Genomic DNA, 144,179 nt, shown 5'->3' with positions numbered 1-144,179 from the left:
GAAAAATAAATTGGATCACTCTAAGTATGGAAAGATCATTTATTTATCATTTCATCATAGTTTTGATTAATTTTGATTAATTAGACTAATTTATATTGATTTAAGTTATATTGGGTTAATTTAAGGGCAAGGGTATTTTCTATTATTTGCTTGATCTCATTTTAAGTACCTTGCCCCCAAAATTTTCTCTCCAAGTATTGTCCCAGTCCACCATAAATTGGATAAAACTGGATACCCTGATCTTGCAACAACCCGAGTGAGCCTCTGAGTGGTAGGTGTGGGAACCTGCGTGACACAATCAACCATGCTGCTCATGTAAAAATATAGAAAAGTACATATAAACATGAAGATAAATGACCAAAAAAACTTAAGACGTAATATATATGTAAATACCTCCACATCTGTCGTCGGTATAGATCGTGAGAATAGGCACACCATGTGCTGGATGCTCTCCGTGGTGGTACTCCGTACGTCAATGCCGACCTGCGTGCCAAGAGCCTCTACTGTCGACAATGGCACAAATGAAGGATCTGTGGTAGGTGCTACACGAAGGGCTGGTGGAGGCCGCCTACCCTGGTCCTGGAGACGGCCTCGGCCAGCACCACCACCCGGATGATGGCTGGTGTAATCGACCTCCTCCCCTAAGACAAACTCTGCATATAACTGCTTTGCGAAGTATATGGGAATCTGGCGGTTGTTCGGCATCCTCCCATATGCGGCAACATATCGACTATAGATATGTGCCGCCATACGAGGATGCGAACACCGCGAAATAGTGAGGGGCTTGCCCGCCCCAGGCCTCATCCCACGATTATCGAGGAAAAGATCTAGGTAAGCCCCATCCCTAATAGGAGCAAGATCACAGACCTGACGATATGTCAGGCCATGTGACACAGGAGCAGCGCGATGGTGGGCTATCCACTCATCTACATAAACAATATCGTGAAGGCTACGAAGGGACGCAAGCATCGCCTCCAAGTCTGCCACGATATGTAATGTAGATGGAGTGTCTCTAGCACTCCTACGGATAGCCGCTAACTCGCGGTCTATCTCCGCGATGAGATCCGCAATAGATGAGCGGCCCTCCTCGTGGCCCTCCTCGTGGCCCTCCATGCTAAAACCTAAGCCAAATGTGAAGGGTCCAATGTGAAGGGTCTAATGTGAAGGGTCTAATGCTTAGTGCTAAGTAGCACTAATGAAGCTAAAAACAAAGCTAATGGGCTCACTAATACTAATCCAAATCAAGAGAGCAAGGAGAGTGAAAACGACTTGTGAAAATGAGGCAAAAAAAAAGTTTTCCAGTTTTATAACCTCGATCGAGGTTCGGTAACATCATGCAATTTAGGGTTTGCAAGATTAACGCTCTGGATATTAGGGTTAGTGCAACATACGGCCAAGATACACACCTAATTCTAGGGTTGGGGAAGGATCGACGGCTGAGATTTGATATTACTATCTCGTTCGAGGTAAATGGACGGCCACGATTTAAAGGCATTACCACGACAAGGTATCTCGACGGTCAAGATTCATTATATACCTCGATCGAGATATTTAAACGACCGAGATCGCATCTTCCAACGTACGTGAATGGACGGTATAGATTGCGTTTCCGTATCTCGATCGAGATAATTGGACGGTGGATATTGCATCTACGTATCTCGATCGAGATATTTGGACGGTGCAGATTGAATCTCTGTATCTCGATCGAGATATTTGGACGGTTGAGATTTGAACTCAGTATCTCGATCGAGATATGGGAACGGTGGAGATTGTATCCGATTACCTCGAACAATGAATGGTCGCAATTGGATGTAAATTTCTCGTTCGAGATACGTGGACGATGGAGATGTGCTAGTCAAATATGCCTACAGGGATACAGCGTGGCCCTGATGTGGATCCGAGTGGCATAGATATCTCGATCGAGATATTGTGGTGGCGGTGACATGTATTGGTGACATGGATGACGCTTGGAAACCCGGACCTGCTAGCGTGGCATTAGTTGGCATCTCGATCGAGATATGTCGATTTAGGCTCGGGAGGCACGTGTCGTCTTTTAATTCGCGGCACTATCACGATCGAGGTACTCCGCCCGAGATGCATGGATGTCCCAATTTTAGAGAGAGTGAACGAAAGTGAGTACCCTCATCTTGCAACCACCCTTCGACCATGAGGCAAGGAACCTGAAACATCTAGAAACGCAACTGATAGTATGTGGAACGGAGTGATACCAACTCTGGAATCCATCAATGAGGAACCAAGGGTTGACAAGAGCCTTGAGACAAAAGAAGAGAAGGAAAACCTACTTAGGGCACCTGCAGAGCAGCAACAGCAGAGCAGGTGGTGAGGATCGTCTCTATACAAGAGAGGATATACAAGAAATGATCAATGATCCCACGTTGTTGCACAAAGCATGGAAATCCTGATCAAACAAAGAGGGGCCGAGGCTGCTAACAATGAGCCACGCAATGAGGAGTTATATGGACCTAGCCATATACCCGACCTGAATAGAAGAACCTATCTAGGAAGAGGACGTGGTCTAGGTAGGGGGTAGCTCCTTGGAGGCCAATTGTAGATCCTAACGTTGACTTAAATGCAGTCACAAGGACAGATCTGCTAATTATGGCCGTGAAAATGGGAATGGTTAGGGAACGAGGCACTTCCCTAGAATCCAAACCATCCTAGATGAAGCCACATATTATTTCAAAGCTTGTGCAAAATTCTCAGGAGATGGGGACCCAATCTAACATGTAGAAATCTCTGAGTCTACTTGTGAAACATGGGGGCCAATGAGTGACATAACCATGATACATGCTTTTTCCTTGACCCTATAAGGGAAGGCTCACCAATGGTATCGAATACTAAAACCTGAGAATAAAGTCAATTTCACTCCACTTAAAAATGTGTTCATATGGAGCTTTGCTCGAAGTGGTGATGAACAGATAGAGTCCTGCGGGGCTCAGGTCCACAATACCAAGCAAAAGAAAAATGAGTCCATGTGGGATTATGTTTTCTCGGCTCAAGCACTTAAATTCAAGATGCAAGTTGAGGAAAAGGCGAACTAATGATCAGTCACCTTGCAGAGGAGTCCGAGATCATAAGATGCATGATTATCTAGTGTTAGCGTGACCAGCTACTCTAGATACTTGCTGTAAGCTGGCAATTGAATATGAGGACAGAGGAACCAAGAACAAGCAAGTTGGGAATATAATAGTGGAAGAACTTAGTAATGCCATCTTGGAGAAGTTAAAAGTTAGGGATGGGAGAGCAAGAAATGCTCATCTCTAGCCCCAGAGAGAATTGATTTGGTGCTCTATTTTATTAACCACATATTGGTTAACACATTCCTATGACAACTATGTCCGCACACTTATGTAATGGGTTCCCTTGCTATATTGTAAATCTTGTCATTTGATGAGGGAAACGCCCTAAAGACGCTCCCAATTATTGAGCTTCAAAAAGGACAGACAAGAGGATCTTGGTTAGTTGGCCAAACCATAGAGAAAAGCCTTGTAACTATGTTTTAGGCGCCCCAGGTCACTTATTCCTGGGCGGCCTAGTGGAAAAAGGCTTAGAACTATAAAAGCCAATTTCTCTTGTTTGTAACTCATTCTCCCATTTGTGCAATAGAAGTGGAGTGTTCTCTCTCTCTCCCCCTCTCTCTTGCAACTCTAATCTAGCATGTGTTGTGTGCTTAGGGTTAGAGTTTGGAAATGATTAGTGCTTCCCTCTCTCTCTCTCTCTCTCTCTCTCTCTCTCTCTCTCTCTCTCTCTCTCTCTCTCTCTCTCTCTCTCTCTCTCTCTGTGATTAGGCTAGCCAACGCGATCCTGTTCCCGTGGAGAGCCCACACGATCTTCGCCAGAGAGCTTGCATCACCCGTTGGATTAGAGCAGCCTCCTCGGTGTGAGAATGAGTGTGGGAGGACGGCGATGACGAGCGGCTACGGTGGATCTCTTGAACCATGCTCGAGCTCGACAAACAGCCAACTTCCCACAACATGTTAGGGTAGGGTTTCCTTAACATCTTTAGTACCGCTGTTGGGGAGCGTCATTCGCTACTTGTCTATGCCATCTTTGATTCGAATCCAACGGAGCCCCCATAGCCCGCTGGTGCCAGGTAGGCTCTTTGGCATGTGATTTTTTTATTTTTTGTTATATTTTAATGTTTAGATTGGTTGTTTTTTATGTTTTTGTTAAGATTCATGTATAGCTTTGTGTTTAGAGTAGAATTACTACTTGTTTAAGTAAAAAAAACTTGTGATTTGGGTGACTAGAGAGCCTAATCACAAGAGGGTTTTTGCTTAAACCTAGACTCTTTTTATTAATTTTTAGCTTAATCTTATTTTTTTACTTAATTCCTTTGCACATATAAGGTAGGTTAGCATTACCAGATAGAACACTAATCAAACAAAAAAACCATAAACTATCTCTTAATTTTCACCAATTATCACTAACCTACTCGGTTAGTGTGATTAGTGGACTTAAAGAGAGCAAAAAACTAAAAACTTGAGCCCAATTGCTTGCAATTAGCGTAATTGGAGTGGCATTAGTGTTCTAAACACTTGCCTTGACTCAAATCTATGCTTAGTTCACTCCAATTCTGCCTTAATCAGCAAGAATTATGACTAATTTGGTCTCTTTTTGTCTAATTTTTTCTATTTTAAGTGGATTAATTAGTGACCTAATTAGTGAAATTATTTTGGAGTAATCACATCTTTGGATTAGTATAAACATTGCCAATCCACCTATCAAATCCCCATGCTTAAACTCCTCACCAATTAGGAGTAATTCGAGAGCAAAGAAGAGGGTTAAGGAGTGATTAATAGTGAGATTAAGAGATTTAAACTCAATTAAGCTAGAGTGCCTCTAAATTAGTAAAAATCCACTAATTTAGAGGTAGCCTCTAGCTTTAGCCCTCTAGCTTTAGCCCTTTCCCACCTTCTAGCATTAATGAGGGGGCCTAATTTGAGAGCAAAGAAGAGGGTTAAGGAGTGATTTAATAGTGGGATTAAGAGATTTAAACTCAATTAGAGTGCCTCTAAATTAGTAAAAATCCACTAATTTAGAGGTAGCCTCTAGCTTTAGCCCTCTAGCTTTAGCCCTTTCCCACCTTCTAGCATTAATGAGGGGGCCTTAGTTGTCTCCCACTCACTTCCCTACAATTTGAAATTCAAATTCAAATTGCAAATTTCAAATTCAAACTCAAATTCCAACTTGCCACGGTCGTTCTACATTTGCCACAGTCGTTTCATCCTAAAGCCACAGGCATTCACTTGTAAGCACATGACTGTGCCAAAAAAAATTATTATTATTTTTTTGAACGGCCGTTCCACACTTGCCGCGCAGCCATTCCACACTAAAGCCATGGGCATTCACTTGTAAGCGTACGACTGTACCCAAAAAAACACTCTTTTTTTTTAATTTTTTAAAAAAATCATATAACGGCTATTCCACACTTGCCACGGCCATTCCACACTAAAGCCACGGGCCTTCGCTTGTAAGCGTATGGTTGCACAAAAAAAACACTTTAAAAAACAAAAATCCGAATGGTCGTTCCACACTAAAGCCACGGGCGTTCACTTTTGTAAGTGCACGGCTATTTCCAAAAAAAAACTTTTTTTCAAAAAAAAAATCTGAGCGATTTTCCATACTAAATCCAGGGGGCGTTCCCTTGTAAGTGTATGGCCATATCGAAAAAAAACTTTGTTTTCCAAAAAAATCCGAACGGCCGTTCCACGTTGTCGCCCCGACCGTTCCAGAGTAAAGCCACGGGTGTTCACTTATAAGCATACGGCCGTACTCCAAATTTTTTTCCCCTTTTTTCAAAAAAAAAATAATCAAATTTTTTTAAACAAAATCTGAATGAAAATTCCACAGTTGTCGTGGCCGTTTGACACGGGTGTTTGCTTGTAAGCGTACGATTGTACAAAAAAAACTTTTTTTCCCTTTTAAAAAAACTGAACGACCGTTCCATACTTGCCGCAGCCGTTCCACACTAAAGCCAAGGGCGTTCGCTTGTAAGCGTACCGCCGTTCCAAAAAAAAAATCTAAAAAATTTTATTAAAAAAATCTGAATGGTCGTTCCACACTAAAGCCATGGACATTCGCTTGTAAGCCTACAACCATTCCTTTAAAAAAACCTTTTTTTAAAAAAATCCGAACGACCATTCCACACTAAAGCCACGGGCGTATGCTTGTAGACGACCGTAAACCCAAAAAAAAACTTTTTTTTAATCAAAATTTTTAAAGTTTCCAAATCTTTATAGGTGCTTTTGGTCTACCTCCCTCACTCACTAGGGTTGTTTTTACACGCATAAAACGCCTCAAAAGACCGCTTTTAACCTTAAGGGTACGTTTACGTGCAAGGTAAAAGTGAGCTAAAACTCCTATTTCAGGCTTGCGCATGCACCGTTGAAGCTTTTTTAAGCTTCCCCGCACACCATAGACACTTTTTGGTCATGGTTGCATGCCCCCAATGCCTCCATTCCATTCAGCGGCACCCCGGTCTCAATTCCTCAACATATGTGGTCGCCATGCCACACATGCTTGGCTGGGAGGGCAAAATGATCTTTGAAGAGGCCTCATCTAGTGGGGCCCCTTCGTACATGCACCCCTGCGTGGATAGACGCCCCGAGCACACTCACATACTTTCTTCTCTATCCACCACGGATCTATTCCAACCCCCCACCCTTGCACCACCTCCCCTTGTGCCACAACTTGCCATTCCGAGCTTAGCACAAGCTCTAGGGGAGTGTCACAACACTTACACCCAAACACATCCCATACAAAACCTTTGTGGGTAAAAATTTTCAAACTTCTGCCAAAATTCCACAGAGTTGAAGACCCCGTATTCCATATCAAGGTCTTTAACCGAATCTATCAGGCATTTGAAATTTTTGACGATGCAACCAAAGTCCATCTCCTTGGAGTCAACCTTGAAGGCAAGGCCATGCAATGGTTCCAATCCTTGGAACCTCCGCATAAAAGTGCTTTCAATGCAGTGAGGGAGGCCTTCATTCTCAGATTTGCACACTACATGCCCAAATGGAGCCCCATCATCCAACTGTTCAATTGTAACAAAAACCTGAGGAAACATTACGCAACTTCATCGCTCACATCAAGTACCTTGATTCACATTGCAAAGAGAGGTAAAAAATGAGAGATAAGCAATTAATGGACCGTTTCCTCTTGGGCTTGCACAATCCAAGGCTTTTCACACAACCACCTGTTGGTCAAGGACCCTTCCACCTTTGATCAGGCCTGCAAATGGGCATTCTTTCTCGATGACAACATGAGAGAAAGTTATTCCATGCAATTGGCCACCACGCAAATAACAACCCAAAGCTCGTTTGTAACGTTACCTTCCTCTCCTCCCAGACCCCAAGCCTTACTAATGAAACCACCCCAAACTAACTACTCATACAGCACGCCACCACGACCTTCTCCAGTACCAATCTTTCCATCCCAACCATTGTCTCTCTAGGCACACCCTATTGGTCATGCAAAGATTCCAACCACGTCCATTGCTAAACTTGTGGAGCGCTCCACCAAGCCCAAGGCACCCCTAACATCTCATCTCCCTTTGTTTGCTGGTGCCCCATATGGATGCTAAACCACTTGTGCACACTATAGGTACCCCCGCAAAGGAAACCACCTCTTATGTGTTTCCTCTGCCATTGAGACCATTACTATAAGGATTTCCCTTTGCAATCAGTTTCTCATTCCATAGTCAAAGGCATGCCATCCCTCAACATGTTGAGCGTTTAACATGGGAAGATATCCACTGTCCCCATTGAATGTCGTCACACAGTTTGCAGGCCAAGAGTTGCAGGCCAAGCTAAAGAAGGCCACGTCCCAAAAGAAACAATTCTCTAAGCACGTTGGCCGCCCGCGGGGGTTAGCATTTGCCACCCACAAGCTCAACAAAGACCACATCCTCCTCCTCCGAGAGCGATGATTATGCCGAACTGCCCCTCTCCCATGCAACCCAGCAAAAACTCACCAAACGGGAATGGCTGGTCACATATCCCAATGCCATCCTTGAGAAGCAACGTCTTCAGGATCCCAAGCACTGGTAGAGCAATACCAGGCTCAACTCGAACCACCACTCGCTTTTGTAATATAAGATTCCTCCCTCCAACTTTTGAGGTGTAAAGGTGTAAGAACCTCCCCTTCTGTTCTTGTAATTATTCCCCTCTCTGAAATAGAAGAAAGATCTTGTTTTACCTTGTTTCGGCCTAGAGAGAGAAAAAAGTTATAGAGAGAGATAATCCAAAATTGAGATATCTTTGGATATAAAAATCCTCCTAGTATCTAAAATGGATTCCCTTGAAAGAGAAGTTCAAAATGAACTCTCCAATGTGCATTAGGAATTAATTGAAAATAGTATAAGAGACCTTGGCCGCCTAAGAGTCTACATTTTCAGAAATTTTTGGATTATGGTCCAATTAAGGTTCCAATGGGCCAATTGGATTAATCCAAGTTTTGGGATGAGATAAATCCAAAAGAATATAAGAAAATACCCAAAAATTAGTAAATGCTCACATAAGATGAAGAGTTGACTGAGTACAAGGTTTATCAGTTAAAAATTATGAGATATTACTAAAAAAATGAGATATTTTGGTATAATGATGCATTTTTGACACCTTGGTAAGGAAAGGGGACTCTTGAGGTAGGCACCTTTTTCACATGTGTGGAAGGGTTTTTAATTCAAAAAAATTATGATATTTTTTTCTCTCTTCTCTCCTGGATCAAGCCAAATCAAAAAGGGAGCCAAACTGGTCCAAAATGAATCAAACTGAACCTGGAAAATTCTAGAACCCAGTTGGACTTGGTTAGTGGCCTCCCTCACCTATAAATAGACCCTCAGTATTTTGTAAAAAAATATTAGAGCTATACTATGCCAGTATTTTATTAAAATAATCATATTTTCTATTATCCCTTAAATTTTCCTCTCTTGGGAGCATGGAGCTCTCTCTCTCTCTCTCTCTCTCTACAACAACTCTTGGAGTTTCTCTTCTCCTCTTGGTGGACCAATTGATTGGTCGAGGGCTTCACTGCTAATAGAGAATCAAGCCAAACTTGGAGGTAAAATCAAATTTTATGGTTTTTTCTAATTTATCTCAATAACTTTCTTCTTCTCAACCCCTCTCAAGCTTGAGAATCTTTCTAAATAATTATTTTAATTCAAATCAAGCTTTCCCTAAGTTTCTTAATGTTTAATTAGCATTAAGTTAATCTTTATGCTTAATTATAATGCTTTCTTTAAGTAAATCTCTCTCTCTCTAAAAGAATAGCCATCTTTATGGCTAAATCCCTTGAAAAAGGATGCTTCTCAATGATAGTCTCTTAATTCAAAGCTAAACTCTAGGCTTGATAAGCTAGAGATTAAGAAAATTATATTTTTATGATTTTGTGTTAACAAAATAATGGTTAATTCTTTTAGATTATTTATAAGTAGTTAAAAAATACTTTGATTGATTCTAAATGAGAAATAGATTATCCTATCAATTTGGAAAAAGAGAAATAATGGAATTAGTTTACTCTAGTGGGATAATCATAATTAAGTTTATGATTATGATTAAAATTATGATTTAAATTCATAGTTTCATTTTAAGCATAAAAGAGAAACTACTATCATATCTTCATTACAAGCTTTTATTCTTTAGAAAAAATTGAGAATTATCAGTAATAGCAGCGAAGCTACCGGGTAAAAATTTTAGAAAATAATACATATCTTATTTTTATGCATAATACTAAAAGAGGACTTCCTACCATATTCTAGGATTGGACATCCTATGCAAAAAGAGTGATTTTCATCATATTCATGAGAAATAATTTTTTTATAATTATGCATAATTAATTGATTATGAGAAAAGAGTAAATTTTGATAAATTTATTTTTATACAAAAAGAGGAATTCCCATGATATTTGAGATCCAAGTAATTAAATGTTAAAAGAGAAATTTTTTGTAAATTTATTGTTATGCAAAAAAGAGGGATTCCCATGATATTTGAGATCCAAGTAATTAAATGGTAAAAGAGGAATTTTTGGTAAATTTATTTTTATGCAAAAAGAGGAATTCCCATGATATTTGAGATCCAAGTAATTAAATGGTAAAAGAGAAATTTTTGGCATAATTCAAATTATGAGTATTTATCAAAAGTGGAATTTTGAGCATTATTAATTTTATTGGGAAATATGGGTAGAATTGATTTTTGTAAATCCCATGAATCTTTTACTCAAAAAGAAGAATATTGAATATATTTCACTTGAGAAATTTGAGAAAGAATATGAAAATATCCATCGAGAAAAAGTACCTTTAACTAGGCCAACCAATTGGCAAAAACTTAGAAAAGTCCCATCAGTATATCGAAAGTAGAAAACAGTACTAAATGTGAATGCGATGTGAATGCGATGTGATAAGATGTGAATGTGATGTGATAAGATGTGAGTGGATGTGATAAGATGTGGATGAGATACGATGTGATGTAAATAGATGTGGATGTGGATGTGATGAGATGTGGATGGGATGTGATATAATGTAAATGGATGTGGGTGTGAATGTGATGAGATGTAAACAAGATGTGATGATATGTGAAAGGATGTGATGTGATGTAAATGGATGAGAATGAGATGTGATGATATGTGAAAGGATGTGATGTGATGTAAATGGATGAGAATGAGATGTGATGTGATAGATATGCATGTGAATGAATGAATGGATGTGGATAGATGTGAATGTAAATGAACGAATGGATGTGGATGAATGTGAGCTATGAATGGATGTGGTGTGATATGGATAGATGTGGATGTGATATAATGTGGATGGAATGAATGAGATGTGATGTGGATAGATGCGAATGAGATGTGATAAGATGAGGATGGATGTGACGAGATGTGAATGAATGTGGGATGTGAATGAGTGTCATGGATGTGAATGGATGTGATGAGATGTGAGTGGATGTGGTGAGATGTGAATGTGATGTGAATGGATGTGATGTGATGTGGATCTGCTTAGATATGAATGGACGAGATATGATGTGGATAGATGAGATGTGATGCGATGTGGACTTGGGTAAATGTGAATGGATGTGAAGTGATGTAAATAGATGTGAACGTGATGTGATGATATGTGGATGTGATGTGGATCTGAACGAATGTAGATGGATGTGATGTGATATAAATGGATGAGATGTGATATGGATATGTTGTGATGTGATGTGATGAGAATAGATGTGGATAGATGTGATGAGATGTAATATGATGTCATTGGATGAGAATGGATGAAGGAAGATGGGAATACATATGACTGGATGTGGAATAAGCAATGTGAATTGATGTAGAAGAATGTGGAATAACGAGAAATGATGTGGAACAATGTGGAAAGATGAGAGTTCGTTAGAAACTATATTTATGAAACCTATTTTTAAATGAATGTTTTATTTCAAGAATGCTGGGGAAGCATTTTGACCATCTTGTGAATGAGATCGTGGTGGAGACCTAAGTGATAAAGTTGCAAAACAGCTGACAGAGAGTCAATGGAGGACGTCTCGCGTACCAAGGTCGATCGAGGTCTTGACCAGTTCGATTTAAATGGTGAGCTTCCGGTACGGTGGATGAGGGACCAAGGAAGCGGCCTATGAGTGAAGTGCTAGGTGACCTGTGATGAAAAGGAGCCTAGAGGGTGCTGACCATATGGTGCTCGGGCTCTGGGTCACTGAAAGATACCCACGCATGCGTCGGGGAAGAAAATGGAACAAGGTGTTAGAGTTGTTTTCTGAACTCGGGCATGGATCTGGTTGATTGGCCTTGCTGGTCCTCAACGGATGAGTCCATGGCTCTTTTATATGGATCTGTTGGTTGATCTTGCTGATCTTCAACGAAGAGTCCATATGGATTTTCTTAAGTGAATATATTTTCGGGTACTATGAGCTAGGAACTATTGAAAAGGCCCCTGAGAGGACAGGTGGTGAGCGTTCTGGTTACCAATGATGCCATAGGTACACCGATGAAGGAATGATTGCAAATTGGAACTCAAGCTAGATATTTTGGAGGATTATGATCAGTGATACTATGGTTTCATTAAAGGATTGTTTTAAAGACAGCTGAATCTGTGAAACATGCAACTTCATATTGGGTGTGCAAGTGGTGTGACTATCTTGAAGTTTGCTTAAAGCGCCGGCTAGGGGGCCAAGGAACTCTTTTCCCTGGTACCCGGGGCAAAACATAACCGAATTCCTAAATGGATCCTATCACTACAGTGGTTGGCTAGGCGGTTGGCTAACCCATGGGATTGGATGGGGTTAGTTTGGACCGATGGATCCCTAAAATGAGACTTAATTCTGTTATGTTACGATAGATGAAGTAAATCCCGAATAGTCCTTGTTCTATGGAAAAGAATCAACGGTTGTGCCTCTTGACAAGGAAAAAAGTGTTGGTCTCTATGATCCAAGTGCAAGTCTCTTCCTTGATCAGACCATGAGATTTACGGGTTCGGTAAGGATCAGTTTGGTTAGTGAAGACCTTGACTACGTTAGAATAATATCCTGGAGGAATCGCCCATGCTTTTTGGGGGGCAAGGGAAGTTTTTTCGGGCTCGGTTTTGGAAGAACTGAGGGATTAGTCTCTTGTCCGGATATTCTTGGGCGAGGCCCCGAGTGAGAGGCTTTGCCCTGCACAAGAAGTGCTACTTCCGCTACTAGCACCCTCGAATTCGTTGCACGAAGGGGGTAGGGATCTTTCATGTAACCTTTGACCCCGTACCTGAGTGCGCATCGTCCCCCATTGAACCTCAACTTCTACATTAGGTCAAGCAGGAGCCCCCGCAACAACTACTCTAAGCTGAGGAAGATCCGTTCGCCAACATGATGTTAACAAGTGACGATTTTGTCCCTCATGCGCCTCCTCATCCTCCTATGCCTACTCCACAAATACCCAAGCCCATATGAGAATATTATGCTCGCAAAATCACCAAATGAGCATCTCATTAGCTAAATTTCCAAAATAGCTAATTAGACTTGCATCCAAAAGGATTTCGGTAGAGATAAAATTAAAACATTACAATTTTAAAAATATTTATGCATTATTCCTCATTTTTTCATTTATCAAGAAGCCAATGGGAAATGTTGTTGGAAATAGGTTGCAAGAATGCGTGCACACGCACGCACACAAACACACAAACACACAAACACACACTGGAGAAGCTCAAGTGAGCACACAATGATATGGTAGATAGATAATGAATGTGTGTTGTACAAAGCAGCTAAGTATACCCCAAGATGCGTGTATACTAGCATGGGGGGAAAACCTCCTAAAGAGGGAAAAAGTGCCCCGGCCGGTCCTAGTGTATCCACACACATCAATACCAAATATGGCTACAAATCCCCCTGGGAGTGATGATGTGAACAAGGAGTAAGCTGGCACTAGAAGTACAAAGATGTGCCAGGCTCTTTGGACTATGATAAGGAGCCCAAACTAGTCCCCAAAGGGAACTAAGTTTAAAGCTTTGCGAAAAGCTTCAAACTTTTCTCGCGGCAGAGCCTTCATGAACAAATCTACCAAGTTTTCATGTGTTGGCACATAAGCAAAGCTGATTTTCTCTTGCAAAGCATCTCTCCTTGACATAATAATAGTGCACCTCAATGTGCTTTCTGCGAGCATGAAAAATTAGATTTCTCATAACTTCTATAGTGCTCTGACTATCAATGAACATGGTAGTGGCTAAGGACTCACCAATACCTAAATCGGCAACAATAAGGTGCCTGAGCTAAATACACTCAACTGTAGGCATTAACGCTTCCCTGTACTCAGATTTATAGCTAGAAGTGGCCATAGTGGGTTACTTCTTGCTGAGCCATAATATACATGAATCACCAAGGTGAAAGAAAAAACCACTCGTGCAAACTCGCGTGTTATAACATACAACTCAATTTGAGTCTATAAATGCATGCATTTGTGATTTACCCCCCTTGGAATAAAATAAACCAAAGTGCATAGTGCCCTTTAGGTAATAGTACACCCGTTTGATAGATTGCCAATGCTTTGTACATTGGCTATGCATAAATCTGCTCAATATTGATACCACATACTAAATGTCAAGCCTGGTGTTACACAAAAAGATAAGACATCCAACAACTTCTTGATACAAACCACATCAAAAGAGTCACCTGCATCTTCAAGACTTAGTCGTAAACCTAGATCCATAGGTGTAGCCACAAGTTTATAGTCTTCAAGATTGAACCTCTTCAATGTAACATACCCATCTTCACTAATAAAGAAATGTCCATGTAATTATGAGTTTTTTATGGTATAAAAATTAATGATTTTATTATTTGAGTCATTTCTACTTAGAATCTTCAAATTCTGAGCCCAAATTTGGAATCTATGCACGATTTTACCCTAATATAGGATTTTACAGCATCCAAAACGGACACCGGATCAAGCCTATACGCAAATTTCAGTCATTTTAGTTAAAAAACAGCAACCTTTAAACCTTAATAAATGCACGACCGGGCGTCCGATTGACGAACGGTCTGAACCCCAACGACCAAGAGAACCTCTCGGACAAAAAAAAAATCACCCCCGGCACGCAAATCGAGGCGGGCGTCCCAAATTTAGGTACCTCGTCCCAAAATTTGGACCGTACACACTTTCTAGGATGCCCGTACAATGGCCGCCCAAGAACCAAAGGACAACCGCCCACTGTGTGGTCCACACGTACCGCTACGTGGACACCCATGCTGCCCCAGACCAAATAAGATACATGCGTACCACTCTTTTCCCTGACAACCGACACCGTACCTTTCCCCTAGACCCATGCAGGCCACTGATCCATAGCCTTTGAAGGTACACCCCGTCCTTTCGTCCTTGCTTTGTGCAGCACCCGTACCCATACCCCTCAGCTATATAAACCCCCGGGGTGCTCCATAGGCAGCACGCATTTCTGTGCAGCATATGCCCTATTGTACCGTCGTCCGTACCGCCGTCTGTCCCTATGCAGTGTACTTGCTGTGGTACAGCCGTCCCTTGCAGCCCCCCCCCTCTCACACCCCCTCATTTGCCCCTTTTCAGATAAGCCAATTTTCCTCCATCCCCCTCTTGTTAGGAGGCAGTGTCCTTAACTCTTCTCCCCCCTGGTGTGAAGAGACTTACAGTAGCCCCTCACAGCCCTCTCCACGTTTTTGCTCTTAAGGACATCTCACAATCCCCCCCCCCCAATTTGCGTAGACTTTAATAAGGGTTTTTTGCCTTAAGAGAGGGTTCGTGCGTCATACTCTTTTGCTCATACGGTGAGCAAACGAACTCCGAATTCAGATCCGACTGAAGCGTTTCGATCGCAGCAGTGAGCTCTACAAGGCAACGCCTAAGATGGCCTCTTCTCCGAGACGTCAAAATATTGCCTCAAGAGGAGCGCGCAATAATGAGATTAGGGAAGATGCTCCCAATGCGGCTCCAGCCCTCCCTTTTCAAGCTCCTCAAGGAAATGGTGGCCAGGTTAGCTTGGTTAATTTTTAAAAGAAGAGATTTTTCTTAAATTAGTGTTAATGAATGGTATCTTTTCCTTTTAAAATAACGACATAAAAATTGTATGAAGTTACGAATTATGTGATGCTGTATTCGATAAATTGCGTTGAAATTGATATCTTCACGAATTGTGAATGCTATATTTAATAAATTGCATTGAAGTTGTTATCTTTAGAATTTAAGATTTTTTTTAGCTTCAACGCTAACTCCGTTCCATGCTTGTATAGCCGGGCGGCGTCGTTAGCAAAGCCCGGGAATGGCCCAAGGTATCCCTCATACCATTGGGAGAATAAGGATCGCCGATTGAGGTGAGAGATTATGAGGTTGCCTAGTTCTGAGGGCCCAGGCTAGTGCGGTAAATAAGCCCACCCTAGTGTGCAGACATCCCTCTGAGGGGCGGGAGGATCAAGCGATGGAGCCTGAGAGGGCGACAGGCCGGCTTGAGTCCTCGCCAGCGGCCGACGATGAGGTGTATGGTCCCGTAGGGTTTTGCCCAGCATGTAGAGGTTGGAAGGCAAAATTCTAGATCATCGGCAGTATAAGAATAAGAGAGTCGGTTTGGCTTGTATGGAATTGATTCATGTATAAACTTTTTATATAAATATATCTTGTCTTTGGCATGATTGTATTGTGTAAAAAGGCTGTTTTAACAAACCTTGTGAAAAAGGGTCTTAATTAAGGAATATGTTTATTTATGTCAAACAGTGTGGTAGGATTAATTAGAAAACAAATTGATGCGTGAGTAGGGTGGAAAGTGGGAGGATGGAATGCCCCGACGGCACTATCCTATGGACGGGTGGACCCGATTAGTTGGGTAGCTTTCCAACAGATTAAGTGAAAGCCCTACGCTAGATAAATAGATTTTTGGGCAACTCTATTCTAGAAGACTAGGCCAGCGGGTTGTGCCTTGCATAAGATGAGGAAAAAAGCGTTGTCTCTAGAAATCAAGTCTAGTAGTTGCCCAATTTATGATCAATTGCCCTATGGGTGATTTGATGTTTAGAAAATCACGCTCCCCCTGCGGGATAGAGCTAGGTCATACCTATGAATCGTATCCTTGAATCTCTACAGGGTCAAGGTGTTGATGAATAGGAAATTTTTCCCAAGATAAGACTTAGTGGACTATCTTAAGTGTTTCCCCCATTTTAGAAGGGAGGAACCTTACAATTGGTATCAGAGCCGATCTTAGCTCCTAGGAATTGCCATTTTAAGGATTGTTTTGCAAATGAATGTTTTACCTAACATAATGCTAATTAATAAAAACATCCTACTAAAACAAACAAATTGAATCGATGTTTGAATGATTGTAGGAAGAGAAAGATGCCTACTCGAAATTTCTAGTTTTCCAATGCATCTTCGAGACTGCTTAGTCACTCCTCAAATTTCGAGTTTCGAGACACCATGGTGCAGATACTAGAGAAGATGTCCCTCCCTCATTTCTCTCGTATTCAAAGATGATGGAGTAGAGATTTCTGGAGTCGTGGGCCGAGATACTTCTTCATCCGAGCATATCAAATTGGGAACCTTACCACCGACCTAAAGCGGATTCGTTGGATTGAGAAGTTGAAGATGATCCGTTTATTTTGGTTCGTCGGTACCCCCAGGGCCGACACCTCGGTGACTATAGATGGGGTTCGCATACCTCAGGATCGTTGGGTGTATGACCAAGTGATGCAGATCTTACCTGCTGATAGAGTAGCTGTGTTGGGATCTACCCCAATCCAGAGTCTACCACCCTTACCATCAGTTTTTAGAGTCTTAGAAACTATAGCGGAACCCCCATATTTCACCTATGTGGACCGCTCTACCCTTATGTCATAGTCAAGCCTAGGAATTTCCCTTGATGTCAAATAAGACTAATTATATTAGTCTCAGATCTTTGTAATAGAACTCGTTCTTGTAAATATTTGAAAATAAAGTGATTTCAATGTTTTACTCTCCAAAAATAAGCATTGTACAAATAAGAATCTTGTAATCTTAAAAATTGTTTTTACAATGGTGGCCAGGACGACCACCCTCCACTTCCCAATGTGCTTTATGTCGATACCCAGGAGAAGAAGCTCCTGCTCAAGCAAATGCAACCTCCTTCCTTTAAAGGAGAAGGTTCAAAGGTTGAGAAGGATGCTGAAGTCTGGATTGAGGCGATGGACAATTATTTCTCTACCGCCGGTACTGGAGTAGCAAATCAGTCTATGCTTGCACGGTTTCGCCTCATCGAAGATGCTAAAATCTGGTGGAAACAGTGGTGTCATGACAAGGAAGTCACCGAGCATTCTCAAACGTGGGAAGACATCAAGCAGGCAGTGAAGGAAAGATATCTTCCCCCATCCCATGAATCCATAAAGATGAATGAGTTTTTTAGTCTCAGACAGTGCAGTTTAACTCTTGAGGACTACTATTCAAAATTTATCACTCTTCGGAAGTATGCCCCAGCTATGACTACTTCCCAGCAAGTGGCCCGTTTCTGTCAACAAGGGCTAAATGAACCCTTAGATTCCCGCCTTGAAGCAATGAGGCCAAGCACATTACAGGATGCTCTCATACGAGCAAAGCCCCTTGTGAAGGAAATGAAGGCTAACAAACCGAAGCATCAAAAGAGATCTTACCCTGAGGCAAATCTTAAAGATCAACCCTACAAGAAACTCCAACAGAATTTCCCCTACTACAACAGAGGGCGACAAGGCAACTCTTTTGTCCCCCGCTTGTATGCTGCTTCTTCCAGAGAAGGCCCTCTGTGTTTTGAGTGCAATGAGTCGGGACATTTTAGAGCCAACTGTCCCAAGATGGCAACATCATTTCCCCAAGGTAGCAGAGGAAATCAAGGCCGTGGAACCCACCAAGGTGCAAGAGGCGGTGGCCATGGCAGAGGTCGGAGAGGAGTAGTTGCTAGGACTGCCTGTGTTATAAGTGAAGAACCGACCTTGGAAATGGCTGAAGATGAGCGCGCCACCGTCCATGCAGCAGTAGAACGTCCGAATAAACAATTTGGTGTAATCCAAACCCCCGCCACTCATCACGGTAAGCCATTTCAGCTTTTGATTGATTGTGGCAGTACCCATTCATTCCTTTCTCCTAGGTGTTTGCAAAAATTAAACTTGGGTCAAAAAATAGCTAGAAGAATGATTGTAGAGTTAGCCAGTGGGAAAGAAGTAGTATCTCGCCACTCTATAGAAAAACTTGATTTTGAGCTGGGTAATGAGTAAACTCATGGCCACTTTAGAGTCTTGCCATTAGGAATTTATGATGGAATCCTTGGGATGGATTGGTTAATTGCAAACAAAGGTAGCATTCATTGTAACCAGGGGAGTATCACTTTTGAAAATGATCATGGCCAAGTAATATCTATTCAGGGGATCACAGGAAAACCTAAATCTAGGGTAGTCAAGGCAAAACATCTTCTCAAGGGAACACGTAAGGGTCAGCAAGTTTTCCTAGTCAAGTCAACAAAGTCATTGAACCTAGTATGGAGATAGAACCCTCTTGGCTCCAAGAATTCTCAGACATCTTCCCTGATGAGCTTACAGGGTTACCGCCTCCTCGAGAAGTCGATCATGAAATCGAGGTGATCCCTGGAGCTCAACCCGTCTCAAAAACTCCCTATAAAATGTCCCTTCCTGAAGCCATTGAACTTAAGGAGAAACTTTCCCAACTCATTGAACAAGGATTTGTACGCCCCAGTAGCTCTCCTTGGGGAGCACCTGTTCTTTTCCAAAAAAAGAAGGACGGAACTCTCCGCCTCTGCATAGATTATCGAGGGCTAAATCAAGTCACTGTCAAGAATAAGTATCCTATCCCTCGCATCGATGAACTTCTTGACAGGCTTCATGGGGCCAAAGTCTTCTCAAAAATAGATTTGAGGTCTGGTTACTATCAGATCAAAGTCAAGGAAGCAGATATACCCAAGACAGCCTTCAATACCCGTTATGGCCACTATGAGTTTACTGTAATGTCATTCGGGTTAACCAATGCTCCTGCAACCTTCAACTGCCTAATGCAAGATATATTCCGTCCTTACTTGGATGAATTTGTGCTTGTTTTCTTTGATGACATCTTAATCTACTCCAAATCAATGGAAGAGCATGAGGAGCATGTGCGTAGAGTTCTGCAATTGCTACGCAGACACAAACTCTATGCTAAGAAGAGCAAATGTACCTTCTTTACTCATCAAATTGAGTATCTTGGATTCATCGCCTCCAAAGATGGCATCTCAGTAGACCTCGCCAAGGTCAAGGATATTCTAGAATGGCCACCCCCTAAATCAGTTCGTGAAGTTCGTGGGTTTTTGGGAATCACGGGTTGGTATAGGATTTTTATGAAAGATTATGCCTTGGTAGCTGCACCTCTGACGGATCTTCTTAAGAAGGATTACAAAATAGTGTGGCTGCTAATCCATCAAAACAGTTTTGATCAGCTCAAGGTCATTATTACTTCTGTCCCAGTCCTGAAACTTCCTGATTTTGCCAAGGAATTTGAAGTAGTTACTGATGCTAGTAGTCTAGCACTTGGTGGTGTCTTAGGCCAAGAAGGAAGACCAGTTGCTTATACTTCCCGCAAGCTGAAGCAATATGAGGCAAATTATGCCACCCATGATTTGGAGCTCTTGGCAGTTGTTCATTGCCTCAAATTATGGAGACATTTTCTCTTGGAGGCATATTCCAGCTCGTAACTGATCACAAAAGTCTAAAGTGGATCTTCACCCAGCCTAACCTCAACATGCGGCAAAGGAGATGGATTGAAATTCTACAAGAATATGATTTTGACATCAAATTCCGCCCTGGGAAAGATAATGTGGTAGCAGATGCACTTAGCCGCAAATCTTTCTTGAGTGCTATTTCAATGCCAAATAATCCCATTCTGGTCAAGGTGGAAGAAGTCTCATCTCATGATCCAGATTATCAGAGAATGATGAAGTTAGTAGAAGAAGGGGAAAATTCAGAGAAAGAGAAGAATCTAATCAAGGGATACTCCACTCATGAAGGAAGCCTCTACTTCAATCACAGGCTATGTATCCCTAAGGATCCTACTTTAAAGAAACTAATCCTCCATGAAGCTCATGATAGCCTTGCTCTGCAGGACACCCAAGCTATGCAAAAACATTAAATGCCGTAAGAAGGAGCTTTCATTGGGCAGGCTTAAAAAATGATGTCCTTCGATACTTGAAGCAATGTCTCTCATGCCAAAGGATCAAAGCTGAAAGAGTCAAGATGCCTGGAAAACTTCAACCCTTAGATATTCCCCAAATGAAGTGGGAGTGCATTAGTATGGATTTTGTCACAAGTCTCCCCACTATTCAAGGAGGATATGACTCCTTTCTGGTAGTAGTGGACTTACTTACCAAAGTAGCTCACCTTATATCAGCGAAGAAGACCTTCAAAGCTTCTGATGTTGCTCGAGTATTCATCAAGGAAGTCCTCAAACTTCATGGTCTCCCAAAAAGGATAGTAAGTGACCGAGATTCTAACCTCACTTCAAAATTATGGCAGTCCTTATTTCAAGCCCTGGGAACTCAACTTTGTTTTAGCACAGCTTATCATCCAGAGACCGATGGCCAGACTGAGAGAGTTAATCAAGTAATTGAAGACATTCTCAGAGCATACTGTGGACGGGAACCAAGAAGGTGGATTCAATACCTTCCTCTGGTAGAATTTGCCTACAATGCGTCTTATCATCAAAGCATAGGAATGTCACCATTCAAGGCACTCTATGGGCAAGAATGCATGTCTCCTCTAAATTTCTCTGATCCAGCCATAAGAGTTGAGGCATCCAGGAAAATGCTCGAAGAAATGGAGGAACAAACCAAGGCAATCCAAAAGGATATTAAAGCTGCCCAAGATCGACAAAAGCATTATGCTGACAACAAGAGGTCTGAAAGGATTTTCAAGGAAGGAGACAGAGTTCTTCTACGAGTGCGACCCAAACGAAGTTCTCTATCACTTGGGAAATATAAGAAGCTTAGCCCTAGGTATTGTGGTCCTTATACAGTTATCAAGTGTCTAGGTAAAAGTGCCTATAAACTCCAACTCCCAGCCCATATCAAAGTCCGTAATGTATTTCATGTAAGTTTGTTAAAACCATATGTCCCCAGTCTCGATCATATTCTTGATGATGAACAAGTTGTAATCCCTACTCAAGGAGTCCTTGAATTATAGCCCAGTAGCATCATAGATTCTAGGGAAAGGCAACTCCTAAATAGAACTCTTGTAGAACATCTAGTACAATGGAAAGATTACCCTGAAGAGGATGCAACTTGGGAAGATGAAGCTACACTCTTAAAGGATTATCCCCAATTCATGACGAGATGAGGACATCTCGATTTCTTTAAGGGGGGAAGGATGTAACATACCCATCTTCACTAATAAAGAAATGTCCATGTAATTATGAGTTTTTATGGTATAAAAATCAATGATTTTATTATTTGAGTCATTTTTACTTAGAATCTTCAAATTATGAGCCCAAATTTGGAATCTACGTGCGATTTTACCCTAATATAAGATTTTATAGCATCCAAAACGGACACCGGATCAAGCCTATATGCAAATTTCAGTCATTTTAGTTAAAAAACGGCGATCTTTAGACCTTAATAAATGCACGACCGGGCGTCCGATTGACGAACGGTCTGAACCCCAACGACCAAGAGAACCTCCCGGACAAAAAAAAAATTTTTCACCCCTCGGGGCGGTCCGACACGCAAATCGAGGCAGACGTCCCAAATTTGGGTATCCTGCCCCAAAATTTAGGCCGTACACACTTACTAGGGTGCCTGTACAATGGCCGCCCAAGAACCAAAGGAGGCTGCCCACTGTGTGGTCCACACGTACTGCTACGTGGACACCCATGCTGCCCCAGACCAGATAAGGTACATGCGTACCACTCTTTTCCCTGACAACCGACACCGTACCTTTCCCCTAGACCCATGCAGGCCACTGATCCATAGCCTTTGAAGGTACACCATCCTTTCGTCCTTGCTTTGTGCAGCACCCGTACCCATACCCCTCAGCTATATAAATCCCTGGGGTGCTCCACAAGCAGCACGCATTTCTGTGCAGTGTATGCCCTATTGTACCGTCGTCCGTACCACCGTCTGTCCCTGTGCAGTGTACTTGCTGTGGTACAGTCGTCCCTTGCAGCCCCCCCCCTCTCACACCCCCTCATTTGCCCCTTTTCAGATAAGCCAATTTTCTTCCATCCCCCTCTTGCTAGGAGGCAGTGTCCTTAACTCTTCTCCCCCCGTGTGAAGAGACTTACAGCAGCCCCTCACAGCCCTCTCCACGTTTTTGCTCTTAAGGACATCTCACAATTCCCCCCCTCCCCCCCCCCATTTGCGTAGACTTTAATAAGGGTTTTTTGCCTTAAGAAAGGGTTCGTGCGTCATACTCTTTTGCTCATACGGTGAGCAAACAAACTCAGAATTCAGATCTGACTGAAGCGTTTCGATCGCAGCACAGCGAGCTCTACAAGGCGATGCCTAAGATGGCCTCTTCTCGAAGACGGCCCCGAACACACTCACATACCTTCTTCTCTATCCACCACGAATCTATTCCCACCCCCCACACTTGCACCACCTCCCCTTGTGTTATATGCACATTATGTGTGCATATACTAGGAGGCTAACCCACATTAGGCTTGTGAGCGTGGGAGCATGGGAACAAGCTCTAGTGGAGCATGGGTTAAGACTAACCTTAAGGGTTAAGGTTAGGGTCAGGCATCCAAGAGTCACACATGGGAGATGGAGAGTCAAGAGTCACTTGAGGGCCCTCCTATATAATAGGGGCATAGGGCACACTCAAGGGTGGCTTAGGCTATGGTCTCTTGATGTTATCTTAAGGCTAGGTTAGGTTATGTTCTTTTGTGTAGAGGATCATAACTACTCACCCACCATTTCACACTATAGCTACATGCTATTGGATTGGAGTTATACCTCTTGATGGTATTGGACATCAACGTAAAGGTATGATGTACTTCATTATAATTCATGTGTGCATCCCTTGGCCTCAGGGGTGGTTGGGTGAATGAGTTTATGCCTAATTTATGCATGTTTATGCATAACAATTATCTAGAGAGATCTTAGGGTTTTAACAGTGGTATCAGAGCAATCTCTAGTTAATTGTTGTTGATTTTTTTTATTTTAATTTTTGAAGTAAAATTTAATATTTACTAATAAAAATGTTATTTTATTGATTTGTGTTGATGATTTGCACGTGGATCGTCGATATGGCGATTGGAACGCGTGTTACTACTATTCAATGGGACAAATCGACGTTGCGGGGGAATTCCGTGAGTTTAATGCTATTTTCTCTATTTTTTGTGGTTTAAAATAAGCATTAATGGAAATTTTTACAAAACTACCACATATTTTATTGTGGATATTTTTGGTAGAATGGATTCCCTAAATTTTTGGACATTTTAGAAATTTTTTTCTAATTTTTATGGTTTAAATGTATTTTTTATACATTTTTACAGGTTTTTCTGCGGGTATGCGATCAAATTTCTGCCAATTTTCTGCTAAAATGCAATAGGGGCAGCATGTTGATGCATGAAATGCTCTTCTGTATGCGTGGGACCCTCTCTGCCTCTCAATATTCCGAATTTTCCTACTATTTTTCTCTCACGTGTATAAACACCTCTTAAAAAAACATATTTTTTATTAATGTTAATCATAATTAAGATTAACAAGGTTAATTAAAAATTAACCTCTCTGATTAACAGAGAGAGAAGAGATGGGGTGGAGAGTGAAGGATAGATTGGAGTAGAAGGAGAGAGGAGTGTGGAGAGGGAGACCCTTCTCTCCCTCTCCCTCATCATCAACAGCAGCAGCAGGCGCACGACGCCGCGAGGGGGGGGCGCTGCGCTACAGCCCGCCGGGCGAAAATCGTCCCCCCCCCCAAAAAAAAAATTACATAAGCTTTTAACTAAAGCTTATTAAAGTTGGTTTTTTTTATAATTTTTTTAAAAATGAGTTTTTTATTTACAAAAAAAAAGAGCTTTTGGAATTTTTTCAAAAAAGGTTGAAAAAAAAATAGAGGAAATTTGACATTTGAGAAAAAAAATCTTTGAAAATTTCCAAAATTTTTTCTCTTAAAGTCTTTTGGCTTCTTCCGAGAAACCTTTTGGCTTTTCGCATTTCCGGGAAACCTTTTGGCTTTCCGCATTCCGGAAAATCTTTCGACCTTTTAGATTCCAGAAACTTTTGACCTTTCACACTCCGATTTTTTTTTATCTTTTCATTTTCCCGAAACTGTTGGCTTTCCATATTCTTGGAAAACCATTGGGATTCCAAAATTTTTTGACCGTTCGTATTCTAAATGCGTTCGAGGTAAATTAAAAATTTTTAAAAAATCTTGAAAATTAGTGGAAAATTAGACAAAGGTTATTTTAAATTTCTAAAAAATGTGGGGTTGGTGTTTGGCATGTGGTGTGTCCATTTGGGCACCCATGACTATTCAAATTCCTTTAAAAATATATTTTTTGATCCAAAAATTTAGAAAATCCATTAAAATTATAAATGTTCATTGGAACTACTTTGAGTATGAATTCCTATGATCATCCCGCAGTCTGATGGGCAAACAGAGTGTATGAATCAGATTGTAGAGGATATGCTTCGTGCATATGTCTCTGGAAAAGCATCAAATTGGGGAAATATCTTCCAATGATGGAATTTGCCTATAACAGTTTTAAACATACGGCTATTGGTTTTAGTCCGTTCATGCTTATGTATCGGTATCAACCCAGGGCACCTATTGATGTCGATCTTAAGGACATCGAGCTTGATGCATCGATAGATTTCTTGCGTGATATGCAAGAAATGCTAACCGAATATCGGGATTCTATCACGAGTGCTCAAGCATTAGGAAATTTTTGAGGTCATTTTGGGGCCTTGTAAGGAAGTTTGACCGGAATATTCCCTCCAAAAAGGGGCACCGGATAAATTTTTTGCAAACGAACTCCAAATTTGTCGGACCTCACATATTTAGATTCTACTCTTCAAAAGCTATCCATTGATATATAACACGATAGGGTTCGGAGAAGGGACAAGATAGATACCTAGAAGATTCCTTTTTGCCTGGGGAAGATTCACGTTACGATTGAAGTGCATCGTGTTTTAAAATATATACCTTATACGGCTTTCATGCCTAAATAAATACCCAGACAGAAAGGGTGTTCATGCCTAAAAATAGCCCCGGACAGATCGGGATGTCATGCCTAAATAGAAACCCTGGCAGATAGGGCTGTCATGCGGAAAGATAGATAGGGACAAAGTGGCACCCGGTAGGCTGCCGGATCTTATGCACCATCCATTAGCACGCGAACCACCACGTGAATCTTCCCCAGGCAAAAAGGAATCTTCTAGGTATCTATCTTGTCCCTTCTCCGAACCCTATCGTGTTATATATCAATGGATAGCTTTTGAAGAGTAGAATCTAAATATGTGAGGTCCGACAAATTTGGAGTTCGTTTGCAAAAAATTTATCCGGTGCCCCTTTTTGGAGGGAATATTCCGGTCAAACTTCCTTACAAGGCCCCAAAATGACCTCAAAAATTTCCTAATGATAGGGCACGGTTCTATGCTGATAGAGGACGCTCAACTTGGTCTTTTGAACCAGGAGCATTGGTTTATTTAAAAGTTCCTAAAGATTTTCAGACTTTGTCAAAAGAAAAATGCTCGAATTTATCTCCTAGATATTGTGGTCCCCTTGCGTATGAACTTAAAACTACCTCCACATGTTAGAGTTCATCCAGTCTTTCATATCAATAGATTGAAAGGGAAACTCGGAGGTGAGGATAACATAGTTACTCCTCAAGAACTCGTTGAAGTCAAAGAATTATCCTATGTTCCACATGAGCCTGATAAGGTACCAGGAAAGAAAACTTTGTAGTTGACTAATCCCTGAGGTTAAAATTAGGTGAAAAGATAGGGAAATAGAGGATTTGACTTGGGAGTCCGTTGAGATTGTTCAGTGCAATTCTCGTTCTTTTCATCGCAAGAGTGCAATGTTTTGAGAGAGGGAAAGTATGTTATATGCACATTATGTGTGCATATACTAGGAGGATAACCCACATTAGGCTTGTGAGCATGGGAGCATGGGAACAAGCTCTAGTGGAGCATGGGTTAGGACTAACCTTAAGGGTTAAGGTTAGGGTCAGGCATCCAAGGGTCACACATGGGAGATGGAGAGTCAAGAGTCACTTGAGGGCCCTCCTATATAATAGGGGCATGGGGCACACTCAAGGGGGGCTTAGGCTATGGTCTCTTGATGTTATCTTGAAGCTAGGTTAGGTTATGTTCTTTTGTGTAGAGGATCATAACTACTCACCTACCATTTCACACTATAGCTACATGCTATTGGATTGGAGTTATACCTCTTGATGGTATGGGACAGCAAGGTAAAGGTATGATGTACTTTATTATAATTCATATGTGCATCCCTTGGGCTCGGGGGTGGTCGGGTGGATGAGTTTATGTCTGATTTATGCATGTTTATGCATAACAATTATCTAGAGAGATCTTAGGGTTTTAACACCTTGCACCACAACTTGCCATTCCAAGCTTAGCACAAGCTCTAGGAAGGAGAGTGTCACAACACTTACACCCACAAACATCTCATACAAAACCTATGTGGGCGAAAATTTTCATACTTCTGCTAAAATTCCACGGAGTTAGAGACCCCGTATTCCATATCAAGGTCTTTAACCAAATCTATCATGCATTTGAAATTTTCGACGATGATGCAACCAAAGTCCATCTCCTTGGACTGAGCCTTGAAGGCAAGGCCGTACAATGGTTCCAATCCTTGGAATCTCGGCACAAAAGTGCTTTCAACGCAATGAGGGAGGCCTTCATTCTCGGATTTGCACCCTACAGGCCCAAATGGAGCATCGTCATCCAACTATTTCAATTGGAACAAAAACCCGAGGAAACATTACGCGACTACATCACTCACATCAAGTACCTTGATTCACATTGCAAAAAGAGGTGAAAAATGAGAGATAAGAAATTAATGGACCATTTCCTCTTGGGCTTGCACAATCCAAGGCTTCATAACCACCTGTTGGTCAAGGACCCTTCCACCTTTAATCAGGCTTGCAAATGGGAAATCTTTCTTGATGACAACATGAGAGAAAGCTATTCCACACAATTGGCCACCACGCCAATAACAACTCAAAGCTCATTTTGTAACGTTACCTTCCTCTCCTCCTAGACCCCAAGCCTTACTAATGGCACCACCCCAAACTAACTACTCATACAACACGCCACCATGACCTTCTCCAGTACCAATCTTTCCATCCCAACCGTTGCCTCTCTAGGCACACCCTATTGGTCATGCAAAGATTCCAGCCAGATCCATTGCTAAACATGTGGAGCCCCTCCGCTCCACCATCCCCGAGGCACCCCTAACATCTCATCTCCCTTTGTCGGTGCCCCACATGGACGCTAAACCACTTGTGCACACTATAGGTACCCCCACAAGGAAACCACCTCTTATGTGTTTCCTATGCCATTGACCATTACTGTAAGGATTTCCCCTTACAATCAGTTTCTCATTCCACAGTCGAAGGAATGTCATCCCTCAACGTGTTGAGTATTTAACATGGGAGGATATCCACTGTCCCATTGAATGTCGTCACACGGTTGCAGGCCAAGCTAAAGAAGGCCACATCCCAAAAGAAACAATGCTCTAAGCACGTTGGCCGCCGCGGAGATGATCGGGTTAGCATCCACACAAGCTCAACAAAGACCACATCATCCTCCTCTGGGAGCGATGATTATGCCGAACTACCCCTCCCCCATCATGCAGCCCAGCAAAAACTCACCAAACGGGAAAAATGGCTGGCCACATATCCCAATGCTATCCTTGAGAAGCAACGTCTTCAGGATCCCAAGCACTGGTAAAGTAATACCAGGCTCAACTTGAGCTTTTGTAACCTTTGACCCCATCCTGAGTGCGCGTTGTCCCCCAGTGAACCACAACTTCTACACTAGATCAGGCAAGAGCCCCCGCAAACTGCTATAAGCTGAGGAAGATCCATTCGCCAACATGATGTTGACAAGTGACGATTTTGCCCCTCATGCGCCTCATCCTCCTATGCCTATTCCACAAACAGCCAAGCCCGAATCCCCCATTCACATCAAACAACTCAATGCAAACACCGACAGAGACTCACGAGGTCCGCACATCAAATTTGCTAAGGTATTTTATCCTCCTATTGCAACCACCTCTCGACCTCCACACCTGTCAAATAAGGACCAAATTGAACTTCCATATACTATTGCTAGTCCACCCTATGATCAAGGCCATGCCCCTCAAGAAGCCCCTACTTTTCAACGACTTGGCCAGCCTCTCTGCCTTCCTTTCCTCTCAAATCCAAATGCCCATTGGAACCTTGTTAAAAGGTAGTCCAAATTTATGAAATAACCTTCGAGATCGGATGGAACACAAACTGTAGGCTTATGTGGAGGAGGAAGCTCTAGATTCCTTAGATGAATCTGAGCCCCATCATCCAAACTTACTTCATCCCCACCACCCACAACCCAATATCGAGGGTATAACTGTAGCTCTTTACTCTGGCAGTATATACGAGTAAATCTAAGACCTTGAAATTATAAGCAAAAGTGCTATCCATATGATGAATTTGAATGCTGGTTGATATGATTTTAGAATTCTGGTTGAGAATTGATGAGGTTATTTGGATTCTGATTGAAAGATAATGATTCTTGAATTCTTGTTGAAAGAAGATAAGTTGAACAAAGCCACAATGAGGATGAATGGGGCGAGTCCCTGTGATGATGTTAGTAACTGGAATGGAAATAATGACTTCAGTGAATCACTACGAGATTAGTGGCTTGTGCTGACAGATTGCTGCTATTTGACCTTTGACCCAATGGCTCAAATTAAAGGATGACAAATTGAGAACCTGTATAACTGAAATTCCCTTGAAGGAATGTTTAGATGGAATTTTCGGTCTGATGAACCATCATTGGGGAACCTAGAAATAACATTTCTACACCTTGTTTCAACCATAGGTCGGTTAAAAGTCAAAAAATAAAGGGGATTTTTCATGATGTCAAAACACAAGCTATATTAGAAATTTGACAAAAAACTCTAACTTGAAATTTTCATTGAAATTTGAAGCTGTTTTGTCAAAAATCCCATAAAATGCCTATAACTTCTTGAATAAATCATGTTTTTCATGTTTGTAAAAGTCAATTGGTAGAACTTGGGGTTTCAAAACAACACAATCTCCTTTAGGTCCTAGTTCCTAAGCTACTTGTGAACTATAACAAAAATCTCATAATTACCAAGATGCTGAAAAAGAGGAAAATTTTGGCCTTCCAAAGGTACTTCCATAAAACTAGGGTTATGTTAGTGCAAATTGGCAATCGAAAATGATTATATAGTTCAAAACCAAGTTAATACATATTTTTTGGGGTCCCAAGCTCAAGTAAATCTTGCTACTTGAGCGCTATCTTAGTTTTTCAATCGTGCTACATTTTTCAAAATTTCTAAATTCTTTCTCTTCAACCATGAAACAAAGGTTTTAGGTGCCCAAATTATGTTTGTACAATGTACCTTAGCGGAATTATTCTATACAGACAAAATCTTGCAAGTTTACTAAGGAATGTACTGCGTATGACTCAAGAATCTAAATCCAGAATTTTTGTTGTGGTGCAGTTTTGACATTTTGAAACAATTAATATTTGTAGCTTACTAAGGGGCTTTTACATATAACTTTAAGATCTCAATGGATAGAGTAAGCATTGTATCACCTTAAAAAACTTGCAAACACATTAAAAACAATGTATTGGTTTGGATACAAATGGATGCTAAAAAGTGGTGTATCAAACACACACAACTTCCTACTATTTTAGACACTCTCAATTGAATTTTATTTCATGTGAAACTTGGCAAAATCTTTGACACAAATATGAAATAATTACTTGGAATTTTTCACGGGGCTTAGTGATTTTTTTCTCTAAGCTTATAAGGCGGTTTTCTCAAACCTAAGTTGCAGTCTCATGCAAGTCCTATTTATGGGTGTAATTCCTTATCGTGCCAGCATCCAAATTGCAAGGTTACATTTTTTAAAGGCACACTAGGTCACATATTCAAACTCCTCAAGAGGGATTTTGAATGTCTTTCCTAGCGCAAGTAGCATTTTATTTGCATCGTCCGAAAAAGGACACTTAAGTGTCCTTTTTAAGTACCAAACTAGTGTTAAGGATATGAGTGATATATTTTGAATGAATTGTTATCTGATAATGAGTTCTATATGTTCTTCTTGTAGAAGGGATCTTTATCCCCCAGGACTCTGTTGGGGTATCCAGACTATAGGGAACCCCAGAATCAAATGGATCTTAAGGGAAAGAGTTGTCCTCCAGCTGCGAGATGAGGACATCTCGCATTTTTTTAAGTGGGGTTGGATGTAAGATTCCTCCCTCCAGCTGCGAGATAAGGACATCTCGCGTTTTTTAAGTGGGGTTGGATGTAAGATTCCTCCCTCCAGGTTTTGAGGTGTACAGGTGTAAGAACCTCCCCTTCTGATCTTGTAATTATTCCCCTCTCTGAAATAGAACAAAGATCCTGTTTTAGCCTGGAGAGAGAAAATGTCTAGAGGGAGGTAATCCAAAATTGAGATATTTGGATATAAAAATACTCCTAGTGTCTAAAATGGTTTCCCCTGAAATAGAAATTCAAAAATAACTTTCCAATGTACAATTGGAATTAATTGAAAATGTGTATAAAGGACAGCCTAAGGGTCTAGATTTTCAGAAATTTTTGGATTATGCTCCAATTAAGGTTCCTATGGGCCAATAGGATCAATCCAAGTGTGGGGAGGAGATAAATCCAATGAATAAAAGAAAATACCCAAAAATGAGTAAATTCCCACATAAGATGAAGAGTTGACTGAGTACAAGGTTTATTAGTTAAAAACTATCAGATATTACTTTAAAAAATGAGATAGATGTGAGTGGATGAGATGTGGATATGGGTAGATGCGAGCGGATGTGATGTGATGAGTATAAATGTGGAATGAAAAATGATGTGATTGGATGAGATGGACAATGATGTGATTGGATGAGAATGGAAAATGATGTGATTGGATGAGAATGGATGAAGGACGATGGGAATACATATGATTGGACTTGGATAAAGTAATGTGGATTGATGTGGAACAATGTGGAAAGAAGAGAGTTCATTATAGAAACTGTATTTATGACTTGTTTTTAAGGTCATGGAGACCTAACTGATAAAGTTGCAACAGCTGATGGAGAGTCAACGGAGGACATCTCGCATAGCAAGGTCGGTCGAGGTCTTGACCAACCTCGGTTTGATTTAAATGGTAAGCTTTCAGTACGGTGGATGAGGAACCAAGGAAGTGGCCTATGAGTGAAGCGCTAGGTGACCTATGAAGGATCCTAGAGGGTACTGACTATACGGTGCTCGGGCTCTGGGTTGCCGAAGATACCCACGCGTGCGTCGAGGAAGATATTGGAACAAGGAGTAAGAGTTATTTTCTAAATTCGGCCATGGATCTGGTTAATTGACCTTGCTAGTCCTCAACGGATGAGTCCATGGCTCTTTTATATGGATCTGTTGGTTGATCTTGCTGATCTTCAACGGAGATTCCATCTGCATTTTCATAAGTGAATATATTTTGGGGTACTATGAGCTAGGAACTATCAAAAAGGCCCCTGAGTGAATGGTGAGCATTCTGGTTGCCAATGATGCCATAGGCACACCGATGAAGGAATGACTGGAAATTAGAATTCAACAGGAAATTTTGGAGGATTTTGATCAGTGATACTATGGTTTCGTTAAAAGATTGTTTTAAAGTCAACTGAATCTATGAAACATGCAATTTCATATTGGGTGTGTAAGTGGTGTGACTATCTTGAAGTTTGCATGAAGCGTCGGCTGGGAGGCCTGGGAACTCTTTTCCCTGATACCCGGGACAAAACCTAACCAAAATCCTAATTGGATCCCATCACTACAGTGGTTGGGCAGTTGGCTAACCCATGGGACTGGGGACTGGGGTTAGGCAACTGATGGATCCCTAAAATGAGACTCAATTCTGTTATGGTAGGATAGATGAAGTAAATCTCGGATAGTAATTTTTCTATGGAAAAGAATCAACGGCTGTACCTCTTGATGAGGAAAAAAGCGTTGGTCTCTATGATCCAAGTGCAAGTTTCTTCCTTGATCTGACCAAGTGACTTACAGGTTCGGTCGGATTAGTTTGGTCAGTATGATGACCTTGACTACGCGTTAGAATAAAAATATCCTGAACCGGCCGTGCTTTCTGGGCGAGCGAAGTTTTTTTGGGTTCGATTTTGGAAGAACCCAATAATTAGTCTCTTGTCTGGATATACGTGGACGAGGCCCCGAGTGAGAGGCTCTGCCTCGCGCAAGACGTGCTTCTTCCGCTGCTAGCAGCCCCGAATCCGTTGCGAGGAGGAGGCAGGGATCTTTTAGTTGGTATCAGAGCGAATTGGCTAAAGTGGATCAACCGAGAAGCCAGAAATGTCAAAAATTTATGAAGTAGCAATAAAAGGTTGTAATTGTGTGATGAAATTCATACAAATTGATATTCACAATGAAGATTCATAAATTTGTAATTGGGTCTCCAGATGGAAGTACCGCAATTGTATGGAATCCCTGACTTTCTTGAGGCCTAGACATGATGGTATTTGTCTTATAATTCCAAGGACCGTGACTACCCGTATATACCGAGGGTATAACTGCAGCTCTTTATTGGCAGTATATACGAGAAAATCTAAGACTTGAAATTATAAGCAAAAGTGCTATCTAGATGATGAATTCGAATGCTGGTTGATATGATTTTAGAATTCTGGTTGAGAATTGATTAGTTGATTTGGATTCTGATTGAAAGATAATGATTCCTAAATTCTTGTTGAAAGAAGATAAGTTGAACAAAGCCACAATGAGGATGAATGGGACGAGTCCCTGTGATGATGTTAGTAACTGGAATGGCAATAATCACTCCAGCGAATCACTACGAGATTAGTGGATTATGCTGGCAGATTGCTGCTGTTTGACATTTGACCCAGTAGCTCAAATTAAAGGATGACAAATTGAGAACCTCTATAACTGAAATTCCCATGAAGGAATGTTCAGATGGAATTTTCGGTATGATGAACCATCATTGTGTTAAGGATACATGAATGATATATTCTGAATGAATTGTTATCTGATAACGAGTTCTATATGTTCTTCTTGTAGAAGGGATCTTTATCCCAGGATTCTGTTGGGTTGACCAGACTATAAGGAACCCCAGAATCAGTTGGATCTTAAGGGAAAGAGTTGTCCCCCAGCTGTGCGAGATGAGGACATCTCACGTTTTTTAAGTGGGGTTGGATGTAAGATTCCTCTCTCCAGCTTTTGAGGTGTACAGGTGTAAGAACCTCCCCTTCTGATCTTGTAATTACTCCCCTCTCTGAAATAGAACAAAGATCCTGTTTTGGCCCTAGAGAGAGAAAATTTCTAGAGGGAGGTAATCCAAAATTGAGATATTTTTGGATATAAAAATCCTCCTAGTGTCTAAAATGGTTTCCCCTGAAACAGAAATTCAAATATAACTTTCCAATGTGCAGTTAGAATTAATTGAAAAATGTGTATAAAGGACCTTAACCTACCTTAGCCTAAGGATCTAGATTTTCAAAAAAAATTAGATTATGGTCCAATTAAGGTTCCTATGGGCCAATAGGATCAGTCCAAGTGTGGGGAGGAGATAAATCCAATGAATAAAAGAAAATACCCAAAAATGAGTAAATTCCCACATAAGATGAAGAGTTAACTGAGTACAAGGTTTATTAGTTAAAAACTATGAGATATTACTTAAAAAAAATGAGATATTTTGGTATAATGATACATTTTTTACACCTTGGTAAGGAGAAGGGGGGACTTCAAGGAGGCGCCTATTTCACACATGTGGTGAAATTGTGATATTTTTATCTCTCCTCTCTCTTGGATCAAACCAAATCAAAAGGGAGCCAAACTAGGTCCAAATCTTGTCCAAATTTAGCCAAAGTGAACCTCAAAAATTCTAGAACCTAGTTGGACTTGGTTAGAGGCCTCCCTCACCTATAAATAGACCCTCATTCTTTTGTATTCTCATCTGTGAACTATACTATCCTAGTATTATACTAAAATAATGATATTTTTTATTATACCTTAAAAATCCTCTACTTTTGGAGGAAGTGGAGCCTCTCTCTCTCTTCAACCATCCTTGGATCTTTCCTTTCAACACACAAACCAATTAATTGTTTGGGGGCTTCTTTTATGATAGAGAAGCAAGCAAAAACAAGAGGTAAAGTGTGATTTTATTATTTTTTCTATTCTATTCTCAATGTTTTCACTTCTCAACCCCTCTCAAGCTTGAAAAGTTTCTTAATTAAGTGTTTATAATGCAAATCAAATTTTCTTAAGTGTTGTAATGAATAATTAAGAAAAGTTTACATTTATGCTTAAACTAGAATGCTTTTATGTTTATCTCTCTCTCCCCCAAAGAATGGTCATTCCTATGACCAATTCTCTATTCAATTGATGCTTCTCATGGGGAAATTCTTAATTCACAAATCAAACTCTAGGCTTGTGAAGCTAGAGGTTAAGAAAATGGGTTTTTATACTTATATGCTTGAAAATTATGGTAATATTATGAGATAAATCCATAAATTGGATTTAAGGTTAAAAGATAGTTATACTATCATAATTACATTACTATAATTTATTCTTTTCAAGAATATTAAAATTTGCCAGTAATAGCAGCAGAGCTATGGTAAAATTTTAAAGAAATTGATACATAATTCATTCTTATGTATAACATGAAAAGAGGACTTCCTACCATATTCTAGGATTGAATATCCTAGGCTAAAAGAATGATTTTTGTCACATTCAATGGAAAACTAATTTTTAAGGTTTATGTATAATTAAATAATTAAGAAAAGAAAAATTATGGTAATTATAATTAAATGATAAAAGAGAAATTCTTATGACATTTTGTATTCAATCGTTTAAATAAAAAAAGTAAAATTCCTAGCATATTGGATTTAATGGATATTTTATTTAAATTCAAAGATGAATTTTAGATAAATTTATTTTATGCATGAGAAATATTTAAATGACAAAAGAGAAATTCCTATGACATTTGGAATTCAATCATTTAAATAGGAAAAGTGAAATTCCTAGCTTATTGGAATTAATGGATATTTTATTTAAATTCAAAGATGAATTTTAGATAAATTTATTTTATGCATGAGAAATATTTAAACGATGAAAGAGGAATTCCTATGACATTTGGAATTCAATCTTTTAAATGGAAAAAGTGAAATTCTTGGCATATTGAATTAATATATATTTTATTTAAAAAAGAGAAATTTTAGATAGATTTATTTTATGAGAAAAGAGGAATTCCCATGACATTGGAATGCAAATAATTAAATGCAATTAGAGGAATTTCCATGATATTTAAGGTCGAAGAAATGAAATGGAAAAAAGAGAAATTTTTAGTATAATTGAATTTATGATTATTTATCAAAAGTGAAAATATGGGTAGAATTGACTTTTGTAAATCCCATGAATTCTTTTATTCAAAAGGGGAATATTGAATATAATTCATTTGAGAAATTGAGAAAGAATATGGAAATAGTCGTCGAGAAAAAGATCTTTTATCTAGACTAAGCAATTGGCAAAAATTTAGAAAAAGACCCATTATCAGTATCGAAGTACAAAAAGCTACTAAATGGAAATAGGATGTGAAATGGATGTGATAAGAGGTAAATGGGGTGTGATAGGATGTGAATGGATGTGATAAGATGTAATGGGATGTTAGAGGATGTGAATGGATGTGATAGGATGTGAATGGATGTGATAAAATGTAAATGGGATGCGATAGGATGTGAATGGATGTGATAAGATGTAAATGGGATGTGATAAGATGATGTAAATGAGATGTGATAGGATGTGGTGTAACGAAAATGAATGTGGATGAGATGTGAAGTAAATGGATGTGGATGTGAATGATGAGATGAGAATGAGATGAGAGGATATGTGAAAGGGTGAGATGGGAAGTAAATGGATGCGGATGTGTATGTGAAAGAATGGATGTGAATGCATGTGGATGTGTATGTGAAAGAATGTGATGTGAATGGATGTGGATGTGTATGTGAAAGAATGTGATACAAATGGATGTGGATGTGTATGTGAAAGTATGTGATGTAAATGGATAAGGATGTGTATGTGAAAGAATGTGATGTAAATGGATAAGGATGTATATGTGAAAAAATGGATGTGGATGTGTATGTGAAAGAATGGATGTGAATGTGTATGTGAAAGAATGTGACGTGATGTAAAGCGATTTGGTGGATGTGAATGTGATGTAGATGTGGATGAGATGTGGTGTAATGTAAAGAGATGTGGATCTGAATGTGATGAATGTGGATGTGATGTGATGTGATGTGAGTCGGATAAGTATGAATGGGTGAGATGTGATCTGGAATGGATGTGATGTGATATGATGTAAATTGGGATAGATGTGAATGGATGATATGTGATGTGAATGGATGAGATGTGATGTCATGTGAATCAGGATGTGAATGAATGATATGGGATGTGAATGGATGAGATGTGATGTCATGTGAATCGGGATGTGAATGAATGATATGGGATGTGAATTGATGAGATGTGATGTCATGTGAATCGGGATGTGAATGAATGAGATGTGATGTGAAATGGATGTGATGAGATGTGATGTAAATTGGGATAGATGTGAATGGATGATATGTGATGTGCATGAATGTGATGTGATGTGATGTGAATCGGGATAGATGTGGATGAATGAGGTGTGATGTGAATAAATGAGATGTGATGGGATGTGGATGAATGAGGTGTGATGTGAATAGATGAGATGTGATGGGATGTGCATCAAGATAGATGTGAATGAATGAGATGTTAGGTAAAAAGGATGTGATGTGATGTGGATCGGGGTAGATATGAATGGATGAGATGTCAATGAATATGATGTGATGAGATGTGGATATGGGTAGATGCGAGTGGATGAGATGTGAGGAGTATAAATGTGGAAAGATGTAATGAGATGGAAAATGATGTGATTGGATGAGAATGGATGAAGGACGATGGGAATACATATGATTGGACTTGGATTAAGTAATGTGGATTGATGTGGAACAATGTGAAAAGACGAGAGTTCGTTTATAGAAACTGTATTTATGACTTGTTTTTAAATGACTGTTTTATGTCAAGAATGCTAGGGAAGCATTTTGACCGTCTTGTAGATGAGGTCGTGTGGCTAACTGATAAAGTTCCAACACCTGACGGAGAGTCAATGGAGGACATCTCGTGTAGCAAGGTCGGCCGACCAGCCTCCGTTCAATTTAATGGTGAGCTTCCGGTACGGTGGATGAGGGACCAAGGAAGGGGCCTATGAGTGAAGCACTAGGTGACCTGCGAAGGATCCTAGAGGGTGCTGACCATACGGTGCTCGGGCTCTGGGTCGTCGAGATACCCACGCGTGCGTCGAGGAAGATATTGGAACAAGGAGTAAGAGTTGTTTTCTGAATTTGGACATGGATCTGGTTGATTGACCTTGCTGGTCCGGATAAGTCCATGGCACTTTTATATGGATCTGTTGGTTGATCTTGCTGATCTTCAATGGAGATTCCATCTGGATTCTTATAAGTGAATATATTGCCAGGTACTATGAACTAGGAACTATCAAAAAGGCCCCTGAGTGAACATGTGGTGAGCATTCTGGTTGCCAATGATGCCATAGGTACACCAATGAAGGAATGATTGGAAATTAGAATTCAACCAGATATTTTGAAGGATTATGTCAGTGATACTATGGTTTCGTTAAAAGATTGTTTCAAAGTCAGCTCTGAATCTGTGAAATAGGCAATTTCATATTGGGTGTGTAAGTGGTGTGACTATCTTGAAGTTTGCATGAAGCGCCAGCTAGGGGGCCTGGGAACTCTTTTCCCTGGTACCAGGGACAAAACCTAACCAAATTCCTAATTGGATCCCATCACTACAGTGGTTGCGCAGTTGGCTAACCCATGGGACTGGATTGCTGGACTGATGTATCCCTTAAATGAGACTCAACGCTATAATGGTACGATAGATGAAGTAAATCCCAGATAGTAATTGTTCTATGGAAAAGAATCAACGGTTATACCTCTTGATGAGAAAAAAAGTGTTGGTCTCTATGATCCAAGTGCAAGTTTCTTCCTTGATCTGACCAAGTGACTTATAGGTTCGGTTGGATCAATTTTGCCAGTGATGACCTTGACTACATTAGAATAAAAATATCCTGGAGGAAGCGCCCGTGCTTTCCGGGCAAGGGAAGTTTTTCTGGGTTCGGTTTTGGAGGAGGAACCGAGGGATAGTCTCTTGTCCGGATATCCATGGGCGAGGCCCCGAGTGAGAGGCTCTGCCCCGCGCAAGAAGTGCTACTTCCGCTTCTAGCACCCTCGAATCCGTTGCATGGAGGGGGCAGGGATCTTTCAACTGGTATCAGAGCAAATTGGCTAAAGTGGATCAACCGAGAAGCCAAAAACGTCAAAAATTTATAAAGTAGCAGTAAAAGGTTGTAATTGTGTGATGAAATTCATACAAATTGATATTGAGAATGAAGATTCATAAATTTGTAATTGGTCTTCAGATGGAAGTACCGCAATTGTATGGAACCCCTGACTTGCTTAAGGCCTAGACATGATGGTATTTGCCTTATAATTCCAAGGACCGTGACTACCCGTATATACCGAGGGTATAACTGTAGCTCTTTACTGGCAGTATATACGAGTAAATCTAAGACCTTGAAATTATAAGCAAAAGTGCTATCCAGATGATGAATTCGAATGCTGGTTGATATGATTTTAGAATTCTGGTTGAGAATTGATGAGTTGATTTGGATTCTGATTGAAAGATAATGATTCCTGAATTGTTGTTGAAAGAGATAAGTTGAACAAAGCCACAATGAGGATGAATGGGACGAGTCCCTATGATGATGTCTGGAATGGCAATAATGACTTCAGCGAATCACTCTACAAGATTTGTAAGATTCCTCCCCAGTCTCTTAAAATGTCCAGCATCTTCCCCTGTAATCAATCCCTCTTCAGAAATATAAAAGACTTGTTTCTAACTGTTTTAACCTAGAGAGAGAAAATATTCTAGAGAGAGAATATTCAGATTTTTAATATTTTTAGATAGAAAATTATCTCATCTTATTAAAATAAGTTCTCCTGAAACAGAAATTCAAAAAGAACTTTCCAATGTGCAATTGGAATTAATTGGAAATGGGTATAAAGGACCTTAGCCTAAGGGTCTAGATTTTTAGAAATTTTTGGATTATGGTCCAATTAAGGTTCCTATGGGCCAATAGCATCAATCCATGTGTAGGGAGGAGATAAATCCAATTTGTAAAAGAAGATACCCAAAAATGAGTAAATGCTCACATAAGATGAAGAGTTGAAAATGTACAAGGCTTATTAGTAAAAAACTATGAGCAATATTAAAAATATGAGATATTTTGGGTATCCAAAAATGAGTAAATGCTCACATAAGATGAAGAGTTGAAAATGTACAAGGTTTATTAGTAAAAAACTATGAGCAATATTAAAAATATGAGATATTTTGGGTATAATGATTCCATTTTGACACATATGTAAGGAAGGGGAGTTCTTTAAAGAAGGTGCATATTTCACATAAGATGAAGAGTTGAAAATGTACAAGGTTTATTAGTAAAAACCCTATGAGCAATATTAAAAATATGAGATATTTTGGGTATAATGATTTGATTTTGACACATATGTAAGGAAGGGGAGTTCTTTAAAGGAGGTGCATATTTCACATGCTTGAATGAGTTTTAAACTCATAAAAATTGAGATATTTCATCTCTCCTCTCTCCTCATTCAAGTCTAGTTCCAAAAAGTTAGCTTAACAGACCTAAAAATGGTCAAATATTGACCAAACTGATTTAGAAAATTCTAGAATCAGTTTGTTTGGTTAGGAGCTCAATTTTTCCTATAAATAGAAGCCTCCCCCTTGTTGAAAAATATATAGTGTTTATGCATCGTTACTCTACTCCACCTAAGCCAAGAACTATGAATTCATTAATAATTCACTAGTTTTTGGAGCTTCCCTCTTTCTTCAATCCCCATTGGTGGCTCCATCAACATACTTAACCAATTGATTGGTTGGGAGCCTCTACCGTGAACAAAGAATCAAGCAATTTGTAAGGTAATTACTGAATATTGATCTTTTCTATAATTTCTCAATGTTTCTCTCTTCTCAACCCCTCTCAAGTTTGAGAAGCTTAATTGGTATGGTTTTTAAATGCTATTGAAGTTAATTGAGGAATAGTAGTGAAGAGTTACATAATTTAATGAATGCTATTGAAGTTAAATGATTAATGATAGTAAAAAATTACATAAATTTTCATTTATGTTTAAATTCTAATGGTTTTTATGTAATTTCTCTCTCTCACTCAAGAAATGGTCATACTCATGACCCATTCTCAATCCAAATGAAGCTTTTCATAAAGCTTTTCCTTAATCCAAGATTAATCTATGCTTGAGACCAAATTAATGGTTTTTTTTCTATGCTTTTAGTTTATGTATTTCATGAATATTGATGATTCAATCCATTATGGAATATTGATCCAATTAGGGATCATTCTAATTATTTCTTAGTGTTAAGCTTTATCCCTTAGAAAAATTGAGATTTATCAGTCATAGCAGCGGAGCTATGGCAAAATTTTTATAAAAATTACGCATAAAATAATTTCATTCAAAGCATGAAAAGAGGACTTCCTACCATATTCTAGGAATTATCATCCTAGATTAATTGAAGATATTCATTGTAATCATAGAGAAATTGATTTTTATATTATGCATAATTGATTTTCATGCATAGAGGTATGCATAAAAGATTATTGTTTTAACATAAAAGTGTTACTTTTATCATAATTAGATTTCATGCATAGAGGTATGCATAAAAGATTATTATTTTAATGTAAAAGTGTTACTTTTATCATATTTGAATTTCATGCATAGAGGTATGCATAAAAGATTATTATTTTAATGTAAAAGTGTTACTTTTATCATATTTGAATTTCATGCATAGAGGTATGCATAAAAGATGATTATTTTATTACAAAAGTGTTACTTTTAGCATAATTGAATTTCATGCATAGAGGTATTCATAAAAGATGATTATTTTATTACAAAAGTGTTACTTTTAGCATAATTGAATTTCATGCATAGAGGTATGCATAAAAGATGATTATTTTATTATAAAAGTGTTACTTTTAGCATATTTGGATTTCATGCATAGAGGTATGCATAAAAGATTATTATTTTATTACAAAAGTGTTACTTTTAGCATAATTGAATTTCATGCATAGATGTATGCATAAAAGATGATTATTTTATTACAAAAGTGTTACTTTTAGCATAATTGAATTTCATGCATAGAGGTATGCATAAAAGATGATTATTTTATTACAAAAGTGTTACTTTTAGCATAATTGAATTTCATGCATAGATGTATGCATAAAAGATGATTATTTTATTATAAAAGTGTTACTTTTATCATATTTGGATTTCATGCATAGAGGTATGCATAAAAGTTGATTATTTTATTATAAAAGTGTTACTTTTATCATATTTGGATTTCATGCATAGAGGTATGCATAAAAGTTGATTATTTTATTATAAGAGTGTCACTTTTATCATATTGGATTTCATGCATAGAGGTATGCATAAAAGATATTCTTTTTATACTAAAAGTGTGATTTTCATCATAAATGGATTTTATGCATAACTTAGATGCATAAGAGAAATTCTTTTATTCTAAAAGTGTAATTCCTACCAAATTGAATTTATGCATAAGAAGATGCATAAAAGATTGATTTTTATTTCGAAAGTGTTAGTCTCCTTAAATGGAATTTATGCATAAATAAATGTGTAGAGAAATCTTATATCAAATATAAGAATGTATGAGATGTGATAGAATGTGTTAAGATGAGTTAGGATGTGTTAAGATGTATATGGGATGTGTTAGGACGAGAATGGATGTAATATGGTTGTATGAATGTGATGTGGATGTATACATGTAGATGTATATGTATGAATGTGGATGTGGATGTGGATGTAGATACGGATGTGTATGTATGTATGTGGATGTGTATGTTGGAATTAGGGTTGCAGGAATGCACACACAACTTCAAGAAGATGAGGAAGCTTGAGCACAACACTGTAGTGTATTATGAGTGCCAAAAATGAAAGATAACCAGCCCTAGAAGATAATGGGCGTATATACAATGCACGGGGGAAAAAACCTCCTAGTGAGGGAAAAAGTGCCCCGGCGGTCCTAAGTGTGTTCACACACATCACTACTATAATATGGTAACAAAACCCCCTTGGAGTGATGCGGTGAACAAGAGCTAGCACTCATGTATAGGGAAGTGTCTAGCTATGTGGACGAATCCACAAAAGGGAGTAAGCCCAAAGCTTTGCGAAAAGCTTCGAACTTCTCACGAGGCAGAGCCTTTGTGAAAAGGTCTGCAAGGTTATCCTGTGTTGGCACATAAGCCAAACTGATCTCTCCTGCAGAGAGTCTCTCCCTGACATAATGGTAGTGCACCTCAATGTGCTTCGTACGAGCATGGAACACTGGGTTCCGCGCAACTGCCAATGCGCTCTGACTGTCAGTGAAGATGGTGGTGGCAGATGGCTGCCCAACACCCAAATCAGCCATAAGGCGTCTGAGCCACACACACTCAACCGTAGCTGTGAAAGCTGCCCTGTACTCAGCTTCACAACTAGAAGTGGCCACAGTAGGCTGCTTCTTGCTCAACCATGATATGCATGAGCTTCCAAGCATGAAGCAAAAACCACTCGTGGACACGCGTGTGTCATAACAACCAGCCCAGTCAGAATCTGAAAAAGCATGTAAATCTGGCGGCAATGATCCCCCCTTGGGATAAAACAACCCAAGATGCCGAGTACCACTCAAATAGCGAAAGATACGCTTCACTGCCTGCCAATGCTTAATGCCTGGGCTATGCATAAATCTGCTCACCTGTGAGACTGCAAACTGAATGTCTGGCCTCGTAATGCATACATAAATGAGGCAACCAACAGCTGTCTGATAGAGTGTGACATCAAAGTGATCTCCAGCATCATGAAGACTCAACTTCAAACCTGTCTCCATTGGAGTAGCAATAGGCTTGCAGTCTTCAAGGCCAAATCTCCGCAACAATGTTTCAATATACTTTGTCTGACACAAAGCAATACCTCCATCACACTGCTTAAATTGTATCCCCAAATAATGATGCAAATGCCCCAAATCTGACATCTCAAAAGAGGCATTCAAATCAGCCTTAAAATCAGCAATATGACTCTCATTTGGTCCTGTGAGCAGCATGTCATCGACATAGAGAGCAATGATTAGATGTACACCATCCACACGTTTAACATACAAAGTGCTTTCTGTTGGACTATTCTGAAACCCATGTGCAGTCAAATATGCATGTATTTTTTCATACCAAGCTCGTGGAGCTTGCTTTAAACCATATAAAGCCTTTTTTAACCTGCACACTTTGTTTTCCTGCCCTCTTTGAACAAAACCACGAGGCTGCGATACATACGCCTCCTCATGCAAATCTCCATTTAAGAACGCAGTCTTTATGTCCAGCTGATGTACATTCCAACCATTATGAGCTGCTAATGCACAGATGCTACGAACAGTGGTAATACGACATGTGGGAGCAAAAGTCTCATCAAAATCAATGCCCTTCTCTTGAGCATAACCTTTTGCAACAAGCCTAGCCTTATGGCGATCCACTGTGCCATCAGGCTTACGCTTCAATTTGTATACCCACTTAGTGCCAATGGCCTTCTTGCCAGGGGGCAAGTCACATAAAGACCATGTACCATTCTTCATAATAGCATCGTATTCTGCTTGCATAGCAGCCATCCAATTTTCTGAACTTTGTGCCTCATCAAATGAAACAGGCTCACTTTCATCGCACATACTAGAAACAGCCAATGCATAACAATCTGACGCATAAGAGGCACCATGAGAGCCAGAACGAGTGCGACTAGACAAAGGGGCATCCAACTTGCTGTCACGCAAAGTCTGCACCAGCCATCTAGGCATATTCCTAGAGCCCTCAATCTCTTGTCTCTCATCCTCAAGTGCATCATGCACATCTGCATCAGATATAGGCTGATCTGTGCCATCATTTAAAACCTGCATAGGCTGAAAAACTGCCTCATGAGATATTGCACTTGACTGTGCACCACTGAAAAGAGGCAACAATGTATCATAGACATCACGTGAGCTGATATCTGTCTCCTTAGTACATGAAACCAAGGGCTGAACTGCATCTTCCACAAATACAACATCACGGCTAACCAAAATGCGCTTTGTCTGTGGATGATACAAACGATAGCCTTTGCTCTCAGCACTATATCCAACAAAAATACATTTGACAGCTTTGTCATCCAATTTTCTGCGATGTTGCACAGGCACTAATGCATATGCCAGGCAACCAAAAACACGTAAATGGCCAACAGATGGCTTGCGTCTATGCCAAGCCTCATATGGAGTGACAACCTGTAATGCTTTGGTGGGACACCTGTTTAGTACATAAGTGGCACACATGACAGCCTCAAGCCAAAAACCATGTGGTAGACTTTGACTCTTAACCATACATCTTGCCATTTCCATGAGAGACCTGTTTTTTCTCTCAGCCACACCATTTTGCTGTGGTGTATACGGCACTGTACATTGGTGTTTTATCCCACGCTCAGCCAGAAATGCATTAAATTCTGAAGACATATACCCCCCCCCTCGATCTGAACGGAGGGTGCCCATCTTACTTTCTGACACATTTTCAGCCATAACCAAAAACTGTTTGAAGCACAAAAACACTTCGGACTTTGCCTTCAAAGGATATACCCATGCATGCCTGGTAAAATCATCAATGAAAGTCACGAAGTAAAGGTAGTTTCCAAATGATGGAGTTTGCATGGGACCACAAACATCACTGTGAACAAGCTGCAATCTGCGTTCAGCTCTCACTGATCCATCTTTGGGAAAGGAAGCACGCTGCATTTTACCCAATATGCAGCCCTCACAAACATGCTTGACAGGTGCCTCAAGCTTAGGCAAAGAAGACACCATTTCAGATTTCTGCAGGCGCAACAAACTTGCAAAATTCAGATGACCAAAACGTGCATGCCACAGTTTTGCATCTGAAATAGCCTGCGTATCCATAATAGCACATGCTGAATCCTCTACACATTTGCCATCCATATTGAGCTTATACAGCCCTCGACATAGTGAACCAGATGCTACAATGATGTCACCACAAGAGAGATCATGAACAGTACATCTGTCATCCACAAATTTTACAACCAAACCTGTTTTGGCAAATGCGGAGACTGACAGCAGATTCTTTTTGATCCCTGGCACATACAATGCATCAAAAAGTGTAAAGGTGTTGCCATTTGCAACATTCAGCACAATCTGTCCAACTCCTTCAACGGGATAAGAGGAGTTATTGGCACAAGTGACAGTATTCCCTGTGGGAGCAGACTCAAGGAAAGTGAATAAACTGCGCTGCGAGGTGATATGCTTAGTGGCACCACTGTCAAAGTACCATACATCTGAATCTACTGCAGACATACATGTGTCATGCAAAGATGGGTCATAACTGCACTGCGCATTGAATGCCCTTTCTGTATCTAGCACAACATTAGCAGATTCATTGTTAGAAGGAGAGGCATCTGCAACAGCCATACCAGCCTCTTTCTTCTTAGCCTCTTTCGCAGCCAGCTTAGGACACGCTTTGATGACATGATCATTTCCCTTACAGTACTTGCAAAATGTCTTCTGTTTGTCACCCTTCTTCTCATCTTTGTCTTCCTTCTTTGGTTGCGCAGCATTTGCAGATTTCTGCTTACTAGAAGAAAAGCCAGCTTTACCTTTCCCGCTTCTCTGACTAGCAACGAAAGCTTGATCTGCGACACGCATAATATTCCTGTTTTGCCTTGACTGGTCTTCTTGCAGCAAAACAGAAACTAACTCCTCAAATGATAAGGCATTGGGATTGCCTTTCATCATCAAGCGAAGAGTGGAAGCAAAACCCTGATAAGAATCTGGTAGACCATTCAAAACAGTCTGCACAAGTGAACTGTCTGACAGGATTTCATCTGCAGAAATGAGCTGCTCTTTGAAATCCTTGATCTTTGTCAAAAAGCTATCCATAGAATCACCTTCGTTCATATGCTCACTCTCCAACTGTTTTCGGAGATAAGCAACACGAGCCTCATTTCTTGCCTGATACAATGTGGCAAGTACATCCCAAGCATCCTTAGAAGTCCTGCAGGAGCGAATATGTGGGATAATGGTACGTTTGACAGACAGCGCAATCAAGGCATGAGCCTGCGCATCTCTACCATCCCAACGAATCTGCTCTGCTGAAAGTGGTGGTTCTCGAACAGCTGCTACAGCACTTGTGCCTGCACCATCATCAACAGTACCTGTTTCTGATGTGTTTGCAGCATTCCCAGCCACAATAGGACGTGCATCAATACCCTGCACAATGTTCCATAACCCCTTTGCTACCAATACATGTCGCATCATATATGCCCACAATGGATAGTTGGTGCCATCCAACTTATCCTCAGCAGCCAACATGCGGAATACATCATTGTTGTCAGCCATGGCCAATGACTGTACTACTAGATGTAAATGCTGTCTGTAAGAGATAAACCTGTATAAAATCGACCTGTGCTATGTAGCACAGCCCAAAACAGACGAATGGGCACCTATCCTGCAGATTTTAATCTTGACAGAAAATCTGCACAGTAGGACGATTTTGCCTGCGCAGTACTTGGAATGCAAAAACGGAGGGCGTAATGACTTCCCACGGCATATACTAACCTGCAGACGCTCGTGAAACCTCGTTGCAATCGGAGGAGATGAAGCGGCAGGTGCCGGTGATGCTGCCCGGGAGGAGGAAGCCTGCTCTGATACCAATTGTTGGAATTAGGGTTGCAGGAATGCACACACAACTTCAAGAAGATGAGGAAGCTTGAGCACAACACTGTAGTGTATTATGAGTGCCAAAAATGAAAGATAACCAGCCCTAGAAGATAATGGGCGTATATACAATGCACGGGGGAAAAAACCTCCTAGTGAGGGAAAAAGTGCCCCGGCGGTCCTAAGTGTGTTCACACACATCACTACTATAATATGATAACAGTGTATGTATGAATGAGGATGTGAAAATGGATGTATGTATGTAGATGTGGATGTATGGATGTGAATGTGAATGAAGAGGTGGATGTGGATGTATGGATGTAGATACGGATGTGGATGTATGTATGTAAATGTGGATGTATGAATGAGGATGTGAAAATGAATGTATGCATGTGAATGTGGATGTATGCATGTGAATGTGGATGTATGAATATGAATGTGGATGTGTGGATGTGGAAATGGAGGTATGGATGTATGTATATGGATGTGGATGTGGATGTATGCATGTAGATGCGTATGTATGAATGTGGATGTGGATGTATGCATGTAGATGCGTATGTATGAATGTGAAATTGGATGTATGATGTGGACGTACGAACATGGATATGTATGTAGAATAATGAATATGAAGGTGTATGTGAGATAATGTGTAGTCTATATGAGTGAATGGATGAGAACGAGTACACATTGAATGGAATGTGGAATAAGTAATGTGGTCCGAGAGTGGATAATATGGAAAGACAAGAGTTCGTTATAGAAACGTATTTTGTGACTGTTTGTAAATGACTGTTTTATGTCAAGAATGCTGGAGAAGCATTTTGACCGTCTTGAGGATTAAGGTCGTGAAGACCGAACTGATAAGGTTGCAACTGCTGACGGAGAGTCAATGGAGGACGTCTCGTGTAGCAAGGTCGATCCCAGCCTCGGTTCGATTTAAATGGTGAGCTTCCGGTACGGTGGATGAGGGACCAAGGAAGCGGCCTATGAGTGAAGCGCTAGGTCACCTGCGCGAAGGATCCTAGAGGGTGCTGACCATACGGTGCTCGGGCTCTGGGTCGTCGAAGATACCCACACGTGCGTCGTGGAAGATATTGGAACAAGGAGTAAGAGTTGTTTTCTAAAACCGGGCATGGATCTGGTTGATTGACCTTGCTGGTCCTCAACGGATGAGTCCATGGCTCTTTTATATGGATCTGTGGGTTGATCTTTCTGATCTTCCACGGAGATTCCATTCTATTATATGAATATATTGCCGGTTACTATGAGCTATGAACTATGGAAAAGGCCCCTGAGAGAACAAGTGGTGAGCGTTCTGGTTGCCAATGATGCCATAAGCACACGGATGAAAGAATGACTGGAAATAAGGATTCAACCAGAGACTTTGAGGATTGTCATCAGTGACATAATGGTTTTATTAAAGGATTGTTTTAAAGCTAGTTGATGCTAAGAAAAAGGCAATTTCATATTGGGTGTGTAAGTGGTGTGACTAGTTTTATGTTTGCATGAACTTCCGGCTAGGGGGCCTTGGAACTCTTTTCCTTGGTACCCGGGACAAAACCTAACCAAATTCTTAATTGGATCCCATCACTACAGTGGTTGGGCGGTTGGCTCTAACCCATGGGACTGGATGGGGTTAGGCTGGACTGATGGATCCGTAAATCGAGATTTAATTTCTATTATTACGATAGATGAAGTAAATCCCGGATAGAAATTGTTCTATGGATAGGAATCAACGGTTGTGCCTCTTGATGGGGAAAAAAGCGTTGATCCCAATGATCCAAGTGTAAGTTTCTTCCTTGATTTGACCAAGTACCGTTAAAGGTGCAGTCAGATCAGTTTGATCAGTAATGATCTTGACTACGTTAGAGTAAAGAGTTATCCTGGTGGAATTGCCCGTGCTTTCCGGGTAAAGGAAGTTTTTTCGGTTTTGGTTTTGGACAAACCGACGGATTAGTCTCTTGTCCGGATATCCGTGGGCGAGGCCCCGAGTGTGAGACCCCTACCCGCGCACGATGTGCTACTTCCGCTGCTAGTACCCCGAATCCGTTGCGTGGTGGAGACCGGGATCTTACAGTTGGTATCAGAGCGAAATTGAAAGCTAATAAAGAAAATTAAATTCTTATCTGAAATTGGTAATAAGAATTCAGAAACATCATTTTCATAATGTATTTTCATTCCATGAGCTTCTTTAATGAAGAAATTTTAATCAAAGAAATTATTTTTATAGATGGAAGTTCCCCATTTATCTGGTATTCCCGACCTCACCCAGTCTCAAGATATGATTGCATTTGCCTTCGAGCATCTCATCTCTTCCGCTTCAACTCAAACAAGCCGAGCAAGACTCGCACGCCATTTCGCAGATTTATATTTTCCTACCCCAGCGGAGAGAATACAACATAAGTGGTTTGCAGGGCAATATGTCCACGCCCCTTGCGACCGCCGTACAATGCTGTGGCAGAATCTCTCATTGACTATGATCCTGTTAAAGCTGAAAATGGTGCGTGGTGTCATTCTATATCATTCGACGCCTCGAAATTTCAGACTTTCATGTTGAATTTATAGACTCCTTAGTCGATTTATCCCTAAGGAGAAAATAATAGCCCCCTTCGCAGTTAGAGAACTTATGTAACAGGGCATGACTATGGCCCAGTAGTACGGTCCTCTTATATGTCTTCCGAGGAGATTTTGAACTCAGAGCCGAGTTGCTCTATGTATATATTACAACTTTTATATAAATAAAGAAACGTTTTCCGGTGACAAAATTCCTGTTGGATAAATGATTGTTTATGGCGGACGATCTGCTCTGCTGATTTTTATAAAAAAAATCTGTTATCGGACATATGTCATAGATCTCCATTAAGATCTTGTCTTGTATAAGAAATTGTTTTCCGAACTCTTAAGTCTTAGGATCTCGTGAATAATATCAAAATAAAATTTTAATAATATATAAATTTTGGCAGAATCATGAGACGAGGAAACCGTAGTCGTCAGCCAGACCCTGTCTCTCAAGATGACGAGCTTGACCTTGATGTTCGCAAGGCTTTTCATAGGACTCAACCAGGACCCTTCAAAGGAGAAGGGGAGAACCTGGGCGAGGCTGTGGAGAAATGGGTGGAAGCCTTGGAAGAGTATTTTGACATCACAGGATACAATCATCAGAGCAATTGGCTAATAAAGATCAACTGAGAAGCCAAATATGTCAAAAATTTATCAAGAAACACAAAAAGGTTGTAATTGTGTGATATAATTCATACAATTTGATATTCAAACTAAAAAATTCGTAATTTAGTAATTGAGTTTTCAGATGGAAGTACCGCAATTGTATGGAACCCTGACTTGCTTGAGGCCTAGACATGATGGTATCTATCTTATAGTTCCAAGTATCATGACTACCCGTATATACCGAGAGTATAACTGCAGCTCTTTACTGACAGTATATACGAGTAAATCTAAGACTTGAAATTATAAGCGTTAATGCTATCCAGATGATGATTTCGAATGTGGTTGATATGATTTTTAATTCTGTTTGGGAACTGATGAATTGATTTGGATTCTGATTGAAAAATGATGATCCCTGAAAATGGGTTGAAATGTAATAAGCTGAGCGAAACCACAATGTGGATGATTGGGACGAGTCCCTGTAATGATAAATGATGAAAATGATTCAACAAATCACTATGAGATTAGTGGATTGTGCTATCAAATTGCTACTGTTAATACTTGAGACGGTAGATCAAGTTAAGGGATGACAAATTGAGAACTTGCTTAACTAAAATTCCCGTGGGAGGAATGTTCAGAAGGAAATTTTTCGGTCTAATGGACCATTATCGTGTTAAAGATATGAATGATATGATCTGAATGAATTGTTATTTAATGATGAGTTCTATATAAGGGATATTTATCCCCATATTCTGTTGGGTTGACCGGAATATAAGGAACCCCAGAATAAATTGGATCTTAAGCAAAAGAGTTGTCCTCTACTTGCGAGACGAGGACATCTTGCACCTTTTAAGTGGGGTAAAATGTAAGATTCCTCCCCTAGCCGCCTTAGAGGTATACAGGAGTAAGAATCTCCCTTTCTGATCTTATAATTATTCCCTCTCTAAAATAAAAGAAAGATTCTGTTTAAAAAGGGAAGACACTTTCCCCAGAATACCTTCTCAGGAGCCCACCTATTTTAAGGATTCAGAACGATGAGTTTAGAAGTGAGAACCGATGTTTTGGATACCAAGGTTTTGGTCATCAGTTAAAAAGACTGCCCGACTCCTACCATGGAAAGGACACAGGGAAGTCTAGAACCCAAATTCAGAGACCAATTCCTTCATACCAATCTAATCAGGGTCCATCTCGGACAAGATTGCTTAACTCCATTAACTAGGTCCGACCCATTGATTAGGGTCGAGATGACCAGTCAAATGCTTGGCGACTTAGAACAATAGATGCAGGCAATTCATAAAGATATAAACGCTGCCCAGGATTGACAGAGACAATATACGGATAAGAAGAGGACAGTCAGAGAAATCAAAGAAGCAGTTATAGTCTTCAATTGAATACGGACCAAAAGAATTTCTTTATCTCTAGGGGAGTATAAGTAGTTATCCCCCAGATATTGTGGACCAAAGGAAGTAAGTGACTTAACCTACGAACTTCTTTTATCTCCTCATCTCAAAGTTCTTAACGCCTTCTATAGAAATATGTGCCAAACCCAAATCATGGAAAGACGGTAAAACTTCAATGGCAAGATACCGTTGGCTTCTAGGTTATGCTAACTCCTTCCTTTATATAAGTCGTAACTTTTACTTATCGCTCACAGTAATCTTACTTCCATCGATCTCCTTCTTCTTAATCTCCTTCATGGCTTGGCAACAGGAATTAGTTTTATCCATGATGATTTCTCACCTTCAAGACGCAAGCGAGTCTGTGAAGAAGGATTTTATAGAACTGTTTGAGCGCTCACTTTTTCCTCACCTAGGAACTTCTGTAGCTCAAACCAAATGGCGGACCTATCAAGACATAACTAGGGTAACACCGTGGGGTCAGCAGCACTTTCGTAACAATGTCCGCTTGGCCATGGTTATTGAAGCTTTGGGTTTGGGTCCCCGATATACTGCGTCATGAGATCAAGACATCTTGGGTTTTCTGAGCGGGTCTTCTTACTGGCGTGTTTTCTTCCTCATCAGAAGATATGCCTTTACCCCGTTTTTGGCTTGCCTCTCAGAGGTCCTTTTGTTAGATCACCTCATACCACTGAGATAGGTGCGGCAATAACCAACAGAATCATTCCCATAGATGAGTTACCTTATACGTGCGCAGCTTGTGAGTGCTGCTTTTGTGATCATATGATGGACGGGCTTATGGAAGTGTAAAGAGTTCTTCTATCTTTACTGTATATGTTCCAAGAATGAATAAAGTTTAAATCTTGTTCTTGTCTTGACCCTTACTCTATTTGAGACTTTTCTTAATTGGTGATTAATCTTAATTAAATATTTTCTCTCAGTCTCATACTTGTGCATCTTGCGAAATTATCCCCAGTTTGCGAGATGAGGGCATCTCGCGTTTTTCAAGTGAGAGAGAATGTAAGATTCCTCCCCAGCCTCTCAAAATGTCCAGCATCTTCTCCTGTAATCAATCCCTCTTCAGAAATATAAAAGACTTGTTTCTAACTGTTTTAACCTAGAGAGAGAAAATATTCTAGAGAGAGAATATTCAGATTTTTAATATTTTTGGATAGAAAATTATCTCATCTTATTAAAATAAGTTCCCCTGAAACAGAAATTCAAAAAGAACTTTCCAATGTGCAATTGGAATTAATTGGAAATGGGTATAAAGGACCTTAGCCTAAGGGTCTAGATTTTCAGAAATTTTTGGATTATGGTCCAATTAAGGTTCCTATGGACCAATAGCATCAATCCATGTGTAGGGAGGAGATAAATCCAATTTGTAAAAGAAGATACCCAAAAATGAGTAAATGCTCACATAAGATGAAGAGTTGAAAATGTACAAGGCTTATTAGTAAAAAACTATGAGCAATATTAAAAATATGAGATATTTTGGGTATCCAAAAATGAGTAAATGCTCACATAAGATGAAGAGTTGAAAATGTACAAGGTTTATTAGTAAAAAACTATGAGCAATATTAAAAATATGAGATATTTTGGGTATAATGATTCCATTTTGACACATATGTAAGGAAGGGGAGTTCTTTAAAGGAGGTGCATATTTCACATAAGATGAAGAGTTGAAAATGTACAAGGTTTATTAGTAAAAAACTATGAGCAATATTAAAAATATGAGATATTTTGGGTATAATGATTCCATTTTGACACATATGTAAGGAAGGAGAGTTCTTTAAAGGAGGTGCATATTTCACATGCTTGAATGAGTTTTAAACTCATAAAAATTGAGATATTTCATGTCTCCTCTCTCCTCATTCAAGTCTAGTTCCAAAAAGTTAGCTTAACTGACCTAAAAATGGTCAAATATTAACCAAGTTGATTTAGAAAATTCTAGAATCAGTTTGTTTGGTTAGGAGCTCAATTTTTCCTATAAATAGAAGCCTCCCCCTTGTTGAAAAGTATATAGTGTTTCTGCATCGTTACTCTACTCCACCTAAGCCAAGAACAATTCATTAATAATTCACTAGTTTTTGGAGCTTCCCTCTTTCTTCAATCCCCATCGGTGGCTCCATCAACATACTTAACCAATTGATTGGTTGGGGGCCTCTACCGTGAACAAAGAATCAAGCAATTTGTAAGGTAATTAGTGAATATTGATCTTTTCTATAATTTCTCAATGTTTCTCTCTTCTCAACCCCTCTCAAGTTTGAGAAGCTTAATTGGTATGGTTTTTAAATGCTATTGAAGTTAATTGAGGAATAGTAGTGAAGAGTTACATAATTTGATGAATGCTATTGAAGTTAATTGATTAATGATAGTAAAGAATTACATAAATTTCTATTTATGTTTAAATTCTAATGGTTTTTATGTAATTTCTCTCTCTCACTCAAGAAATGGTCATACTCATGACCCATTCTCAATCCAAATGAAGCTTTTCATAAAGCTTTTTCTTAATCCAAGATTAATCTATGCTTGAGACCAAATTAATGGTTTTTTTCTATGCTTTTAGTTTATGTATTTCATGAATATTGATGATTCAATCCATTATGGAATATTGATCCAATTAGGGATCATTCTAATTATTTCTTAATGTTAAGCTTTATCCCTTAGAAAAATTGAGCATAGCAGCGGAGCTATGGCAAAATTTTTATAAAAATTACGCTTAAAATAATTTTATTCAAAGCATGAAAAGAGGACTTCCTAACCATATTCTAGGAATTATCATCCTAGATTAATTGAAGATATTCATTGTAATCATAGAGAAATTGATTTTTATATTATACATAATTGATTTTCATGCATAGAGGTATGCATAAAAGATTATTATTTTAACATAAAAGTGTTACTTTTATCATAATTAGATTTCATGCATAGAGGTATGCATAAAAGATTATTATTTTAATGTAAAAGTGTTACTTTTATCATATTTGAATTTCATGCATAGAGGTATGCATAAAAGATTATTATTTTAATGTAAAAGTGTTACTTTTATCATATTTGAATTTCATGCATAGAGGTATGCATAAAAGATGATTATTTTATTACAAAAGTGTTACTTTTAGCATAATTGAATTTCATGCATAGAGGTATTCATAAAAGATGATTATTTTATTACAAAAGTGTTACTTTTAGCATAATTGAATTTCATGCATAGAGGTATGCATAAAAGATGATTATTTTATTACAAAAGTGTTACTTTTAGCATAATTGAATTTCATGCATAGATGTATGCATAAAAGATGATTATTTTATTATAAAAGTGTTACTTTTGTTATATTTGGAATTCATGCATAGATGTATGCATAAAAGATGATTATTTTATTATAAAAGTGTTACTTTTAGCATATTTGGATTTCATGCATAGATGTATGCATAAAAGATGATTATTTTATTACAAAAGTGTTACTTTTAGCATATTTGGATTTCATGCATAGAGGTATGCATAAAAGATGATTATTTTATTACAAAAGTGTTACTTTTAGCATAATTGAATTTCATGCATAGATGTATGCATAAAAGATGATTATTTTATTACAAAAGTGTTACTTTTAGCATAATTGGATTTCATGCATAGAGGTATGCATAAAAGTTGATTATTTTATTATAAAAGTGTTACTTTTATCATATTTGGATTTCATGCATAGAGGCATGGATAAAAGTTGATTATTTTATTATAAAAGTATCACTTTTATCATATTGGATTTCATGCATAGAGGTATGCATAAAAGATATTCTTTTTATACTAAAAGTGTGATTTTCATCATAAATAGATTTTATGCATAACTTAGATGCATAAGAGAAATTCTTTTATTCTAAAAGTGTAATTCCTACCAAATTGAATTTATGCATAAGAAGATGCATAAAAGATTGATTTTTATTTCGAAAGTGTTAGTCTCCTTAAATGGAATTTATGCATAAATAAATGTGTAGAGAAATCTTATATCAAATATAAGAATTCTCTTAAAATAGATATGAAATGTGATAAGATGTGATAAGAGGTGTATGAGATGTGATAAGATTTGATAAGATGCGTATGGGAAGTGATAGGATGTGATAAGAGGTATATGAGATGTGAAAAGATGTGATAAGATGTGTATGAGATGTGATAGAATGTGTTAAGATGAGTTAGGATGTGTTAAGATGTATATGGGATGTGTTAGGACGAGAATGGATGTAATATGGTTATTTGAATGTGATGTGGATGTATACATGTAGATGTATATGTATGAATGTGAATGTGGATGTGGATGTGGATGTATGGATGTAGATATGGATGTGTATGTATGTATGTGGATGTGTATGTATGTGGATGTGTATGTATGAATGAGGATGTGAAAATGGATGTATGTATGTAGATGTGGATGTATGGATGTGAATGTGAATGAAGAGGTGGATGTGGATGTATGGATATAGATACGGATGTGATGTATGTATGTAAATGTGGATGTATGAATGAGGATGTGAAAATGGATGTATGCATGTGAATGTGGATGCATGAATATGAATGTGGATGTGTGGATGTGGAAATGGAGGTATGGATGTATGTATGTGGATGTGGATGTATGCATGTAGATGCGTATGTATGAATGTGGATGTGGATGTATGCATGTAGATGCGTATGTATGAATGTGAAATTGGATGTATGATGTGGACGTACGAACATGGATATGTATGTAGAATAATGAATATGAAGGTGTATGTGAGATAATGTGTAGTCTATATGAGTGAATGGATGAGAACGAGTACACATTGAATGGAATGTGGAATAAGTAATGTGGTCCGAGAGTGGATAATATGGAAAGACAAGAGTTCGTTATAGAAACTGTATTTTGTGACTGTTTGTAAATGACTGTTTTATGTCAAAAATGCTGGAGAAGCATTTTGACCGTCTTGAGGATTAAGGTCGTGAAGACCGAACTGATAAAGTTGCAACTGCTGACGGAGAGTCAATGGAGGACGTCTCGCGTAGCAAGGTCGATCGAGGTCTTGACCAGCCTCGGTTCGATTTAAATGGTGAGCTTCCGGTACGGTGGATGAGGGACCAAGGAAGTGGCCTATGAGTGAAGCGCTAGGTCACCTGCGAAGGATCCTAGAGGGTGCTGACCATACGGTGCTCGGGCTCTGGGTCGCCGAAGATACCCACACGTGCGTCGTGGAAGATATTGGAACAAGGAGTAAGAGTTGTTTTCTGAAACCGGGCATGGATCTGGTTGATTGACCTTGCTGGTCCTCAACGGATGAGTCCATGGCTCTTTTATATGGATCTGTGGGTTGATCTTGCTGATCTTCCACGGAGATTCTATTCTATTATATGAATATATTGCCGGTTACTATGAGCTAGGAACTATGGAAAAGGCCCCTGAGAGAACAAGTGGTGAGCGTTCTGGTTGCCAATGATGCCATAAGTACACTGATGAAAGAATGACTGGAAATAAGGATTCAACCAGAGACTTTGAGGATTGTCATCAGTGACATAATGGTTTTATTAAAGGATTGTTTTAAAGCTAGTTGATGCTAAGAAAAAGGCAATTTCATATTGGGTGTGTAAGTGGTGTGACTAGTTTTATGTTTGCATGAACTTCCGGCTAGGGGGCCTTGGAACCCTTTTCCTTGGTACCCGGGACAAAACCTAACCAAATTCTTAATAGGATCCCATCACTACAGTGGTTGGGCGGTTGGCTAACCCATGGGACTGGATGGGGTTAGGCTGGACTGATGGATCCGTAAATCGAGATTTAATTTCTATTATTACGATAGATGAAGTAAATCCCGGATAGAAATTGTTTTATGGATAGGAATCAACGGCTGTCCCTCTTGATGGGAAAAAAAGCGTTGATCCCAATGATCCAAGTGCAAGTTTCTTCCTTGATTTGACCAAGTATCGTTAAAGGTGCAGTCAGATCAGTTTGATCAGTAATGATCTTGACTACGTTAGAGTAAAGAGTTATCCTGGTGGAATCGCCCGTGCTTTCCGGGTAAAGGAAGTTTTTTCGGTTTCGATTTTGGACAAACCGACGGATTAGTCTCTTGTCCGAATATCCGTGGGCGAGGCCCCGAGTGTGAGACCCCTACCCGCGCACGATGTGCTACTTCCGCTGCTAGTACCCTGAATCCGTTGCGCGGTGGAGACCGGGATCTTACAAGATTAGTGGATTGTGCTGACAGATTGCTATTGTTTGACCTTTGACCCAGTGGCTCAAATTAAGGGATGACAAATTGAGAACCTGTATAACTGAAATTCCCATGAAGGAATGTTCAGATGGAATTTCTAGTCTGATGAACCATCATTGTGTTAAGGATATGAATGATATATTCTGAATGAATTGTTATCTGATAACGAGTTCTATATGTTCTTCTTGTAGAAGGGATCTTTATCCCAGGATTCTATTGGGTTGACCAGACTATAAGGAACCCCAGAATCAGTTGGATCTTAAGGGAAAGAGTTGTCCTCCAGCACAAGATGAGGACATCTCTCGTTTGTTAAGTGGGGTTGGATCCAGCTTTTGAGGTGTACAGGTGTAAGAACCTCCCGTTTTGATCTTGTAATTATTCCCCTCTCTGAAATAGAAGAAAGATCCTGTTTTGGCCTAGAGAGAGAAAATGTCTAGAGGGAGGTAATCCAAAATTGAGATATTTTTGGATATAAAAACCCTCCTAGTGTCTAAAATGGTTTTCCTTGAAACAGAAATTCAAAAATAACTTTCCAATGTGCAATTGGAATTAATTGAGAAATGTGTGTAAAGGACCTTAGCCTAAGGGTCTAGATTTTCAAAAAAAATTAGATTATGGTCCAATTAAGGTTCCTATGGGCCAATAGGATCAGTCCAAGTGTGGGGAGGAGATAAATCCAATGAATAAAAGACAATACCCAAAAATGAGTAAATTCCCACATAAGATGAAGAGTTGACTGAGTACAAGGTTTATTAGTTAAAAACTATGAGATATTACTAAAAAAATGAGATATTTTGGTATAATGATACATTTTTGACACCTTGGTAATAAGGAGAAGGGGGGACTTCAAGGAGGCGCCTATTTCACACATGTGGTGGAGTTTTTAACTCAAAAAAAATTGTGATATTTTTATCTCTCCTCTCTCCTGGATCAAACCAAATCAAAAGGGAGCCAAACTAGGTCCAAATCTTGTCCAAATTCAGCCAAACTGAACCTCGAAAATTCTGGAACCTAGTTGGACTTGGTTAGAGGTCTCCCTCACCTATAAATAGACCCTCATTCTTTTGTATTCTCATCTGTGAGCTATATCATGCCAGTATTATACTAAAATAATGATATTTTTTATTATCCCTTAAAAATCCTCTACTTTTGGAGAGAGTGGAGCCTCTCTCTCTCTTCAACCATCCTTGGAGCTTTCCTTTCAACACACAAACCAATTGATTGGTTGGGGGCTTCTTCTATGATAGAGAAGCAAGCAAAAACAAGAGGTAAAGTGTGATTTTATGGTTTTTTCTATACTATTCTCAATGTTTTCACTTCTCAACCCCTCTCAAGCTTGAGAAGTTTCTTAATTAAGTGCTTATAATGCAAATCAAGCTTTTCTTAAGTGCTGTAATGAATAATTAAGAAAAGTTTTATATTTATGCTTAAATTAGAATGCTTTTATGTTTATCTCTCTCTCCCCCAAAGAATGATTGTTTCTATGACCAATTCTCTATTCAATTGATGCTTCTCATGATAAAATTCTTAATTCACAAATCAAACTCTAGGCTTGTGAAGCTAGAGGTTAAGAAAATAGTTTTTTATACTTATATGCTTGAAAATTATGGTAATATTATGAGATAAATCCATAAATTGGATTTAAGGTTAAAAGATAGTTATATTATCATAATACATTACTATGTCTTATTCTTTTCAAGAATATTGAAATTTGCCAGTAATAGCAAGCGGAGCTATGGAAAAATTTTAAAGAAATTGATACATAATTCAATCTTATGCATAACGTGAAAAGAGGACTTCCTACCATATTCTAGGATTGAATATCCTAGGCTAAAAGAATGATTTTTGTCACATTTAATGGAAAACTAATTTTTAAGGTTTATGTATAATTAAATAATTAAGAAAAGAGAAAATTATGGTAATTATAATTAAATGATAAAAGAGGAATTCCTATGACATTCAGTATTCAATCATTGAAATAAGAAAAGTGAAATTCCTAGCATATTGGAATTAATAAATATTTTATTTAAATTCAAAGATTAATTTTAGAAAAAATTATTTTATGCATGAGGAATATTTAAATGATAAAAACGCATGAGAAATATTTAAATGATAAAAGAGGAATTCCTATGACATTTGAAATTCAATCATTTAAATAGGAGAAGTGAAATTCCTAGCATATTGGAATTAATGGATATTTTATTTAAATTCAAATATGAATTTTAGATAAATTTATTTTATGCATGAGAAATATTTAAATGATAAAAGAGAAATTCCTATGACATTTAGAGTTCAATCTTTGAAATGAAAAAAGTGAAATTCTTGGCATATTGAATTAATAGATATTTTATTAAAGAAAAGAGGAATTTTATATAGATTTATTTTATGATAAAAGAGAAATTCCCATGACATTGAAATGCAAATAATTAAATGCAAAAAGAGGAATTCCCATGATATTTGAGGTCCAAGAAATTAAATGGAAAAAAGAGAAATTTTTAGTATAATTCAATTTATGATTATTTATCAAAAGTGGAAATATGGGTAGAATTGATTTTTGTAAATCCCATGAGTTGTTTTATTCAAAAGAGGAATATTGAATATACTTCATTTGAGAAATTGAGAAAGAATATGGAAATAGTCATCGAGAAAAAGAACCTTTATCTAGGCCAAGCAATTGGCAGAAATTTAGAAAAAGTTCCATTATCAGTATCGAAGTAGAAAAAGCTACTAAATGGGAATAGGATGTGAAATGGATGTGATAAGATGTAAATGGGATGTGAATGGATGTGAATGGATGTGATGGGATGTGATAGGATGTGAATGGATGTGATAAGATGTAAATGGGATGTGATAGGATGTGAATGGATGTGAATGGATGTGATGGGATGTGATAGGATGTGAATGGATGTGATAAGATGTAAATGGGATGCAATAGGATGTGATAGGATGTGGTGTAACAAAAATGAATGTGGATGAGATGTGAAGTAAAAGGATGTGGATGTGAAAGATAAGATGAGAGGATATGTGAAAGGGTGAGATAGGAAATAAATGGATGTGGATGTGTATGTGAAAGAATGTGATGTAAATGGATGTGGATGTATATGTGAAAGAATGGATGTGGATGTGTATGTGAAAGAATGGATGTGGATGTGTATGTGAAAGAATGGATGTGAATGTGTATGTGAAAGAATGTGATGTGGATGTAAAGGGATGTGGATGTGAATATGGTGTAGATGTGGATGAGATGTGGTATAATGTAAAGAGATGTGTATCTGAATGTGATGAATGTGGATGTGATGTGATGTGATGTGAGTCAGATAATTATGAATGGGTGAGATGTGATGTGGAATGGATGTGATGTGATATGATGTAAATTCGGATAGATGTGAATGGATGATATGTGATGTGAATGGATGAGATGTGATGTCATGTGAATCGGGATGTGAATGAATGATATGGGATGTGAATGGATGAGATGTGATGTCATGTGAATCGGGATGTGAATGAATGATATGGGATGTGAATGGATGAGATGTGATGTCATGTGAATCGGGATGTGAATGAATGTGATATGATGTGAAATGGATGTGATGAGATGTGATGTAAATTGGGATAGATGTGAATGGATGATATGTGATGTGAATGAATGTGATGTGATGTGATAGATGTGGATGAATAAGGTGTGATGTGAATAGATGAGATGTGATGGGATGTGAATCGGGATAGATGTGAATAAATGAGATGTGAGGTGAAATGAATGTGATGTGATAGGGATTGGGGTAGATATGAATGGATGAGATGTGAATGAATGTGATGTGATGAGATGTGGATATGGGTAGATGCGAGTAGATGAGATGTGATGAGTATAAATGTGGAAAGATGTGATGAGATGGAAAATGATGTGATTGGATGAGAATGGATGAAGGAAAATGATGTGATTGGATGAGAATGAATGAAGGACGATGATGTGATTGGATGAGAATGGATGAAGGATGATGATGTGATTGGATGACAATGGATGAAGGACGATGGGAATACATATGATTGGACTTGGATTAAGTAATGTGGATTGATGTGGAACAATGTGGAAAGACGAGAGTTCGTTATAGAAACTGTATTTATGACCTATTTTTAAATGACTGTTTTATGTCAAGAATGCTGGGGAAGCATTTTGACCGTCTTGTGGATGAGGTCGTGGAGACCTAACTGATAAAGTTGCAATAGCTGACAGAGAGTCAACGGAGGACGTCTCGCGTAGCAAGGTCGGCGGAGGTCTTGACCAGCCTCGGTTCGATTTAAATGGTGAGCTTCTGATACGGTGGATGAGGGACCAAGGAAGTGGCCTATGAGTGAAGCACTAGGTGACCTGCAAAGGATCCTAGAGGGTGCTGACCATACGGTGCTCAGGCTCTCGATCACCGAAGATACCCACGTGTGCGTCAAGGAAGATATTGGAACAAGGAGTAAGAGTTGTTTTCTGAATTCGGGCATGGATCTGGTTGATTGACCTTGCTGGTCCTCAACGGGCTCTTTTATATAGATCTCTTGGTTGATCTTGCTGATCTTCAACAGAGATTCCATCTGGATTTTTATAAGTGAATTTATTGCTGGGTACTATGAGCTAGGAACTATCGAAAAGGCCCCTGAATGAACAGGTGGTGAGCGTTCTGGTTGCCAATGATGCCATAGGTACACCGATGAAGGAATGATTGGAAATTAGAATTCAACCGAAGATTTTGGAGGATTATGATCAGCGATACTATGGTTTCGTTAAAAGATTGTTTTAAAGTCAATTGAATCTGTGAAACATGCAATTTCATATTGGGTGTGTAAGTGGTGTGACTATCTTGAAGTTTGCATGAAGCACTGGCTAGGGGGCCTGGGAACTCTTTTCCCTGGTACCCGGGACAAAACCTAACCAGATTCCCAATTAGATCCCATCACCACAGTGGTTGGATGGTTAGCTAACCCATGGGACTGGCTGGACTGATGGATCCCTAAAATGAGACTCAATTCTGTTATGGTACGATAGATGAAGTAAATCCCAGATAGTAATTGTTCTATGGAAAAGAATCAACGGCTGTGCCTCTTGATGAGGAAAAATCAACCTTTGAACAAGGATAAAATGTGTCGGCTTATTAATCTAGCCACACCTTATCAACTGATTACTGGATATAAGCTAGGCAAGGACAATATCCTTAGGAGATATATGCGAGAAGATGAATTTGTCACTATCTTAAAAGAAGCACACGCAGGAATAACCAAAGGCCATTTTGCAGAAGAAGTTATAGCTCACAAGGTGCTTCAAGCAGGACTATGGTGGCCTATGTTATTCAGGGATACCATAGAATTTGTAAAGAGATACAAGGAGTGCCAACGACTTGCCATTCCACAACAAAAAGACAGGATGCCACTCACCCCTATGATTGTGCGACAACCCCTTAAAAAATGGGGTATCGATTTTGTTGGACCCATTAGTCCAGCAACGCATCTGTCCCAAGCACGTTATGTGATCGTGGCTACATATTATTTCACTAACTGGGGTATCAATTTTGTTGGACCCATTAGTCTAGCAATGCATCTGTCCCAAGCACGTTATGTGATCGTGGCTACATATTATTTCACTAACTGGGCAGATGCGAGAGCCTCTAAACGAGCCAATGCTTGTACTACAGCCAAGTTCCTATATGAATAGATCATTTTCAGATGTGGCTGCCCACTTGAATTAATCAGTGAGATCGAGGTTCACATTTCATCAAAGAGGTGATTGAACACTTACTTACAGGATTCCTTGTAGTACACGGCAAATCATCACCTTATTACCCACTGGAAAATGGCCAAGAAAAGAGCACAAACAAGATCTTATGTGCGATCTTAACTAAAACTTTAGAAGCCAGTCGCACAGATGCAGAACACAAGTTGACTACAGCACTATGGGCCTATCGTACATCATATAAGGTAGCGACGGGATACACTCCCTTTCACCTAGCTCTTTCACCTAGCTTAGGGCATTGATGTGGTAATGCCTATGGAATTTTTAGTTCCCAGCTTGCGAATTGCTATTCAAGAAAGGCTCACTAAAAATGCATCAGCCGAAAGGTTGATTGACTAGATGAAACTCGATTGATTGCTTCACATGGGCTTACGGTCAAAAAACTACAGAGGAAACACTGTTTTGACCATAACTTAAAACAAAAAGAACTGGAAACGGGAGACCTCGTTCTCATGTATGGTGCGGGAAGCACCAAGAAAATAAAACTCAAATACAGAGAGTTAGGACCTTTTAGAGTGTTCGAAATCACCCCTCCGCATTGAAACTATCCAAGGGGTAGAATGAAAGGGTACATCAACGGGAGTAAACTCAAGAACTATGATGGACCCCTGACCCGAGAAATGCTCACACAAGAGCATCTGCTAAAACAAGAAAAATATCTATTCAAGGAAAAGATCAAACAAGCTCAAGAGGAAGCCAAGGCGAGGGAAGCCAAATCAAAACAAAAACTCCAAGGAGGAAGAACGCTACACGTCAACACAGCTTCACTCACTTTGCTTGACAAGGATGACTTGGATATTGAACCTGCACGATTCAGGGTACAGGTCTCTACAAAGAAGGGCCACACAACAAGCATCGCACTCATGGATACGAGGTGAATTCATAACTTGATTTCCTATGAGACATGGGTAGCTTTAAACAAACCCCCCCTAGAAGCAACTAATGCCGAGGTTCGAAGTCTACATCCCTCTATCACACATGCAATAGGACTTTTGAATGTAAACATCTCTGTCAGAAATAATCCCTTGGGTAGCTTTAAACAAACCCCCCCTAGAAGCAACTAATGCCGAGGTTCGAAGTCTACATCCCTCTATCACACATGGAATAGGACTTTTGAATGTAAACATCTCTGTCAAAAATAATCCCTTGGTCGTCGCGGGAAGGTGTTTGTTATGCCTACAGGGACAATGGAAGAGGAAATGCTTCTTGGACGAACATGGATTTGGTGATTGAGAAGGAGAAAAAGTCAAAGTGACGTAAATTGTAATAAAATTTATTCTCGATAATAAAAGTGAAAAAAGACTTTTAACTTCAACTATTTGTCTTCCTCATATAGACTCCCCTCCTTTTTGGGGCTTTCTTTTGACAGTTGTTTACCCTCGTCTTCGGAAAACTGCTTAGCCTCGGCTTCTTTGTCGGGTAGTTTTCCTCTATACCTTAATAGCTTTTGGCATTGATAGCCTCCAAGAGCATGGGTATTCAAATCAGGAACTGCCTTTGCATGCACTGCATAACACAAAAAATACCCTGCCCTCGATGCCCACAACCCTGGTGCATATCCAAAAATACATATAGCTTTCTCCTTCTCTATTAGCATTATCTTTTCTGCATTGTGTTGTATCCTTCCATATCCTAAGTATGCTGACAAAACCTTTAAGGCCATCAATGAAATGTGTGGATCATCTGAATATTTTATGTGGCAAATGATCAGCACGCCTGGAGGTATCCTTGAAATATAGTGGCTAAGGGCTGAGTCTGCCAACAAAAGTTTTTTTACCTCCACCTCGACCGAGGAATCCATCTTCATCTGCTATCTAAGACTGTAAATAAAGAAAAAATTTGCTTTAAAATAATTAAAATCTTTTTAAAAATATTGTGTATTTATTCTTATAAATACCTTTTTGTTCTCATCGTCAACAAGGCGCCTACCCTCCCACAAGTCAATTGAACCTTGTGGAGGCATCTCTTATTCTGAGCATGGAATCCTTGGTTTCTCCCTTCCCATATTAGAGATTCCCATGCTGTCTTGAATAACTTCAAATTCTTCCTCTATGGGAAGAGTGTCTTCTTGTTCTTCAAACTTTTTTATACACATTTCTATAGTCTTAGGTGCACCGATGAAATTGTCATCTACTGCTTCTATATCAAGTACTAAAAATTCATCAGTGGCATCTAGATCTAAAAAATCTGATGCAACTTGACATCCATCTGCCAATTAAACCAATACAATAGTCCTCCCTTATATTCATCAAGAGCTTTTGGATATATGTTAGTAGTACAAAACTCTTATCGTCCTTTAGCGGGAAGGATGGTAGGGCATCTCCTTCTGTGAATCCTCTATAGAAACATACAAGCATTTCTACATCATGAATTTCTTCTTGATTTTGAATTTTCCCTAGAAATTCTATAAGTTGGACACTGGAACTCTCAAGACTACTCCTTTCAGCATCTTCAATTCCTAATTTTACATGAAGATAGAAAACAAAAGCCACATAATGTTGAAGAAGCTTGCATTTCCTACTATGTAATGTGCAATGCTCCATATTTATCTTCACATGGTCAAGAAGCAGGTCATACTTTTTCTGCAATCTGCCCTTTTATGAAGTTGTATGTGAAAACATGCTGAGATGATCAAACCTTACACCTTCAATAAGAATTCCACTATCATCTGTCAATGCACAGAAAGCTTGCATTTCCTCTTTATAATAGTCCTTGAAGTGTTCAATCACTGAACTCACTTCAAATATGACATTAAAAGATTCCTATAGCAATCAAATAAATTTTGTGCACCTGTAAGCTGTAGAAGTCAAAGAGTCTCTTTGCTGGTGTTTCTTCTGTCACAAGATCACCTTCATCACCTGAAGCCATCTCTTTGCAGTTAACAACCTTGGAACGGTGTAGCTTAGGAGCACACAATAGAAGCTATCAGTAGCTAAGGGTTGTACAACTAAGAAGAAATTGTGAGGCTTGGGGGCAGCTGGAGGAAACTGGGTTATCCACAATAGGAAATTTTGAGGTCTGCTGCATAGACTGTAGGTTAGAAAGACAATGCAATACGGGAAATCCACTTTGGTCGGATTAATCTATTCGCGTTGTTTAGGGGCAATATTCTATGGTGGGGCAATATCAGGGGACAGGGCAGCTCAGGGTGCTGAGGGGCAACACAAGGAGCTAGGGCAGCTCAATGGAAAAAGGCAAATCAGGGGCAAAGCATAAGTTGGAAAGAAAACGTGAAAGTAGCAATCTAGTGTCAAGAGATCAATGATATCTCGCTATCTTTCCTAGGCTGGCAAATGGGACAATCTCAAAAAAATTAGGCAGCTCAAGGGGCTGAGGGGAAGCTCAGGGTGATGGGGTAGCTCAAGGGGCCAAGCAAAGGGAAAGGGAAGCTCAGTGGACTGCAAGGAAATTGAGTGGCATAGGGCAGCTCAAGGGGTAAGGCAACAATGGAAAGAGAGGCTATGAGCAGCTCAGATGCATATGGTGCTTGGGCAACTCGGAGGCAAAAAAAAATTAATTAACAAGCTATTTATAGGCTCATGATGCCATGTGGCAATGGTACGGATGCCATGTGGCCACGCGACCCATCCACACATGCAAAGACACATGTCGACATACGGTCACACGTGTGAAGCTACATGTCGACGTATGGTCACACATGTGGATACATGTGTACCCATACAGTTCGGTTTCTCGTATACCACATGGTATAGTCAAGGTCTTCTATAAATATATTGGCTGGGATGTTATTTTTTGATCGTATATGTGTGCATAGGTGTCCTTTACCCCAGCTCCTCCTCTTAGTCTTCACCCACACCTGTTGTGCATCCTTACCCAATCTCCAGTGGTGTTCATATTAGCAACAAGATCCCATGTTTACCTCAGCTCTAATGGTGTCTAGCTAAGCTTGTCCCATTGGTATAACGATGCAAAAATCACAGACCGGAGTCATCGGAATTCAATATATGCACCGTTCTTCCACAATGTCAGAGGTGTGCTTATTCTAATCAAATTCTCAAGTTTCATGTCTATAATTTACATAATTTCTTATTGTAATCAAATTCTCAAGTTTCATGTCTGTGATTCACATAATTTGCAAAGAAATCAAGCCCTCTAGGCCTATTTATGCACATAAAGGGTCAATCAAGCTCTAGTGGCATTCCAACAGGCTTCCCATCAGATTGTTCTTAACCATTTTAATAGGGTAACTTAAGATTTGGGAAATTTGGGTGAAAAGTTGCTTTGCAAGAAGGAAGAAACCCCATAAAATTCTTACTAATCATTGCAATAGGGTAACTCAACCTCACATGTGTAAGATAAGGTTTCAAATCTGGCCAAGTTTACAAGGGAGGGATAGAAATAGCACAACTAGCTCTAGCACATATATGACTGATGCCAGCCAGTAGTCCACTAGCGCTGGTAGGAAAGACCGCACGAATATGAAGATCCGGTAGCACGCGATATCATGTATCGTCGTCTTTCAATTGTTTTTATGCCTCCCACACCACTCTGTATGCAATTAAATTGCCTTTGCAATGCTTGTTCCTCCCGCCATCCCACACCTATTTCTACACACATGAAGAACCAATTAGAGAAATAGGAGCCACATGTTACTACTATGGTGGAAAAGTAAGAAATTTGGTTGGATATTGGCTTCCCAAGAGGCTTTCCCAAAAGGAAGACAGCCTAGTGTTGTAACTCAAACTCTAGTGTTTGATTTTTCAAATATAGCCATCATTGCAAGGGAGGGTAGGATTTGCAAACAACCAGATCAGGAACACTTTAGGAAAGATGGCATGATTACGACAATTCGGTAACACGTGATATGGTATATCGTGTCATCTTTCCACCTCCCACTAGCCCACATTACTCTCTATCTAGTCAAATTGGACAATGCTTGTTTCTCACACCAGCCTACACCTGTTTGTAGGCATTTGAATTGCCTATACAATTCTTTTTTCTTCCACCAACCCATCTCTATAAATTGCATGTACATATGAATGTCTGAAGATATAGTATGTATATATCATGTTTTACCATATCTGAATCCAAAATGAAGCAAGTGCTTATATGAGGTCATATTTGATTATGTGTTTGATTGACATGCTTAGCTTAGATGGCTAGAACAAAGAAAATAGTAAGGAGAGTTGGACCAAGTCAAGGGTTGGTAGAGAAAGCAGCAAGTGAAAGCGCATTGTCAAAGAAAAAGTTGAAAAAGAGAATTAATTAGCATGTGAATTCCCTGAAAGAGATAAGGAAAGCCCAGAAACATGTCGAGTTACTCATACGCAAGCTTACCTTTATAAGAGTTTTGAGACAAATTTGTGATGAATGGAAGCTTGGGATGAGATGGGCTAGCAATGCAATATGTGCCCTTTAAGAGATTGTAGAAGATTTCATTATAGAATTTTTTATTGATAGTTACATTTGTTCTACCCAAATGCATAGGGTCACTCTTATATGGACAAAGACATGCACACCTGTAGGCTAATAAGATACAGATTTGAGAAGTTATTGCATCCTATACCATTGAGTGATCCCAAGGCATTCAATATTTTGAATGTCTTAACTAACAAATCAAGCACTTACGCATTTCTTCCATCCCACTTTGTTTGTTCCTGTGTAGGAGGTATGCTATTCTCTGTGGTAATGCACCATGTGAAACTGAGTCTATGTCTGCAAATGTGCCTTCTATATCATGTTCATCAAAGGAACCAGGACGTTTCTCAATACCAACCACAATATTCCATAGCCCTTTGCCTACCAACACATGCCGCATCATATAGGACCATAACAAATAGTTGGTCTCGTCAAGCTTATCCTCAACGGGGATACTATCCAAAATATATTACTATCTACCATTTTTTATAATACCCAAGTAAGTAATCATGCAGCCTGCAAAGTGCTGAGTTCTCTTTAATGCAACCAAGGTGGCTGCTAGTAAGGCCACTGACAATGGAGACCTACAAGGTGAATGAAATAATTGCAGAGTATAGTGAGTGGAAATTTTACTCTCGTAAGATGCAGAGATCGATGTCGCTGAAGTGAAGCTCGTAGATTCTTTCTCGTGTATCTACAAACCTGTAGTAGATCTGACAAAACTACTCCAAAATTTGATGAAAAACAGTGCAAATCCGATCCTCGTCGAAGATATCTACATAAAAACCAAAAAGCACACAAACGGCCCCCAAAACACGCCCGAAACAAAAATTTGATTGCAAAACTTCAGTACATAGTACTTCACACTTCACGGTCCTCTTTCTTCTCCCAAAAGATCTCCTTAATTTGATTCAAGAAGACAAGCGACTCGAGGTGAGGGGTAGGCAGCAGCACAGAGGCAATGAGCATATGCTCTGATACCAAATGTTGAAATATACAAGTGAATAGGGTGTGTGCAGGAACAAGCCCTTAGCAACAAGAGGCTGTAAAAGAGAATCTGTAAATGAGAGAGAAGCTGTGAAAAGGTAAGAAGTATCTACTGGGAGAGAATAAAGGATAGCATGAGAAGATTTAGGATGTGTGGAGATATTCTGGGAAGAGGTGGAGAGAATCAAGCAATGAGGTGGAGTGAATCAAGGAGAGATCAGTGGGATTAGATGCTTGGATGTAAACTCTATAAATTGAGGCATTGGCCTAATGAGAATTTTTTGGTTTTTGATTATCCATGCCTACATTAAGCCATCAGTTAATTACTCACTAATCTCATCTTAATCATCATCTAATCTTTTTGTTAATGATGTTGATTCTAGAATTTCATCCACCATAGCTCATCACATTGCTGTAAATTTAACATGGTATCAGAGCCTAGCTTAGAATCCATCAAATTTATGAGCCCATTATCTTGCTGATCACCTAGTTAATTAGGATTAGGAAAAAAATCAATTTTTTAGCTCTTTTTCAATAAGCCTTCTGTACCCACAGCTGGTGGAGGGGCTTGATCTCCCTCCATGCTTAACAATAGGCTTCAAGCCTCTAGCCTCACCTAGCCAAGCCTCCCACGCACCAGCCTATCATATCAAGTCATCAAACCGCCGGCGCATATGCTGTTGATTTTTGTATTTTTTGAAGCACCTATTTCTGGAAGAAAACTGCAAATCTACTCCTCCACATAAGACATTGGTCTAATTCCTCTTGGCCCCAAGGGTTTTCAAGGGTTCTCTACAAGCTGGTGAAGACGGTTTTTGATTTCATCAAGTCTACAGTGAGATCCAAGCTCTGCATCAAATCTGCACAGGTGACTGCTAAAACAAAGATTAAGCATTCAATGTCTGGTCAAATATTATGTTTATTGGCTTAATCCTCTACTAGACTAATTGCTATTGATGGCTTTGAAAGGAGTTGAGCTCATTTGAACTCTAAGGCCCTAGATCTGGACTCCCCGCATACTGTGTTTTCTGCACACAAAACAAAGGATTATTTTGCTAATCAGTGATTAATCAACACTAATCACTATATTTTAGTGCAATTGAGGGTTCAAATTAACCATTGGGTATCTGATACAGATCCCTATAACTTCATATTGCAATTCGGAGATGGTTTGATACTCCAACCATTCAGTAGAGATTTGTTACCCTTTGCTTTATGTAATTTCTAGTGAATTTATGCAGATAAATCTATTGTAATCATCACTTAAACACCAGATTGAGTTGTAAAAGGGTAAACACTATCAGTTAATTACTCACTAATCTCATCTTAATCATCATCTAATCTCTTTGTTAATGATGCTGATTCTAGCATTTGATTCACCATAGCTCATCACATTGCTGTAAATTTAACAATGAGCATATGCTATGATACCAAATGTTGGAAATAGGGTTGCAAGAATGCACACACATACATAATGGAGAAGCTCAAGAGAACATACAATGAGATGATAGATAGATAATGAATGTGTGATGTACAAAGAAGATAAGTATACCCCAAGATGGGTGTATACTAGCATGGGGGAAAAAACATCCTAAAGAGAGGGTAAAAGTTCCTTGACCGGTCCTAGTGTGTTCGTTCACACACATCACTACCAAATATGGCTACAAGTGTGTATGTTTCCTCCGCACCCCAAATATATATATGTATATATATATATATATATATATATATATATCATGAACATTGCTTGTGGGAATCTCAATGCATGCACATCATTGTGGAGTCAATAAGGAAATCGAGAGAGTGAAATGCTTAGGATAATTTTATGGAGATCAGAAGACCCTTGATCAAATTGTAAAGGCTGATTAACCTTCCACACCTTACACCTTCTTCCTTCCTTCCTTTACTTTCCTTAACCTTCTATTCACACAAGGTTACCATCCATTGGCTCTTCATTGGCAACAATTGGTGAGCCCATGACTCTTAGTTCATTTTCTTAGAAAACCATGAAAGTTAAAGTAACCTACTCTAAGGGCTCTCTTGCTTTTATTCTCCTACTCAATACCTTCCCATGGTGTGTAGGTTTTTGTGGGGGAAACTATCTTGCTGCATCATTGAAAAAACCTTCACAAATGGCCCTTTCCTAGAACCTTTCCCAACTTCATTTGATCGATCTACAACTTGAGGATCTTTTCTTCTTGTGCCTTGAGGTACCTCTTCTTCTCAACAACCACCTTGGGGTATTCTTATTTTCTCAAATTTAAGCTTTTTGTCACCTTTGACTCCTTTGAATGAACATCGGTACTACCTACTTCTTTAGGTATAGTTTCCAATGCCTTTCTCTCATGTCTTTTCTTCCTCTCATGTTTGCACTTGTGATCTAATCAATATTAAGCACTTCAGTTCTTTTTGCCTTGATTCAGGCCCCTTTTTGCATATAGCATTAGCAAATTCAAGGATGCCTATTGCTTTGGTTCTCTCACAACTAGAGAACCAACTCGTCCCAGCATTGCCTTGGCCTTGTGATAATTAGTAACATTGGCATGTATCGAGCCATTAGGTGAGAGTTGTTGTCTCTTGTTAAACTAATTTCCTCCTTCAATTTTAATTAATCTACTACTTAAACAACTATCCCCAACAGTAGCACCAAAAAACCGTTAACTCGATCGTGCACGAATGTCTTTCTCAAGCTGTGTAGTCCCCAATAATAGCGCTAAAAAATTGTTAGCTCGATCGCGCGCACAAATGTCTTTCTCAAGGTTTGAAATCACTAGCCATGAGGGTAGCTACACTTTTGTGGTGGGCAAACAAGTTCTAAGGTGACTCGTCAAATCTTCCTACTCCTCCCTCTTTTAATTGTCACTTAGAAGAGCTAGCACTACAACAAGTTGAAATACTACTTAATCAAGAGGAAACAAGTTGAAATACTACTTAATCAAGAAAAAACAAGTTGAAATACGAAATACTACTTAATCAAGAGGAAACAAGTTGGAATACTGCTAATCCATGTAAATACCCTAATGTGCTGCCAATCAAGATTAAGCAAGAGTTAAGCACTAATAAATCAATAATGCAAAGACAAGAGCCCAAAGTGGAGGCCATCAGGTGTTGGGAATCTCCCTGTGATCAATGTATACCTTCAATCCACCTCAAAATCAATATATCTGACCTTAGTGTTGGTGCTTTTTGCCATGTGGAACCATGTGTGTTTAATCCCCCTTGGCACTTCTATTGAGTGATTACCTATTGACCATTGAGTTCCATTGGCTAGATTAATAGATTAACAAGGAGAAAGTTTACTTTGTCTTGATTTGTGTGCCGTTACTCAGCTTTTCTTAAGCAAAGTTGTAGACGTCCTGATCTCAAGACTATGGATTTCATTATTTGCTTCAATCTACCCTAGGATAGTAGAATGTTTACAATAAGAAATCATTATTTGCTTCAATCTACCATAGGATATTAGAATGTTTACAACAAGAAATCATATATGTGATGAACACCCATTCCTTTGACCGTTTCTTAAGTGGTATGCCATAAGAGATCGAAGGGGAAGCCATTATCCTACTAAATGCTAATAAACTTTACCTCATCCTCCTATTACTAAAGCACCACCTACTTGAGTGGCTATGGGTCAACTAGTCATGATAAGTTATCAATACATATGCTAAGTGATTCCAACAAATAATGATGGATTTCTATTAAGGATTAATGTGCTTGTGGCGGCTCAAATTATTACAAAGCCAGTTCCTTGATGACCAAGATGAGTATGTTGTTTATGACTTGCAAGATGCCACTAAGCATGTGTATACCAATGCACCATTCAATAGGGCTTTTAGAAGGAATAATGATTTCTTCACAAGTGATCTTTATCTAATTGATCAAGGCCCAAGGATAAAGATCACTCCTTAAGGGATACTATCCATGTTAAGAATCCCCATAAACATTGCCTCGACAAGGACAAACCTCATCCACCAACACTCACAAGTTCTCATCAACCTCTTGTACTAGCAAGATCTTCTTTTCTATTTATACTGAAGCAAAGAACAAAGGGTTGGGTACCAAGCTAAAGATCATCACTAGGCGCCAAGGAAAAACCATGGAAGACAAGGGACCAAAGCCAATGTTTCAGTATAAAGATCATTCGCAGTCGCTCCCTTATCCCTCTTCCTCGCCTCCCCACTCGCCCTCTGCCTCCCCCCCCCCCCTCTTCCTCATCCTCCATCCTTACCTTTGACTCTTCCCGCTAGTTCCCCCTTCCCCATCCTCTTCTTCTGAGCGCCCTCCCGCTACCCCTTCAGAGCACTCCCGCTGCCCTACAGCAATGCCCAACCTGGAGCAAAGGCAGTCGACGAGTTCCGTCTACATTTGATTCATCGATTCTTCTCGAAGCCCGTAGAGATGACCATCATTGCTTCCCCAGTGAGGGATCTTTGGCAATAGTCCCCAAGTGTCCCCCGGGATCTTGGGGCTACCTTTGGATTACAATTTCTTCCAATGTCTTCCGGTGGAAGGAACTGATATCTTTGAGGAGACAGTGGCTCCCATTCGGATCTGTGTGGTGTTTCATCATTCCAAGCCATCCACACCAAAGAGTGACGTGATGATCTTGTCCTTTTCCTTAAGTGCAACCCCGGAGATGAAGTGGGATTCAGAGTCCGTGGGGTGGCTGTCTCACCATCCAAGGGTAGGAAGTAGAGCTCACACCATCTTCATGATTTGCGCATCACCAATGTGCTCACCCACCTCTATCCCCTAGCTCGGATGGAGCTAGGAGGCTCATGCCATAGAGATCAGGACAGGGAGGTGGTGTCTTCCAGCCAGGAGGTGCTCCTCTTTGTGTTCCTTCATATCTCAGTTGCAGTACCCCTACCCCCCTCTTACAGATACCTTTATTGTGATTGATGGAGTTCAGAGTATGCTTACTCTCATGCTCAACAGAGTCCCCTAAGGGATGTAGGGTGGAGTTTGTATTTCTTTCAACGAGCAGCTCTTGCCGAGCGGCACGCTCATGTGTCATAGTCTTTGGGCATGCGCATTGGGTTGCCATTAGGATTGGAGAGGACTCTATGGGCTTCCTCAATGTTTATGCCCGAACGTCGTAGCAGAGCAGCCAACTTCTAAAGTACAATCCGTCATGGGTGTAGACTTTAACATGATCGAGTCAGCAAAGGACAAAACCCCAAGGAGGCATGGCTACAGTCTCAAGAATAGAGTAATCTCCATGGGAGGATTTGATCTTGGCACTCAGGGGATAGGACCCTTGTCATCTACCATAGTTTGGGGGCAACCTTGGAGCCTGTGCTTCTCGCGGTCCGATAGAAGGAGCAGTAGCCCCAGCCTCTCTTGACTTGATAGATTCTACATGGATGAGTGGGATTGCGGTCGCAAGGGCATGATTGGCATCTTGGCGGGCACCACTTTCTCTTATCATGCTCCATATATTATGTCGGAGGACCCCTAGAGACGAGACATGCATTCACGTTCTGCCACTTGCACCTTGGATGCGGGCCTCGACACGAGATCAGCAAATGTTTACACGCGACAGCACATAGCAGATTGGAGGGATTTCGTGAGCAGGAGAGGAGCATTCGGAGGGGACTTTCTTCTCGCTACTAGTATCTTCAAAACAATTCCCCCGATAGCCCATGGATTGAGAGACAACTTGCTTCCGCCTATACAAAGATCAAATCCATCAAGGAGAGGAGGGTGGAGTATAGATACCTTGCCATAGCTTCCTTTTGGACCCCAAGCCAAAGATGGATTCATGAGGGACTTCTATGAGATTGCAAGTCCCTATAGGCAAAGAGATGGTATTCATCTCGCAGGTTGCATGGCCAGGATGGAGCTATTGTTTCTGACCCCCCATGTGAGAGCCATTGCCACAGCTTTTTCTGATCCCTCCTCACAGGTGCCCCATTATCCCCGCCACCCGCGCAGATGGTGGACGTGCATGAGAGGGTTTGGCAGCACACGAGAGAGGTGGTTCCCCCCACTCTCTGGACCTTCTTATTGACTCCTTTCACAACAAAGGAGCTGGCAGAGGCATTAAGGACTCTTCCTAGGGGCAAATGCCCGAGGGCAGACAGGCTTCCAGTTTCCTTCTTTCTTCGCCACTTGCATCTCATGGAAGGCAGCCTTTAAGCAACCTTCAATGAGATTATGCTTACAAGTGCCATGCTTGAGAGGCTTTTAGATGGTTTGATTCACTTGATTCTTAAGGAGGGTGGTGACAAATTGGAGATTTGGCAATGGAGACCTGTCACTCTCCTTGGGACCGCCTACAAGATTTTGGCCAAGCCCATCAACTAGAGACTTCAACCTCTCCTCGCGCTGACTTTATCCATGACACTCAGACAGGTTTTGTTCAGGATCAGAACATTATGGACAACATCTTCACTTCCTGGGAGGCGACAACTTTGGCTAGGATGCTGCAGCACGACCTCATTGTGCTCCTCCTAGACTTTGAGAAAGCTTATGATAGAGTTGACTGGAGCTTTCTAGAGGGCACGATGTACTGGATGGGGTTCCCAGTGGAGCGGATCTGTTGTGTTTTAGGACTTTCCTCAGCCTCTCACAATCGGGTTCTCATTCAGGGAGCCCAAGCTGATAGATTCCCCCTTTTTGACGGGGTTGTCCACCACTAGCACCTTACCTCTTCCTATTTGTCGTGTGCCGAGGCCATGAGCAGTTTTCTCTCAACTCACGAAATGGGGCTCCAAGGATTGTGTCTCCCCATCCGTACTCGAGGAGCTATTGGACTCAGAGTTTGCAAATGATACAATAGCATACCTATCCAGAGATGTGGGGAATATCTTGAGAGATTTGCAGAGGCGATTGAGATCTTTTGTCACGCATCAAGAGCACAGATGATCTACTGTCACAAGTCGTGTGGTTTTTGGGGTAGTGCCCCCTGACTTGGTGCCCAGTTGAGGCTTTCCAGTGGATCCCAAGGGACACTCCAGTCTGCTATTATCTGGGATGCCAAGTGGGCATCGATCTCCCCGGAGCAGCAGCTCGCCCCTCTTCTTTTGAGCATTTGAAAGAAGCTTTTGTACTGGAGTTCTGCGAGAGGCTCTCCTTAGCAGGCTGCGTGGTGGTGGCAAACCATGTCCTTCTTGCCACCATGTGGTACATTACTTCTTGTTGGGCCTTCTCCTAGGCATTGATTGGTCATGTACAATGGTTGATCCGAAACTTTTTGTGGGCCGACAGTGATGGGAGGCCTGCTCGGGCCAAGGTGAGAGTGATCATTCAATGGCGACGCAAACCCCGCCAATCTAAGCCACGCCCTACTGGGCAAGTTGATTGTTAGAGGACTTCTTCTCGGTGGTGGTGAGCCTTGGAAGGACTTTCTCTTAGCCCGAATGTCATCCTGTACTCCGAGCATGGGGGGGCGCAGAGCACCAGATGGATCTTCATAGAGATGCGGGCTCGCGGATTTAGCCTACATTTTGAGGACAGCTTTGCCAGCCAGCCTACTCCGAGCTTGGGAATCACCTCCTCGGGCCGACCCTTCAGCAGTTAGCTTCGATAGCCTCGAAGGAGCATCTTCTATAGCCACTGATCTGGAACCCCCTAATCCGTTTACTCACCAGTGGCCATATGTTGGGGGCCCAACCTCATGTATCGTGGGGAGTGTTGAGCATAGGACCTAACATGTCCCTTGGAGATTGACTTGCATTTAGAGACAGCTTCCCCCAGAGGCTCAGAAGAGAGGCCTGGTTAGGATCCATGGTAGAGACAGACTCAGCCTTGACATCGAGTGTGTTATTCCCCAGAGTGGCTCCCTGCAGTGGCTATAGGCATGTTTCCTAAACATGATATTCTCTTGGCAGTCCATGGCGCAGATGAGAGCTCTGCTCTGCTCACTTTTTCTATTCGTCCCCATGGTATATTAGAGAGATCAGAGCCCCCTCTCGATGATTCCAATGGCTACACCTTACAAAGGGTGACGATGATCGTATTTCAAGCACATGAGTGACACATTGACCCCCCGTTGGCCAAGGTGACTAGGGAGAGACTCTTGCAGTTATGGATTTGGGAGAGTCGGCCCTCCACGCGTCTTACTGGGACCCGAGGGAGTGGACTTGGCATGATCCTCCTGATCAAGAGGAGACTCTGGGTACCCCATTCTTTTCATAAACTGTGTGGCTTGGCCGTAAGATTCACATTCCCAACCTCGACAATAGCAGTACACTGGCAGTCACACAGCTTCTCACAACAACGATTTCTCTCAGATTTTTGGAAAAGGCTCTGGGATAGTTTTGAGCCTCGAAAGATCACCCTCTTTCTTTGGCTGCTGCTAGCACCACACAGGATCTTAGCGGTTGGCACGTAGTTGGCCATTGGTGGTCAACCAACAACTTATCTAAGGTGCGGCCACCCTCAAGAGTCTTAGTGACATTGTCTTTAGGATTTCCCAAAGGCTCAATAGGTTTAGCAATGGATTCTCCGCATTTTCTCAATGGACAGGACCTCGAGCCGTATTATTTCATGGGGGCCACTATCGCTTGGGCCACGGAGGCTAAGGTTGACAGGGCTAATGAGGAGGAAGGTGGGGGTCTAGCCCTTCAAGTCTCACAACTTCACATTTCAGCACTACCAATCCCTACCCCATCTACTACTGGATTTCGGGCTCATGCCACAGATGGGAGATTTGTGGTAGCATTGCAGCCTGGCACATACGGAGAGCTTGATGCAGTGAAGCCATCAAGGGCACCCACACTCCACCTGCAGAGTTTATTAGGGGCATTGGGCTCGACATCACTCATACCTTGTGTGCGGACAATGGGAGAAGCTGTAGGGTGGCTCTGGTCATATGCAAAATGGCTTGTCCCTTTTCTCACAGATAGACATGGTGATCCCACTTTGCATTATAGACCACCTGTGCCCCCCCTCCCCCTATATGAGATGGCCTTCTCCTCATAGAGTGGCCAACCGGAGGAGAAGTGCATCTTTCTCCACCTTTTGATTCTTTGATCCCCGCCCCATACATGGAGGTGAGTTTCCCTTTGTGGTTGTATGTAGCCCTTAGAGGCTGGTTTTTTGTTAACTAATAGAAGGATCTTTTTCCCCAGGGAAAAAAAAAAGTTCAAGAGGCTAGGGAACCACTAGTTCGGGAGACTAACCCATACCATTACCACAACAAAGATCGTACAAAGATTATAGAAATACATGACATATCGCATAGATCCCGCAGATTATAGAAAATTTACCATACATTGCATATAGGAGACCAAAACTCTGAAAGAGGCATAGGACCGTGTGACTGAAAATAGAAGAGATGGTACTAATAAAAGTAATTGGCAAAACAGAATAAAGATGGACCACTTTTAGAAGACTAGATCCTAGGAGCAAGCATAGGAACCAAAAGCATCTCAACCGAGCAGATAAGTGTCATATTCCAAACAGAAGACAAGAAATGGTCTTATTGATGAAGACATTTCCTCTCTCAAGTAACAATTAATCAAGTCTCTTAGACTATAACTACAGCCAAAAACAATAGGTGGATACTCCAAGGGAAACCATGGCAACAAGAGTGCAAACTCTCCACCAAACTTCTCAAGAGTGGCATTACTCCTCAAAAAAACCAAAAAATTACAACCAGAGCAGCTTATAACCAATGCAGAAATCTCCATTTTTCTCTTCTTTCCACTATCTTTATCATTTTTCTCTTCTTTCAACTATCTTTACCATTACAACAAAAACCTCACCCACCAATGAGCAAAAGCAGCCCAATCTCTAGTTTAACCATGAGATTTGGGAGAACCATACCTTTTTGTGCCAAACAATTCAGGGCAACCATCCATAATTGTAAATCAAAAGAAGGGAGTCTTGGCACATGAACCTGCAAATAAGACACATGCCCTCTTTCCTTGTACAAGCCCAACCAACTCACAAACCATGAGATGAGGCCTCACATTAAGCATTTTTTCTGCCACATTATATACTACACCACATGCAGCCTCGACATGCTTCCTAACTCAATGGCCAACCAAACCCTATCTCCATAGGCCCAAAGCATGTGGGCTCAACATGCTAAAGACTTCATCTTTGACTATCCAAACCTTTTGAGCCTTAATCGTATGACCGAGCTTTGACTCTCACACTGAGAAGAACCAAGAAATGATGTTGAATCTTCACTACCCGAGCTTGTTGATGTGAGGACACGTGCATTACTAAATAGGAAGGGGGTTATGTCAACCACTTCATATGTTAACATGGTTCACTTGCTGGACCTAACGTAAGAAACTTTACCATCTTGTAGCAAAAACCCATCTTCTATAAGATGGTGCTAGACTTTATAAACTAGCTTTTACCTAATCTTAATGCTAAATAAGGAAGTCATAAACTTTATATAAATTGTTCATTAAGACTAGAAATAGTGCTAGTGCACTATTTTTAAGTTGACGCTGTAAAAGCTAGTCATTTGTATATTAGTCGATTTTCACATTAAGACATACAAAATCATTCCCTTGCAATACATGTGAGATCTCCCTCCTCTCTACTTGCTTTCTTATCTTGCATTGTGTTGGATATTTGCATAGCTTGATGATTTGCATTCTTAGATATGATTAAGTGTAGGCTTCTAGAACCCTCTCTTGAGCTTCTTCTCTACCAACTTTTGTGAGAGAGAACCTTGGCATATGCTATTGTGGAAGGGGCTAGGATATCGATGCTAGAAATATGAAGCGAATCTATCGAGTAGAAGATCATGAGAAGAAGAGAAAGAGAATCTAAAACTATTTTGGAGATTGATATAATTTTGGAAAATTTGAAATCCACATGCCATCTAAAAATCCACGTCATTTTGGAGATTGATAGTCACAAAGAATAAAATTTGAGATAGTCAATGTGTGCAACCAAGCAACAGACACGTAAAGCACAATAAACACTGATTGGCAACAATTATATGTGTACTAAACACAATGTGAATGAAATATGTATTAGGAAACTAGGAGAACACTACTTGATTTAGATTCCTTACAAAGATAAAATCTCGATGCAAGGCACTCATTCACAATCAAGAAAGAGAAAATCAAATAGGATTTCCAGCTCCTTGCTTTAAGGGTAGTCACCACTCCCGGGGGTGCACCATAATTTATGTAACCATCCCACATAGGCTAAAACCAAGGGGTTTTTAAGTCACATAATTATACATACAAAAGGGGTTTTTGAATTCACAAAATCATAAAATTCAAACTATTATAAAGGGAAAGGAATGTAGGAAAACATGTATGTAAGCAAGGGTTTAAATATTTCCCTTGAACACATATCTTATCTAGGTTATCGCAGTAGTACACCTCCTGGAGAGCAGACATCAACATCCCCCCAAGGTCTAAGTACACCTTGAATGCATGTTGTTTTCCTAATAGTTCACCCCTTGGGGAGTACACCTCCTGGGGAGCAGACATCAACATCCCCCCAAGGTCTAAGTACCCCTTGAATGCATGTCGTTCCTAATAGTTCACCCCTTGGGAAGTAAACACATTAACATCCATGGGGCATCATAGAACAATTTGATTAGATTTGTAGCATAAATGCTTCACATACTCAGATAGTGGTGGGGACAAGTCCATTATGGTGGGTGTGTGGACAAGTCCATGCACAAGGTCTTGGAAAGTGGATCAAGATACTTCTTTAAATAGTGGAAGAGAGGAGCCAATTGTTTTCTGCAGGGTTTATCTTAGAAGGGGAATCACAATAGGGTGAGGCACATGTTTTAAGTGTGCCTCACATTAGGAAAATTTGAACAAAAAAAGGGCCCTCTCAGAAGAGCCATGTCATCACTTTTTTTAAAGAAAAAAGAGGCCCATTGGTGAACCATATATATCTTACGTCAAAACCCCTACATGTGACCTACGATTGGAAGGCCCTTGAAAAGTAGATTCTAAATCTACTTCCTCAAATATGCTCAAGTTATTCCTTTCCCACTAAAAGGTTTTCCCACTTAAACATAGATTCCAACGATTGGCGCTTTTGACATAAGATAAGGTTCACCATCATGGCTCCCTTTTTCTAGAAAACTGAGTCCAATTTATTGTTTTGTGTTTTTTTAGTACATTTTGTATCAAGTATTACTTTTAAGCTTGTTGTTGTTCAAATAAAGCCTTTGACATTTACATTTTTATATTTATTAAAATGCATATTAAAGCATAGACTACGCATAATGAGTATCTTGTGCTGCATGCTAGATTCAAAGTAGGAACCCAAAATTCTTTCAAAAACCTCAAGAATAATCAACGATCATAAGTTCCCACAAGGGGAAGGGGCTCTTTTTAACAAAGCCCCCTGGCCAAGGTTCGGGAAAAGACGGGTTTGCTCTATCCTTTCGGAACTTTCGCCTCACCTTGAGAGGAGAACGAAAACTATTGCCTCCAGAAAAAAATTTAATAGTAGTAATTTGGTGAAAGTATGAAGAAAATACTTATCTTTTCCTCTTCAACCCATGGTGAGAGGGATTCATGTGAGGTTCACTCAAGTTTTTTCTCACAGCAGTTGGACCTTGGCTTTTTTTAATAATGAAGCTGCCTTATCAAAGGCAATGATTGTAGCAAGCAACAACGGCAACGCATCTACACTCTAGAGCAATGCTCGCATAATCGACATGTTCTTTTATCACCGAGAATTCGGAAAAGAGGGCTGAGATCTTAGGTAGCCTTTATGACTTTTATATATTTTAGTTATAAAACCCACATATAGTAGAGATTTTTGAAAAACAAAAACTGGATAGATTTAAGAGTTTTCCTTGTTTTGATTAGGTGAAAATATAATTTTTTTTTCGAGCGGCTTGAAACGATCAGTAGTACATGTGTGAGAGGAGGAAAGTAGTGGCCAAATCGTGTCAGGGAGACGATGGAGTAATCCCACATGCAAAAGCAAGATGGGAAAAGGGATGCTAAAAGTAATCCCACATGCAAAGGCAATGTGAAAGATGAAGGGGTATATATAGTCCAAACATTGGCTTCTTGTTGTATCCAAGCTTAGTGTGTGAACCATGATATATCATCATATGGGTAGTGTAGCAATTTAGTTTTTTTCCAAGATGGTATCAAAGCCTCGATTCATGGTCTCGGTCCACTTCCTCTATGCTAGATTGGAGGGGGATGTTAGAGGTGTAAATCTTGCATGGGAGTGAAGATTGCAAGATGGGAAAAGGGATCCTAAGTAATCCCACATGCAAAGGTAATGTGGAAGATAAAAGGGTATATATAGTCCAAAGGGATCCCTCCTATCTTCAACTCACCCGATCTTGTCTTGTATATGGAAGATTGGAGGACTCGTTAGCGAGAGTGGGGACCGGCCTTAGCTCTTGGGGAAATGAAGAGTTGCCACACCACCTATTCACACACCAAGTTTGGATACAACAGCGAGCCAACATTTCTGCCTAGTGTGCTTTCTCGAGATGTAGCACCCCTCGATGTAATGAAGCAAAACTAAGGTCCAAAATATGTAAATAATGGGCCATGGGCAAGTTTTGGTCTAGATCCATTTCAATTGGTATCAGAGCTTTGATTTTGATCTACTTTGTTGGATTTTCTTGAAAATCCTTTTAGTTTCTTCATTTTCTTGATGAAGAAGATGGGAAATGAAAAAAATTAAATGGTTGAATCTCTTAATCTTTGTTTTTTCTAACGTTTGGAGCTTTGATCTTGATTTTGGGAGTTTTCTAATGTATTTTAGGCAAGAAATTGGAAGAAAATAGCAATTTACATGTGTGTGGCAATTTTCTTGATATCTGTGTACTTGGATTTTCTTGATGTTGATGGGGAAGAGGGTGGACATGAAAAATTTAACCTCATTTGACCGATTTCTAAGGGTTTTATGTGAGTTTTGATTTAAATCTTGAATTTAGAGACCAAATTTGAGACCAAAATCAAATTTTTGGGTAAGTTTTGGACCAAAATTGGGAGATATTAGCTAATCTTGATTAGTGCTAATCCAAAATATTTTCCCCTTTTGCCCTCTTCTCTGTGCTTGATCTGAGAGATTTGGAGCAAGATCAAAGCTTAGCCTTCCCACCATTGAAGCTTTCTATGGGATGTGGGAGACATTTGGCTTGGCTATGATAGCATAATGAAGTGAAACGAGACAAATCACGCTATGCAATCCATAGGTACCCCGCCGCCACCATTAGAGCTCTATTGAAGCCTAATCAAGCTGGGAGAAGGTGTTTAAGCAAGCAAAAAGGTGAGTTTAAACGTATTGCCTTGCTAATTTTGGCCGCCAGCGCGTTTTTCTACAAGCGTTTTAGTAATCTTCTCTCTACGCGATTTCGCCTTTAATGTGGAGAAATGGACTCACATTCAAGCTTATTAGGTATGACTAACTCTCAATAAGCTTAGTTAACTTAGCAAAATGATTCTCAATGGTGAATTTTTGCACGTTTTATGATTCGTGAGCCTGCAATCGTCTGTGCTTTTTTTCTTGGAGGTTATGAGCTTCAATGCTAAGCTTAAGGCTTAGCAAAGCTTCGAATCTTGAGAAAGGTTGGTTAGGGGCTTCATTTGAAGCTTTTAAAGCTCTTCAATCACATTTTTCTGCACATTTTTCACCTATGGGAGCTGCAATCATTTTTCCCTTGTTTCCATGGCATCTTGGGAGCTTAATGCCTGAAATGCAAGCAAGCAATGTCTTGAATATTGTTTAGTATGATGTATGGGTTGAATAGCAAGATTTTTAACACTCTATTCATGGTGATTTTTGGCGATGAGGATGGAGTTTTAGAGGTTCAGTCTTCAATTAGTTTCTCTACTTCTTGTTAAACCTTCATACTTTCATATGATGAGGATTTCAAGGTGTGGCTAAACTTGGAAGTTTTGCATAAGCATTCAAATTCTATGCTAATTGTGCCTCCATTCGTGCTTAAGAATGATTTGTACACTTACAATTGGAGTTCTTTTTGGCTGCAAGCAAAATGATCCATTAAATTAAGATTTTCTAAACCTAATCAGTAGTTAAGTTGATCCATTTGCATCATTGGCTTGCCTATGAACCAAATTCATATGTTATTTTGGTTAATTGGTGGCCATACTACTCTTATGCTTCCAAGGATTGCCATCATTAGCTATTATATACTATGCATTGAGACATTGAGCTTCGTAAATTTCCATTGAGTGCTAACTTTTTCCCATAAAAGCTTGCTCTAGCAAGAATTGAATAGCTTTATTGGATTGGCAAGATTTGAATGCATATTGAAAAAGGGAATTGCATTGAGAAAAGGGTGCATTATGATGGATTTGGCTCATGCTTATGTTCAATGTGGATGCCTTTCTTTATACTCTTGAGCCCATGGTGAGGGACTTTGGACCGGAATCGTTTGGAACAAGCAAAAGACTATGAGTTATAATAATTAGCATGTTCTATAAATGTCATTGGTATGTCTCCTATGCTCTCATCCATTTCTATGCTTTCCATTGATTCTTGCACTATTAGAAAGCTTGTTATGTGGTGAGGGTACCTTGACAATTGGTGTGGAGGCCAAGGGAAGAATGTCTTGAATCCGATGTGCCACGAGTGCATTGAAAAAGTGATACATCAAAGGATTAAATACATGGAATAAAGACATGCCTCAACTCTTGCCATTGGATTTTAAACTTTGGTAAGAGGGTGAGAAGGCTTGACCAAGAGATCAACACACAAAAGCTCTACACTGACTTCACTCAATCCAATCAAGTGAATGGTTTCAAGGACACTTCGAAATGCACTTGACAATCAATGGTTCACAATATGGTTATGCAAAGATACACATTTGATCTTTTTGGTTGCATTGGATTAGATTTGTATTGATTGAGATCCGCTTTCAAATGCAACAAAGTTATGGCAAAAAAATAAATAAAAACTGTCAAGATGCATTGAAAGAATGCCACCTGATGCTTTAGGTATGTCGAAATGCATTTGTGCAAGGTATGCAAAGGAAATGCTTACGGTTGACATTTGTAATATGCAAAATTTACAAAAGTGCAATTCAATCCGAGGAGTTTTGGAAATTGGACACCGACACTTCATTCCTGATCATAACACCTTCTAAACATGCCAAACGCCATACCATTTGGAGCTATTAACACCATATTAGATAATTTGAGAAAAAACCGATTCCCATTTGAAAAAATGTAACCTTTATAACTGCACCACTTACAGCTCGCCTTGCTTTTTGTCAATTTGTAGTTAAAGCACACATCACTCTAAGACGCTAAATAATATTAAACATAACAAGTTAAGATGGCACAAAACATATACCACACGGCCTACAAACAACAATTCCCTTTTTTTTTTTAAGGAAAATGATCATTATTATCATACTAGAATAGTGTCAGGGTTTAAACCCAAGACCCATTTGTCCACAGGCCGATGGCATTACGTATCCCCCGGCAGATTCTATAGCTATTTAATATGAAGCTCTCCAACTCTCACCCATACTCTTGGGTGGTGGTTGATACAATGTATACACGTCAATTACTAGTATTATAGCACCAAACCTAGGAATCTCCATTTGGACAACTCGGGCAATGGATGCAACTCACCAATCCAAGCGCATGCCCAGCATTCTCAAAACCAATGGTTGTCCCACGTTTCATATGCAAGGGGAGTAATTTCACTTTCACCAGTGCACCAGCACTCATGTCAATGCAACTCAACAAAAGTACGACCTGATTTAAAAAACCTTCCACCGGCAAGAAATCAAGACACAATTAAGTAAAAGCACTATTGCTCATTAATGCTTTCCATGTTTGAAATAACACCATTAGTCAGTGTTAAGTGTCTCCCTTCATTCTTTAGCTGCGAGCATACCCTCATGAGTCTAAATTAGTTTAAAATAAAATATGCTAGCTCTATATATTACAGTCCAATAGTAGACAGAAGTTTTACTGCTCCATGCAGCAAAAATCCTGTGGCAATGTCATAGAAACCTTTCAAACGGGAGGAGGGTACAGCTTTGCCTGTTGCCTCACTCTTCTTTTATACTCAGCAGGATCCTGGATTCAAAGGGGAAAAAAATGGCATTGAAATCTTTCCATCTCCCTCAAGAATGCTTAACTTGATAACAAATACCATGTAGCATTGGCACCCTTGCACTACATACTTGAATAAAAAGCTGGTAAGCTTCAGTTTGGGCAGGATCAGCAGGATTGGGTGCATCTAAGAGGTCTTGGATACCCACGAGTATCTGCTTTACAGTGATAGCCGGTCTCCAACCCTAACGAACACAACACACCATAGAAACTTTCAGATAATTACCATGCACGAAGGTTTAATAATTATTTTCAAGACCATATCTGAGAGGTTTAGTGCTGTAACGAGAAAGACAGATTTCTAAACCCTTGCTTGGCTTCAAAATCCTGATGCTTACAGAGTCCTCGTTAAGGATAGACAGACAAACTGTCCCTGATGGGTACACATTTGGATGGAAGAATCCCTGTGGAAACTTGCACTTGGGAGGTTTACTGGGATAGTCTTCGCTGAAATGGATTGCAAGAGGGAAAAACCCACCTTCCCAATCAGTCTGCATGAGACAGCATAGTCCATCAGCCATATACAGAAACAAAACAAATTTCTATCAAATAGTATTCACAAAAGCAGTATTATAAAGAGAAGAAATCAGATATAAGATATCCTAAGGAGAGAGACCTGTTGAATCAGCCCTCAGATGCATGCGCCAAGTCTGCTGAGGGCTCGTACAGAGTAGATTAGGCCATTGTGCGTGCATTCAGTGTACAGACAAGTAGTATAAGGCACTGGATGGAAATAGATGCATGCTTGTGATGGGAGATTTCAGAGCCTGGAGGCACAAGCCTATGAAATTGCACCGTCTGAGAAAAATTTGAGCAAGCTGGACAATGATGGCAGCCAAGGTATCGGCATGGGCAGGTAAGGATCAAAATGTATGTTTAAGCAGCCAAGGTATCAGTGTAGGAGGCATTGAGGATGGGTGCAAATACGAAAGCACCACAGAAGGCACTGAGGAAGGACTCAAATGGAGTTAGTATACCATTGAGGATGGGTATTTGCTCTACAGGGGAAGAGTATGCATACCATGGGATCTTGACCTCAGGCACCAATTTCTTTACGAGTGTCATGATAATCTAGTGTTGGACACTTGAAATACATAACACTCGTGCTCTTTTGAAACAGGCAATTTTTTTGGCTATGTATGAACAAGGACTTCCAAGATGTTTTAAAGTGCCCAAAATGTCAAGTGACAAAGGCACAACGTCTTAAGGTGGGTGGTCTACTAAATCCACCAGAGATCCTCCACGGCAAATAAGAGTGTTTCCATAAAAATCGCTCATTTTATTCCAATCTTTTTTTTTTAAGACTCCTAAATCAGCTCGTTTATTCGTGAAATGTCTATTTAGACTTTATGGACTACCAACCAGTGTTGTTAGAGACCGGGAAAGCAAGTTTGACGCTCATTTTTGAAGGGTTGTCTTTCACAGGCTGGATACAAAACTGCATATGAGCATGGCTGAACATCCACAGAGAGATGGCCCAAGCGAGAGCGTCAATCACATCATTGAGAAATCAAGATATGTTTCACATGTTAATAAGAGGCAAACTAATTGGGAAAAGTATATACCAATTTTAAAGTTTGCCTATAGCAGTGCAAAGCATTCAGCTACAGGCTTCAATTCATTTATGGTGATGTATGGATTTCAGCCTAGAGCCCCAGTAGCAACTGGATTAGAGAAGAAAAAGGTAAATTAGCTCAAGACTTTCTTGAAGATATGAACCAAATAATTAAGCTGGCTCAAGACAACATTAAGAAAGCTCAAGACAAAGCAAGAAGTTATGTAAACCAACACCAAAGAAGTATAGAGTTAACTAAAGATGATAAAGCCTTTTTAAAGATACCTGATACTTCAGAAACCCTGAAGAAAGCTGACTTAAGACAGCATTATAAAAGCTCAAGACAAAGCAGAAAGTTAAGGAAACCTACAGCAAAGAAGGATAGAGTTTACTAAAGGAGATCAAATCTATCGAGGACAGGACGGTGGAGTACAGGTACCATGCCAGAGCTTCGTTTGGACCCAGGCCGCCGATAGAGTCATGGGGGACTTCTTTGAGATAGCAGGCCCTCATAGGCGGAGAGATGGTATTCGTGGGTTGCGTGGCCAAGATGGAGCTATTGTTTCTGAACCCCCCATGTGAGAGCCATCGCCACTGATTTTTTCCGATGTCTCCTCACGCATGCCCCAATATCCCCACAAGTGATGGACGTGCGCAACAGGGTCTGGTGGCACACGAGAGAGGTGGATCCCCTTGCTCTTCGGTCCTTATTGACTCCCTTCATTGCTGAGGAGCTGGAGGAGGCATTGATGGCTCTTCCTAGGGACAAATGCCCGGGTGTAAATGGGCTTCCAGTTTATTTCTTTCTTCACCATTGGGACCTCATGGAAGGCGGCCTTCGAGCAACCTTCAATGAGATTATGACCACAGGTGCCATGCTAGAGAGGCTTTCGAAGGGTTAAATACACTTGATTCCTAAGGAGGGTGGTGACAAATTGGAGATCCGACAATGGAGACCCATCACCCTTCTTGGGACTGCCTACAAGATCTTTGCCAAGGCCATCAACCGGAGACTTCAGCCTTTCCTCCCTGATTTGATGCATGACACTCAGACAGATTTTGTTCAAGATCGGAGCATTCTAGACAACATCTTCACCTTCTGGGAGGCGACACCTTCGGCAAGATGCGACACCTTCGGCCAAGATGCGATAGCAGGACCTCATAGTGCTACTCCTAGACTTTGAGAAAGCTTTTTTTTCCCAGGAAAAAGATCCTTCTATTAGTTACTGAAAAAACAACCATTAAGGGCTAAAAATAACCACGAAGGGCGACTTTGAGAGAAAGCTTATGATAGGGTTGATTGGAGCTTTCTAGAAGGCACGATGAGCTGGATGGGAGTCCCAGCGGAGTGGATCCATGGTGTTTCAGGACTTTACTCGGCCTCTCACAGTCAGGTTCTCATTCAAGGAGCCCGAGGCGACAAATTCCCCTTGTCCTGCTCGGTCCGGTAGGGTTGTCCTTTGGTACCTTCCCTTTTCCTATTCGTCGTGGAGGCCATGAGCAATTTTCTCTCAGCTTAGGTGACTAGGCTCCAGGGATGTAAGTCAACACAAAACTGGGTAAAAGATCACCCACCCAATCCTAACAACCCCATCCAAATTACTCTTCCGATTTCCTTGTCAAATTGCGTAACTTTGTCTACAATAGGGTAACTACCCCCATAAGGATAGGACATAGCAAGATTAGAAAATATAGACACACACAAAAATTTAACATGATGTAGAACTTCGCGTCCCATACTACTAGGATACACACAATGTAAAATTTCCTTGATACTTTTAAAGCCGAGTCAAGGTGAGCAAGCCTAGCAACCCCATCCAAATTACCCTTCCAATTTCCTTGTCAAATTGTGTAACTCCATCTACAGTAGGGTAACTACCCCCATAAGGATAGGACATAGCAAGGCTAGAGAATATAGACACACACAAAACACGCTGTAGATCCTAGCATCCCATACTACGAGAATATGCACCATGTAAAATTTCCTTGATACTTTTAAAGCCAAATCAGGGTGATCAATCCTTTCCGGAATCCTAACCAAGTCCTGGTGCACTACACCTCCACCCCATGTCATGGTCCGCCCTACTAGTAAACCACTGGAATAACAGTGAAATAATTTACACATGTCCGCACATTTGTCAACTCTTGTTCTAATGGAGCTCCCACAAGGAAATATACCATGATACTTTTAAAGCGGAGTCAGGGTGATCAATCCTTTCCTGAATCCTAACCAAGTCCTGGTGCACTACACCTCCACCCCATGTCATGGCCCGCCCTACTAGTAAACCACTGGAATAACAGTGAAATAATTTACACATGTCCGCACATCTGTCAACTCTTGTTCTAATGGAGCTCCCACGTGATCTGTCCCAATCCCGAGCTATTCCACCTACTGTAAAGCAACCCCCAACCCCCCCCCCCCCCCCGACGGCCCCCGGCGCGCGCGTCACTCATCCTTAGAGGCTGAAACCCCAAGATCCAAACAATTGTGTGATCAACCAACCGTCTAGCTAGAAAACCACAACCTAACTCAGCAAAGAAAACATCTGCGAAACCGCGCACTAATGCCTTCTAATCCAATGTCCCTCAAACACCTAAGTTAACCATTATAAACCACAATTAACACCAAATGAAAGGGTACGAACACATTTAAACACTTCATTACATTACAAAGTCTTGCTAAGTTACAAAAGTAGAGGTGGGACCACAAAATCACTCCTCAAAACACTAGAGCATCTTCCATTGCAAAGGACAAACCATGACCCTTTCAATCTACATGGACACATAACTCTAAATATATATCAATAACTTAGACACACGCCTGTCCCAGATCTGTGCAAGTCCCGCCACCAAGTACACACGATACACGTGATCACTCCGGTGTGTCTTCACCCCTAGCTTGTGCACAAATTTGGCATTAAGGAAGTTGTGAGTGCAACCAAGATCAAAAAAGGATGTGCACAGTCGTCCCTAACACCGATTTATACATACGTATTAAGTCGTAAGGACCAAAGGCTGCCATGTTGAAATATATTCCATGCAAGCACTCTAACCTAAAACAATAGTATCTCCGGAAGAAATTTGAGGGTGTCACATACACGCCCGTGCCATGACTAATCTTCGGCATGATCATTCTTAATCCCTGAATTAGGCAACAGATAAGTACCATCAGCATCTACAAGCATCTTCATCAGCATTAGATCATCGTCATCATCATCAGCAGCAGCATCACCATCAGCAAACACATGGGAAAGGTATTGATGGCTTGTCAATTTGCAATAGGTCAAGGTACAACAGGCAGCCAAGTGGCCAGTGTGAATGGCATCAGGCAAGGACAAGGCAAAAGATAAGCGCAACAGTTAATCAGCAATTTCATAATATTCTTGTCCAAGCAGCAAGCTGACAGCACTACAACTGGCCAACTGCTTCCCAAAGTAGATATATAAGCACAAGTCATTTCAGTCATGATTCATTCAGTTCATAAATCATTTCATTCATTCTAGCATCAGTATAAGTCATGTAGAAGGGCCATGGTTGTTTCTCGTACCAGTACAAACCTATTCGCACCGTACAGTTCGTGCGTTACGGTTCCGTACGATATTGTACAGTACGAGTTCCCCCCACCTTGAAAAAAAAATCCCAAATGCTCAACAAAAATAAAAATCCTGCTCAACGAAGATCCCAAATGTCTGCAATACTTCGCAACTTTCGTGTCCACTCAGCATTCTATATGGGGTTGTTGAGAGACCCAAAAAATCTGAAAAGGTAGACTGGTAGTGTACACTTTGGTGGAATGAAAAGAGAATCTTGCTACATCACTTGGAGATCCCTGGTATAGGTAGGCTAGATAGTCAGATCCTCAAGTTATGTACGAGAGAGAAGATTTGGACAAGGCCATTTTGATCTACAGAGTCCCTAAACCTATCACACTAGATGCACTACCCGTATCTATGCAAGGACGGTCCCTTAGTCATAAACACTACACTGGGAGACCTTTGGTACCCATGCAGGCTCTTTTTTGGAGACACATGGGAGATCCAACTGGGAGAGACACATCTCCATGTTCTGGTTCCTCAAGCACTATGGACTCCTCCCCCCCCAAACCTTCCCTCACATTCAAGCTTGAAGCTCCATAGTTTGTAAGTGTAAAAAAGAAAAAACCGTATTTTTATGTACAGTATCTCAAAATTTCATATTGTACCAAAAATTCCCGTACATTATCGTATTTTCGTACCGTGACAATTATGAGAAGGACCAAGGTCACCCCTATGGGACTGACCATAGGCCTAAGTCATGTACAAGCAATCATGTAACCTTTTTGTACCATATTAAATACAAGAAAACCCCACCCAATCTCTCTCGTCTTCTCTCTCCTTTGTCTTAATCATCTTAATTCCGCATCAATGTTCTTAATCAAGCTTAGGGTTGTGTATCAGTACAACAAGGCTTCCACGCATGCAACATTGGTATCAGAGCATGTCTAGGTTGTTCCTAGGAAAAGTTTTGCATCAATGATAAGGTTAGCATGTAAATCAGTAAATTAGGGTTTGCAAACAAAATTAGGGTTTGCGTTTTTGCATTAAATCAGCCTTTTTGCATCAGCTTTTTGCTCATTATCAACATAATATAGTACTAGAAAGTCTAGATTTCAGTCTAGCATGGTTCTAGGGTGTCTAGGATGCATGTAACTCGTAGCAACGGTGCCCGGGGGACTAGGGCCTTTGACACACTTATTGATACCATCAATGCATATTAAAACATTTAAACATGGCCACAGCCTTAATACATATCCATCATCACTTTGCATAAAACATAAAGCAGGACAAAACATCCACAAATGCTGAAAATGGAGCTTGCACGTGTGACACCGCATAGAGGCCGGAATGGGCCGACCCCCCCCCCCTTGGAGTATTTTATTACCCAAGGAGAATAATATCATGTACAAGCTTTGAGGGCCTTACTCTCCCCACGGGAGATGCCGGATTATCCCTATACAAATGCCATAGCACAGCCCAACACAAGGCTACCAAGCCGGAACATAGGCTGTAGAAATGCCGAGCCATCAATGTAATCCATATACCTCCGTGTGGGTACTGATTCTTCCCCAAAAACCACGGGTCTTCATGCAATAGAGCTAGTACAGCAAGTACAACTCTCCATTCAGCCGGTACAGCAGGTACAATGGCTGGTACAACAAGTGCAGTGGCTAGTACAGCAAGTGCAATGGCTGGTACAGCCGGTACGATGGTTGGTACAGCAGGTACAGCAAGTACATTGGCTGGTACAGTAGGTACAGTGGCTGGTACAGCCGGTATGGTGGACAGTACAACAGGTACAGCAAGTACAGAAGCTGGTACAGCAAGTACAATGGCTGGTACAACAAGTACAGTGGCTGGTACAGCAGGTACAGCAAGTACAAATGCTGGTACAACACATACAATGGCTAGAAATCATAATAAATGATTGAATACCCTTGCCTTCAGTGTTTCTTCGCGATGGAAGCCTCCAAAACAGTCCCCAACAGCCGGTATTCTTCATGGGCAGCCTTCAAGAGAGAGAGAAAGAGAGTAGCCATCATTAGAGAAGCCTTCAACGGTGGTAGAGGCTAGTGTGCAGCAAGAGAGCCTCCATTAATGAAGAGAGAGCTCTCCAATTTATAGATTTGGGCCTCCCATGAGCTAAAATGGCAAGAGAAGGCTACAATGACAAGTGGAGAGCCACACAATAGCTGAAGTGACAAGTGTGAGGCCACTTGTCTCATTTTGATCCATTTTCTAACAAGTGTCAGGCCACTTGTCTCACTTTGGTCCACTTTCTTGCCACATGTCCCAATCTAAGAGATGGGTCCTTCCATAATCTTTACCTCTAAAAATATCCCAACTGGTAGACATTCTGTCATAGGCACTTTGCCAACTCTTGGTATCTGCTCAATTCCACATGTAATGACGCGAACAGAATTTCCATCGGAGCGGGCCAAAAATAGCAACTCTCCTAAATTTTAGGAGTGTGGTCCTTTGTATTCTAGGGTAATCTCCCATTCTCAAAGCTTGTACTTTCCAAATATTTAAACATCCTGGAGTCCACCAGACCCCTTTCAGACTGGGAAATGTCCAGGCTGGTGACATCCTCCCCAACTTCTTAAAAGTTGTCCGCAACTTTAAGCTTCAAGCCATATATTCAAGATATAATCATGTCCCATCGATTGGGCGAGACGAGACAGTCTCAAAAAAATCCAATATAACTGAAGAATCCATGTCCCAAAGAAATGGGCGAGACTAAATAAGTCTCCATAATACCAATATCAAAATCATGTCCCAAGATAAATGGGTGAGACAAAACAGTCCCATAAGTCCAGATAGCATAATCCATGCCAATGCATTTGAAATTCAACATTTAGAAAACAATGGTATGTCGATGTAGATCACCAAGGAACTGCCTTGACGCCCGACCCGACTTCAGTGCCCATATTCTCTACCATTGGCTCTATGTTCTACCAAGCAAGGTAGCAACATCTTGAAAAGCACTTAGGTCAAGAGAAATACTACACAGGGCGGCTAAACAAGGAGTCCTGAAAACAATCACTCGCAGGCATAGATAACCTGGTGTTCCATACGCATTTCTGCTACACATAGTTTATAGGCATTTCGGCCACCAACTCACACTACCCTCTCCAGTGCCCATGTTCCCTTCCATCTGCTCTCTATTGTTCCACCCACACATGGTAGAAACAATCTTCAAGAGAGCACGTAGGACAAGAGAACACTACACAGGGTATGTTGTGCTTGTCACTACCCTTTGAAGTGCCCATGGTTCCCTTCCATCTGCTCTCTATTGTTCCACCCTCACATGGTAAAAACAATCTTCAAGAGAGCACGTAGGACAAGAGAACACTACACAAGGTAAGTGAACCATGAGTTCCATAAGTCCAATGCATCCCAAATAAAGGGAGCCAAAAAGAATAATCCATCCCAGTAAAAGGGAGCCATAAACATAATCCATAAACCTGAGGATGGATCCAAATTCCTAGAAAAGAAGTCCAGGAATCCATACACCTGTATACCATAATCCTTGTATACCATAATTCTTACCACATACTCCGTGCTAACCACACACCTTGGAGTAGAGGTGAACTTAATCCATAAAAGCATCATATCCATGAGATAACCAAAGATTTCTTCTCTATAAACTCGAACAGATTCGTCCATAGAAATTGCCTGTTAAGCCCAATATCTATATAAATCTCGACAAGAAAGAAATCTCCATAGATATATTCCATCCCAATAAAGGGAGCCATGAAAAGAATTCATCCCATTAAAGGGAGCCATAAACAATGCTTCCCTGAAACCATCTCAAGGCAAACAACAACACCTTTCTCCTTGCATAGCTATACAAGGGTTAGTGAACATCAAAAACACTTCATAGTAAATAGCAAAAGCACCAACTTTGCAAACTCAAAGTATACTTAGCTATTCTTTGCCAGGTTGGTCATGAAGCCAACAGAAATATCTCGTCACCATATCCTTAAGATATCTTGAGATATATCTCCATATAGCTTGCCTGTAAGCTTGATAATATAATCCACAATATCCATATGGAAAGAGTGCTAAACGTGTGCACATAAAGCCAACTCCATACTTCCAAGATAAATTTTGTGAATTCATAAATCCTTAGATCAAGCTGTCTATTGCTCATGCTCTTGCTTCATAGGCTCTGAAGTGGCTGGCCATGCTTAATAGCAATGATGGTAAGTGTGGTCCCCACTCCAGATCTTTTCTCTTCCTTATTGATAGAAGGAAGCCTCCGCTTCCAAGAAAGCCTATGCTCTGATACCAATGTAACTCGTAGCAACAGTGCCCACGGGACTAGGGCCTTTGACACACTTGTTGATACCATCAATGCATATTAAAACATTTAAACATGGCCACAGCCTTAACACATATCCATCATCACTTTGCATAAAACATAAAGCAGGACAAAACATCCACAAATGCTGAAAATGGAGCTTGCACGTGTGACACCGCATAGAGGCCGGAATGGGCCGACCCCCCCCCCCTTGGAGTATTTTATTACCCAAGGAGAATAATATCATGTACAAGCTTTGAGGGCCTTACTCTCCCCACGGGAGATGCCAGATTATCCCTATACAAATGCCATAGCACAGCCCAACACAAGGCTACCAAGCCGGAACATAGGCTGTAGAAATGCCGAGCCATCAATGTAATCCATATACCTCGTGTGGGTACTGATTCTTCCCCAAAAACCACGGGTCTTCATGCAATAGAGCTAGTACAGCAAGTACAACTCTCCATTCAGCCGGTACAGCAGGTACAATGGCTGGTACAGCAAGTGCAATGGCTGGTACAGCAGGTACAGTGGCTGGTACAGCCGGTACGATGGCTGGTACAGCATGTACAGCAAGTACAGAAGCTGGTACAGCAGGTACAGTGGCTGGTACAGCCGGTATGGTGGGCGGTACAGCAGGTACAGCAAGTATAGAAGCTGGTACATTAGGTACAGTGGCTGGTACAACAAGTACAAATGCTGGTACAACACATACAATGGCTAGAAATCATAATAAATGATTGAATACCCTTGCCTTCAGTATTTCTTCGCGATGGAAGCCTCCAAAACAGTCCCCAACAGCCGGTATTCTTCAGTAGCCATCATTAGAGAAGCCTTCAACGGTGGTAGAGGCTAGTGTGCAGCAAGAGAGCCTCCATTAATGAAGAGAGAGCTCTCCAATTTATAGATTTGGGCCTCCCATGAGCTAAAATGGCAAGAGAAGGCTACAATGACAAGTGGAGAGCCACACAATAGCTGAAGTGACAAGTGTGAGGCCACTTGTCTCATTTTGATCCATTTTCTAACAAGTGTCAGGCCACTTGTCTCACTTTGGTCCACTTTCTTGCCACATGTCCCAATCTAAGAGATGGGTCCTTCCATAATCTTTACCTCTAAAAATATCCCAACTGGTAGACATTCTGTCATAGGCACTTTGCCAACTCTTGGTATCTGCTCAATTCCACATGTAATGACGCGAACAGAATTTCCATCGGAGCGGGCCAAAAATAGCAACTCTCCTAAATTTTAGGAGTGTGGTCCTTTGTATTCTAGGATAATCCCCCATTCCCAAAGCTTGTACTTTCCAAATATTTAAACATCCTGGAGTCCACCAGACCCCTTTCAGACTGGGAAATGTCCAGGCTGGTGACAATGCATGTAGAAGCCTAGGTTTAAGGTTTCATGGCTGATTATAGCAAAAAACAGCAAGTGTTTCTTCATGGAAACCATAGAGGAGATTTTGGCTTTAATAAAATGCAAAGTGAAGCTAATTGGGCAAGGTTCAAATGTGCATCCCAAGAAAGAAAAAAGATTTACTCACATGCATGTGAAGACCAAGATCGCCAAAGGGAACAACAAAGAAGGGAACAACGTGAAGAAGAAGCAAGACAAGGAGAAGAAAAGTATTGGAATGAAATAAAGGAGTTTTTCGCCATGATGAGTCAAAGTACTCTAATGGGAGCAAGTGTGGTAAAGACCAAGGAAGAGGACAAGAGTACCACAATAGAAGACCAAGGACAAAGGGATACCAAAGAGGCACTAGAAACCATGTCGGATCGGCAAGTCGAGGTCAACCAAGAGGTGCAATTGTTCGAGCATGAAGAGCCACAAACAATTCCAGATTCCATGCGAGTTCTCAAGATCATCATAGCACCTTGGTCTTTTCCTTTGGACAACTCACCTTCATATGGCCTTTCTGACCATAAGAGAAACACCTGCCCTCCCTAAGGTTTTGGAGGATCTGTTGATGCTTCTAATCCTTGTTCGGATTGGGTTCACCCAAAGACTAGGTTTACTCTTGTGGATCCTTCTCAGACTTGAACTTTCATTTAGGCCTAGAAGCCTACTCTATGGTTTGAGGTTTCTCAGAGACGTTCTTTTGTGTCTAGCCGGCCATCGTCTCTTCATAAATCCTAGCATACTGGATGGCATCCTCCAATGTCTTGCTATGATTGTTCTTTACCTGGAGCTTGTGTTCTTTACCTAGAGCTTGTGTTCCCATGCCAACCCATGGTGTAACTATTTGGTCCTCCATGCTCTTTTCACATAATAGAACTCATGCCCGGACACATGGACATGATGATGGACGCATGGAAACAAGGTTCCTAAAGTTGGAATTGGAAAAAGCACCCGTCTTGGTCAAAAAGCAAGAAAAAGCAAAAGTCAAACTTTGTTGACCAAAAAGCTAAGGGCACCATTGAAAAGAGGACATCGAACTAGAAAAGCTGCTTTTTCAAAAAGTTGCTCCACGGCCAAAAAGCAAGGCCCTGAAGATTGTAAAAGCAAATCAAGAACTTTGAACAGTATTATTAATATTCAATAAAAAAACAAAAGCAAGGAGGCAAAGCAAAAGCAAGAAAATAAAACAAAAGCACGGCAAGGCAAAAGCATGGACCCTCTCCAGTATAAAAGCAAGAAAAAGCAAAAGTCAAACTTTGTTGACCAAAAAGCTGAAGGCACCATTGGAAAGAGGACATCGAACTGGATCAAAAAGCTAAAAGCTGCTTTTTCAAAAAGTTGCTCCAGGGCCAGAAACCAAGGCCTTGAAGATTGTAAAAGCAAATCAAGAACTTTGAATATTATTATTAATATTTAATAAAAAACAAAAGCAAGGAGACAAAGCAAAAGCAAGGCAAGGCAAAAGCATGGACCCCCTCCAGTATATAAGAAGCATGTATCCTCTTGATGCGGCATAGAAGACTCGTGGAGAATCTTGAGAGAGAATTTGTGAAGAACCATAGCCTTCATCATCTTTTTCCTCCTCCTCCTCACACCCATCTTCTCCACCTTCGCTGGCGGCAATCGTCGTTACAGCAACACTAGCCTGTGGATATACTCTGCCGCCTTTGTTGCAGTCTACACCACCCAGAGAGCTCTGCGCCACCTTGCCGCCTCCGTCTGAACGTCGCCTGCACCCTAACCGCTGCCTCTGCACCACCCAGAGAGCTGCGCTGCCTCTGCCCAAAGAAGAAGCGTCTGCGTTGCCTTTTCCTCAACACCTGCTTACACCACCTCTACTTGCAGTGCCTGTTTCCGCCCTATGCACTATTTTGTGCGCCACCTTGTATAGTCTACTGCCTCTAGACACCGCTGGTGACAACGCCAACCACGAGATTTAATACCACCTAAGAAGCTCTGTCGCCACTAGCTTCCCTGAACCTCTACATAGAAGGGGATTTCCTTGTGGAGATACATACCTATCTTGGTGTGAAGCCTTTTTGGGATTACTTTTGTCTGGATTGAGAACAAAGAGCCTTGTGGATATTTAGGGAACATTAGATTTTATTTTCATACTAGCCCGATATAAGTCTCTTGTGGGTCCTCCTCGTGGTGAGCTCGACATCAGTTATCTTGTACCTCCACATCGACTCGGCCCGATCTCGACATCAACACTTTTGTTTGATATTATATTCATTCGTTGTATTGGTCTTGGCTTGGAAAAGTCCGTGGATTGTTCTTGAAATAAATTCCTGAAGAGGGGGCGGGGCATGTTCCCCGCTCAGCGTGGTGTACTATGTGAAACCCCTATTCCCATCTCTCTCTGCCCCTTCTCTCTCTCTATCTTTATCTCTCGTATATGTGGTTGCATCTGTCGCTGCACGCTCCGTTGGGCTTACAGTGGTATCAGAGCAAGGATTTCTCTTGAAGAAATCTTTTCTGGGGTGACAGAACCATGTAGAGAGTTGAGGGAGACCAAGAAGGGAGCAACTATGAAGCCAACCTAGAGCATCAAGGAGGGATCCAAGGCCGCCAATCTGTCTCTCATGAGACCGTAGTCATGACATCAGCTGAATATCGAGACTTTCAAAAGTTCAAAAAGTATCTTCAAGAAGAAGAGTTCTTAGCGTGGAGAGCCAAGAAGGAACAAGACTACAGAAGAGCTCGTATCTTCGAAGAATTTATCAAAGACCAGACCACCGAAGCCGAAGGTGTGGAAGCTGCCAAAGCATACCTATGAGGTAAAGGGGTTACCTTTAGAGAAGAACCCAAAGTCACCTGATCCATCACTCATGGAGGACAGAGAGAAGCTATCCCTAGACCTGCTCTATCAAATGCAGCCTCTTCTAGCCTAGCAAAAGAGATGAAGACAAAGGAGCCTTCAACCGGCAAAGTGGACTTCAAGCCAGCACATACAAGAAAGAATTGATGGCTATCATTCATGCCTTGAAGATTTGGAAGCACTATCTTATGGGTGTTGAGTTTGTTATCAAGACAGATCATTAAAGTCTCTGGTATTTTGTCTCAACCTAAGATATCAGAAAAGCATATAAGATGGACTAGCTATTTGAACCAATTTCATTTTCAGATTATGCATACTCATGGGAAAGACAACAAAGTAGCAGATGCTCTATCTCGAAGACCCATGACAGCAGACGTCTGGAATGATGTCATGATTGAATACATGTGGAAGGGCTCCATGGAAGGATTGGTATCTTGGTGTGGGTTCCTGGCATGATTTATGAACTCATGGAAGGATGGTAACCCTGGTGAGTGACTCTGGACTCATGGAAGGGTGGTTACCCTGGTGAGCACTTTTTGGTCCTGTGTGGACGACGCCTGTGAACGGGCTAGTTGGATGTACAAGATGTAAGTTGGGAGATCTCATCCACTATGTTTGTGCACCAGCATATGTATGTGAGTTGCACATGCATGGATGACTTGTTTTTGATGCCTGGACAATATTTTTCCTGTGAATGTCCACGGGCACCAGGGACGCCTAAACAACCCGTGGATACGCGTGTGCACACCTGTTTGGGACTCATATGGTTTCCTTATGTGTTTTGCAAGTGGTAAGTGTGCACACTTAACCCAATTTATTCATTATTTCATGTTACTAAGGTTTATTGGGTGCAGGGTTCACATTCACTTAAGAGTGTGGGCGGACACACTTATAATTTTATAAGTGAGTTCACATCAGGCTGGACTATTTTTAATGAACCAAGGCCAATTATGAGAGATGGGCACCCGGGCACTCCCAAATAGCTATACAGGTGGGCTAGCCTCTTCACTTTTGTCATAGCTTGGTCATCTTTTGCATAGTAACATGGGACGGGGAACGGAGAACGGGGACGGGGATTCCTGGGAACCGGGATGGGGAACAGGGGACAGCATGGGACGGCATACAAAATATGCAATTATAAGTAAGCACTCATTCAAGAAACTTAACAATACTAAAACAAAGTCACTTTACACTTCCAAAGCATCAATATTAAGTCATACTAGCAAAAAAATGGGTGTTACAAAAAAGGAGATTGGGCACCCAAGACCTGATTTTTGGGAAAAAGTGAAGTGCATTGATGCTATGGTTTAACCTATTGTCCACTTGATGAGGCTCGTGGATGGTATAAAGCCATGCATTGGCAAGGTATATGAGACAGGAGCTCTCTGCTTTTTCCTTGCATAGGGCTCCTGTCTCAGTGGAAGTCAATGGTGAAGAAGTGAACTCGTCACTAATGAACAACTGTCTCAATGCACCACTACACTCTTTCAATCGGTGAAGCATCAAGAAGTTGTAGGCAAACCTCGTATCTGAGTATTTGAGGAGCTGACAGCTGGATTTTTTGGAGAATTCATGGCGTAGGAAATGATGGTTTGTGACAAATGTCACTATTTGGCTGCCCGCTTGGATGATAGGCCGGATCCATGGCAAGTCCCAATATCCTTCAAGAGATTATTTAAGCCATGTGTCATGCAAAATGACACGGTGATGTTGGGGTACATGCTCTCAATGATCGCTCCGGCTGCCCTATTTGAAGCCTCCCCATCAGCAACAAAGCCCACAACTAGGTCTGCACCAATGATCTCTATGCCACTAGCCCACTCTGCTGCTAGTGTAACTTGGTTGAACACAATGCTAATCAATACACTTAAATACACTAAGATTTGAAGGACACTTGCTCAAATACAAGAAGTAAAATTGCTGAATTTGACAAGAGACACACAATGAGCCGGAACGGCCGACCCCTCCCTTGAGTAAATTGTATTACTATTGGAGAAATTCAATACATAGCTTCACGGGCATCCATTGCCAAATCCTCCATGCCAATGCATATGAAATTCAGCATTTAGAAAACAATGGTATGTCGATGTAGATCACCAAGGAGCTGCCTTGATGCCCGGCCCGACTTCAGTGCCCATATTCTCTACCATTGGCTCTATGTTCTACCAAGCAAGGTAGCAACATCTTCAAGAGCACATAGGACAAGAGAAATACTACACAGGGCGGCTAAACAAGGAGTCCTGCCCTTCTACTGAGTAAGTAATGACAACACATTGTCCAATTAGCTTACCAGTCTTCATAGAAGTTGTTGCAAGCGGAAGCCTTCGCGTTGGAAGCTTTAGAAGTGTTGATATCTTCGATTTGCCGCAATCCTTCGCGACAAAAGAAGTCTTTAAGAGGATGAAGGGAACCTTGGAAAAGCTTCCCCTATGGTTCAACTTGAGAAAGGAAGGCTGAAATTAGGGTTTTCAGCAAAAAGACCAGAAATTACAGCAAAAATGAGAGCTGTTTTGCTGAATTTCAGTCATTGGGAGTGAGTAGGAGAGTGATTAGCACTTGGAAACACTCTTGGAGGCTTGGAAAACACCCTAGCAAGTTGGGTATGGCTATGGAGAGCTTAGAAATGGAGAGAAATGGTGGAAAAACAGAGTTTTCAGCCTCCAAAAATCCTCATGAAGAGAAAACACGAATTTCTCTTAATAAGTAAGTGAATTGGGGTCCAATCAGGTGAAGGGACATGGGGAGATGCCCATTTATGAGTAAAAGGGGAGGATCAGGTCCTGGACATTGAGTCTTGTCCACCTCGGGACTTCAGTGAGTGTGAACTTGGAAGAGGTCATAATTTATAAGTGACTTTTGGGCGCCCAAACTTTAATGAAATGGGAACGCACTCACTTATAAATATTGGCTAAGTCCTAAGGGCTATTTGAGCCTAGATCGGGAAATACTTACCACTTGTTCACATGCCACACAACCATGTCAGCAGACAGTTTCACACGCACGGTTCACGGGCGGGCGTCCCCTTACCCGGAACTACACATAGGTCATGCAGGCATGAAAACAGCATGCAATTTCATTTGCAGGCAAGCACATAAAGATGCTATGCAATGCAGCATTGGCATGAGCAATTTCCGTTCATGAAACCATATAAGACCAGGCGTTTCCAGGCAAGTATATGCGATACCAGACCCAGTGGAAAGCCAATCCTCCAAGCGTTTCCGGGCATGTACACAAAGGCACAAGTCCCAGCGGAAAGCCAAGTCCTCCAGGCGTTTCCGGGCATGTACACAAAGGCACAAGTCCCAGCGGAAAGCCAAGTCCTCCAGATATTCCGGGCATGATAACATCAAGTCCGAGCGGAATATCATATCCAACTATACAGCATGACACGTGTCAATCACCTGCATAGGCATATTCCATAAGCCATGGACACCAATCCAATATGTACATAGTGTGAAAGCAAGAGTGAACAGTTGTCCGCAACTGAAATGCATCCAAATATGTCTGAAGCACATGCGGGCAATCTTTGAAGAACTCTTCATCTATCCATTTAGCATCAATGGGAAGATAGTTCTTAAACTTCACAAGGTAACGCCTCACAACTTTGCCTGCAGCAAGCTTGCGTTCCTTGTGATACACAATCTGCTCTGGCTGCAAGATCTCCTCAAGCTCATCCACTTGTGGTGGATCCTCAATGACCATTTCACTGGGCTCCGGCCCTACATACTTGCGGAGGAGACTCACATGAAAAGCATTGTGTATGTGCCAATGACTAGGTAATGCCAATCTGAAAGCCACTTCATTGATCTTCTCGATCACTCGAAAAGGCCCATAGTACCTGGTTGCAAGCTTAGGATATGCACCCTCTTTGCCAGGCCTCTTTGCAAGTCCTGCTTTCTCAAATTTCAGCAATACCCAATCATTCTTTTTTTTTTTCCTAAGAAAAGATCCTTTCATTAGTTATGTAAAAAACGCCCGTAGGGCTACAAAAGATCTCTCCTGCTCCTAAGAGAGAGAAGAGCAGTGAATACATCATGGCAGCCCGGGAGACTCTCCCTAGGTGCTGCAAAATACAAGCATCAGTCTAAAGAACTGAGCGGCTAAATCATACAATAGGGGGGGGGAAGAGCCAAACAGGTGGCCTGTAGTGCCAACGGGGGGATCCCGTGTGTAGGGTGTAGAACGGGCCGCAGCGCCAAGTGGTGTGAAAGGCCTGGCGCCGTAAGATCGCCTCATCCGAGTCTCCCCGGATGCGGTCGTACTATCCTCGCAGGGTGTGGATCAACTCCTGCCAAATCCCCCGAACAGTCTCTGCTGGTGGCTCTAATCTCCCCTCAAAGGCCGTAAAGCACCGGGCCCTCCAGGTGAACCAGATGGTGAGGCTGCTGAGGAGCTCCCATCGTAAATCCCTCTCCTGTGTCCAGCTGGCGGACGAGAAATCCGGTGCCGGAACCAGGCGAGGCTGGCCCCTAATAAATCTGATGGCCTGACTGCCCTCCAGGAACTCCTGTGATAGTCCCTGCAATCGCCAATGCCCCGCTGCCGCTGGAGAAACCGTCCTCCTCGCCGTCAAAATATGCCGTCCCAGCCGAACAGTATACTGGAAAAAGGTGATCTCTGTGGCCTCAAGGGATGCATAAGGATCATGCCACTTGTACTCCCCGGGGTCCCACTGTAGCCGGGCCAAGGGGCGCGCTGCATATGCCCATATGCGCCAATCCGGGAGCACATCAGCAGGGTCGGGGTCAATATGCCACTTCCGAGAAGCGGCAGCCACTACCCGAATCCTCTGAAAGGTGCACTCTGCAGCCAAAGGCGACTCCACCTCCACTCTCTGGAGTCTGCCCTCATCCTGAATCTCAAAATAGAGGCATCTGCCATCCTCAGTGCTAGCTCTGACAGCAATCAGGATCTCCAACTGTGTAAAGGCTCCCATCCACCGTGGGGCCACTGGCTCGAGAGGTGTGAACCACTCCTCTGTAAGTGCCTCCTGAATATCATCCCTCATAATCAACCCCCCTCTGAAGTGACTCAGCCTCTCCACCTGGGTCTCCTCTGGTAGACTGCAGAAAGCCTGTCAGTCTCCAAAACTACGAGCTGGGCCTGCCGCTAAAGGTCCCCAGGCTAGACGAGGCCGAGAACCCAGCATATGACCCTGCTCTGTACGAACCGCTGGGCTCCAGATGAGCGGCTGCCTGGCCCGCTCCTCAACACAAGAAGGAGGCCGCTAAGAGAGCCCCGGTCTCAGCAGCTCCCAAGCTCTCAGGATACTCAAAGCAAATCTGTCCTCCCATCCTCTACTGAGGCCTGTCCTCCTCATCTCTATGAAGATCCAGCGAATCTCTGGTGCCCAAGTACCCCCTGCAGGAGGCGCCCGGGCCTGCAGTCGCTGCAAGAGGAGCTCTTTCCAAGGCTCAGCGCCGCCTGGAAGCAACCCCCGAACAATAAGCTTCCCCAATAAGGCTCTACTCTGATCGACTGGATCTATAATGCCCAAACCGCCCTGAGCCAACGGAAGTGTAATAACTGCCCATGCAACCTTTGCCCGAGCTGGCTGACCGTCCCGCCCAGACCACAGAAAGTTCCTGATCAGCCTCTGTACCTAGCTGATGCAAGAGCTCGAGAAAATCCAGCAAGACGTAATGTACCACATAGTCGCTAACAGCACCTGATTTGCCACCACCACCCTCCCAGCCAAGGATAGTCGAGCTGTACTCCAATACAATAGCTTCTTCCGAATGCTCAGAAGAAGCGGGGCAATCTGCTGCTCAGGTGACAAATCGAGGCCAATCTGGCATCCCAAATACCGCACTGCTGTGCCTGGAGGAACCCATCTAAAACCGGGGTCCGGGGTCCATGCCGGAGTGGGAGCACTACTGATCCAAAAGGCCACTGTCTTGCGCCAATTGATCAATGCTCCCGAAGCTGCACTAAAAACCTGGAGCGACTGCTCTGCCCGAATAAGATTGGCCTCTTGGCCATGCAAAAATAAGCCCGTGTCGTCTACAAACTCAGCATCAAGCAAATCCTCCCCCCGGACTGGGAGCTGAAGTCCTCTCAAACCAACCTCCTCTGCCGTCAAATACATACTCATAGCCTCCGCAAAGAAGAGAAAAAGGAAAGGGGCGAGAGGACACCCCTGACGGACTGATCTGGTCAGCTCAAAACTCGGCCCCCGACCTCCTGCAATCAGCACCTGGCTGCGAGCTGTGGAATACAAAGCTGCCACCCCTCTGATCCATCCTGGCTCAAAGCCCAGGCGCAGCATAGTGCCCTCTAAGAATCCCCAATCAACTCTATCGTATGCCTTCTCAAAATCGAGAAGCATCACGACCAAGTCCTCGCCAAGAAACCTAGCTCGGGCCGTCGCCTCCCAGAAAGTAAAGATGTTGTCAAGGATACTGCGCTCCTTGACAAATCCTGTCTGAGTAGCATGAATCAACTCCCCCACGAAGGGCTGGATCCTCAAACTCAAGGCCTTTGCTAAGACCTTGTAGACAGTATTGAGGATCGTAATAGGCCTCCAATGCCGAATGTCATCCGATACTCCCTCCCCCTTGGGGATAAGATAGATCAAGCCCTCTGAAAAGCTCTGCGGCATCACCCCAGTGTCCAAAACATGCTGAAAGCCCCTGCGGAGGCTTGGCCCCAAAAGGTCCCAATAGCGCATAAAAAAGGCCGGCGTCAGTCCGTCCTCCCTTGGGCAACTATGTCGCGGCAGGACCCTCAAGGCCTCGGCAAGCTCAATCTCTGACAGAGGCGCACCTAGAACTGTGCGCATATGGTCTGTGACCCTCCTCTGCACATGGGCCCACACAGTCTGTCTGCACACATCTCGATCCTCAGTGGCTGGCTCCGCTGAAAGCAGGTCACTATAAAAAGCAGTGGCAATGGCTCTGATCTCCCCGAGCTCAGTAGCTATCGATCCATCCGGTCTACCAAGCTGGCGAACTCCTGCTCGCGCATGACGGGGTCCAGTGATCTCAAAAAACTCCCCAGTCACTCTATCACCAAGCTGCGTCCACTGAGAGGCCTGACGACGATAGTAAAACTCATGTCTCTGCTCCTCTACCTCTCTAACCTCCTGGCGTGCCTGGCTCAGCTGGGACGCCACCCACTCACATGCAGGCTGCTGCTCCTGAAGGCGCTGTAGCGAAGCAAGGCTGCGTCTCAGCCGTTGCTCCCGCTCGCGAATCTCTCCCGGTCGTGTCAAAGCTGCAGCGTGTAGAAAAGAGCTAAGATCAATGAGTCCCTGGGCACACTGGCCCGCTGCATCCTGGTCAGAGCACTGACTATCATGCCAGATCCTCTCAATGTCCTCAGCGAGACTGGGATCTGCAAGTACCCTCTCTGGGATCCTCAACTGCAAGCTGGGCTCCCGTGTCCCCTCCTCCAATGTCAATATAACTGGCGCATGATCTGAAAATGAGGTGCCAGCAAGAATGCCGACGGAGCCCCCTCGCTCCCCTAACCAATCGCCCACATAAAAGCGATCAATCCGTGATAGATTAGTCCCTCCCTGCCGGCGATCCGACCGAGAGAAACTAAGACTGTCCTGAGACCGGGAGAAAGCCCCATGCTGCCATGCATCAGTGATCCTCAGTGACATGCAAAACCGGTCCCAAGCTGCAAGCTCCGTGCCGTGCACTGTAACATGACTGCCTCCCACCCTATCTGCCGGGTCCTCAAGCATGTTGAAGTCTCCCCCAACACACCAATGTGCGGCCTCTGGCAATGCATCTGTAACCTGAGTCCAAAACTCTGCTCTGGCACTAGCATGATTGGGCGCATAGATGTTGAGCACACCCAATAGCTCATCATGCATCCTCAGAATGACATACTGTGCTCTACCAGGCACAATGATCCCTCGATCCACAATGGCCTGCCGCCATACATCTGCAATAACCATGCATACTCCTCCCTGTCCACCCAAAGGACCAAACCCTGCAGACCAAAAAGTGTCCCATCTACCAGGCATCACCGAACCATATCTCCGGATCCTGCTCTCACCCAAGTGGTGCTCCTGCATCATCAAAATGTCAATGCTGCCACCAACCAGGCATCTCTGAAGCTCCTGCCTCAAGCAACCTCGATAGCGTATAAAGTGTGCTCCGCCAAGGCCCTGTACATTCCATGAGATGATCCTCATGGATGCCCTGCTGAGGTGGATGCTGTCTCAGCCGTACGGCGGGCCTTCGCAAGCGGCTTGGATGGAGAGTAGTCCCCATCCGAACGGCTACGAATCTGCCCACCCGGTGTACTGCAAGAATCCCGGATCAGGCGCCAGTGGCTGTGGCCCATGGCGACTGTCTCCTGCTCTGACAGAGAAACCTCGTGTATACTCACATATCCAGGGTCGCGTGCCAAGTCTGCCACTATGCGCACGACCAAATGCCGAATCCCTGAGGTATCCACACTCCCGGGATCCAAGAAAAAATGAGCCAACTCCCAAAGTCGGCCTATCACATCAGTCACCTCCAGATCGCTCATGTGGTGAGAAAACTCAACTGCTTGAGTCTTCAAAGTGCTGAGAGCGAGCTCTAGAGTCCACTCCCGATCACAAGGTCCACATAGAGGGAACGAGAAGGCCACCGCTGAGTCTAGTGCCTCCTCCCCGCGGGCCGGAGGTATCACTACATGAACTCGAATGGGTGCTGGCTCATGGGGGCCCTCTGCTCCAAAAAGCCGTGTAAAGGTATAATCAAAGGCCTCGAGCGCTGTCTAATGCCAAGGCGACTCAGCCGACTGCGGATAGATGAAATCCGTGAGGCCCTAATCGGCATAGGTCTCCTCTGTGATGCTCGAGCGAGGTCAGTGCTCAACGCTCTCCGGACTGCAGGTGAGCGCCAGGGAACTGCCAGGGTCTCCCGGGAAGGTGAGGCAGGCGGAGGGGGAGGAGGGGGAGGCGAGGGAGGTGGAGAGGGAGCCGCTGCCGAAACCGGAGCGGGGGCGGGAGGAGGCAAAGGTGGAGACGAGGCGGTGGGAGGGGACGGGGGTGGGGGGGGTGAAGAAGGGGGAGCTGGCATCTCCTGGTCCTCGGTCGCTGCAGGGGTCTCCTCCTGAAGGGGAGCAAAGCTGTTCCTCACGGGAACCCAGTGAGGCTGAGACTGTGGCTGCTGCTGCACAGCGGTCTCTGGGCGTGCTGCTGTGGCCGTCTCCCTCGGCGGCGCCCCTATCCAGGCTGCCACTCCGAGGTCTCTGTGGCCTGAGCAGGTGTCCCTGAGGCAGCCTGCCGAGCCGAATCTGTGGGCGGGCCATCAGTAGCCTGCTGCTGTGGTGAGGGTCGAGGTCTCCTGCGAGGGCAGGCCTTGGCCACATGACCGACCTGCCTGCAAATGAAGCACTGGTTCGGGAGCCCCGAGAACTCCACTCTCTGATCTAACCACCCCCCCCCCCTATCCTAGGTAGCTGAATGACCTTAGGAAGGGAGGAGATGTCAGACACCAACACTCTGACCGAAGGTAGCCCCGCTGCTTTGGCCACCACTGAAGCTGCTGAGGGGCCCGTCTCTAGTACCGAGCCCACCAATGCTCCGAGCCTGGGGAGGAGCGGAAGATACTCCCGGCGGAGACCAGGGAAACAAACTGTAATATGGAAGAGGCGCTCTCCCTGCTCCGCCGCTGCTGGGTCAAATCCATGCTGCCAAGGTCTGAAGAAAGCCCGAGCACCCCTGATGTCCAGAGGACTCATGGCAAGGACCTTGGCAACGCTCTGGGCAGCCTCGAACTCGATCTGATAATGGCCCCGGCCCAGGAGCTGTACATCCAGGATCTTGCCCACATCTGCAAGAAGGCGAGCCTGAAGAAGATCCCTGATCTCCCCTCTGCTGGGGCGAGTGCCGACTATACGGCAGATGGTGGAATGAGCCTGGAGGCGTTCCACCTCTGCAGTGAGGCTCGCTTCCTCTTCCGGCGAAAGAGAAAGCCTGATGGGGATGACCTCGGGGGCGGGCGAGGGGGCTGCGGGTGAGTCCCTCTGAGGCGAGGCGGGAGGAGTCTCCATCAGAGTCTGAAGCTCAGGCGAAGGCGAGGCGAAGGCGGAAAACCTGCAAGAAACGGGCTGCACCCAAAGAGGCGGAAGACCGGATGAAAATGAAGAAAAACAAAACCCCCTGGGGGTGAACAACACGAAAGAGGAGGGAGAGGGGGAAAGCGAAGGAGAAGCCCTGGGGGGGGGGGGGCGGCAACAAAGCGAAAGGGAGGGGAGGCGGGGCGCTGCTGAAGGGGGGGGGGCGGGCGCGAACAGGCGGAAAGGAGGGGGGCGAACAGGCGACAAAGGGGAGGGGGGGGCGAACAGGCGAAGAGGGGGATGGGGGCGAATATACGAAGAGGCGGGGGACGATTGGCGAGGAGGGGGGAGGCGCAGCAGCGAGGCAGGAGGGGGGGGCGCAACAGCGAGCAGAGGGGAGCGAAGGCAGGCGGGGGGTGAAGAGGCGAACAGGCGGAGAGGTGGGAGGCGAACGGGCGACAGAGAGAGGGGGGGCGTGCAGGCGGGCGCACAATGCAGGGTGGAGGCGGGAGCTTCAGCGAGCTACGGGCGATTTTTCAACACAAAATGGCCTTTGCAATACCCAATCATTCTCTTTAACATCCAATTGCCTTCTATGCTTGTCGGCAGCCTTTTTATGCTTGTCTTGTGACCTTGTAATGGCTGTCCGCCACCTGAGCAAAAGCAATATCCAAGTCTCTTACATACTCATCAGCTGCAAATATCTCATCCTTTGTACGAAGGATGGGTGGCAAAACCACCTTACCATAAACAATCTCAAACGGGGCCTTTCCCGTAGATGCATGCACCGTGTTGTTGTATGCAAATTCCACAAGCGGTAAGTACTTCTCCCAAGAAGACTTGTGATCCGCCACATAACATTTCAAGAGATCCAACACGGCTGAATTTGCAGCCTCACTTTGTCCATCCGTTTGAGGGTGATAAGCTGATGAGAAGTCCAATTTGGTGCCCATATTATCAAATAAGGCCCGCCAAAAGAGACTTGTAGTCCTGGGATCTCTATCTCCCACAATGGACTTCGGCATTCCATGATGTTTGAACACTTGTGTAAGATATATTTTAACCATATGCTCAGCTTTGATGGTCTTTTTGACCGGCAAGAAATGAGCTTGCTTGCTAAACCTGTCCACAATTGTCCAAATTGCATCATTACCCTGTTGGGTACGTGGCAAGTCCATAATGAAATCCATTGTAATACTTTCCCATGGCTGCGTGGGAATAGGCAATGGCTGAAGCAAACCTGGTGCCTTTTGCCTATCAAATTTCACCTTTTGACAGGTGATACATGCACGTACATGTGCCTCTATGTCCTTCCGCATACCTGGCCAAAAGAAATACCGCTCAATCATGTGCGTAGTAGGCATTATGCCTCTATGACCAGCATATGGAGGAGCATGGCACTCATCCAAAACCTTTTGCCTCATGTCAGACACCACACATAGGCAATTATCTTTCATGAGATAACCCTCTTTGATCAAATATGAGGCATGTGCATGACCAGCCATCAAATCAGCCCAAATAGTGGCAAAATCATCATCCATATGATACAAATCACGCATGGTAGACAAGTCCCCATGAGAGGCAACCGAGATAGCTGCTACATACGGCTTTCGTGACAATGCATCGGCCACTACATTCTTCTTTCCCGGGGTGTGCAAGATCTGAAAATGAAACATAGAGAGGAAATTGGCCATTCTCATATGCTTCTCTGACAATTTAGTTTGAGTAAGAAAATATCTCAAACTCTGGTGATCTGTCTTCACAGTGAAATCAGCCCCAAGAAGGTAATGTTTCCATATAGTAAGTGCATGAATTACAGCCAAGAGCTCTTTCTCATAAATGCCAAGAGATAGCTCTGCATCATGCAATCTACGACTCTCATAAGCCACGGCATGTCCCTCTTGATTAAGGACAGCCCCTATGCAATTTCCAGATGCATCACATTCCACACAAAAAGGCTTTTGCAAATCTGGAACGATCAACACTGGACCATGAGTAGTTGCATCTTTCAATTTGAGAAATGCATCTCTCTCTACATTAGTCCATTTGAACACGGCCTTCTTCTTTGTCAAATCATGCAAAGGAGAAGCAATCCATGCAAAGTGCCGAATGAACCTGCGGTAGTAAGAGCATAATCCAAGAAAACTGCGGATCTCATGCACCGAACTCAATTCGGGCCAATTCCGAATTGCATCAATCTTTGCAGGATCCATCCGCACTCCATCTTTGGACACAATATGCCCAAGATAATGTATCTCTGACAAGAAGAACTCACTCTTCTTTGCATTTATGAAGAGTTTATGCTTATGGAGCTCTTCAAAAACAATAGCCAAATGAGCTTTATGCTCTTCTTCGGTCTTCTAGAAGACTAGGATGTCATCAAAGAAGACACCTGTAAATTTCCTGTACCCACGGAATATGCGATCCATCATTCTATTGAATGTAGCCGGGGCATTTGTAAGACCAAAAGGCATAACAAGATACTCATAAAGCCCAAATGCTGTCCTGAAAGCAGTTTTGTGTACATCCTGAGGGACTACACGCACTTGATGATATCCACTCTTGAGATCAATTCGGCTAAAGCATGCCGATCCATCCAACTTGTCAAGGATGTCGTCTACGCGTGGAATCGGAAACCGATTCTTGATGGTAAGCTTATTCAAAGCTCTATAATCCACACACATACGAAAGGATCCATCCTTTCGTATGTGGTAAGCTTATTCAAAGCTCTATAATCCACACACATACGAAAGGATCCATCCTTCTTTTGAACCAAGAGGACGGGTGAACAATATGGAGAAGAGCTTGGCTGAACCAAACCCTTCTCAAGAAGCTCATTCACTTGCTTCATGATCTCCTCTTTTTGGGATGCACTTACACGATAGGCTGGCCTATTAGGTGGTGAGCTACCCGGCACAAGATCAATGCGATGATCTTCCGGTCGTACAGGTGGTAACTCATTTGGTAACTCATCAGCAAAACAATCATTGTGCTCTTGCAAAAATTTCAGCCTATCATTACAAAGAGTGTTTACATGTACATTAGTTTTCTCAATAGGATCTCGTACAAAAATCAAGTACGCAAAAATACTCTTTTTCATTACTTTCTTAATTTGTACATGAGATACAAGGGGAATGGTATCACCCTCTTCACCAGCATCAATTACATGTTCTCGGCCTTTATGTATGAAGGTGATCCTGTTAGTCTTGTAAGCCTTGCACGGATCAATACGTGTATGCCAAGGCTTTCCAAGCAATACATCACAGCCATTCAAAGGCGCCACAAGAAAATCCTCATGATCCACATAGCCTTGAATGTGTATGCGCAACTTGCCAAAAATAGGCATGACCTGCACTTCTCTACCAACAAAGGCAGCCCCTGCTTCAATTTGAGGACCCATGTCCTCCACTTCAATACCCAAAGCAGCTGCCATCTGAGTGGATATGAAATTCTCCGATGCACAATCATCAAACATGAACAAAGCGGGTTGATCTTTGAGCTGTCCCCAAGCTTTACATACAACCCTATCTTTGCTATCATGTGAAGTGTTGCCTTGCACATCCGGAACCATATGCACATTAGGCTTCGGTACATTAGCATTTTCAGCTTTGTTCTTCTTATTTGGGCATGCTCTTGCCATGTGCTCAGTGCTGCCACAAGTAAAGCATTTGCCTTCACGCATATATTGCTCCTTCTTCTCAGCACTAAGACCAAAGTTTGCCGGCTTATAAGGGCGCTTGTTAGCAAACTTATTTTCAGCTTTTGGACCTAATTTGGCTTGGTTTTGGTCCCTTTTAGGTGGCTGTCCATCATTTTGCAGGTTTTGGACAGCCCTCTCTTTGCCTTGAAATGAGGGTTTAGCCTTATTGGATCGACTCAATTTGAGTTCCAATTGCTCGGTGGCGGTGGCGGCTGCGATTAATTGGTGTAAGGTATGACCAGGATACATTTGTAATCCCGCTTTGTACATGGGTTGCAATCCCGATTGAAACCTTCTCTTCCTTTCCGCCTCGGTGACATGCATAAATGGAGACACCTCCAAAAGCACTTTCCAAAACTTTTGTACATATGCATTTACCGATTCCCCCTCATTTTGCTTTACCCAATCCCACTTCATTGTTATCTCATTCAATGCATTGGGAGGCAAGAATTGAGCATAAAACCTCTCCTTGAACTCTTCCCATGATCTAACGGGATTCGGTGAGAGCTTCTCCGTGAGCCACCAATGGGCAGCAGTGCCTTTCATGAACATGCTTACATGCCGGATCATGGATTTCTGAGTGAAATCCTCATCACTGAAAGCAATATCAAACTGGGCAATAAAAGCAAGTGCCTTTGATGCATCGTATTCCCCATGATATGTGTCAAACTTCACAGATTTGTCTACGGCTTTGAAGTCACGAGACTCTGATGCATGTGTGTGCATCTCAACATGTTTTCCCCCATGTTTGTCCATTGGGACAGCTCCTGTGACTGGCATCATTTTTGGACCAAAAGGTGATGCATAAGGCATAGATACATGTGCCCTGTAAGCATGAGGCATGGCTGGCCCCTCAACATGCATTGATACATTTTCAGCCATAACTTCTCCCTCACGAGCACACTCGAAGGCATGAGTGGCATGAGAGATACGCGGAATACCTGCACCAACAGAAAATTGCAACCCATGTTGCATGTGTTGTGCATGTACATTTTCAGCCGGCAATGGCATTTGACATACATTTTGACCACTGCCATAAACATTGTATCCTTCACGAGCTACATGAGGTATTCTTGCATGGCGTGAAGTCACTGATTGTTCCTCTCCCATCGCATGGAGGTTCATCCTCTTAGACATAAGTTCTTGTTCGGGCACCAGTGGGGATTCCAAGACATGTGGGATGGTTGCCTTTTTTGCATAGGCATCCTCGGTACGAGCCAAGTATGCACGTGCTGCATCCCTCGGTTGCATGTGCAACTCTTGAGCAATCATTGCCATTGCATGATCCATATAAGATTCAGCTTTCTTGGCCTTCAAACGATCATGTACCAATGGATCCTCGCGGCGATAGAGGATAGAGATTCAATTCTTCTTGTTGTGCATAGAGGAGCCTGCATACGAGTAAGTTCAGCCCTCAAAACTATGGACTCTTCTTCTTGCATCTTCTCTTTGCCACGGGACGGCTGTCCCACATATTCATGTTCCCTATTGTGCACCACATGAGTTTGCTCATCCTGTAAAGCATTGGAGGCATGCATTTCATTGTCCCTGCCTCTTGTATTAGCATCTCCAACATTCATTGTATGGCTGTCCATAATGTTCTAAGTGTAGAGATAGCTAGTGTTCACGATGATCGTCTCTCACGATAGAAGTGAAAGAGAACCGTATGCTCTGATACCAATGTAACTTGGTTGAACACAATGCTAATCAATACACTTAAATACACTAAGATTTGAAGGACACTTGCTCAAATACAAGAAGTAAAATTGCTGAATTTGACAAGAGACACACAATGAGCCGGAACGGCCGACCCCTCCCTTGAGTAAATTGTATTACTATTGGAGAAATTCAATACATAGCTTCACGGGCATCCATTGCCAAATCCTCCATGCCAATGCATATGAAATTCAGCATTTAGAAAACAATGGTATGTCGATATAGATCACCAAGGAGCTGCCTTGATGCCCGGCCCGACTTCAGTGCCCATATTCTCTACCATTGGCTCTATGTTCTACCAAGCAAGGTAGCAACATCTTCAAGAGCACATAGGACAAGAGAAATACTACACAGGGCGGCTAAACAAGGAGTCCTGCCCTTCTACTGAGTAAGTAATGACAACACATTGTCCAATTAGCTTACCAGTCTTCATAGAAGTTGTTGCAAGCGGAAGCCTTCGCATTGGAAGCTTTAGAAGTGTTGATATCTTCGATTTGCCGCAATCCTTTGCGACAAAAGTCTTCAAGAGGATGAAGGGAACCTTGGAAAAGCTTCCCCTATGGTTCAACTTGAGAAAGGAAGGCTGAAATTAGGGTTTTCAGCAAAAAGACCAGAAATTACAGCAAAAATGAGAGCTGTTTTGCTGAATTTCAGTCATTGGGAGTGAGTAGGAGAGTGATTAGCACTTGGAAACACTCTTGGAGGCTTGGAAAACACCCTAGCAAGTTGGGTATGGCTATGGAGAGCTTGGAAATGGAGAGAAATGGTGGAAAAACAGAGTTTTCAGCCTCCAAAAATCCTCATGAAGAGAAAACACGAATTTCTCTTAATAAGTAAGTGAATTGGGGTCCAATCAGGTGAAGGGACATGGGGAGATGGCCATTTATGAGTAAAAGGGGAGGATCAGGTCCTGGACATTGAGTCTTGTCCACCTCGGGACTTCAGTGAGTGTGAACTTGAAAGAGGTCATAATTTATAAGTGACTTTTGGGCGCCCAAACTTTAATGAAATGGGAACGCACTCACTTATAAATATTGGCTAAGTCCTAAGGGCTATTTGAGCCTAGATCGGGAAATACTTACCACCTGTTCACATGCCACACAACCATGTCAGCAGACAGTTTCACACGCACGGTTCACGGGCGGGCGTCCCCTTACCCGGAACTACACATAGGTCATGCAGGCATGAAAACAGCATGCAATTTCATTTGCAGGCAAGCACATAAAGATGCTATGCAATGCAGCATTGGCATGAGCAATTTCTGTTCATGAAACCATATAAGACCAGGCGTTTCCAGGCAAGTATATGCGATACCAGACCCAGTGGAAAGCCAATCCTCCAGGCGTTTCCGGGCATGTACACAAAGGCACAAGTCCCAGCGGAAAGCCAAGTCCTCCAGGCGTTTCCGGGCATGTACACAAAGGCACAAGTCCCAGCGGAAAGCCAAGTCCTCCAGATATTCCGGGCATGATAACATCAAGTCCCAGCGGAATATCATATCCAACTATACAGCATGACACGTGTCAATCACCTGCATAGGCATATTCCATAAGCCATGGACACCAATCCAATATGTACATAGGTGAAAGCAAGAGTGAACCATTTGGGTGGCCAAATGGTGACAGCTAGCACATCAGCACTCTTCCTGGTCCCAGAAGCATCACCGTGGGAATATGCGACAAGGCCATGGATGAACCTCTTCCGCATATCACTCCATCCATCGGCTATTAGGGACACTCCATTCCTTGCCCATTGTCGCTTCGTGTTTTCTGTAGATTGCTCCACAAGCCTCTTCTCCTTCTCTAGCAATGTGGTGCGCAAGGACTCTGATGATGGGGACGCATAGTTTGGACCATACTCCCCTATCTTCTTCACCATGACCTTGAAGTAGTCCGATCTATCCACAAAAAATGAATAATTTAATAACCGATCAACTTCAAAGTTCAAAGTTCAAGTAACTTGTAAGAGGAACATTGTAAAATGATAGATCTTAAGCTAGACATCTTAATTCTTGATTACCTAGTAGCATGGAAAGCAATGTGGTCATGAAAGAAGAAGTGGGCTATGGCCATATCCACCTCGTCCTTCTTCTTGGGATCCCAACTACCCTCAAGAGTACTTTGTTGGCGTGAGTATGTGGATGCGGTCGGCATGGAGAAGGTTGGTGTTGGGGCCCGTTCTTGTGGGACAAGTGATGCGCCCACAGATGCCAATGAAGTGGAGACACATGACTCTGTATCAAGATATGCTCTCTCTCTCTCTCTCTCTCTCACACACACACACACACACACACACTCACGAGCATATATTCACACAAAGCCCTTTGTACTGAGTTTTTGTCAAACCTCTGGAGATGTAGGGCAAACTCAGCCATAATGAAGCCTAGCACTAAGGGAAGTAGTAAATAGAAAGAATTAGTACAGCAAATAAGTCTGCCTCATCTAGGAAATAACAAGAAAGTGGTACGGGAGCCAAATCTGAAGCTGTCATCATTGATCTAACCAATAGGACCAAACCTCATAAGATAAAAAACTGTCCAAATCAGAAAACGCTGATGTAGGTCCCTTCCTCCCACCAAAACGCAGTCCTCAGAGGCTGGACAGCACCCGAAAATCCTCCTGCAGCAAAAAACGCAGAAGCTTCTGTCGACCGTACCTCCAACCTTGAGGCCACCAGAAGAGGGAAGCAAAAAATGCAGATTTGATATAGAGAGTCTGAAAAGGCAGCCATACGGGGCTTGGGAATATGCTGTAAGCGGGTGCAAGAGGGAAAGGCATCAACTAGGACTGTAGCTCGGGCTCTCCTCAAGAAAAAAACGCACAATCTCAGAAGAAGAAGTGTCCACCACAAGTACCAAGGTTGCCACCAAGGCCAGAATCACCACAAGTCCCCCTCTGCAATAGGTAATGTCCACTGGAGAGGAAAACACAGCCAAACAAGGGGCTGCAGACCTGAAAATACAGGCCGACCAGTTCCACACTCCTAGTAGAGAGAAACGCTGATGAAAAAGTACCTTCAGGCTGAAAGCGATGACGCCCAAGTGAAGGCAGAGTGACCAGCAGCAACTGTCCAGAAAACGCAGCAACAAGAGGGCTGCAAATCTGGGAAAAACGCAGAGAGGAAGGGGCTGTAGATAGGGCAAAATCTGGGGCAGCAGAGAGAACTCTGAACCGGGAGCAATGATACCATGAAAGAGTGCGCAGAGCGGAAGCAAGATGAGCACTAGAGTGTGCTGATCTGAGAAGTGCAAGAGAGAGAGCGATATGAAGCAACTATGAATATACTACAATGAAAGCAATCCCGAGCAAGAGACATAAAGGTCTCATAAATGAGGGATACAAGAGATCATAGTCCAGGGGATGTGGGGGACGGACCTCCTCAACTTTCAAGGCTCAAGTGGGAAGCTCAAGTGGGAAGCTCATTGGCTCAACACTCAACTTTCAAGGCTCAAGACTCAAGTGGGCATTGGGCAAGGCTCAAGCTCTCCTCAAGCCTCAAGCCTCAAGTGGCATTGGGTAAGTTGTAATTTCAAGTTGTCACTTGTAGTCTTGTTGCTCTCCTACACTCACCTCTTGCTCTAGCCTCTCCATTGGCAAGCCTCTCCTAGTACCTACATCTCTCTCCTACACTCACCTCCATTGCTCAAGGCTCAAGCCTCTCCTACATCTCTCTCCTACACTCACCTCCATTGCTCAAGCCTCCTACATCTCTCTCCTACACTCACCTCCTCTTGCTTTAGCCTCTCCTACATCTCTCTCCTACACTCACCTCCATTGCTCAAGCCTCCTTGGCACTTGCCTCCATGGCATCTTCATCGCGACCATCCCCCGCACCTTGTTCTGGCGGCGCCAATATGAATAGAGGAAGGAGGACTGAAGGTTTCTACACCCACTATTGGGCACTGATGACGTTAGTGGGGATGTCGTAGTATCTAGTCAATACTATGCATAATGGAGTTGATAGTTATATAGTCTTGTGGGTTGACTACCATGAGTATATAACATGCACGTTCCTAAAAGGTGAATTTAGACATGTTCCTAGATTCATCTAGGTATATATATATATATATTTCTTAGATGAGGCAGACAAGTTGGATCGTGGTAACTTTCAGTCATGGAAGTTGCAGGTTACTTCTATTCTCAGGGAGTATGGTTTGGAGTTTCTCTCGTACAAGAATCGGTGCTTGCGGACCTTGCCTTTGCGGAGGATGTGTGTCGGTGGAGGAAAACTGATGGACAGATCTATGCCTTTCTCCTCCTGAATTGTCAGGATTTGGTTCTTCGACACTTCATCTATGCTCCTTATGATACTTCTACTTTCTATGTGTGGCAGTTGCTTTGTGACCTGTATGGTGACGCCAGTGATCGGCAAATGGTTTCTACTTCTGGGTGCTATGCACCTAGTGATCTTGTGGATACTTCGTTTGGAGATGTTCCTGCAACGAAGGATAGCGGGCTAGTTTTGCTCACTGCATCTGAGCAGTTTGTTTCTCATGTTGCCTTGCCTTCAGTTTTTGTGCATACTTCTCCTTGCCAAGATGATATCTCTGGTAATGTTTTTGAGGAAGATAGTGGGCTATCTTTGCTCACAGCTTCTGAGGGGGATTTGTCTCCTATTGCTTCACCTCCGACTCGTTCTTGGACAACCAGTGACCAAGATGTGTTGCTGGTCCCTTTGCCTTCTATGGAGGAGCTTGCTTCTACATTGTGTGATGCTATTGAGGAGGCTACTACTACTTCAGTTACCACTACTGTGAATGTTCCTATTTCCCTTACTCTGTGTGAGGATTCTGGATTGTGGTCGGGTGTGCCCGTGATCGTGCTCAGAGGCTGGGGCACAGTGGTACTTCCAGGGCTTGAAGGATAGGGACTTGGATTTGGTTGGGCTTGTGGAGTCCCGACATCAGTTTTCAGAGGGGGCAGTTGAGTTCTTACACCATCTGGCGATTTTGAGGGTATTATATTCTTGGAGCTACAGGCTTCTAGGGATTTCTATGGCATTGTGTTTACATTTGGGTTTGGCAACAATATTTGGAGCAATATGACGCAGCCTACATGGTTGTTTTCTTCTAGAGGAGCAGTGTACCTAGTAGCTTGTTCTGTTGCTTTTGTAGCTGAGTTGCTGTGGAGATTGCTTGTGGAGCTTTCCTGGTACCTGTTGTTGCTGCATTCTTTTGTCTTTAACAGAAGACGACTTCTTCGGCTTTTCAGAGATTGTTCAACATCTGGTGCTGAGAGGGGGTGTTTGCATATTCATCCCCATATTCTGCCCATGTATTGTGTCCATATTTGATCCCTTTTATGGCCCTTGGTTGTGGGTTGGCCACCCCTATTTTTTCCCATTTTTTTGGTATTTTTCTAGTCGGCCACGTCTTGTGCTCGTCGGCCAGCCCTTCATGACCTATATATAGGTGGGCTAGCCTCTTCACTTTTGTCATAGCTTGGTCATCTCTTGTATCCCTCACTTATGAGACCTTTATGTCTCTTGCTCGGGATTGCTTTCATTGCAATATATTCAGCATAGTTGCTTCATATCTCTCTCTCTCTCTCTCTCTCTCTCTCTCTCTCTCTCTCTCTCTCGCACTTCTCAGATCAGCACACTCTAGTGCTCATCTTGCTTCCACTCTGTGCACTCTTTCAAATCAAACAAAAGCATGGTGACCGAGAGGTACTTGGACAAGACAACCAGTAACAGCACATGATAGACACGCAAACCTTGCCTTTTCCCACCTCTGGGATCAGGCTCCAAAAAGCCTTATCTTGGTGCCATTTCACTGGCCTATCTTGGGCTGCCTTAATATCTTTACGGATTGATTGCATTTGCTGGTCCATGTCATCAAGCATTTGTCATCACACGAGGACTTGTCTGGGATGCCTTAGAAGGATGCCACAGGTGAGGAATTTGCAGCACAGGACAGCACGTATGCCTTTTTCATATGACGGTTCCCTCATGTATCAAAACAAGCTATGTCTCAATGATGAGTTTCAGGGCTTGCATCAGAATGTGCAACCCCTCATTTGGTTTGCAAAAAAAGGTCACTCACATGGCCTTACAGTTAAACAAATCTGATGATGACAAGAAGGCCCACTCAATTTAACCACATCGTCTTGCTTGCACAGAGTGAAGAATTAAATCACGACGATGGGAAACCCAAGACTAAACAACCCTAGACTCCCAAGCCATAGGCCCACATGCTTCTAGGAATAAGGGGGGCAGACTACGGGAGCAACCCCAAGGCAACCATCCATAGCCTCTAGCTCCAAGCCTACCACATCAAAACCCTAGACTCCCAAGCCATAGGCCCACTGCTTCTAGGAATAAGGGGGGCAGACTACGGGAGCAACCCCAAGGCAACCATTCATAGCCTCTAGCTCCAAGCCTACCACATCAAAACACCCAAGCTTTCTCCATATTAGAAAGCTGACATATATGATTCCTCAAGAGGGCTACGTTGAACCGATGGGCAGTTCATTCAGGTTATGAAAAGGATGGGTATTATGCTGCAGCTAGCAGATATTTGTCTCGGCAATTTCAGGTTTCCAATTCCATGAGGAGTTGGAGCCTGGAGGATTGAAGGATGGTTTATGTTCTTCAAGGACCTGAGAAGATTTTGTCTTGTTCCCATGGTCATTTGTTGGAGGAATAGCAGCTTCAGTTGAGCTGGTTCCGGGATACGTATGTGGATCTAATAGACAGGTATAAACAGAGACAGTTGAGACACGTAGCTCACTTCTTCATTTATTTCGTATAGTCCATTCATTCATTTAGTCCGTATGACATCAACAAGAATCTATCCATATAGTCCATTCTTGCACGTTGATTCTACTAAACTGGGCATATAGCAATTGATGTTGCTGCTAATGTGTATGCTGCTACCTTGGCCGTACATTGTTAGCACCAACAAGCCATATAGTTTTACAAGTCTCTGTTGGGACTAACCGGTGCAAAGAGATAAGCATTATGGTTGGTAGCTTCCTTGTAGGGGTGTCTAATGAACGTGTGTTGTGAGGACTTTGTCACTCTTTCATATCTAAAAGAATGAACAAACAGCATAAAAAGCAAAAAGCTTTAATTATGAATCATCCTAACCATATCTTGTAATATTATTAATAACTTATTAGCTTTTCACACACATTAATATTTACAAGTCTCGAACGTCCAAGATGATTAATCCCTATGATCTGGCTTATAAATAATTCACATGCAAATAAATCCACGCAATGTCCATGCTTAGAATCTATTCACGCACACACATGATCCACTATCATGCATGACTCAAACGTCTTTCTAGAAGGAATGAGACTTGATCTGCTCCTGCGAGCTCCGCCTCTCCCCCTCCCGCTGCTTCTCGCCATCGCGCCCCCCCCCCTCTCCCCCCCGCCTGTCCCCCGCCTTCTCCTCCGTCCTCTCCCCCGCCTCCTTCTTCGCACCCTTCCTCGCCATCTCTCCCCCGCCTTCTGCCTCGCATCCTCCCCCGCCATCGCTCCCCCGCCTTCTTCCTCGCATCCTCCCCCGCCTCCTTCCTCGCGTCCTCCCCCGCCTTCTCTCCCCCCCGCGCCTTCTCCTCCTCCGCCTCCTTCCTCGTTTCCTCCCCCGCCATTTCTCCCCCCCGCCTCCTTCCTCGCTTCCTTCCCCCGCCATCTCTACCCCCCACGCTTTCTCCTCCGCCTCGCTTCTCTCCCCCGCCATCTCTTCCCCCCCCGCTGCGCGGCTCTTCCCCCCCCGCCTTCTCCCTCTCCTCCCCTTCCGTCTCGCCCCTCCCCCCACCGCTATCCCCCGCCTCAGCTCCCCCCTCCCCCCCCCGCCCCGCCCCCGCTATCCTCTAACCTTCCGCCTCTCCGTTTCCTCGTAGGGCTGTGTCCCTCCCGTTGGTGACCCCGGTTTCTGGCCTTTTCCCTCTCGAGGACTCCATGGAAGCCGCTCCGACTACCCCTGCCGATTCCGGTCTCCGTCTGGAGTTCACAGCTGCAGATCATCAGCTGTTTGTTTCCACAGTATCCGCTCTTGAGGCCTCCTCCTTGGTCTGCAAGATAGTGGGTAGCCGTCCGATGCGGAGAGAGCTTCGCGATCTTCTGCAAGGCAGCCTCGTTGGCGTGCCTGCCAAGATCGTCAGCGTCGATTTTTTGGGACGTGGCTACTATCAGGTGGATTTCGAGTCCCCCCAGGCAGCTCAGATGGTGCTGGCTCGGAGCCCCATTGCCCTCCGCTCATCCCGGGCGTTCCTGGCGCGATGGACTCACGGTTTCGACCCCGCTTCTGACCCGCTAGCAGGCGCGACAGGTTTTCCCATCACTATCTGCTTTCCTGGACTCCGTAGGGAGTACTTGCCCCTCTTGTCATCCATTGGCAAGGCGTTCGGGCAGGTGGTGGAGACGCCTCAGACAGCGGCTTCAGTGATAGCTCGGGCAGCAGGACTCCCGGCCATTCGTGTTGTGGTTCCGTCACCGGAGTCCCTCCCGAAGACGATCCTCCTCCCTTGTCTTTCTGGAGGACATCTGATACAGCGCGTGGAGTATTCGGGCCTCCCCGGCCAGTGCTACACCTGTCGGGAGATGGGCCATCTTGCACGCGCCTGTCCCCGCAAGGGGGTTCATCCTTCACGCTCTGCCGCCTCTCGACCCCCTGCAGGAGACCCAAGGGGTGGCCATCCACCTCAGAGACCGGACATCCCTGGCTCGTCTCAGCAGGCGCCATCATCTGACGAGCAGGCCCCGGCGGAGGATGCCGCGCAGACCCAGGAGGCTGGCGGATGGCAGGAGGTTCGCCGGCGGAAACGCTCGGCCCGCAGGGACCGTCGCAGACGCCAGCAGGCAGCACAGGCTGGCGGACAGGCACCTACCCGCACTTATGCTCCAGTCAAGGATAGGCGGCCAGCAGGTCCCACCCCAATGGACGAGGATTCAGACTCAGTGCCCGTTGAGGCCGCCGGTGGAGCCCCCCACGTGGAGACCCCGCTCCCGCCTCCCCCCGCGGGGGGCCCCGCCCCCTCCATGGAGCAGATTCCTGAGGATCCCGGGCCGCACTCTGCGACCCCCGGCTCCTCTTCCCCTCACCCGGAGAGCACTCCTTCCACCCCCCCCTCTCCCCCCAGCCCCCCCCCTCCCGCCTCCCCCGGCGGCCCCCCCTGACACCTATCCTCTGGCAGATGCCTCTCCATCCTCTCCTCGCTCTCCCCCCTCCTCTCCGCGAGCCCCCATCCCTCCCTCGGCCTCTCCAGGATACTTCGCCAGACCACCCACTGCCCCGGGGCAGCGCAGCTGGGTAGGCCAGAGTTCAGTCCAGCGGCTGTTCCACCGTCACTCCGGGCCGGTGGAGATGGCGATCCTAGCTTCGCCTGCCACAGAGTTCTCTCCAGCCTCCCCTGGGGGGCCCCCGCGAGTGATGGGGCTCCCAGTGGATTACGGTTTTTTCAGGTGCCTCCAACTAGATGCTGGCCCGTTCGAGACACTGGTCGCGCCCTTGCGAGTTTGCGTGGTGTGCCATCCCTCTCGTTCTCCTTCAGTGGTGAGCAGCATGGTGGCCTTCTCCTTTCCTCTCAGTGTTGCCCCAGACACAGCATGGGATTGCAACTCTATAGAGGAAGTTTTGCGTGATCAGATACTGGAGTTTTCTCACCACTTCAGTGACTTGGGGCTCACGGACCTATTGCAGACCCGATTACACTCAGCCCGCATGAGCTTGTTTGGTATAGGAGATTGGCGGGCGGATCCGGTCCACACCTCAGTTGAGGCGGTGCTACTGATTCTCCTCCATGCCGCCCCGAGGGTGCAGCCTACCTTTAGATACATATATGCAGAGGATTGGTCTCACGCCTATGCCCTGAACAGGGCGAAGGCGGAGTGGGGCTGGACACAGAGACAGGTCACCCTCTTTTTGGAGAGACTCCGCACCTGGACAGACAGTGACTATTCTCCCTCCAAGCCAGCGCCCAAGACTCACAGAGTGGAGGGCAGATCATCCGGGCCGGCTGAGAGGGGTGAGCCAGTGGCGGCTGCTTCACTTGCCATAGCTCATCCATGAGGATCCTCTCATGGAACATCCAGGGTCTCGGTGGACATCGCTGCTACATTGGTCGGGGCAGACTTCGCCAGGAGATCCAGAGGGCCCTCGTTGGAGGACCCATAGATATCCTTTTCATCCAGGAACACCACCTTTCTGCCGGGCGTACCCGCACCTGCGGGAAGATCTTGCGAGGCAGGAGTCACACTTTTTGGTCACCGGCATATGGCTCCCAGGGGAACCAGGGTGGAGTATGCATCTCAGTCAGCGAGCAACTTCTATCCGAGGTTGTGGATTCTGGCACTCTGGTCCAGGGTCGAGCGCAGTGGATCATCCTTCGGGTTGGGGAAGACCGCATTGGCTTCCTCAACTTCTACGCCCCTAATGGGGCGACCGGGAGAGCCGAGTTCTGGAGCACCATTAGGCAATCCCTCCCCATGGCAGACCATTGGTGCCTAGGGGGGGATTGCAACATGCTGGAGGATGCAGAGGACAGGCTGGGGGGCAGCCACGAGACCATTCATGGACCGGAGCTCGCTGCCTGGGAGGAACTAGTGCGCAGGTGAGAGGCCAGGATCCGTGGACTCTCTCGGAGTTTGGCAGGTTGCAGGGATCACGGACAATGGGTCCAATTGTGTCTCCATGGGCAGGATGTTAGAGGAGGAGTTCCCCAAGATTGTGTGGACACCTTGTGCAGCACACAGCCTTGACTTGATGATTGAGGATGTGGGGAAGCTTGATTGGGCAATGGGTGAGCCATGTATTTTCAGCTGCATCTACCATGGTGAACTTTGTCACAAAGAGGCCAAAGGTTTTGAGCATGTACAGGGCCAATAGTGATCTTGAGCTTCTAAAGCCCTCCAAAACTCGGTTTGCATATATGTTTATTGTGGTGGAGAGACTAGTGAGAGTGCGACATGGCTTATTACGCACTATTGTGTGTCGTGAATGGACAGTATGGGAAGACAAGGATGAGCCCAAGTCTATAGCATTCTCTCGTATGGTCATGAGAGATACTTGGTGGCAGGATGTAGAGGGACTTGTGAAGTCACTTCAGCCCATGTATAGTGTCCTTCGGCTCACAGACATGGAGGGAAGTACCATTGGGCTGCTTTATGAGTTCATGGACAGAATTGGTGAAGCTCTCAATGATTTCACTACCTTGTCGCATGACAGGTGCTCAGCCTTGGGCTTTAACTTTAGTCTTTGAGTCTTTCTCTTGAGTCTTCCTGTAAGTTATTTTATAAATCTTAATCTCTTATGTATGTCACATGTAGAGTTCAAGATATTAAGGAGATCTGGAATCGGCGTTGGGATTGGTTTCATAAGCCAATCCATGCTGTTGCTCACATTTTGCATCCCTTTGGAGGAATGAGGAGCAATACCTCAATGAGGAGCTAGAGTCAAGATGGATCGAGTACATTACCAAGTTGGTGGGAGTGGGAGGTGATACACAGCTTATGAGAAAGCTCGAGTCAAATAGGCCTTTTTTTCCGGTCCCCAAAGACAATAACAAATCTCTCTCTCTCTCTCTCTCTCTCTCTCTCTCTCTCTCTCTCACACACACACACACACTTAAGCTTACCCCAGCTTTACCCGGGATGCTACACTGCCACAGCATCAAATTCACATTGCCATCTGCCTGAGATTCTGGCCTCGCCACGAAACCCTGCCAGAAGTGATCAATTCAAGAAAATCTCAGAATATGCATAGAGTATGCAGAAAATTTAGGGTTTTAGTCTGTCATGCATAGAGACCATACACGCTAGCTTAACGCAACCAAAGGTATTAGGTTGAGAGGCAAGCTTACATGGGGATGGTTTTTCCGCCAAGACTTGCGCTCCTCGGAGAGACGACCTCGGGCGATTCCTCCAGACATGGCGGCTTCGAAGAAAGAAAGAAAAACACAGAGAGCTCGCTACGAAAATAATATGGCTTTGCTTCTACGCTTCGAGTCCCAACAAAAAACGCAGGGAAAATCTGAATATAAAATTCAAAAGCGAAAAGTTTTTCTCGTCATTATTAGTTTATATTTGAATTTTCGTTGACATCCGCACCAAGAAGTCAATTAATCATCCGAGAATCTTGAGACTTTCTGTCCTGCCTTTATAAAGGCATTTTAATATAATTTGGTACACTTTTTTTTTGAGTGGGGGCAGAAAACATTTTTCCCAACCAGTGGAAAAAAGGAAAAGGTTGGAAAAACCTCTGTTTTATCTCTATATATATAACAGGGCGTGGATTTCGTCACCACATGTCTGACTTTTTTGAACATTCTCTTGCGACTACATGCTCGTCCACGTTCGTGACTGCATGCCCATCGCTTACACCTACACGGCCGCCTTATCTCATTCCTCCTCGCAGGTTGCACGGCTGCCTCATTCCTTCCTGCAGGTTGCAAGTTGCAGGGTGAGCCACCCTCATTAATGTGGTGCGAGGGAAGTTCAAATATGGTCCTCCTCCATTCGTTGGCTTGCCATTCGAGTGAGCTCCCCTGCGTGCGAGTCTACTCCCGCGTTCCGTTCTAGTGAGGCATCTCTCTCTCTCTCTCTCTCTCTCTCTCTCTCTCTCTCTCTCTCTCTCTCTCTCTCTCTCTCTCTCTCTCTCTCTCTCTCTAACACATCTTTTTTGTTTTTGTGTAGGGTATTGGAGACTATCCTCCCGACGGCCTGTCCCTCCTTTTGGTCTGGTGGGTAGCCTGGCCACATATTGCTCATCATATCGCCCTCTTGTTGGTTGGCCTTGCCGACGCATCGCGTATTGCTCATCGTGCCACCCTACTACTACTGGTTGGCCCTCTCGATGACGGCCTATCAACTCTATTTGGTCTAGTGGGTGGCTCTCTCTATCTTGGTGATTGGCATGCATGTCATGCTTATTGTTCATGCAACGGCTCTGGGCGTCGTGCTCGCATGCATGCATGTCGTGCTCGATGGGGGGAGAGAGAGAGAGAGAGAGAGAGGGGGGGGGGGGGGTACCTACGAGTTCAAGCTCTCCCTTTTTAAGCAAAGGGAAATTATTTAATGGTTATGTTGGGTCAATGAAGTTTTTTAAAAACGTGAGAAGAATTTTAAAATGTTTTTTAAATCTGAATAGCAAGTGTGTGTGTGTGTGTGTGTGTGTGTGTGTGTGTGTGTGTGTGTGTGTGAGAGAGAGAGAGAGAGAGAGAGAGATAAATAATTTAGTGTGTTTGTGTTTTGTTTGTGTTTGTGTTTGGGATGTGATTGTTTGTGTGTGTAAGAGAAGTGTGTGTGTGTGTGTGTGTGCCTTTTTTTTTAAGGTGAAAGTATTATGAAGTATTCTCTAATTTGAAATATGTTAAAAGTTTTTTAAAAATGTTTTTTAAATTTGACTAGCGTGTGTGTGTGTGTGTGTGTGTGTGTGTGTGTGAGAGAGAGAGAGAGAGATAAATATTTTAGTGTCTTTGTGTTTGTGTTTGGGGTGTGATTGTTTGTGTGTGTGTGTGTGTGTGTGTGTGTGTGTGTAGAGAGAGAGAGAGAGAGAGAGAGAGTTATTGCATTATATTGCCATGTGTGTGGTTGTGTTTGTGTGTGTGTGTGTGTGTGTGAGAGAGAGAGAGAGACAGAGAGAGAGAGAGAGAGAGAGAGAGAGAGTTACTGCATTATCTTGCCATATGTGGTTGTGTTTTGGGTGGGTGGGTGTGTGTGGGGGGGGTGGGTGTGTAAGAGAAGTGTGTGTGGGTGTGTGTGCGAACCTTTTTTTTAAAGGTGAAAGCATTATGAAGTATTCTCTAATTTGAAATATGTTGAAAGTTTTTTTAAAAATATTTTTTTAATTTGACTAGCAAGTGTGTGTGTGTGTGTGTGTGTGTGTGTGTGTGTGTGTGTGAGAGAGAGAGAGAGAGAGAGAGAGAGAGATATATATATTTTAATGTGTTTGTGTTTGTGATGTGTTTGCGGTGTGATTGTGTGTGTGTGTGTGTGTGACTAATCACATGCTCACATTTTTGCATTAAGAGAATGAGTTTGTTACATCTATTTATAGCTCTCATAGAGCTCTTGTCCACATGCTCCATGCACCCTTATGTCATCCATATGTTCATAAATGCCCACATGCTTGTGCACCCTTGCACTTTCCATGTGCCTACTTTTTGACCATTAACTCCCTTTTACATACTCCATGCACCCTTGTGCCATCCATGTGTTCATAAATGTCCACATGCCTTGTGCACCCTTGTACTTTCCATGTGCCTACTTTTTGGCCACATTGACTCCCTTTTACATTCATCTATTCACATCCTCTAATAACCTTAGTCTTCATCCATTCTAATTTCATGACATCCTAAGCTCCATCTACCTTGCTCCCACATACATGTGCCCCATACATGACATGACGGGCACCATATTTCAACAAATATATGGTTTCGTCCTCTCAAAACCATATATCAAAGCTAAATCATAGGCTATGAAACCCACACAAGTGAAGAACATCACAATAGCACCGTGAACCTCAAATCTCATCCAATGATGAGTGGATACCAATGAGGTCAAATCTATCCAAGAGAGTAAATCATCAAATATGTCAAAGAGAGTAAATCATCATCTAAAGAGTCAAATCCTTCATGGATAATCTCCAAAATAGCCCTTCACAAATGCACCAAGAAATTTCAACAAGCATCTAATTTCATGACATCCTAAGAGCATCCTAAGCTCCATCTACCTTGCTCCCACATACATGTGCCCCATACATGACATGATGGGCACCGTATTTTGAACAACACCCCCCTTGGTGCCCAAATGGGTCTCATCCCAAGAAGGATTATTGGAGAATAAATAGAACAAAACAATATACTCAATACTCAGGAGTGGGTCCAATCTGCCCCCACATAAGACTGATCCATGCTTCCTCTTGGTGTACTTAAATATATTTCATGAGTTTTTGGGGCTCAAAAATAGGATACTTTTACAAAAAATTTGACTTCCTCAAAAATAGTATTCTTAAAAAATGGCTTGTTTCAAAAATAGCTTTCTTGAGCATGCAAGCTACGCTTCCTTTTAAAAATAGGTGTGAGCCTTAAACCTTATAAAAGCGCACATGTCTTGGAAATTAAATATGCACTAGGGATATTTCACATCTCCCAATTAACATATATACATTGCTAATAAATATGAATAGAGTCCAAATAAATTAATGGTGCTTGTCGTCACAAAATCAAATATTATTTGTTGTGATATTCAAAATTTGTCTTCTCAAAGTATATTCCCGGATCGTCACCAGCTCGCCTCCATTATCCAGTGATCTACACTTACATCAACTATCCAATCAATTAATAAATTAATTGATGAAAATAAACATCCATATAAAATTTCATATCAATAAGACAATGCAACCAATACTTTCCATGCATGTACAGATTCAACTGCGTATGCATAAAGTAAGCTACGGTCACCCGAGTTAGAAAGGCATCCCAATACTTTCCACACATGTACGAATTCACCCATGTATGCATAAAGTAAGCTACAATTGCTCGAGTTAGAGAAAGGTGTCCCAATCTTAACCATCTAGGAGAATTCATAACATAAAAACATGGGAATATAAATATTCCATGAATTTCTTTAAGGATCCATAATTTACACAACATGGAAATATTCCATGAATTCATCCTCATAACATGCCTCGGGGATGACAAGCAACTATCCTCAGTTGTCACAAAATCATTAATAATATCATGGGCTAGAATCCCTATAAAATGTAATCAAGGATGGATAGGCGGCAAGGGCATAACCATTGAGAATCTTCAATTGGGTGACCTTTATATTTGACCAAATATCTATGATAAACATTGCCTTTTCTTTTGGTTGTTTGCTCACGGTCTAAATTAATATGTGGTTCTATGATATCTAAATCTTTATCTAATATAGGTGGGTCATCATATACTGGGGACCTCTAAATAGTTTTAGAAGACTAATGTGAAAAGAGTTATGAATATGCCAATGTGATGGAATATCTAGATGATAGGCATTGTCATTTATTTTGGTAAGAACTTTGAATGGGCCGTAAAATCTAGGGGCTAATTTTAATGGCAGGATGTTTGTCGACACTTTTGAGTCTTTTTTTTAAAACACGAAGCCATACATGATCACCTTGGTTGAAAGAAAATGGCTTGCGTTTCTTATTTGCTTGGGTAGTATATTTTGTTTGAGCTATTGCCTCATGCACTTGTTGCAATATACGGGTGTGATCTCTAGTGAAGTCGTCACTGTGTGAAATTCAAGAAGTAGGTGTCTGTGATTTATTACCATACACTACTTTAAAAGGAGCTTTTCTTGTAGCTGAGTGTGGTGTATTGTTGTAAGCAAATTGTAGTAAATGAAGATGTTGATCCCGATTTGTTGGTGTGGAGATTGTGTAAGACCTCAATAAATCTAAGACAGTATTATTAGTAGCTTCAGTCTAGCTATTACTTTTAGGATGAAAAGCACTGGTGAAATCAATTTTGGATCCTAGATTTGAAAATAAAGCAATCCAAAAGTGATTACAAAATCTAGAGTCACAGTTAGATACAATACCTTTAGGTAGACCATGGTGTGTAAATATGTTTGATTAAAAGATGTGCAGTTTGTGAAGCAGTCAATGCCTTTTTGTATGTAATGAAATATTCTTGTTTACTAAATCTATCAACAATAGTCCAATGCATATTATTTCGTGTAGATAAAAGGTAAACGAGTAATGAAATCTGTAGATATTTCTTGCCAAGGACCTTCTGGAATAGGCAAAGTTATAAGTAAGCCATGCTATTTTCCATAATGTCGCTTGACTCGTTGGTAAATAAGACATTCAAAAATAAAATTGGTAACATCATTCTTTACATTAGGCCAATAAAAATCATTGAGCACAAGTTTGAGAGTAGTAACGATTCCTCTATGCTAATGTAGGGTGGATTATGCAATTCTTCCAAGATAAGTTGTCTAAATGGAAGAGTTATGCATAAATGCTTTTCAAAGAAAAGAAATCAATCATGATATGGATAATTATCAATAGGCAATTAATTGTTAGAGTGCAATTTTAACCATACATGATGAAAATCAGGATCATTCTTATAAGTATCACGCATAGCATTAAAAGAATGCATATCAAGAATGGAAATGTTTGTAATTGAAGGACGTCTACTAAGTGCATCAGCTATCACATTTTCTTTTCCTGGTTGATATTGAATAAGGGGATGAAAACTTTGAATAGCTGATGCCCATTTAATGTGATGATCAGATATCAATGGTTGGGTGAGTATATGTCGTATACTATGCTGGTATGTTTTAATGAGAAATTTAGAACTCATTAAATAATGTTTCCATGTATGAAGTGCATGAATTACACCAAGAAGTTCTTTGCCATATGTACTATATCTAGTTTCGGATGGTTTAAGTTTTTGACTTTCATATGTAAGGGGATGATTGTATGGGCTACCATACCTCCAAGAGGGAACTCAATGTATTCACCTAAAGGAAGAGCAATAGAACACAACTGTCGTAGGGCACTTACCAATGCTTCAAACTTGAGTCCCTTAAGGCCTCCAAGCTCACTTGTTAAGCTCCAAACCTCTAAGCTCCACCTCCACGTTGTCACCGTAGAGTCACTCGCACCATCTCATAAGGCAATCACTCTCTCTCACTCTCCCACACAAGCATGAAACATACAAGCATAGAAAAGGCACAAGTACTAGAATGCTCTCTCTCAATCTCTCTCAAGACACAAGAAGAGCTCTCAATAGCATAAAGAGGGATTGTGTCTATCCATTATGAGAAAATGCCTTATATACATTCCCTTATTCACACTTGGGTGCCCAAAACTTACTTAACTAAGGCCTCGGGTGGCCAATATCTCATGATGTATAACTTCTATAGTGCCTTTACATGACACTTATTAATGTCCTCAATTGGAGGAGCATATTTCTTAATCCTAAATGGAATTAACATCCCCCCTACCTGATATAGGTTATGTCCTCATCAGAACCTGTTACCAAGGTCGAAAGACCTGGTCACCGAACTCATGACGGTAAAAGTTTTGGTGTGACTGAAGCTTTTTGGAGGGTTCTTTTGAATGCTGAGTGTGATCTCCAGAACCCTGTGTCCACCATGTCCTCGAGAATGTGACATGCATGTAGGCAAGAACACACCTTAGGCGATGATAGTACAACATCATGCCTCTGTCAAACGGACCTTGATTCATGTCAAATTGTAGTTGCTTAGCTTCATACCCATCATATGGTTCCTTGGGTTGATCAATCAGGACCACGAGCAATTTTAAGAATCTAAGACTGGCCACTATTGCTGGGTCCGAGATTCGGCGCCATGCCTGTATCCAAGTCAGCATCTGTTTTCTTTGTTTCCTTATGTCTTTAAATGTAGCTGGCATGAAGATTGGGCAGTTATAACAGACAAGCAAATCTTGCTGCTTGGCCTCTTGAAATTCTAGAGGTGTCCATCTTCTCTTTAGTGGCATGTACAACAAATCAACTCATTGAGTTGGTGGGTGAACACATATATACAGGACTGTATTTTGGAATTGTTAGGAATTCCTTTCTCCAGTCTAGCTATTTTCCAAAATCTTCCAACTTGGGGTGTACATCATCTATGATGATTGTTGCTGCATAGCCCCCTCTTGTGTGGACTTTCCTCCACCTGAAGCAAGAACTGATCATAAATGTTACCACTCTGATTTCCAGTAGGTTAGCCAATTGTGGGTTGGCTAATTTTGTTTGTCGTGCCACATTAGACCACAAGGTGCCCTCTCCAGCCAAAGGTAGTAGTTCTTCTAAATTTGGGCGAGGTGCTCGGAGAGGGTACGGTACATAATGTTGCTTTGTTGGTGTCATATCGGAGTAAGCCTCTAGTAGAATCCTTCGAGTTGGCTCAAATGGTGTTATTTTCATTAACACCTTGAACATTAGCTTTGGCTTTAGTAGTGGATTGCTAGCTCGTATGAAGCCTTCATACTCTACACTAGACAATGACTCCAAAATAGTATCATCAGTAAAAGCTTCAATATTGTCTTGGGGGAGAGTATGTCGTACCTCTTGAGTTTGCCGTGGGGGAGACAGGTTAGGCTCCAGTATTTCCTCGGGGGTGAGAGGGTTAGTGGGAAATTCTATATGTTGAGAAGGGAGAGTAGAAAAAATGCAGTCAGCTTGAGACATGTTAGTAGGCGGTGCATTAGGATATGGATTAAGCAGTTTACTAGCTACATTAGAATACACTGGGTAAGTAGGGTTGGATGATGAAGTTTGTGTCTCTTCCTGACCATGGCCTGAGCTGGGGGGTGGGTGGCTAGGCTCGTGGAGTTTCATAAAATCTTGGAGCTCAGTGATGTCCTCAGAACTTATACTAGGATATTCGATATGTGATTTACCAAAAGTGTAGAGGACATTGGTTAACATGGATTCTCAATGTTTGTAGATATTATGGTATAGTTTTAGAATACCAAAAGGGTGATATAAAGAAGACTCACATAAGTTTAAGTGATGGTGAGTATTGTAGACTTCTAGCCACCCATGGCTTATAATCCATTGATGACTTTGTGCTACCACCTCGTAGTTGGTCGGTGTTTCAAGAATATCATCTGGAACAAACAGGTCTAATTTTTTGACACTATTGTCTAGGATTTCAGAGTTTTGGAGTACATGACACTAACTACGAAGGTTTACCACAATAGGGTGCAATGGATAAAAGTAAATATCATGTGGATTAGTAAATACTACATCCCCCCGCAAAGTTCCCATAATGATCATGGGATCAGCATCACGCTTATTTTGCTTAATGAGGGCTAGTTCTCCCAGGCTTAGGTCCTTAGATAGATTTATATCATATTGAAGCAATGAGAGGGTTAGTGTAGACAAAAAAAGAGTAAGAGCTTGAGGAGGGGCCTGAGGAGTTACTGGCAATTGACCTATCTTCGAGGCTCGCTCAAGGAGTAGGCGCATTTCATCTGTAGGCTCTCGTCTTTGACTTTGGTCCTGTATGGCCAGTTGTCGTTCCAATTCTTGTATACGTGAGTCATTGGTGCTGAGGAGGATTGATATGGGTATTTTCGGACCATCGGTGTAGCATCCAACTCCTCAAAGCGCCTTGTTGCTTCCTCTTGCGCACGTCTGGTGGTAGCCTCCCTTTCCTGAGCTTATGTGATTCTTTGAAGTCTTTCGGCAGCCAATCTTTGACTGTCTTGTAACTCTTGGGTGACTTGCGTCATTGCCTCTTGGTGTGCAATCACCATTCTCTGCATCTCAGCTTGATTGGTGCTAATGGTATCATTAAGGGCTCTCACCATTCTTTGCATCTTAGCTTGATTGGTGTGCTAATGGTATCATTAAGGGCTCTCACCTTCTCTGCATGTGCCTGGTTTGTCTGTTCTCTTTCTTGTTGTAAAGTGGGTAGCTCTGCTTTTTGCTTCCTTCAGATTTAAAAATAGCATTTGGTTCTGGCTTTGTAGCTCCTCTTCGCTAGGGACGTATGCTGGAGCTCATGTACTTGGTGGGCATGAATGGTTGCTAGCTCATGGTTATGGGTAACTTCCTTCTGAAGTTTCTCTTTAGCCTGCTCCAGCTGCGCTTTCAGATCCGTATTCTCTTTAATTCTTTGGATAATAGTTTGGTTGAGAACCAAATTATTATTTTCCAGCGCTTGGTACTTGGCCTCTTGCTCCTTGGTTGCCTTTAAACTCTTCATGATCACATCTCTATGTGTGGCCTCCGCCGCTGTTAGGTGTTCTTGTAAGGTTTGTACTTGGATGTTGGACTCTTGAACTTGCTTCCACTGTGCGGCATTACGATCATAAAGCATATGTGTTGTGAGGAGATGGCACCGCCATACTCATTGCTCCTGCTCCCACCATAGTGATGCACTTGTGCCCGCTGCCCCTTCTAGTCTTGCATGTGGCAGATTCAATAGCTCATCCAAGCCTTCCACAGTTTCCTGCGAGAAATTTTCATAGTCTAGATTCTGTAGGAATGACAGCTCTGGTATCCTTTCTTCGTCCTCTAGACGCCTTCTTTTGCTCGGACTGGGTGTATCTTCATCTCTTGGTCTTTTACATGTATCCAATGGCGTTGTTGGAACTTGCACCGGGAGCAAGGTTGCTTCTTCAAGCTCTTGGGGTTCTTCAGCTGGGCACTACTTCTGCTCCAGTCTTTGGCTCCATTCCAGGTGTGTCTGTCATAGTAGAATTCTTGAGCGGAGACAGGTTGTTGAATATTAGTTGAGCTGGGCTTTGAGGAGGAGTCATCTGCTGTGTTTCTTCTTGTGTGGCCTCACTGACAGTGGCTTCTTGCTATTCAAGTACTTCTTGGTACGATTTGATCTCTTGCATGAGCTTAACCTCAATCCTTTGTGTTTCCTCAACCACATCTGGAATGATGCCTCTCATCTTCCTTTCCGTCTTCTTTTTCTTCCTCTCTTGATCTCCTTCATTATTGCCTTTCTTTCCACGAGGACAGCTTGCCCTTCTTGCAACTCTGCAGTAGTCTCAGCACTGGTTGCTCTGGGAGGAGTGCCAATTGCATTTGCTTTGTTGGTTCTGGTTCTAGAAGGGTCCTCTGACCCACATGGTTCAGGATCTGTGTCATGAGGTATGGGTTGCATATTTTTGATTGATGGGCTTTGAGATAGTTTTCCATCTCCTTGTGGATATAATATGCCCAGTCCTCCTCCTTTTCTTCATGGACCTTTGCGATTCTGTTCAGCGGTACCTTGTTGTATCGGTCCACTGGCTTCACATGCATGATTAAGGACATCGCCCTCCTGCAAGCCTTCTCTATGGCTTCATCTCTGATGTTCTCATATTCAGCTCCATTAGAGTTGTAGGAGCTCTTCTTCAACATAACATCTAGAGGCATCTTGTCAAAGGCATGTGCGTGTATCTTGACTGGTGGTGGGAGCTGTAGAGCTTCACGAATTAGATCTTTAGTGATCAGGACTTGTTCCGTGGTGCCATCGGCTTTTGTTACTGTACCCTGCTTTGTGGCTTTGTCATATGTCTTTATGTATTCGGCACAACATTCCTGGGGAGAACCTGTGCCATCCTGTCGAGGCCTGCCTTCTCTAGCTTGTCCTTTACTTCTGCCTCTTCTAGAATCTAGAGGCACTCTGGGCTGTGATACTGCAATGCCACCTTTCCATGTGCCGTGTGGATCTCCTTGCTGATGATGGCACGCGGAGGTCTCTGCGTCTTTTGGGTATGAGGTCGACATATGTACATATAAAAAAGATTAGTCTATAGACTGGTGGGGCATGTACCACCCCTTGTTGTTGTCTTTCTTTTTTCTTCAAAAAAAAATGGGAAGAAGGTTAATTGTGACAAGAAGGGTGTTAGTGGTGTGAGCAATAAATGAGATGTGTTAGTTGCTATATTGAAAAGATCAGACTATGTAACGTGAAAGTGCAGGTGCTAAAACCGTGAAAGTGTAGGTCATGGAGGGGTAATCCCGTGAACCGGGGAAAATACGTGAGATAGAAATTTGTGAAAGTTAATTGTGCGAGAAGGAAATCCATGAGCTGGATTTTCGTGAGACAAAAATCCGTGAGAGTTAATTCCGTGAGATGGAAATCCGTGAGATGGATTTCCATGAGAAGGAAATCTGTTAGATGGATTTCCATGAGATGGAAATCTATGAGATGGATTTTTGTGAGATGGAAATCTGTGAGATGGATTTCCATGAGAAAAAAATTTGTGAGGTTTAGTTTCGTGAGAGTTAGTTGTGTGAGAAGGAGATCCGTGAGATGGATTTCCGTTAGACCGAAATTCGTGAGGTTTAGTTTCATGAGAGTGCAGGTTTTGGTCGTGAAGTATTTATGTTTTTTTTTTGTAAATTTGATTAGTGCATGTTTGGATCAAACCGCCTAGTGGAGTTAGTGTAAGGATGATCGATCTCATAGCAATGAATAATGATGAAAAAAAAGTCCTTTGTTGAAAATGCAAGAAGTGTGTCGACATGTAACGACTTTGTGTGCTCGAGACATTTAATTGATTATGATAAAAGTTTGAAAAGATGAAAAGAAAAGAAAAACAAAGAAGGGCCCAAGCTCCCACCTCTCAATACGTAAATGTTGATTAGAATTCGAAGAAGTGAGGAGGGATGCGATGTAAGAAGATGCGATTGCGTTTGAGCACACGATGGAAGACGATTGCAAAATGACAGAAAAAGAAAAGAATTCTGAATTTATGGCGCAGCCGTTGGACTGGGCAGTTGCCTTAATGAAGAATGCCATGTGTCATCCTGCGATTGGTCCGAGAAAAGTAACTGTTTCATGGCAGCATGAAGCACTTTGGTCCAGTTCACGACGTGAGCTGTTTTGCACTAGTTCATAGTGTGAACTATTTTGGATTAGTTCATGGCATGAACCTTTTAAGATTGGTTCACGGCGTGAACCTTTTTGTACCAGTACACGATGTGAACTTTTTTGGATCATGAGTGTGCAAGATTGATACCTTCTATTTTTCTTCATGCTTAGACATTCAAACATGCATATAAAGGAGTGAATGCATATAAAGGAGTGAATGATACCCAGTTTTACCTTGTATCCATTTTGTGACTAATGGATACCTTCATCTTTTATTGCCATGGGAACCAAGGTGGCACTTTGGCACTTTTAGGTAGGTGTTGTTGCAAGCATTTTAACTCCATGTGGGAGTGTTTAATTCTTCCCTCCACCCAACTGAATAGTTTTTCTACTGAGTCCTGTGGATTGGGGCTTGTGTCAGTGTCCATTTGTGGGACCTTCTTTTTTCTCCCTTTAAGGTCCTTGTCCAGCTCCTTGATTGAAGTGGTACTGGTATTGTTTTGGCTATATTTAACCCATTTTGTTGGGTTGGCTTCTTCCTCCACACTAGTGTTTGTACACTTTGAGCATTGGTTTTAGTTGGGAGTTGGTTCCGCATGCCTTTACTACCCTTTCCTTTGTATTCAGAGGTGTTCAACGGTGGCCACTGGTGGGTGGGCTTTGGGAACCCATACTATTGTATTGCCTTGGTAGTAACCTTGTGCCATTAGCAAAGCCTTTCGGACCCATTGTTGATGAATGCCTTGTGGAGTGTTGATTTGTTTGGAGAATGACTGACTTACTTGTGAAGACCATTTCTGTTCCTTGACTCCCTTTTGAACCCTTCTTGTTGTTTCCTTATTAACCTCCTTCTCCTCCTTGTGGAGCTAGATTCTAAGTGAACCTTAGGCACCCAATGCTGCGTACCCTGTGACTTGGGATGCTTTTTGCGTAGGGATTGCAGAATTGCTGCCTTTTTTGCTTCGTGAGTTGATGTCACTGTGCTTGGTGTTTCTATCTCTTCAATCATGGCATGCTTCCCTATGTTTATCCGGCTCCATAAGGGTACGGATATGACATTGTTGCCCTTGTTCAGTAGTGTTGTCCTCTTCTCCCATTGGATATTACATTTGCTAGCGCAAATCCAGGATCGTCCTAGGATCATTTCCTCTTCCATGGAACCTGTAGGCATGATAAACACCTTCCCAACTAAGGAATTATTTCTGATGGAAATGTTAACACTTAAAAATCCCTTAGCTTTTCTAGTTGTCAAGTGCACACTGCGTACTTGTGCATTGGTGGTTTCAAGGTGAGGTTTATCTAAGGCTACCCATGTCTCATATGAGATTAGGTTATGACTTGATCTCGTATCTATTAATGCAATGCTCGTTGCATGGCATTTAGCCATAGAGAGTTCCACCTTGAGTTGTGCTGGCTCAATGTTCAGTTCCTCTTCGTCCCCAGAAGAGTTAGTGAAGCCATATTCACATGCAACATTCTCTTCTCTGGAGTAATCTTTTGGCTTTGGCCTCCCTTGCCTTAGCCTCTTCTTGAGCTTGCTGGATTTTTTTTCCTTTGCAAGTTGCTTTTTTTGTTTTAAGAGATGTTCTTGCAAGAGCATCTCTTGGGTCAATGGTCCAAAATATTTTTTGAGTTTTCTCCCATTGACGTAACCCTCCATCTGTACACCCTCAATTGTCTCAATTCTAACCGACCCTTAAGGTGTGATCTCAGACACTCAAAAGGGACCTAGGCCTCTGTACTTGAGTTTCTTTTTCCTGGTGCTTCCTACACCATACATGAGGACAAGGTCCCCCGTTTCTATTTCTTTTTGTTTTAAGTTTTTGTCGAACCAATGTTTTCTTTGTATTGTAGCATGATGCCTACTTAGTCTTTATGACTTGTGCTATGAGTGATGCAGAATTATGGTATGCACGATTTGGCCATCTGAATTATGGCAGTTTGTTAAGCCTTCAAAAGCAAAAAAAACTCTACATGTTGAATAGGATCCCCATTCCCAGAGAATTTTTGAGAACGAGCTTGGAAATGATGTGTGGCTTCATTTGGGAGGGTCGAGATTCTAGAGCAGTGCCTAGTTCCCTGACCATTCCTTAGCTCATTTCTGTGCCATATTCAACAGATCCATCCTTGTGGCTACATTAATATCGATGGCTAGATCCATCCTTGGTCTTTGAGGAATTTCTCCCCCCCACCTAGACCTTGTCCTCTTCCTATGTTGGCTCTTCTTATTGGAATTTATGGCCCCTCTACATGGCTTTAGTAGTGGATCTTAGTAGATTATTTCTCTAAGGTTTAGTAGCTTGGCTTTAGTAGTGGACCTTAGTAGATTATTTCTCTAAGGGTTAGTAGCTCCTTTTTGGATGGTCCTATTTTCACCTTTTTTATATGCCTTAGTGGAGAATCTCTACTTTTTGCACTCTACTCTAGGCTTTGAGTGCTCACTTCTAGGCAAGTGATAAGCATCTTGATTAGGATTAGATCCTAATCTCCTCCTTAATCCTTTTGTACTTCAGCCTATTTATGCTTCCTAGTTCTTAATCCTTGCTCTAATCATGTGCTCAATCCATCCTTGAGCTCTCATGTTTTCTAACATGGTATCAGAGTTGTGTAAGTCACCCTCAAGCTGTGTGTAGTTCCTAATCTCATTTGATAATCATCCCTCATTAATTAAGTCACTTTTACCTCTTCTCACCATAGCCCATCTGCACCCACAGCTGAACATTGCCTTGCTGTGCACAAACCACTTCAACCATAATCAAGCACTCTTAGGGGCTTCAAGCTAACCCCTAGGCGACCCTCTATGAGGAGGCTCGAAGCAAAACGCTGCTCACAACAACAGGCGGATTCGCCATCGCCATCCTGAAGGGAAAAATCTAGTTTTTTGTAAAAATTGAGCCAAGCACCACGAGTTGATCTAATTCCTCTTGGCCCCGAGGGTTTTTGGCAAACACGGCATCAGATCTAGCTGAAAACATTCGCTTGTAGCTCCTCTAGCACTGTGGCAACTACAGAAGGCACTTTGGTCAAAACAAAGATTAAGTAATGATTTCTTTGCTTAATCAAGTGTTTAGGGTGATGATTATCATGTGGACACATTGCTATTGAAGCATGTTGAAGCTTTTTTGAAAATGTTTAGTGAAAGACATCCATTCTTTCACTCCAAGGTTACCCCTTCTTCTGCACTGCAAATAGTTTTTTAGCTCTGTTAATCAAGTGATTAATGCTAATCTTTGAGGTGATTTTGGACCATTGAGGGTTCAAACCTACCATTGAGGACTTGCTACAGCTTGCCAAAGGTTCGTATATGAAGAAAGCCCCTTGATTTGCCCCTCCGACGGTGCTCTACAAATGAGGGTATTTTCTGCTCAAAAACCAAAAAATTACATTCACTAATACCTTGATTAGTTCTAATCATCCGAGGTTTTTAGGGCCATTAATGGTTCATATCTCACATTTGAGTGTTGCTAAACCTCTGTAAAGCATCAAATCAGATTTGCCCCTTGATTTGAGTGGTTAATTTGTTAATCCAAAATCGAGTATAAATTTGTATCAGCATTGTTTGGCACAATGGGATTTCTGTACTCATCTCAAAATCCTTCATTGATGGCATGCACACCATGCAGATTGAGCTTCATCAAAAAAAGAAAAGACGTCAGCATCATCACAAGAAGGAAGACAAGGACTACAATCCAAGTGGAGAAAAAGCTCTTCATGGATGTAAAGACACAAAGAAGACCAAGAGCACAAAGAACTACACCAACAAAGAAGGATAAAGCACACTTGGTTGAGGAAAAAGAAGTTTTGACAAAGGAAGAAGAAGCAAATTTTGCTTCTATTGATTCTGATTGGGCTTTTTGAAGTCTTTTTTGATGTATGTTGCCTCTGAGCACCGCATGATGAAGCTCATGTAACTTTCTTAGTAGTAGTAGTGGGACTTTTGTATGTTACCTCTGAGCTCCACATGATGTAGCTCATGTAACTTTCTTAGTAGTAGTAGTGGGACTTTTGTATGGTTACCTCTGAGCACCACATGATGTAGCTTATGTAACGTTTTAGACATTTGCCTCCTGGGAGGGCAAATCTTCTTGGCTAGTCCCATAGTTAGTGTTTGGAACATGGGAGAGTATTTTGGTATTCCTTCACACTTCTTGGCCATGTTGAGGTCCAGGGAGGGTATTGGAATTTATGGCCCCTCTACATGGCTTTAGTAGTGGACCTTAGTAAAATATTTCTCTAAGGTTTGTGGGATGATGTGAATGGATGTGGAATGATGTGGGATGAGATGTGGAATGATGTTGAAAGAT

At 42.3% G+C, this 144,179-nt stretch overlaps 1 protein-coding gene across 1 annotated transcript; it reads right to left on the bottom strand.

Moving 5' to 3' along the window:
* Positions 1-87,226: 87,226 nt before the first annotated feature.
* LOC147613144 (SUMO-conjugating enzyme SCE1-like) lies at positions 87,227-128,568 on the bottom strand. The gene is made up of 5 exons (XM_086782428.1): positions 128,397-128,568; positions 128,172-128,255; positions 87,886-88,038; positions 87,619-87,732; positions 87,227-87,511 (listed from the first exon to the last, which is right to left on the bottom strand). The coding sequence occupies exons 1-5, from the start codon at positions 128,463-128,465 to the stop codon at positions 87,449-87,451; spliced, it is 483 nt and encodes a 160-aa protein (XP_086638554.1). The 5' UTR covers positions 128,466-128,568; the 3' UTR covers positions 87,227-87,448.
* Between the last annotated feature and the right edge of the window lie 15,611 nt (positions 128,569-144,179).

Source organism: Cibotium barometz, chromosome 44, assembly GCF_041138505.1.
Source record: "Cibotium barometz isolate CiBa-2024 chromosome 44, ASM4113850v1, whole genome shotgun sequence".
NCBI classification, from domain to species: domain Eukaryota; kingdom Viridiplantae; phylum Streptophyta; class Polypodiopsida; order Cyatheales; family Cibotiaceae; genus Cibotium; species Cibotium barometz.
Note: the sequence above shows the minus strand (reverse complement) of the source record. Positions and strands in the feature narration are given on the sequence as shown.

Coding starts and splice junctions, on each gene's coding strand:
- LOC147613144 (XM_086782428.1), bottom strand. CDS start 128,465: ATGTCTGGAGGAATCGCCCGAGGTCGTCTCTCCGAGGAGCGCAAGTCT. Junction 88,039..128,171: donor GCATCCCGGGTAAAGCTGGG/GTAAGCTTAAGT, acceptor TGTCTCATGCAG/ACTGATTGGGAAGGTGGGTT. Junction 87,733..87,885: donor CTATCCTTAACGAGGACTCT/GTAAGCATCAGG, acceptor TGTGTTCGTTAG/GGTTGGAGACCGGCTATCAC.